The sequence below is a fragment of the Halictus rubicundus genome, chromosome 8 (assembly GCF_050948215.1).
Source record: "Halictus rubicundus isolate RS-2024b chromosome 8, iyHalRubi1_principal, whole genome shotgun sequence".
Lineage (NCBI taxonomy): Eukaryota > Metazoa > Arthropoda > Insecta > Hymenoptera > Halictidae > Halictus > Halictus rubicundus.
In genome coordinates this window covers 3,304,460-3,448,638 of record NC_135156.1, presented here as the reverse complement: position 1 = coordinate 3,448,638, position 144,179 = coordinate 3,304,460, and the positions used below count along the sequence as shown (strand labels likewise).

The 144,179-nt window shown below is 34.6% G+C and overlaps 5 protein-coding genes and 1 long non-coding RNA gene across 14 annotated transcripts; 2 read left to right on the top strand and 4 right to left on the bottom strand.

The window, feature by feature from the left end:
* Positions 1-14,889: 14,889 nt before the first annotated feature.
* LOC143356360 (uncharacterized) lies at positions 14,890-17,958 on the bottom strand. The gene has a single exon (XM_076791975.1). The coding sequence runs from the start codon at positions 17,956-17,958 to the stop codon at positions 14,890-14,892; it is 3,069 nt and encodes a 1,022-aa protein (XP_076648090.1).
* An 8,109-nt stretch (positions 17,959-26,067) lies between these two features.
* Positions 26,068-30,004, bottom strand: LOC143356221 (uncharacterized). Its single transcript, XR_013082633.1, has 2 exons — positions 29,703-30,004; positions 26,068-26,228 (listed from the first exon to the last, which is right to left on the bottom strand). It is a non-coding gene; the product is annotated as an uncharacterized LOC143356221 (long non-coding RNA).
* Positions 30,005-60,137: 30,133 nt separating this feature from the next.
* Positions 60,138-77,330, top strand: Sam-s (S-adenosylmethionine Synthetase). 5 transcript variants are annotated; one of them, XM_076792349.1, is made up of 10 exons: positions 60,138-60,374; positions 61,360-61,877; positions 63,382-63,459; positions 63,678-63,800; positions 65,127-65,239; positions 66,513-66,656; positions 66,846-67,064; positions 67,843-68,025; positions 68,129-68,262; positions 75,849-77,330. In XM_076792349.1, exons 2-10 carry the CDS (start codon positions 61,763-61,765, stop codon positions 75,952-75,954), a joined length of 1,215 nt encoding a protein of 404 aa, XP_076648464.1. In that variant the 5' UTR covers positions 60,138-60,374; positions 61,360-61,762; the 3' UTR covers positions 75,955-77,330. The 5 variants fall into 5 exon arrangements, 4 of the variants coding, with proteins under 4 accessions (XP_076648464.1, XP_076648465.1, XP_076648468.1 ...); XM_076792350.1 differs by lacking the exon at positions 65,127-65,239 and adding an exon at positions 64,350-64,462; XM_076792353.1 differs by lacking the exons at positions 66,846-67,064; positions 67,843-68,025; positions 68,129-68,262; positions 75,849-77,330 and adding an exon at positions 64,350-64,462 and having other exon boundaries at positions 66,513-66,652.
* A 3,216-nt stretch (positions 77,331-80,546) lies between these two features.
* On the bottom strand, positions 80,547-86,673 carry LOC143356554 (uncharacterized). 3 transcript variants are annotated; one of them, XM_076792348.1, is made up of 6 exons: positions 86,358-86,673; positions 83,735-84,065; positions 83,122-83,394; positions 82,857-83,039; positions 82,456-82,601; positions 80,547-81,608 (listed from the first exon to the last, which is right to left on the bottom strand). In XM_076792348.1, the coding sequence occupies exons 1-6, from the start codon at positions 86,520-86,522 to the stop codon at positions 81,552-81,554; spliced, it is 1,155 nt and encodes a 384-aa protein (XP_076648463.1). In that variant the 5' UTR covers positions 86,523-86,673; the 3' UTR covers positions 80,547-81,551. The 3 variants fall into 3 exon arrangements, 2 of the variants coding, with proteins under 2 accessions (XP_076648463.1, XP_076648462.1); XR_013082691.1 differs by lacking the exon at positions 80,547-81,608 and adding an exon at positions 81,630-82,090 and having other exon boundaries at positions 82,152-82,601; XM_076792347.1 differs by lacking the exon at positions 80,547-81,608 and having other exon boundaries at positions 81,630-82,601.
* A 4,640-nt stretch (positions 86,674-91,313) lies between these two features.
* On the top strand, positions 91,314-134,180 carry LOC143356470 (uncharacterized). Of its 3 annotated transcripts, XM_076792188.1 has the most exons (7): positions 91,314-91,473; positions 105,990-106,145; positions 111,102-111,202; positions 124,510-124,589; positions 130,395-130,679; positions 132,256-132,369; positions 132,747-134,180. In XM_076792188.1, exons 2-7 carry the CDS (start codon positions 106,021-106,023, stop codon positions 133,023-133,025), a joined length of 984 nt encoding a protein of 327 aa, XP_076648303.1. In that variant the 5' UTR covers positions 91,314-91,473; positions 105,990-106,020; the 3' UTR covers positions 133,026-134,180. The 3 variants fall into 3 exon arrangements, with proteins under 3 accessions (XP_076648303.1, XP_076648305.1, XP_076648304.1); XM_076792190.1 differs by lacking the exon at positions 130,395-130,679; XM_076792189.1 differs by lacking the exons at positions 91,314-91,473; positions 105,990-106,145 and adding an exon at positions 109,540-109,698.
* Positions 134,173-143,117, bottom strand: Herc4 (HECT and RLD domain containing E3 ubiquitin ligase 4). Its single transcript, XM_076792187.1, has 19 exons — positions 142,988-143,117; positions 142,434-142,516; positions 140,226-140,421; positions 140,037-140,147; positions 139,830-139,958; positions 139,473-139,748; positions 139,254-139,405; positions 138,342-138,458; positions 138,002-138,268; positions 137,749-137,876; positions 137,477-137,645; positions 137,098-137,397; positions 136,825-137,007; positions 136,658-136,741; positions 136,398-136,586; positions 135,801-136,111; positions 135,570-135,719; positions 135,153-135,492; positions 134,173-135,069 (listed from the first exon to the last, which is right to left on the bottom strand). The coding sequence occupies exons 2-19, from the start codon at positions 142,434-142,436 to the stop codon at positions 134,917-134,919; spliced, it is 3,258 nt and encodes a 1,085-aa protein (XP_076648302.1). The 5' UTR covers positions 142,437-142,516; positions 142,988-143,117; the 3' UTR covers positions 134,173-134,916.
* Between the last annotated feature and the right edge of the window lie 1,062 nt (positions 143,118-144,179).

The following is a 144,179-nucleotide window of genomic DNA, read 5'->3' as shown; positions in this document are numbered from 1 at the left end:
GAACTCCCGACTGTAGGTGATGTACTCTGCAATAAGTGCCGTATATATATATATAAGCAAAAAGAAAATGTGCATCAGAATTTGTCGGAATTTGAACAATATTCAGTCGAATCGCGTTTTACAAAGTCGTTAATCGAAGCTACATCGGAAGCTGAAGATGCTTCAACGTCCATGGTTGAAGTTGAAGTTGCTTCAACGTCCATGACCGAAGCTGAAGATGCTTCAACGTCTATAGTTGAAGTTGGTGATGCTTCAGCAGCGTCCATGGTCGAAGTTGAAGATACTTCAGCTTCTTCAGAAGCATTTTCAGCTTCCGTATCCTTGAATGAAAACTCATTCGTTTCATTGGAGCCATCGATGCTTGATTCATCTTCAAGTGCAGTACCTTCAGATAATACATCCTTGCTCGATCTATCTTCTACTTCTAGGTTATCTGAAAATAACCCATTGTCCTCAACAACAGATGATTCGTCGTTTGCGTGTAATATAAATCGTCCTAGTGAATCTAGCATCGAGTTATTCGAAGTACCATTTGACAGAGTTATTTCAACTCATAGCAGATGTTTCCTTGATACTTGTAGGAGGACAAAGAATATCATTGTCGTACCAACTGAAGCAAGGAAACACGTGTTTCTGGTGCGAAAAATATATATTCCAAAAGAAAATCAGTGCTGCCCCAACCATTTAATAAACAATCGTTTCTATCGTCAACTAATTATGAATTTCCGTATTTACTCGAATTCGAGTTCACTTGACGCTAAAGAGCTTAGAACTTACTTTGAGTATCTATCAATTAACAGTACTTCAACAATTAATAACAAAATTGGTGATTTCACTTTGTCCTAAGAAAGACTCAGAGTGTTCACAGGCTTAACCTGGGAAAATCTGATCGAACTCCGCGAGACGATGACTTCAATGAAAAATTCTAAACAGCGTAATGTTACACAAGCCCTCGTTGTGTTTTTATTCAAATTGCGTACTGGAAATTCTAACGAGCTCATAGCTGCAACACTTGGGTTAGAGCGCGACCAACAAGTATCTGATTTTTGTCATGCAGTCATGAATTGTTTTGTAAAGGATATTCTTCCTCTCCACTTTGGTGTTAGGGCGTTTTCCCGTGAGAATTTAATTCAAAATGAAACTTCTAATGTCGCTAAAAAATTGTATGATATTGACAATCAATTGGCACTGATTTTCGATTGAACATATATTCGCCATCAAAAGAGTTCGAACAATGCATACCAGCGAAAATCATATTCAGGTCAAAAAAGGTACCTTTATATAAACCTTTTACCGTTTGCACGACAAATGGATATATCATTGACATGTTCGGACCTTTTTATGCCAACCAGAATGATGCTGAGATCATGCAGATCGTACTTTGAGATCCCAATGGCTTGAAAACCCTTATTGTATCGGAAAAGGTCGCCGACCGAGCGATACTTGGAATAAGGAGGAGCCGGAATCGCACAGCGCTGTGCGTCGAAGTTGAATGAAAGAGAGTCTTTGGCGAACACGTGTATTTTGAACTAAAGTGGACTGTATTTTGAATTGTATGAACGTGAAAAGTATGAACACTGTACTTTGGAGTTTACAATAAATATGTACAAAGAATAACGCGTTGAATAATGAGTTTAAACCAAACGACTAGAAAGAGCGCAGAAAAAGGACCGAATCGCACGACGGTTGAACAGCGAAGGAGGACCCGATTTCGGAGAAAGACCGAGTCTGCCTTCCTGGAAATCGCGGATTGGTCCTTGAGGATCACGCGATGATCCACGATCGATAATTGGGTCGCGATTGATAGATCCCGAGGGGAAAGACGGGGGTAACGCGAGCTAGCGCAACGGCTTTTCGAGAGACCGCGTTCGCTAGCCGACGTCACGGCGGGGCAAGAGGAGCGCGTGACGAGGACCCCACCTCGAACGTTCGCGCGATCGCGAACACTTATGAAACGGGGAGACCTTTGTATTGTAGATCGCGGTTTTCGTGATGTTAAATCAGACTTAGAAGAGTCTGGGTTTCATGTTTTCATGCCTGCATTAAAAGGCAATCGTTCTCAACTGAGGAGTCCAATTCATCTCGTAAAGTTACCAAAGTTCGCTGGGTCGTCGCGGCTATACATGGCATATTACGGAAAAATACCGGCTTTTACACAACCAGCTCGACAACAAACTTCTTCCTACAGTTAACTCATATTTCAGGATTGCATGCTTCCTAAATAATAAGTTTGGCAAAAGACTAAATTCTGATGTCACACTTTTCGATGACATAACTGACAGGATATTGAGCGAAGATAAAGTAATAAATAGTTTAGCACAACAAGTGGAAGCGCAATACTGGAACCGCAGAAAAACGCCGTTTAAAAACATATCTTCCACCGATATTTTTGATTTTCCGGAAATGACAGAAGACGATTTAAAGATACTTTTCACGGGATCATACCAATTATCTCAAGCTGTTTCGTATTTGGCCGAAATAATGAATGAACACGATAATAAAATTAACGTCCGTTGTTTAATAGAAAATAATAATATTGTAAAATTCGAAGTAAAAACGCGACATATCAACCGCAAAACGTACAAATGCTACCAAACTCAACTGGTCATTCCGGTATAAAACGGTATTGTTGTGAATGTGCTAATGGTAATCGCACTATTGGATGTTGCTCACATGTAGCTGCTATCATGTATTATTTATCTTATGCTCGATATGACACAGACATAGTTCGACCAGCAGAGATACTCACTAGAATTTTCAATAATGACCAAATAACACCGACAATTGACGAAGATAGCGACGAAGACTGAAAACGCAGACATGATTTCACCGCACACCGATCCACCTACAATTATTACAGATAAGTATTCCTAATAACTCTTCATGTATATATTTTCTGTCACAAAAGTAATCAATCCCTTATTCCATATAAAAAAATGTTAAGTAGATAAGCAATACAGCCCATAGATGACTAAAGGCCGAAAGTACTCCAAAAATATTTTTCCGGAAAATTATTAAAAAATAGTTTAAAAATAGCTAAAAAATGTTTTTACAATAGCGTAACAACACTCATACGGTTAGAAATCGAAAAAACATCTGATTAAAGAAAAAAAAACTGGAGCGGGGCGGGATTCGAACCTGGTCCAAAAAGTCTTCAGTGGTTCCGCAGTCGGAGACCATAGATTGATTTTTTGATTTTGAAATATGTTTATTGGTTTATAAATGTACATTCTAATAACGATGTTGGTACCTAAAATAAACATAAAAAAAACAACCATAGATTCTTAAAAAAAAATATATAAAAACATAATTGATTGCACTCAAACAATTCTCTTAGTCAGTCTTTCTTATGGTTCTAAATTTAATCAGTCAGCTTATAATCTAATTGCCTAGTTCTTTGGTTCGAGAGAAGGTATAAATCTAAATTTTGAGGAAATGCAGACTATCGTGTGTGTTGAAAACCCCCAAAAGTCGGTTAGGATAGCTTACAGACTAGAATAAATAAATAATAACGACTTATAACTATGGCGGCTTAAAAACTAGGAACTATGTACAAAGGGCTTTGCCGTTACAGTATAAAAATTGTTAGCTGGGTACTATGTAGTACCGAAAGGTTATGGTGATATTGCTAAGCGGACGGGTTGTTGGGGAGACTCCAGCGTAGGTCGGTGCTGTGCTTGCGGTTGCGGAGTTTTGTCAAGTGTTCGCTGTCACTTGTTAGCCACCAATATTTTTTAAAATTAAGGCGGTCGAAATTGTTCCAGTCGCAGGTAGGGATAGCTGTTGAGAATTTGAATTTGTTTCTGTCGTTGATGGGGTCGTTGCTTTTAAGTGCTATTTTTTTGTTGGCTTTGTTTCGGCGCCAGTAATATAGTAGAGGGATATTGTTTTCGTTTTGTATGAGGCCGGTTTTGTCACAATAGGTAAAGGATTGTGGTGTGGTGTATCCGGTAGTTAGCAGTCTGCGGGAGGTGTTGTCGTCTTGGGAAGCCAGTTGATTAATTATGGAGTTGTCGATGCTTGGCAATTTACTGAAGTAGTCGCGGGTCAGTCGGAGGAGGAATTAATCAATTCTGGGAATGTCTGCTTGGTTGTAGAGATATGTATTATTTGTGTATTTTTGCCAATTGGAGTCCGCAGTTCTATATAATCTGTTACAAGCGCGCAGACATTTGCGTTCAAATATGCGGATTCTTTCCATGGTTGTATGGTTTGTGTTCCACCACATGGGGGCTGCGTATGATATGATGGGGCGGATCAGAAGCATATAAAGGATGGTTTTGGTTTTGGAAGATAGGTGCTTGTTGTGGAAGAGTCTACTATTTGATTTAAAGGCTGCGAGGGCTTTGCTTAGCTGCGAGTCGATGTGAATGTTGCCGCGAAGCAGGTATTCAATATGTACCCCTAGGTATTTTACGGTTCTTTATGGGCTATTTGCTGTTTGGTGCTAGTGTTTGGGATTGTGGTCGTGATTTGAAAGAGTTTGTTGCCTGCTTTGCTTTGGGCGGATAGTTTTTCGAGGGGTTTTCGGAACAGTATTGTTTCGCATTTCGCTGGGTTTAACCTAAGGTTCCACATACAGCAGTAGTTGTTGATTTCATCGACTATGGTTTCTAGTTCGGGTTTTACTATGGGTACTCTGTTGCTCGAGATATATACAACAAGGTCGTCCGCGAAAGCCAATACCGATGCCTTGCCGGAATTGTTGAAGTCGAATGCTTTACGGAGCTCGCTTGTATAGATGTTAAAAAGGACCGGGGAATTGACCGTGCCTTGTTGTAGGCCTTCTTTAATATGGAATTCTAGCGGTGAGGAGGTTTTTCCATCCCAGGTGATAAAGGATTTATTGGAGATCATGTCCCATATTGTGTGTAGTAGCCATTTCGGGAATTTTTTTGTGGAGTTTATACAGGAGCCCATTAAGCCACACGGAGTCGTAGGCTTTTTCAATGTCGAGGAGAGCTGCTTCTACTAACTGGCTATTGTTGATTTTTGTGTCGACGTCGGATAGGAATTTATGGATTGCGTGGGTTGTGGAATGTCGGTATCGGAAGCCAAATTGGCAGTCGGGAATGATTTTTTGGTGGTTACAATGTTGAGTGATTTTTATGTTGATTATTATTTCGTATATTTTGCTTAAACTGGGCGTTAAACTGATGGGGTGGTAGCTGGATGGGTCCGTTGGGTTTTTCCCTTTTTTCAGGATTGGAGGGACTTTTGATTTCTTCCAGCAGTTAGGGAAGTAGTAGTTGTTCATGGCGTTGTTAAATATTATGGTTAGCTCTGTGATGATTTTTCTGGAGATGTGTTTGAGGACGATGGGAGGGATACCGTCAAGACCATGGGAGGTTTTATTTGGGAGCTTTTTTAAGATTTTTTCGGTAGTGAGGGGGCAGCAGAAGGGTGTGAAAGGATCGTCGGTTGATATGTCTGGGGATTTGGCGTTATTGGTGGGTGAGGATTGTGTGATGGTAGTGTTCGTTCAGTCTGTTTGTTGTGAATTCTTGTGTCAGTGAGTTGGCCGTGTTGTCTATGATGGTTTTGAGGCGGGTTCCCTCGTTCAGGTATCAGGGGGAGTTTACGGTCTCGTAAAAAGCACCGATAGCGTTCAGTTTGTCGGTGGGGGAGGTGAGGACGACGCTATCCCGGACATTGGCTTTCCCGGAGTAATTGTTGTGTAGTCTTAGTCTAGAGTCCACTAGGAAGACGTCTAGAAAGGATAGACCTGGTTTGTAGGTGGGTGTCTGCGAGGTAATAGTTTTTAACTTGTATTTAATATCGTTTTTGTTTTCCCATTTTTTTTTTAGGTATCTTCCTCTTTGGTTATTGAATCTGTCGCCCTAGTCTTTGCGTCTGGCGTTTAGGTCTCCTGCTAAGATGTAAAAATTGTTGCCGTTGTGGAGGTTGAGGGTTTGGAAAAGGTGGTCGAGTTCGGTAATGAAGAGAGTCCTGTTGTCGTTCGTTGCGTATGCGCTAATAATGAACCGTCTATTGTTGTTATTAATGTCTATTTTGATTATAGTATATTCGAAAATCTGGTTGTGAGTTGAAGAAGGAAAGTTGATTGGTTCAAACTTTATGTTTTTTTTATTATTATGGCAGAGCCACCTCCTTGGGTTGAGTCAGGTCTATCCTTTCTTATTATATTGTGGTTTTTAAGAATTATATTGTGCTTGGGGTTTAATTTAATTTCCGATAGGAGAACAATATCGTGATTATGTAACTCGAGAAATTGGATTAGTTCAAGTCTACGGTGGTGTGCAATTATGGAGTTGACGTTAATGGTTGCTATTTTTATATTGGGTTCTGCGGTTGTATTACTCATTATGGCGTTCGAACAAGGTATTAAGAATAAATTCTATTTTCTCGGTGTTGGTTGCTACCTGTGATGCGATGTTATTTAGTTGTGCTGTGATGACGGACACTATTTCTTTTTTAAAGTCTTCTATTCAGTTGTTGTTGTTGGCGGTGGTCGGTTGGATAATACTGTCACGTTGGGAAGTGTTCTGGTGGTTTTCTTTGGTTGGGTTACGGTCTATTGTTTCCTGGGGGGTGTGGGTGCTTTGTATTGTTTGAATGTTAGTCTTTGTGCCGCTGACCATTTGTGCATATGATGTGTTGCTGGTTACAGGAGTGGCAATCTTTCGGAGCTTGGTGATTGTTGCTTGTGTTTGTTTGGTGTGTGTCTCTCGTTTTTTTTTAATGGCGAATTTTATATATGGGCAGCCTTTGTAGGATGCCGGGTGACCTGTCTGATTACAATTGGCACATCTGAGTGTGTCTCGGTTTTCCATTTTTGTAATGGGGCAGTTGCCGGGCCCGTGGTCTTGAGCGCATTTAATGCAACGATAGCTCATGTTGCAGTTTTTGCTTGCGTGTCCAATTCGTTGGCACTTCTTGCATTGGAAGACTTCCAGTTTTCTCAGATGTACCCATCGTGTTCTCTGGTATGCAATGGATTTTATGCCGAAGAGGCTGGCAGTCCGGCTCTCTCTTGATAGTTGTAGGAGGTAGTGGAATCTCTCTGGGTGGGCCTTGTTGTATACGAATTTGTTGACGTTTTCTATTTTTACATCCGCCGGGATGAGTTCCAGGATTTCTTTTTTGATTTCTTCTGCCGAGAAATTGCCCTTTATTCCTTTGAGTAGTATTGATTTGGGTTTGAGCTCCTTCGGGGTGTAAGTAAAGTATTCTGTTTTTGCTTCGGTGAATTTGTCGGCGATGATTTTATGGAATTGTAGGTTTTTAGCGTATATGGTGTGGCTGGTGGGGTCGTTTCTTTTACGAGAAATGCAGATTTTGGGATGTCTAGCGAGAGTATTGTTTTTATAATTTCGTTAATGTTGGTGTTTACTGTATATATTGGTGGAGGTTTATATATTTTTGCGGTTGGTGGGGTGTCCGTTGTTTGGTTTCCCTCTACTTCCATGTCGTTGCCAGCAATGTCAAAAAGAATTTGAAATTTGTTAGCGGTAGTGGTGCTGGTCGATGGGTCAGAGTTGCCGACAGGTGGTTTGAGGGGTTTGTTGGGGGCCTTCCAGGTGTCGTCATCGGTCTGCTGGGTGGTTGGGTTTTGTGTCCTTTCAAGAGATGGCGCTGGTGGGTCATTTCTTCTTCTCGCGGTGGTGAGATTCGGGTGAATATTTTTAGTTTGGACATGGATACCACTTTCTCTTAGGAGTTCTTTGTACATTTTGTCCAGGTGCAAGGACGTTAGTTTTTGTATCTTGGCGGAGCTGGGGATAGGGTTTTGCTCCTTCGATTCCTTTTCACTGTTGTCCCTCTCTGTCGAGAGGCACCTCTTGGGACGCGGCGTCTGGGCCGCCGCCATTGGGCCCGATACCGCACGAGAGTTACTCGGCGAGTATCGGGGCCGGTTTAATTGTGAATCTTCTGCACTATGTATCTTTTTGTGTATTGCTACCTTTATAGATAGTGCCTTTTGGATGGCTAATGGCGTCGCACTAGCACAGTTCGGAGCACTTATGTTTATGTAATGACACTTTACTTTTCACTGAGGTTCGGAGACGTGGGCGGGAACGTCTGCACTCGACGGTGGCTCGCACGCAAGTCTCGGAGACCATAGCTACTGCACCCACCGGCGCCGTTGAAAATACCTTCGAAATATTGGGATATACCGTGCCTAGTACAATTGTCGTTTTCTGTATTACGCAATTTTTAAAGTCTGGACGATGTTTCTCTGAACTTAGGGATGTTTAATATTACATAATATATTTTTACGATAATTATAACTTAGTTTTTCACGGAAAAAACGCCAAAAAAAGTGGTTTTTATTTTTTCCTACTATGACGCACATAGATTTTTACAGCCAGAGTTTGCAACGGAAAAATCTGAAAACGATTCAAAGTATGCGGTTTGGTGTCCGAAATGTGTCCGATTTTTTTCAGAATTTTAAATTGCCATTAAATGGGGAAAATGGGCCAAAAACTGGATTTTCGTTTTTCCTCTATAACTACCCTTACAGATGAGCTATAGGGCTAAAACTTGGTTGAAAGGTATCTTTTTTGGTAGGCTATCGAATGGCGCAAATTGGAATAAAATCCCATCCAGGGCAGATTTGACCCCCAAAACCGGCTATAGCCTTTAGTTTGTATGGACGATGAACAACGTTTGCATTGGACAACGTACTTTTTCTCAACCACAGACTTCTATAATTAAGGCATAATTTGAAATATTTTACAATTTAATTGTGTTCTAATACATATCGTACATACGTAAACCTGTATTATCGACCGTATGCTATCCCAACGTACTAGGCCTGCAGCCAAGCTCGCATATGCGAGCCGAGCTCGGGTCGAGTCGAGTCGGGACTCGCTTTTCGAGTCGAGTCGAGTACTCGCACAATGCGAGCTACCCGCACCGATGCGAGCGGCTCGCAACGAAGCGAACTGCTCGCACCGAAGAGAGCGGCTCGAAATAAAATCAGGCGTAAAATGACATGATGCGAGTTACAGCGGGAAGATCAGCACATCGATATTATCAAGCATTTTAGTATATTGAGAATGCTAAATGTTTGCGATGTTTTTTTATATATTTTGATAGTGAAATGGATATGAGTAATGAGTAATGAGTAATGAGTAATGTGTGTCAGTAATGAGTAATGTTGATTCAGAATTTCTATAACCCGCGGAAGCTAAATTGCGTCGCGTGATAACGCGTCTGTGATCTGTACGAACAGTATCGGCGGCGTGTCATAACACGTCTGTGACCTTATACGAACGTTATCGACGTCGCGTGATAACACGTCCGTGAGAACGAAGTGGTTAAAGGGATCTGAGGTCTACGTTCAACACTCGTCATACTTTCTGTTTAGTTAATTTTTTAATGTTTGTAAAAATTTTACCGATTTTCATCTCGAAATCTTTTGTCAATTTGCAAATGTTGAAGTGGAGTGGCCGAACGCGAACGCCGCGACTGCAATTTAGAAAATTCAGCACGAAGGCTACGTACATCGTTTCGGAGCTGAGAAGCTCCGCAGACACGCGACGAATCTCTTCCTCCAACGAGGCGGAGGAAGACGGAGATGCTACAGACGAGACCTGCTGGTCAGAAGGACCGGCGGTCTCAGCAATCTTATCCGCAATGCTGGCAAGTTTGTCCAGCTCCGCATAACCCGTCGTCGCAAGAATGGCCCGATGGCCCGGAGCAAGTTGTTCTAAAAATATGGAACGAATGACGGCGTCGTCGCACGTACCGTCATTCAGACTACGCAAGCGATTTAACATGAGGGAGGGCTTGCCGTCCGACAAGACCTGACCCTTTAACAGTTTACGCAAATTTGCTTCGGTGGACGGACCGTAAGCTGAAATCACGCGCCTCTTCAGCTGCTCATAAATATCCGACGGTCGCGGATCTAACATAACAAGGTCCTTCGCGCACGCGACGAAGTCGGCCATAGTGGCCTCGGAGGTGATACGCGCGGATCTCATGGTCCCCTCGACCTGGGCGAACCAGAGCGCCGGGTCGCTTTTGTAAAAGCGAGGCATCTTCGGCACGCGATAATTTTCAACCGCCCCGAGTGGGCTCGCCGACGCACCCGGAACCGGGCGAGGCGAATCCCCGCTGTCTGTCATCGTCCTACCGGAATGTCAAACGCGGCAAAAAAAACTAACGGACGCCACGCGCTATACACGACAACGGCCGCTCGCGCAGACACAAACAAATTCGAAATCATCCGGTGGGGACAAGGTCGCAGAATCGCGACGCGGTAAACAGCGTATAAGAGACGGGACACGGTCGCGAGCACAAAAGAAAAGAAACGAACGCGAACAATGCTACACGCTCATAGCAACCACGAATCTAAACACGCGAGAAGGTAACCTCGCCCTTGAGGAACGACGCAAGACACGCGACACGAAACGAAACGCAACTTTTCGCACGCGGCAACTCAAAAGAATGGCGTCGATACGCCGTGAAACGCACGTCGTCGAACACACGAACGTACTAAAAAAGGGAAAAAAAATAATGGCTCTCAGAACACGACGCACATGCCGATCGTCCGGCCTCGCATGACCGAGACGACTACGCCACGCACGCTTCCGCACACTCACACATACAGGCCATAACGGCTGGCAAAAATCACAAGCACTGGCACTGAAACTAGCACTGCAGGCAGGACAGAAAGCCCCGCGCCGATCCCGCGTCGTCCCACGACGACAGCAGGACGGTGACGAACCCGAAAACGGCTGCAGGCGATGAACAGGAACAGCGGACGGCCAGGGTCGGCTCGTTGACAGGCTCCGGAGTCGGTGGCTGCTCACACACGTGCCCGGAATCCTGAGCTGGTTCCCTCGCCGCCGTCAAAACTGGTGCGGAAAACCTCTGCCGGTGGAGAGAAATTCTCTCATCTGCTTCTCCTCGTTCCAAGCGGCCCTGACACCACGACCATCACGTCGGGGTCACCAATGTGGGGATTTTAGAGAGAGATATATTGAAGTGGTCTGTCTGTCGACTTCCTCTGTAGTGGTACATACCACATCGGTGAGCGTAGACTCAGACTGTCCTCCACGAACGTGGGGACTGTACGATGAGCACGTAGTACAGAAAACAGGGTCACCAGTGGCCACAGGCCACACGTTCTCGAGAGAGATCGCTTGCAATATATGATAGTCCAAGACGGACGCGCCACGTGTTCGCGGCGAAGTCGGAACAGTTAACTGCGTGAGGCCCACACCTCACGATTAATAAAGGCGTCAGGTAACGATCAAATAACAACGTTTATTCACCGAATGGCAACGAGGAAACTCGCGAAACAGCTAGACGCGAGATACAAGGTCCGTCCAGTACGGACAGCGTAGTAACACCGTTATACAGGGTGAGTCACCAAACGTTAGCACCTCAAATATCTTTGTTGTTTCTAAAGATACGTTAAATATGGTAAGGACAAAGTTGAATGGTACAATGGGGCTGACACGATGCAAAAAAATGTTGTTTTTATGCCATTTTTTGGAGATATCAAGGTCACCTTGACTTTTTAAAATGGAACCACCCCTTTTTAAACACCTACAATGATAGTCCCTTTCATTAGGAATTCAGTGACTATAATTAGTCCAAGGTCATTCAAGGTCGAGGACAGAAACAACGTATAAAACTAAAATATGGAAGCAGAATACGTTTATCTCGGTTGAGACTTGTAGGAAATAGTAAACATACTATGGTCGTAGTTAAAGTAAACATACTAAGGCCCTTCAATGTTATTCAGCATTCTTATTTACTATCAGTATGTTTCCAAACGCGATTCCGCTATGTTATATTCGATGACTGAAAAGTGTAATATGATCACGATTTACTGTGAATGTAGAAAAAATGCAGTGCAGGCCCGACTACTTTATGAAGAAAGGTACCCCGAGCGAAACACTCCTTCTATACATACTTTCACTAATACGTACAGGTTGTTTCGAAGTAATGGAAGTGGACATGCAAGACAGTACAAACGGAAGAATCCCACGACTAATGAAGACAATGAAATTAATATTTTAGCAGCTATAGCTGTCAATCCTCACGTGAGTACGAGAAAAATTGCCCGGGAAGCAGGCATAAGTCAAAGTAGCGTAATACGAATTCTGGCCCGACATAAATTTCATCCGTTCCACATATCGCTCCATCAAGAATTGCACGGGAATGATTTTCAAAATAGAAATAACTTTTGTCAATGGGGATTGCTTCAAAATTGCTTCAAAAAGTATCGACGCAGACGGCCATCATTTCGAACATTTATAAAATACAGGTATTCTGCTTCCATATTTTAGTTGCATACGTTTTTTCTGTCCTTGACCTTGAATGACCTTGGACTAATTATAGTCACTGAATTCCTAATGAAAGGGACTATCATTGTAGGTGTTTAAAAAAGGGTGGTTCCATTTTAAAAAGTCAAGGTGACCTTGATATCTCCAAAAAAATGACATAAAACCAAAATTTTTTTTGAATCGTGTCAGCTCCATTGTACCATTCAACTTTGTCCTTACCATATTTTACGTATCTTTAGAAACAACAAAGATATTTGAGGTGCTAACGTTTCGTGACTCACCCTGTATAAAATCCCGTTCTTTACAGATCACATCTAGTTATTTACATAAATCTAGGAAATAGTTGTTATTGCATAATTATTTTCAATAAGGGTTATACAAATTCTGAATCAACATTACTCATTACTCATTATATCCATTTCAGTATCAAAATATATAATAAAACATCGCAAACATTTAGCATTCTCAATATACTAAACTGCTTGATAATATCGATGTGCTGATCGGTGCGGATAGCTAGCATCGGTGCGGATAGCTCGCATCGGTGCGGATAGCTCGCATCGGTGCGAGCCGCTCTCATTGTGCGGGTACTCGACTCGACTCGCACAATCGAGCCGAGCTAAGTTCGGCTCGCATTTTCGTGTACTCGCACAGCCCTATAACGTACAGTCAGAAAGGAAATGAGAGTGCTCAAGCCCGGGATTTTAGTATCCCCGGAATAGTGCTGCCCTCTAGTCTAATTTTTAGCCTGGATCAGAACCTGCATCTTTTTTTAGCCTGGACCAGAACCTGCATCATCTTACCTGCATCATTAGCTACTTCTGTGTTAAAAGAGGCTTTTCTATGTTGGCTCTGTTCCAGCCTAAAAGATGATGCAGGTTCTAATACAGGCTAAAAAGATGATGCAGGTTCTGGTCCAGGCTAAAAAGATAATGCAGAGAAGTGGGGGCACTAAAACCCCGAGCGTGAGCACTCTCATTTCCTCTCTGGTACAGTGTTTGCCGAGAAGAGACCGTGGCGCTAGTAAGCGGAACCGCAAAATGGTGTTTTCTTTTTTTCTAGCGTTATTACGTATTAAATAAGTAAGTAATCAATTAAAAATGCACATCACCGTACTTGTACATGTCCTTACAATGTCTGTTCAGAACTATTTTTTAGATACGAACACTAAATGTCTCGATATTAAGAAAATCTCTCAGCGACATGGCTGCCGAAGATGGCTTTGTGACAACTAAGATTTGAATACTACAAATTACTCCACGATGAGGTAGAAATACACATTTTGGAGTCTGAACAGACGTAGACTGGGTTTTTAGGAAACACAGTTGACTACTTCTAAACTGCTCATTGCGATATTGAAGCGTCAGTTTCGAAAGGTTTTAACCCTTGCAAGTTTCATATATGGGTTTCGTATATGGGTGTTTCTATTTGTGTGTAGTACACAAAGTTATTAAGCCGACCCTCTTAACGGTTTCAATCTGTTCGTGATTGTCTGCCTGCACAAGGAGGTAAATATTTGTATCGCACTTGATGTGAAACTGGGTCGGTGCTTTCGCTTTCTCCAAGAGCGTACTCACGACTGACTCCAGGAACGAATCTGCGCACATGGCCTCGTTAAGCGGCCCCACTCTTGACCGCATTCTTTCCCGAAATCGCGACACCCCACGCGCACCCCACGACGGTATGACGGATTCAAAAGGGTGCCCATGTGTTTTTGATTGCGGAGCCAACCCTGCCGGTTTTGCCTGTAACCTGGCGGCCCCGGGATAGACCATTGTCTTCCCGTGCACGCTTTGACCATCATAAACTCAGGCACCTAGTCCTGCGGGGTCTAGCGGCATCGGGTCGACCCTTTGTCGACCTTAGCACGCGGTCGGTTTAACGGCCCCAAACATCCCTTCGGTTGTTTGTGCACGCTAGGCTATACCGCTGAGGGTTGACAAGCCTCTTTATTTCCGAACAATGCAACCTCTCCCGAATCAGTCATACCGTCTTTACTGGTCTTTCCATTTCTTTGTATTGAATCGCAGTTACAATGATCGTATAATAATCGCCACCCTCGCGTTACAAACAGACCCCTCTATCCATCCGCAACATCTTTCCCCCTTAAATTAAACAATTTCAATTATTTAATTTAACTTTCCTTTTAACATCGGTTTATTAACCCTTTGCACTCGAAATTATTTTAACTCCAAAATGAAACATTTCTTTCGACCTACAATATTGCCCTTCTATATATTTTCTCATGTTATACATACGAAAATGGTGCAACTTACTTGCACAATACCGAAATGTTTAGTAATTTATTAAATACAAACAAATCTAATAATGTAAATATGTTTTGGATAATGCTACAGCAATTTTAGCGGTATCATACAGTCTCATTCGAGTGCTAAGGGTTAACATTACATTATTTGAATGATAATCGCATACATTTTTTTTTTTTTTTTTTTGTCGCATCCACTTAACACACGCACTGTCAACGAGAACACATAGAATACACATTGATAACGCTTAGTATTAACTGTCTCTTCCTTCACTCAGATTAATTAAGGATTATTTTAATGCCACTTTAACGCAACATATTTTCTATACACTAGGTGATAACCAACTCGTCGTGGTTTCACGAATCGAGCTTCCCGTCGCATCCCGCTATTTTAATTAATTTTCGCGTTGGTCTCACGAATTCGCCCTGCACAGTTCTCACTTTGGCTACTCTAACCACCTCATCCGAGCCGGGATATACTTCCACTATCTTCCCTATTTTCCATGAATTTCGGGGTGCTTGGCGCTCTGCAATGAGGACTATGTCGCCATTTTTTAACGATTCTTCCGAGTGGCACCATTTTGAGCGTGGAATCAGACCGGGCAAATACTCCCGCAGCCAACGTCGCCAGAACGCATCAGCGAAGAATTGGGCAATTTTCCACTGCCTTCTGGGACATTCGGTTTGGGCATCATACCTGCCCAACCTAATTTCACCCGACGATGTTCCTATCAAGAAATGATTTGGGGTCAACGCCTCCTTGTCTTGAGGGTCGACGGATACATGAGTTAACGGCCGAGAGTTTATTGAATGTTCTATCTCTAGCATCAAGGTATTAAGAACTTCCTCACTGGGCGCTTGATCGCGTAGAATTGCGTTAAGAGCGATTTTAACAGACTTAATGAGCCTTTCCCAGGCTCCGCCCATGTGAGGTGCATCTGGCGGATTAAAAAACCATTGTATCTTCTTCTGTAACGCATGATTTCGGAACTCATCGGTTTTCATCGTGGCGATCGCGTCGCGAAGTTCTTTACTTGCACCTCTGAAGTTTGTGCCGTTGTCACTGTAAATGATCAAAGGAAAGCCTCTGCGTGCTGCTAATCGTGTAAGGGCCATAATGGCCGAGCTAGCGCTTAAACTATGCGCCAATTCCAGATGCACTGCTCTAGTTGTCAGACACGTGAAAAGTACTCCCCATCGCTTTTCGCGACGTCTACCAATCTTGACCAGCATTGGGCCAAAATAATCGACCCCGCAATGACTGAACGGTCTTTGTCTATATGCCACACGACCCGCTGGTAAGGCAGACATTATCGGATTTCGCGGTTTCCCGCGACGCCTCTTACATATTGAGCATTTGCTTATCAGCGACCGAAATGTGCTTCTGAGCCCTACGATATAAAACTCCTGGCGTAGCTCATTGATGACTGAGTCGTGGTTGGCATGGTAAAAACGGCGATGATATTCCGCCACGAGCAACCGTGTCGCTGGATGTTTTCCGTCGAGTATAATGGGGTTATTATTAAACACGAAGCCCTCTACATTGATTACACGTCCATTGGCTCGCATAATACCATGCTCGTCAACGAAGGGTTGTAGCTTTGCAATCCTGCTGCCCTTGTGTATTTTTCTCTCGTTTCGTAACGCTTCTAGCTCCTGCCCAAAAATAGTTGCCTGTATCTCGCGAAACCAATATCGTTCCGCAAAATTCACGGTCTCGTGGGTCATCTCCGAACGCGGTTGTCCTCGCCAACGATCGACGTATCTCTGAACGCGTCTGGCCACCGCGAGTAGTCCCGGCCATCCTAAATATTTGCCCGTCTGCGGTAGGAAATTTGTCACCGCTTCCGTCACGAAGGCGAATTCTTTCCGTACTTCCAGCGTATCGATCTTCTGTTTTTCTTCCTCGTTTAGGCGTTTCTCCACAGGCCACGCGCTTTCTTCCTGGCGCAGGAAGTCCGGGCCGGCAAACCATCGTTGATTTGCCCATAGAAGTTCGTCCGACCACCGTGTCGCGTCATCCGCCGGATTTAATTTCGAAGGCACCCACCGCCATTCCGAACTTTCGGTAAGTTCGCCGATTTCGCCCAAGCGATTTGCCACGAAAACTTGACGCGTGCGCGGTTCCGATTTTATCCATCGAATTACTGTAATAGAATCGCTCCAAAATACACGCCGACTGATCTCAATTTCAAGCTCTTTTTGTACCGTTCTTGCCAAACGCGACGCTAGCAAGGCGGCTTGCAATTCCAATCGGGGAATCGACATTGGTTTCAACGGCGCTACCCTCGTCTTTGCCATAATAAATGCAACACGCGCTGGCGCGTTCTCGACTTCGAAACGCAAGTACGCGGCTGCCGCATAGGCCTTCAAGCTTGCATCACAAAACACGTGTAAGTCCGCCTTCGTGTAATGCGTTCCGTTTGGGGATAGACACCGTGGTAAGCGTATTTCTCTCGCGTCTCGTAGACGTTTCACCCAAGAAAGCCAACCCTTTTGTTCCTCTACACGAATTTGGTCGTCCCAACCAATGCCGCTGCGCCATATTTCTTGCATTAATATTTTCGACATAAGCATTAACCGAGAGAGGAATCCAAGCGGATCAAACACGGACATCACAACTCGCAGGTACTCGCGTTTTGACGGTATCTTTTTGCCGTTTAACAGATCTTTCGGTATTTTAGCGATTTCCATATTGAAACCTAGCGTGTCGGATCGCGTGTCCCAAAAAAGGCCCAATACCCGTTCTCCTTTATGAGTGCAAAGCGGATTCTCGCCGTTCCTGGATAACTCCCGATTACTTGCCCCGCTCAACGCGCGTTCTTCGTTAGATACCCATCCGTGCATCTCGAAATTTGCATTCACGTTAATTTTCTCCACGTCGCGAACAAGACAAGCAGCCTCTTGCACCGTCGCCCGGCTTGCCAAGAAGTCGTCCATGTAGCTATTTTTTATTATACTCTTCGCCGCGCCCGGATATTGATTAGCGAAGCTCTTTGCGTTCTCATCTTTTATATACATAGCGCTACACGGCGATGACTTGGCGCCGAAAATCAGAGAGGTCATCTCATACACGTGGGGTTCTACATCTCTTGCATTCCCTCGCCACAAAAACCTTTGCGCTCCGCGGTCTTCTTGGCGAACTTTAACGCGCAGGAACATATCCTTTATGTCTGCCTTTACAGCGACTGATTCCTGTCTAAAACGGATCAACACGCCAGGTAACGATTGCAATAGATCAGGTCCCGTTTCAAGCTGATCGTTTAAACTTAATCCCTCCGATTTAGCCGCAGCATCGAACACGAGCCTAATTTTGCCCGGCTTGTTTACATTCCGCACTCCGAAGTGTGGCAGGTACCAGACGCGTTCGTTATTTAGGATTTCGTAAACCCTCTTTGCGTATCCCTTCTCTATGAAACGATTCATTTCTTGGTAATAAAGGGACGAGTACTCCGGATCCCGGTCCAGCTTCTTTTCTAAAGAGAAAAGTCTTTTTCGCGCAGTAGTGAGGCTATCTGCGTTGGGCACCTGTCTTTTTTTCCATAGCAAGCCTACCTCCCATGAGCCATTTATTCTCCGAGTGGTATTTTTCAAAATGGTTTCGGCGTGTTCATGTTCACTTCTGGTTTTCTTTAACTCATTCACTCCAAATTGTCCAATTCAAAATACTGCTTTACGAGTTCATCGAGCCGTTCCTCGTCATCTTGATCTCGTCCTTTTCGCGAGGAGCTTGATTGTGTCGTTTCCACTCCCGAGAATGCGTCTACCCTTTGTCCTGTCGGCGCGGAACCATGTATCGTCCATCCCAGCAGCGAACGAGAAATTCCAAGCATATATCGCGACACTTCGCGAAATTCGCGAGTCGATATTAGTTGCCACTGATCTTGCCCAAGGAGCATTCTCGGTTGTGCATTATCGTATGATTGTAGGGTCACGTTTTCCGTGGAATTGACTTGTTCTACTATTTCTTCCACACGACCCGAGTACCCGCCAAGTTCCGCCGACAGCAGATACGCTTCTTTAAAATTCGACCACTCAATCGGATCGCCGGAAAATTTGGGTAGCCTTTTCGCAGAAGTCAGTCGATGCAGCAAGCGCGAATTTCCTTCACCAAACGACGCTTCCCTCACCGCGCGTAATGTATTCATGATCGCATCCGTTAATCGGTCGGTCGCATTCGCATCGCATCGAGAGCTCGCGAAGATAGACGGGCTATTTAGCAAGTTTGGCTCACATGTTGGCAAGGATGCTCCAAGGTCCTCTTCTCGCGTGATGCTCTCTGCGTTGGGCTGCGCCGCTGCCGATGTTCGTGACACGCTGTTGCCGTGGTTATCCTGACCGCTCCCTTCTGCAACCGCCGTCGGACGTCGCGGTGGCGTGCCTCCTCGCACTTGGTCCGGGGGTTGACCATCCGCTAAAGCAGGGACGACCAGTTGGGAATCTTCGACTGCCTCTGCGTCCCGATTCACAACACAGGATCTCTTCGCTCTTGTAACGCCATCCTCGGCTCGCGCGGTGGTGACGACTCTTCTTTTCTTCGGCGGCATGATCCCGCTTTAACGACTTATACCACCACAATGCCTTTGCTACAAATCTACCAACCCCTTAATCTTCAACTGTATACCGGCGTAATGTCCCGGGTTTCGGCACCAAAATGTATCGCACTTGATGTGAAACTGGGTCGGTGCTTTCGCTTTCTCCAAGAGCGTACTCACGACTGACTCCAGGAACGAATCTGCGCACATGGCCTCGTTAAGCGGCCCCACTCTTGACCGCATTCTTTCCCGAAATCGCGACACCCCACGCGCACCCCACGACGGTATGACGGATTCAAAAGGGTGCCCATGTGTTTTTGATTGCGGAGCCAACCCTGCCGGTTTTGCCTGTAACCTGGCGGCCCCGGGATAGACCATTGTCTTCCCGTGCACGCTTTGACCATCATAAACTCAGGCACCTAGTCCTGCGGGGTCTAGCGGCATCGGGTCGACCCTTTGTCGACCTTAGCACGCGGTCGGTTTAACGGCCCCAAACATCCCTTCGGTTGTTTGTGCACGCTAGGCTATACCGCTGAGGGTTGACAAGCCTCTTTATTTCCGAATAATGCAACCTCTCCCGAATCAGTCATACCGTCTTTACTGGTCTTTCCATTTCTTTGTATTGAATCGCAGTTACAATGATCGTATAATAATCGCCACCCTCGCGTTACAAACAGACCCCTCTATCCATCCGCAACAATATTGAAAAATGTAAAACTCCCTGTAGATAGAAGATATCCCTACTATTAGAAGTACTCCCTATAATGTAGAAGATGCTAAATACAGTGAATTCTAGAAATATGTCAACAGCACGGGTCTTGCCAGTATCGTGTATCATCCAGGAGACACTATTCTTTGATCCGCGCCGAACGTAGGAAAGGACAGTGAAGCTCCAGTGGCCTCGGTCATGGAGGAGTGTTAACCTAACTCGGTTCGGGTTTATCGGTGTGAGAGCAGGTGACCACTACTAATCCACGGGAAAACTTCTTTATTTTTCATTATTTTTTCATGGGAATTTCACCAACATATTCGTGGCTTTTTTCTAATTGAAATGATACCAATTATGATATAATTCCAATCATATTTATGTGTCAAGACGTAGCAGATCCGATCGGACGTTTTCTTTAAGACGAAAATCGTGTCAACTGTCTACACATGGTTTCAGCACTTGTAAGAATTCGTTGAAATCATTGTATACAGTAACACGATGGCCGTCATTGTTCTTCCTGAAGTGACAAGAAGACGGAGGGAGAAGACGAGAAGAAGATAGAGGCCTGAAAATTGCCGTCACAATGAGCTGGGAAATGACGCCGTGTCAGAGAGGATAGGAGAGTATTCACGCCCGGGGTTTCGGCATTCCCATTTTCGTGACATCGCCGCTTTAGCATGGCACAGAACCGTGTCGTCTTTCCTGGAACAGAACCGTGTCGTCTTTCCTGGAACAGAACCGGGCCACCGACGAGATATATATAAAGACTGCCAGCCTTACGGGAGAATGTGTCGCTCGAAAAATACGGTGTTTTCTACCGCCCTCTAGGATAGATTTTGGCTGGAGTAAGAAACAGAAGGCCAACGACGGTATCTCGTCGGTGCAGAACACCACTAAGGAAATTCTCGTCGGTGAGAAGGTGAATCATCACGGAACCATATCGATTATGAAATGTTACATTCTCCGACGAACGTATTCGAATTAAACAGATATTCTTTTATTATTGTTTCTTTTTAAGGTTTAAAATATTGAAAGTAAAACTAACATCAAGGACAAAAAATTCGTAGAAATATTTTTCGTAAGAAAGTGTTAAAGCATAATTTTAGGAAAATCAATTTCTACTTCATATTTCATATGAGATACCTTAATTTGTAATTTAAAAATATTTCATAAACAAGCATTATTTCCTTACACTTTTTTTATAGATAATTGTTCCAAGAATCGATCTGTGGGAACAGAAATATGTTGAAAACCAGGGTAGCGTTTATTTAACGTACTGTTATGCCGCAGGAAGGGGGTATATGAAGAGAATCCTCGAATAAACTCCAAAGTCTTTCAGCACAACTTAGGTTTATTTTGGAATAGGTCGCCAAGCAAGATACAAAGCGATCTTGTACACGACAAATAACTTAATAACACACGAGTCGACTGACGGGTTACTTGTAACTTCTTCTCTGTCTGTCCGCGCCCTTTCGCAAGGCCTTATATAAGGGTACAGGTATGGAAGTTTGGTGGGGATGGATGACACTAGCCCTTAGAGCATAGCATGTTCGATTAAATTAGTAATGGGCAGCGCGTCGCCTGGGAGAAAAAATATATCTGCAAATTCTCTTGAGACTCGTCTCACTAAATCAATAGCCTTTGGGTCGGTTAAATGCTCAACCCTTGTGTTGGAATCTAGTGTTTTGATTCTTTCCTCTGGTATTTGTAAATGTAAAACCCTGAGCATAGTACCCGTTAATTCTATTATCCTTTTTTTGGTATCAATTTTTGCTTCTTCCCGTTCTAAAAAGGGCATCCCTAGCAATCCATCTTCTTCTGTCGGAAAGGAGTCAGGTACTATTGCTAAAATATGTTGTAACCGTACAGGTTACATATTGATACATCGCGAATATCGAACGTTGATGTCAACCCCACCATAACACTTGGTGACGTAACCCGCGAGTCCTGACGGAGAAAAGGATCGCGAGATATCGCGACACTTGTCGCAATGCGCACGCATCGATCCCCACTCGATACCGATCGAAGGAGGTCGATGCGTGCCGCAGATAGATCACTCTACATCTGGAAGCGGTTCCAGCCGCACGCGCTCGCGAAGTGTCCCGTCGGCGAAACACTGTACGCGATTGGGGGGTTTCAAACCGACCCGATAGAACAGACAAACCGACTGTTCTATCCTCGACGCGTAAGCGCCTCAAACCGAGGAGTCACAGGTGCAAACTGCGCCGTGGCATTGCCGACGATTAAGACGCAGTTTGTGTTCTGTGGACGCGATCGCAGAGTTGTCACGAATTATTTAGAATTTGTAAATCGTTTGTCGTAATCGTGGTACCGAGTGGACACTTCGTCATAGTAAATTTCGTGGTTCTCGTTCGAAATGCCCATAACTGCTCCGGTAGGATTTGCACGGTCGTGATCATTCTGCCGCTATCAACAAGGAATACGTTCGGAGGCCACGCATCGTACTGAAGAGCATAGTCCTTGGTAGCGTGGCGTGACCGACGGCTTGGTGTGCGTCTCTATCCATACCACTCATACGAGTATTCGGACGAGTGCATGGATGGTCTGACAAGTCCACAATCATGCAGTGCGTATTACGCATACGGATTGTTCGAACGAACGCACAATTTCTCTTCGGGTCGAATCGATACGACCGAACCCTGCACGATCGCTGATATTCTGCCGCTACCTTTACGGAGATTGCTCGGAGGCCACGTATCGTGCTGAAGAGTAAACTTCTTGGTCGCGTGGAGTGCCAGGGGTTTTTAGTGTGTGTTTCCACTTGGGCCATTTGTACGAGAATTCGGCCAGATACTTGGGTGGTCTGACAGGTTCGCCTTCGATCGGTTACGAGGTCGAAACGAGTCGTTCCACCGTCACTACGTCGGGCACACGGGTCGGATTAGAGCGAGCGGACTGTGCACAATCCATGTCATTCTGCCGCTACCTACACGGAGATTGCTCGGAGGCCACGTATCGTGCTGAAGAGTAAACTTCTTGGTCGCGTGGCGTGCCAGGGGTTTTTAGTGTGTGTCTCCAACCGGACTACTCGTACGTATTTGCGGCCGGGTGCACGGTTGGTTAGACAGGTCACAAATTCGCATATCGCGAGGCGCGATCCGCATTCAAATCATTAAAATCGTTTATTGAAAAGCCAGGTGTAGAGACAAAGCGAGCGAACTGCGTGCGTCGTAACACGGTATACACTGCGTGTTTACGTGTTACGAGAACTCGGTGCGGATTACCGATACGCGGTATTCTGCGCGTCATCATAACGGAATTTAGTGCCCTGTACGTCGGGAAAGATCACGGGCCGTCCTGTAAACAAATATCTCGTTTCCGAGCATATCGGGGAAATAGCTCTTCGAAGATTATAAATAGTTCTTCTAAGAATATACTGCCCTTTTACCAGAAATTTGTCTACAAGCTTTATTTGTCTCGTCCAAACCTCGCCGCTTTCCAGTGCCTGGAGGCACGAATCCATCTCCTTCGCGAATTGACACGCATAGGGAATTCGGGGTAGTAACCGGCCCTCGTGACATAGTATAGATAACTCTTGAGTCGCCGAGACAGGGATAAAATCGAATTAACGCAGTCGAGTAAGGAATGAACGGTTACAATGTTCACGATTTCCTACTGTAAGTTTAGCTTCTCTGGTTGAGACGACTTCTCTATCATCAATTCCATAAAAACGATTGATTCGCGCTCGTGTAGGTAAAACAACTGCTGCTACTGCTTTTATTAAAATTCTCGCTCCTGTGTCTAGGAGGAATACTCGACTTGACCTGCTTTGTCCCATTCGGAGAGCGATTGTAAGGTTTCCTCGATTTGTAATTCCTCGGTCAGATCCCGTGGGTTTGTTGACTGTACAAACCTGTCTTGATTCTTTCGTTCTCCTGAGCAAAACGCGTTGTTCGTCCGTTGACCGAAAGGAGCTGTCACTTTACAGGTTCTAGTGGTACTGAAGTTTCCCCATGTCGTAGTTCGTCGATTTCTTTCCGTTGCTCTTCGCAGAGAGTCATTAATTTAAGACATTTTCTCAGTAGTTCAGCCATTTGTTGTTCAAGGCTGCTTCTAACAGGGCTCGTGGGTCGACTCATTTTCTCGAGAGTTTTATAAATAAAACAATGTAATGACTCGCTGCTATCACTTTCGGTGTGAATTTCTGATTTCGGGTTACGATATGTGTGAAAAGGCATTCACTTACCCGAATAGAATTTTCATAATCGTCTTATATCCTTCCAGATTTCGTCTTGTCGCCTTGTTGACCTCGGTCTTCTTGCTGAATTGCGGCCTATCCCGCCGCTGCCACCAAAAATTAGTCCTCTGTTATGCCGCAGGAAGGGGGTAGATGAAGAGAATCCTCGAATAAACTCCAAAGTCTTCCAGCACAACTTAGGTTTATTTGGGAATAGGTCGCCAAGCAAGAATACAAAGCGATTTTGTACACGACGAATAACTTTGTAACAAACGAGTCGACTGACGGGCTACTTGTAACTTCTTCTCTGTCTGTCCGCGCCCTTTCGCAGGGCCTTATATAAGAGTACAACTATGGAAGTTTGGTGGGGATGGATGACACTAGCCCTTAGAGATAGGGAATGACGTGGAGGTCGGAGTTTTCGCAGGGTTGGACTTTAATCTGAAATCTCTGTACCGGTGAGTAATTTTGCCTTAGTCTAGTAGATGAGAAAGCCCGTGAGTTCTGACTCATCTATTTGTCTGACTTATCTATAGAGAATAGATAAGTCCGGTAGTCTCGCATAACAGTACGACACGTACGAACACAACTGTATTCATCGAGCTCGATCAGACTCGTCCAGTCGTGATGCCAAAATCATGGGACGCCGCGCCGCGCCGTCCCACGTGGCGGGGGTGGGGCAAACCCCTTCGCCGGCTTAGCCCCACTCAAACGTATCGTCGTCACATTACCAAAATATCGAGCGCCTGAACCGCAATCGATTCCCGGTTCGGCGAGACGCACATTTTGCTACAAATTTTAAACTAAAAAAGATATCAATGCGATATTTGGACTAGAAATTTTTTTTTTAAATCGGGTTTGATGTCGTATACTGAAATATGTTCTATATTTTTGAAATAATTTTTTTTGTTGATTTTTAAGATAAAGCCGGATAAGATGGTCAAAAGTGCCTCCAAACCAAATTAATTTTTAGTCGCACCATGCTCAACAAAAAATTACGAAAAAATTCATGAATATTCTATCTAATATTATACACGACTGAGATTTTTTCCATAATTTTTGGTTTGCAAAATCGATTTTCCGAAAAAAATTCATATTAATAATCATGATGAGACACAAATAACATAATAACATAAACGTGGTCAACTGAAAACTTCGATATAAAATCGTCAATTTTATGCTTTCGAATTTGTTTAAAAATCGATTTTGCACCCAAAAATTATGAAAAAATCTTAGTCGTGTATGATATTAGGTAGAATATTGATGAATTTTTTTATAATTTTTTGTTGAGCATGGTGCGACTAAAAATAAATTTGGTTTGGGAGCACTTTTCATCATCTTATCCGGCTATATCTTAAAAATGGACAAAAAAAAATTACTTAAAAAATATAGAACTTATTTCTGTATACACCATTAAACCCGATTTTTAAAAATAATCAGTCCCAATTTCGCATTGATATTTTTTTTTAGTTTAAAAGTTGTAGCAAAATGTGCGCTTCGCCGAACCGGGAAACGATTGCGCTAATCGGTGGAACGCGTCGAATAGTCGAGCAGGCAGCTCAGACGACGTTACGTCAGAGTGGGGGCCGAGTCGGCGGAGGGGATAGCCCCCCCTGCCGTGGGACGGCGCGACCGCGTAGGCAAGATTCGTTACCGAAATCGTTTTCCATAAGAGTTTCCAATATTAATTTAGTCTTCGTTATTCTCCGATTTATAGCGAATTTAGATTCGTTTTTATCAGAAATACATCTCCAATCGGCTCATAATATTTTCATTACGATATTTTTAATAATAAGACAGTTGGGTTCTGGTTGTTCATTATTAATAGGCAATGTGTTACAGTGTTGTTTTTCGTACTCTTTTCCGATCGTGGTCTTGAGAATTTCAGTGGCTCATCGTCAGTCAGGCAAGCAGCTACCGGACACAACAATGTAAGCTCATAAGCATTGCTTACTAATAAAAATCTAATTTTTGTAATAATTTATTGTCATGTTATGAAAATATGAACAATAAATTGTAAATATTTTTCTGGTAAAAATGAGTCCAAAGTGTAGGAATAAAGTGTAAATAAATATACATAATTACGCGGAATATTTACCAAAAAAGTAACATTAATAATGATATATTTAAATACTAGCAAAAATACATAATAATGTTTTTAATATGAATTCCTCCGCATGTGTGTGAATTTGTGCTTCTTGATGCTCCCTACATATACATACATGTACATTATATATGTATATGCGCAGATGATCTCCTAGAAAGAATACATTACAGTTAGAGATAAAAACATACTTTTACATATGTAATAAATTCTACTAGTTATTGGGCTTTAAAAATCAAGCCACGTTACTATTAAAACCAGATATACCATTATACGTATAATGCAATTGTAATAGCATGCCACTCTTTCATCTTAGTTCTTCTATTACTTCCCAAAGCAGTGATGTAGTACATGCAGTGGTCAAAGTAATAAAATTAACAGGATGGGCCACGTGAAGGCGTGAAAGAAGGTCTTATCCATCCCAGAGTACATTAAATGTTTACCAACATCAGCATATGTATACAAACGTATACACCACAATAAAATATACGAAGTTATATATTTACACATTTTATTAAGTAAAAGAACATTGAGTGTACTCCGAATCGTGAAAAAAAGAATAAATCAAGCAAAAAAATCGTTAAGAATATAATACAAAGTCTTTGCATGATAATAAAACATACAAAACAAAACTACTACAATCACCATATTCCTTGAGCCAAAGCAACTACAAATGTATTCCAAATATTACAATGCAGCTGTGTATATTTCTTAATTGCTTCTATAAAAAAATCATTTACAAAATGTTTATTAACCTAGTTTCCAGAATTTCATATACACGACGTATACGCAAATCTCTATGCATGAAATTCCGAAAATATGATTGATAACTGATTTTAATGAATTTATTATAGACACACTTAAAAAGTATATTGAAATACCAACAGGATTATCGATAAAAATGAAAAAATTTAAACATGCCTGAAATGCGATAATTTGGAAAATGTTTTCGCGGAATTTTTTATACATCTAAATTTCTTGCCGAGCCACACTGTATCCTTATGAATTTTGACTGTTAATGTAAAATATACAATGTCTTTCTTATGTTCAGCGCATTCGTCTTGGTTAAACCAGTTTGGATATTTCTGTTCCACAGAACGTGAAATTATCGAAAATAGTTTATCTAATATGAATGCCTCGCTGCGTATAGATGGGTAAACCATGTCAAAAGTTTTATTTATAATTTTAAAAATGGCCGAAAAATGTACACTCGGGACACAAAGATGCCCAAACTCAATGTTATCGTGTACAATATATGCTCTAAAGGATAACAGTAGTTGCTCGTCTCGTGTGAACGTTGCATTATTCTCCAAAAACATATCGTAACACCTACGACATCCCGATTTTTCAATACATTTTTTAGCGATATACCCTGCAAAGTATTCAAGCGCACACGATTCTAGCTAGCAGACCGATGTTGACAGTTCTTCAATATTATCGATTTCAATATTGTCATCAAAACTATCATCATCTGTGTTCTCTTGGATAGCAGACAATGAAGCATCTGATTCCAACGTGGCTGATTCACATTGTGCTATCATATCCCCCGGCATTAACGGTGCATCGTCATCAGGCATGCAGTTACCACTATGTATACTACGATTCAAATTCAATAATATATTTTTTTGAATTGCAAGACGCACCGCTTTTACCGAAGGATTGCGATCATAGGTGCCACCGTGCATTCGAAGAACGGAAAAAAAATTTTCTATGCAATCGCTGTTTAAGCGTGATGTTATAAGGAACATACTGCCTTCTTTTTTTAAATCGTTCCACAACTGCAAGGTGGCATTTATAGATTGCCGTAATCCCAAAAAACATGGAGGTGTTTTACGACCGTTAGAAGAAAGTACAAACCAATTGCTCATGTTGGTAACATGCGCAATTAAATGTTGATCAATGTTATTAAAACACGAAATAGCACGCTTCATGGGATTTGGATCACTGGTAGATCGACTGTTTAAATTATCAAACAAATCATTAAGCGTTTCAAAGAAACTAGCTGTGTGTTGTACAGTATTTGTATTAATGCTACCAGTGAGTGAAGCGGTAAACATAGCAGCTGACACTCTTTTGCTAAAAACTTGAAGAGCAAGCTTACACTTCATTTTATCAAAAGAATTTGGGAAAACATGTTTATCGGATAATTTGTAAGCTGCTCGCGTACTTTTATCTTTCTCTAAATTCCAGAGAAGTACTACATCGCGCCACGAAACTATACAGTCATTAATAGAAAAATCATAGTTTAATAAATTATTCCTAATGCTCTTGAATAAATGTAAATAATCAAAAATGTAATAAATTTTTTGATCATTTCTTATAAAAAATGGCTTTTCAACAGAAACACGTTCATCTGCTACGCTTTGATAACTACTTCCCTGATCGGAAACAACTGCTCTGACTTTCAAACCTGTCTCATGCAATGCATCTAATATTTCATCTAAAATAATTGATAAATCATGTTTTTTAACACCAGTTTTTGATACAACGAAAGACAATGGTTGTTTCCAATTAGTGAACAGCCCGCGTATCATAAATACAAGAACCTGTGTACCCACAGCTACATTTCTACCCAAAAATCCTAAATCTTCGAAACCTTCAATGACCTGCCGTTTTGGGTGGAAATCGAGACACTTTTTGATGGCCATTTCATCAAATACAAGGGTGCAATTACGATCTGCAATTTCCATGTAAGAAGATTTTAATTTTATCGCGTTAAATAAATTTGGACAAATTCCTGGCCAAATGTCGATTTTCCCGAACCATCGACTAATTGTGGATGGACTTGGCAAATGAAAACCAAAAATTTCACGCATTTTATGGTACAAAACGGGAGAAGTGTAGTGCATTGTCATGCATAATTGTTGCTCGTTTTTCGAAAAAATTCGCCACGATTTGGGTTTAAACAATATGAGAATGACAAATGTCAATGAGTACCCGGAAATTCTTTTAGAAATTGCGTTCTTCAAACATGTATCATCGATATTGCCTGAAGGAAGCTTATCTTGCAACCGATTTATTGCCTTACACTTTGCCCGCAATTGCAAGCGAAGAGCCTTATATTTTTTCTTCTCTTGCTCTAATTGCACCTGGGTTTCCATTAGCTGCTGTTCCAAACCATTACAACTTTGTATTGATGACATGTCATCCTGTATAGACATAGTGTCTGACTCAGTGCTAAAACTATTATTATTCATATCGGACGAATGAAAAATTTCCGGTACGGCATCTTTGCGCAGTCTACCCGACGCGTAAAAAGAATGATTAGAAAAATGTTGACTGCACACATATCGATTTTGTAATTTTTTATCAGACATTTCCACCCAATCATCTAAGCCACAGTTAATCAGCCACGTTATGCACCTATCACTATCTCTCGTTGGAAATGAATGAAAAGAAACATTGTTCGTTGTAGTACGGTTTGTTAAACCACAAAAGGGATAGACACACTTTTTATAGTGAGTTTTCCGTTCATTCCGCTTCATTGTATGCGAGAAATAGGATAGCAAAGTGATTAGAGAGAAAATAAGCAGATTACGGAACACTAGCTTTCTATAATAGTCAATGCGATATTTACTAAGCGCATGCAATATAAAATAATATATATGTATGTATATGATTTACCTGAATATAAGCTTCCCCACGTAGAAACGTCTCCTTCGATGCACTCGCGTAACAGGCGTAACGAAATTAAAAGGACACAACATTCTTTTGTTTCATTCATCATTTATAGAATCTCCGACATGAGATTTAAAATTATATCAGCAACAGCGCCATTGCAGAATATCGGTTCCACAATATTAGTTCTGGATGATACGGTAGGATGTGACACGGAATGGTACGGGGGCTCTAGAGCCCCCCGAGCGTGAGACAGAAAAATACATTGGGTGATTGGTCTACTCCTATACCTCGTCTGTGATAGAACATTTGCTCGTGAATTACGGAAAAAACGTCAGTGACAGAGACAATAAATAAACGAAAATAATTATCTTTTATTGTATAATTTCATTACACTCTTATTGCCTTCTTATTTTCCATATTGTTCACCATTGTAATCATTATTTTATAATCGATAATTTATAGGTGTAATTAATTAATTTGGAACTACTTGCGATACTTATAAAATAATGATTATTCAACAAAATATATTCTGTAATAGTTCTAGAATAAAAAAAAAGAATAAATACAATATTCAAGTAATGACAAAATTCAATCGTTCTTATTGTGATCCGTAGTAAAAAGCAGAAAATTAATTTTTTTACTTATTTAACCGATAATACCACTGTAAAGTGATCAAAACAAGAGGGGGGTCGAAAGAAAACTCCTGAGAAACGCAGGAACTCTTTATTTAGTAATTGTTCTATACGGGACTGCTCGGGAAAAGGCGCTCAGACCAGACTGCTCGAAATCGTGCATTTGCCAAATTTAGTCGCTCCCCTCTCCAGGATCCGGTCCCCTCCGAAGAGGGAGGGGCCCTCGTATTTGCTTTGTAAGGCCAACGCTGCTGGTTTATTGCCGGTAGCCTACGCGTCCCGGGAAGACCTTTTCTTCCCGCACACGTTTTGACCTTATTAATCTCAGGAGCCTATCTCCTGAATGGTCTACAACGGCCTCAAGTCGACCCTGTGTCGACACTAGCACGTGTACGGCTTGACGGCCACAAACAACACCTGTTGTTGTTTGCGCACGTTGGGCTATACCATTGAACGTTGGCACTCACCAAATAGCATAGACGGAAATAATCAATTGGTCTCTCGCCATGCCCGAAACAGCCTTACATATCTTTAAATTCCTTAATATTATAATTCTCGCGATCGCAACAAACATCAACAATCTGAAACTTATCAATTACAATACATATACATTACACATCGGAAAACAAAGAAGGATGTAACAGAAACGATACAGTCGCAGGTCGCATACCACCAACTAGCCTGTGGTTAACAACCACTTCTAATGCTGGACTGCAATTATTCAAGTAGAGGTAGTAACAAAATAAAAGTGTTATGTAATGAAACTAACTTTCGACGGCTCTTATCCATATAAAGCTATTTGGTGGCAGTATTATTGCTATTTGTACAAACACACAGATACACAGATTCTTATATCTTGCAATGCAAATTTTCAGTTTGTGTATCACTAACATAGAGGTAGAGATAAAAGTTTTGAAAAGTTTCTAAGACATTTTAAGTTTTAATTATAATTGTATTGTTTGCTATTTTTTATACCTTACAGAATTGTTTCTTTACATTTTATATTTTTTATATTTTATAAACAATAAACTTTATGTATAATCATTAATTGTATTGTTAAATTTAATTTTCTGTGAGTAATTGTCAATATATATACATTAGTAACCACATCATCTGTTTGCGGGGAGGACTCGCCGCGTCTCTTTCATTTCATGTGCTGTCCTTCTTTGCGTCCGAAACTTCCGTCGTTCATTACACAAGTAAATATCATCGGAATTTTGTCATATTTGGTACCGTTTTCCTTAGAAAAATACCACGAGTATGTTGGTGAAAGTCCGATAGAAAAATAATTAATAATGAAAAAGTCCTCATAAAATTGTGACGAGCGAATGGAGGGGATTTTCCCGGTGAAAATGAGGTCAAATTCGAGTGTAATCGAACAAGTTTCACTGATACGTAATGTTACCATAAAAATTACAATCTCATTAAAGACAGTCCAAATGATGTCGTGTTTGGACTCATTTTTCAATTCGTATCAACAATATTGTTCTGATTAAAAACATGAAAGCATAAATTGCCAATAATTCTCGATTCGCCATCTGCTTACATTGTAGGCTGTTGGTCGGTCGCTGGTCTTTGAAGTCCCGAGCTCGTAGTGTCGCGAGGTATCGGTGTGAAACAACTACCAATACAATTGCAAAACTTGTTTATTTTTCATTATTTTTTTATGGGATTGCGCCAACTAATTCGTGGCATTCTTCTGATTAAAATGACACTAAACGCGGTACAAATTGGACTGTGTTTAATATTTTTAATTGTAGATATATTCGAAGGCTTCGAATAAATCTTCGGATAACTTTTGCCAGCTCGACGAATAAACGGCGACGACGGCCGAACGTCGAAGACCCAGCGACTACCAAACAGCATACAATGTAAACGGATGGAGGATCGAGCATTATTAGCAATTTATGCTTTTATGTTTTTAATCAGAACAATATTGTTAATACGAATGAGTTTTAGGGCTTATCCCGATCAAAATGAGTCCAAACACGACATCATTTGGACTGTCTTTAATGAGATTGTAATTTTTATCGTAACATTACGTATCAGTAAAACTTGTTCGATTACACTCGAATTTGACCTTATTTTCATCAGGAAAATCCCCTCCATTCGCTCGTCACAATTTTATGAGGATATATTGAAAAATCTAAAAGTTTAAACTTTCATTCGTGCGCGATTCTCCATCCGCTTACATTGTATGTCGTTTGTCGTCTCTGGGTCGTTGAATCTCGGCGCTCGGTAAAAGTAATTCGAAGATTTATTAGAAGCCTTCGAATAGAAAATACAGATAAAAGATGAAAAAATGATTCGAAGTTCGAATAAATCCGCTTCGAATAAAAAAAATTATCTTTATTCGTCGGATAAATTCTCGTCGAATAAAATTATTAATTCGATACTCGTTGAATAAAGATACTTTTTTTATTCGAACCTTTGAATAAGGAAATAAACATTTTTTTATCTTTTATTCGTTATTCTTAATTTTTATTTAGATAAATATTTTGCCCAACTCTGGTCGAAGAATGTAACATTTGATAATCGATATGGGTCCGTGATGATTCACCTTCTCACCGACGAGAATTTCCTTAGTGGCCTTCTGCACCGACGAAATACCGTCATTGGCCTTCTGTTTCTTACTCCAGCCAAAATCTATCCTAGAGGGCGGTAGAAAACACCGTATTTTTCGAGCGACACATTCTCCCGTAAGGCTGGCAGTCTTTATATATATCTCGTCGGTGGACCGGTTCTGTTCCAGGAAAGACTGACCGGTTCTGTGCCATGCTAAGGCTGAGCAGATGTCAGCACTATATCGGGAACGCCGAAAACCCGGGCGTGAGCACTCTCATTCCTATCTGCTTTATATACAGGGTGGCCCACATAACTCTGAACAGCTCAATATCTCGAAAACTATGCCATCGATTTTAAAGTTCTTAGTCTTAAATTGCATAGAACTGAAGGGCCTTTCTGACTACATAAACGTGAAGTGGCCTCCCTTCCCTTTTAACGGGGGAGGGGAGGTACCTTTATAATTTTAAATGGAACCCCCTATAAAATGTTACATATTTAGATTCTAAAGGAAAAAACAAGTCAATTTTGTCGGAAACATTTTTTTGTCAGATACTTCCATGATGAGATATAACAGTTTGAAGTTTCGAGTTGTAGGTACCTGAAGCGCTCGGAAATAGCGTTATGGAATTATACGCGCTTGAGTCCTTTGCTTATTCGTAAAGAAATAAAATGTACTTTAAATGGAATGTTCAAAATGTCCACCACGGGCTTGGAAACATTTATTTACTCGAAACATCAAAGTTGTTCTAACATTTTTTAACATTTCGGGAGTCACTGAAGCGCAAGCGTCACGTATTCTTTGTTTCATATCCTCTTTTGTCGTCGGTGGTTCAAACATAACTTTGTCCTTTACATATCCCCGCTTTTCTAAATTATGAAATGTTGCATGACATTGTTTGATCCCATAACGTTCAAAAAACATCACTGCTGCACGCCGATAATGTCAAAAGTAGCCATAATCACAATGTTACTGCTTGAATAACAGCTCTAAACTGAAAACGTTTTCATAGATAAGTGAGTCAAACTCAAGAATTGTAAATATTATTGTTTGTGTTCCTTCATGAATAAGCAAAGGACTCAAGCGCGTATAATTCCATAACGCTATTTCCGAGCGCTTCAAGTACCTACAACTCGAAACTTCAAACTGTTATATCTCATCATGGAAGTATCTGACAAAAAAATGTTTCCGACAAAATTGACCTGTTTTTTCCGGTAGAATCTAAATATGTAACATTTTATAGGGGGGTCCATTTAAAATTACAAAGGTACCTCCCCTCCCCCGTTAAAGGGGAAGGGAGGCCACTTCACGTTTATGTAGTCACAAAGGCCCTTCAGTTCCATGCAATTTAAGACTAAGAACTTTAAAATCGATGGCATAGTTTTCGAGATATTGAGCTGTTCAGAGTTATGTGGGCCCTGTATATCTCGTCGGTGACACAACTCGTCAATCATTTGTATTTGGCCAGATTTGATCATTTTTGTGGATCTAGTTCCAACATTTATCGTTCGTCAGCGTAGAGGGCGTAAGAAAACCAGTTGTTTACATGTGAGACACGAAATCCCATATGGTGATTGGTCTACTCCTATACCTCGTCTGTGCCACAATCTACGCTTGCAGTTTCCTCCAATCTCACTTCAACAGTCCTTCTACTTAGGCGCCACCTGATGAGCTCCAGCTCAACTAAACTTGTCACATTTTTTGCTCTATATTATCGATATCATGAATTCTGACGCTAGAAAGCCATGCCGAAACGGGAAACAAGTTTTCGCCTTTATTTTGCAACAGAACCAAGACAAATTATAGCTCAATTTGTAGCTGGTGATATTTTCTAATGCGGGCTGGTCTCGACATCATCCAGAAAACTCATCCAATGGCATAAAAATGCTTGAATTCCACGGTACGTGCATCGTCAATTTTTGGCCTACTTCTAACGCTCATATTTCTAAATATCTGCATAATCTCGTCAGCTCATGACCAGCCCGCATTAGATTGAACCTTCCTCTTTCGAATGAGGCCTTTACCAGCGACAAAATATTCTTTTTTAAGGACGAAAACTTGATCCCCGTAAAACCATATATTGTCGGTAACGTAGTGACTCTACTTTTGGCAGTCCGGGCCCTTATTCGTGTCGACAGCTTCGACTTTCAGCATTTCTTCCCTTCCATGCGTTGTATCTATATCTTTGCGTAAGAAAATTTCGTCACTTATTAAATAATTCAATATAATCTTAGAGCCCCTCGAGGCCGAGACAGAAAAGCTCGTAAGGTGCAATGTCTGTACTGATTTTCTGTGCTCTAGAGCACCACGAGTGTGTAATAGAAAAATACATTGGATAACTGGTTTACTCCTTTCCATTTCTTCTTATTAATCTACTTGTATATCCCAGCTGTGTTTATAGGAGCAGGTTTTGATTTTAATTCCTATCACAACAACGCTTTAATGCGAAAAAAGTAGTAGTTTCTAGAACGTTTCAAGCAAAAAATACAGTGGATAATTGGTCTACATTCTCTACCTGACCCCAGATGCAATATCTGTACAGATCATAATTAGCTGGATATTCAAATGACAATAATGATAAATTAAATTCATAATGTTAATATTATGATAATGTTAAATTAAATTACATAATAGCATCGGATCATTTTTTGAATACATACAACTTATAACTGTTATGATACACGCAGAAACAACCGTCTAAAATCGCAGTTGTTTATAACTAAACAAATTATATACTCACTGATAAATTTTACCATCATCAATTTCAATTTAATTTGTTAGTATAAAATGACATAAAACCGAGATAAGTAGGTAAGAAACATACAAACATATGTAACAAGTACATAAATAATTTTAGAAAACTCAGAAATACGTGATTTATTTACTTGTAATTAAATAAACCATATGTAACTGAAGAGCTTTTCACTTTCTCCTTATAGTGTCAATATTCCGATCAAAAAGATTCAAATGGTAATATGTATATTACGTATATACTATATATTTGTGTGTATCATTTGCTTTAAACTAATTCTGACAATTTTGCATTTACAAGTGCTTAAGAAATATCCATAAAAATGTACGTTTCATATTCGCTTTCCTGACAGTGTCAGATGATGATGACACAACTATTGTAGCTGCAAAACAGGATACGAACAAAGATTCACGGAATCATTGCACAATGCTGCGATTTTTACGAACAGAATTGAAATGTACTTGTAATATCGCATTACTGTTGGGAAACATCGAACAGTCTAGTATGTCGTTTATCATTCGATAAGAAACTGTTCCGGAAATCGTGAGCTGCTAGAAATGTCAAATTTACTGCCAATCAGTACAATCAGTGACATGTACAATAACGTTTCTTTGGTATTCTATCAATGTAAGATAAAAATGTAGGGAAAACAGTGCATTACGTGTGAAATTAAAAAATTATCGAGAGACGAAACGTAATTTATCAATGGATAAGTAAATGAAAAATAATTGCAAATCTCGAGAATTATTTCTCTCAATTGATTTCTGTAGTGTAGCAAATTAACGAAGCATTAACGTTCATTGGTCTTGCATGTGCAGAAAAACTGGAAAAAGACATATACATATTTCACTTTTCTGCATCTTTAAAATTACTATTTTTTTTTATAAATATAGGTTGTATCTGATAATACGTGTACATATATAATCCACAATATTTTTATAAATATGGAGATTATAAATTGGTCGAAAAGTTTCGAATCTTATAGAAGATTGTCTGAAATTCGATTTAATAGAAAATTAATTAAAAAAAGGTATTTTTAAAAATTAATGGAAACACATCCATGTGAATGTGTTAGACAATTTAAAGTATAATTCTTAATGTCAATGTGAGACATAAAAATAAAGATTAAACATATTGCGATTTAAACTTCTTCTTTTTTAGTTAATAATGATTAAACATCAGGTCTAGAAGAACGCGACCGGTGACGTATTATGTGAAAGACAGAAATAGAAAGTTGTCTTACGCTTCGTTATTGGCGGATTTTAATTGTTAAGAACTTAAAAGTGAAACCGAATCACATATTTTTAACCTTAATTGAATCCTACTCTACACGAAATGTTTAACAAAATGGTGCGCACGATTTTTCAAGCGGTTATAATAATCTGCCAAAAAATACTTCCAACATAAGTTGGAATTTCTAATTAGTTACAAATTGCAATATTTGAAATGACCAAAAGTACTTCTTGTGGTAGAAAATAAAAGTCGCCCTGTCTTTCTTAAATGACACAGCATATGTTTGATTTACAATGCTATTCATAGCATTATTTCAATCAAACATACACGGTGCCATTTTAGAAAGACGAAGTGATCTTGATTTTTTACAAAAAGAAGCATTTCTTGAACATTTTAAATATTGCAATTTATAGTTGATTCCAAACTAATCAACTTATGTTGAAAGTATTTTTCTATTGTATTAATGGAAGGGTTTGTAAACTCTACTCTATTTTTACTGAACACCCTGTATGGACAAGCAGACTTTACTATAACAAGAATTTCTGCTGGCAAATATGGAAGTTAGAAATAAATCATTCAAATAGTAGGATGTACTTAAATACTAGAAATATTCAGTTAAAAATGATTAACTAGTTTGGAAGGCAATAGTGTGAATTTACGATTGACATCAATCGAGGGTCTCGTAAGCATCGGAGGGAGAGGGGAAGAGTGACAAACTTATGAAATGACCACAAGTGTTGTCCGTGTGCCGACTGATAATGGTCAACGTTTATTGCTCGGCTCGGATCTGCGAGACCCGCCTGCTGGTGGTATTAAGGTTAATTATAGATGTTTTAAGTTGGCGTGGGAATAAACACATACATCAAAACCTTCAGAAAAGAATCTTAAGAAAGAAATCGAACTTATAATATTTGTAACATATGTGTAATATTAACTTCACTTTTATATTCAAAATTTGATAATAGAATCTTTGTAACAAATAAATGGATTTCGACTTTAATGTGTGAAATATTATACAATAGATAGTATTAATTCCAATACTCTAGATGAACATAGACTACAAACAGCAAAAATTTAGTCTCACCACATGCTAATTACACTACACAGTACAAAATATTATTTTACATCGATAACTTCTATAATTTCAAGACACAATATACTTTAAAGCAGCAATTCCCAACATGGTATGAAATTTTTCAATTGCATCACATTTTTCAAAAACAGGAATTTAAAATAAAACAAACGAAATTTAATTATTCAGTAATAGTTATAACAACGTATTAATATTAAATAATTATTTATAAACATGTACTACTTTAATTGTTTTCTTTCCTGTAACCAGCTAATAATACTTCACGATCTAATCACTAATTAATGTCTGTCAATCTGTTCCCTCTGATTCATATAGAATACTGTTTTTTATTTTTATTTATCCTCTATCACTCAATTAAGCGAGAAGACTTTCCTCTTATACAATGTGTCTTTTCCACAAAACGGTGCCGTTATATTTTAAGAATAAAAACTTCTTTGAAAGTTGTAACGAAAATACGAATTAACAATGGAATAGTTTGGCGGTATTTAAAACAGATCAACGATATTTACAATATTTTTACTTCAAGATGTTATCTGTTCTTATAAATACAGAATTCCATGAAAACTTGATTTTGTAGTAGTAGCTTCACGATCTGAATTAATAATACATAGGCAGACACAGTTATTCCCGATAACGGTTATTCTACATTTATTACGAAAATAATACAAGAACTATGACTAACAACAACACTGTTCATTTATACCAACTTTGTAGTAAGCTAACCTATGTTGGCAGCAATTTTATTAACAAGTAACGATAATTTTGCAATGACTCGCATTAATTTTCGGATATTTTTAAATAGACGATAACTTTTTTAAGATTGGACCAATAGACTTGAATTTTTTCGAGACGTTAGAAAGATTAGTTTACTAACTCATGTGGAAAAAATTTTATTCTTAAATTGCAATTGGTCAGAGATGTAAAGAAAATGCTAAACGTTACTTTTTACAACTTTTTTATGTGGACCTGTATTGAAACTTTAAAAACTGCATTTGGTAAATATGTCTCAGTTGTATAAGGAGAGTCACCTAACGCTTGCACTTCAAATATCTTTGTTGTTTTTCAAGATACGTCAAACGTCTTAAGGACAAAGTTGAATGATTCAATGGGGCTGACACGATGCCATAAAAATATTTGTATTTATGTTATTTTTTTCGGAGATTTCAATGTCACCTTCATTTTTTCTAAATGGGACAACCCTTGTGTCAACATCTATGATGATAGACCCTTTTGTCAGGAATTCAGTGACTATAGTTACTCAAAGTCATTCAAGGTCACAGACACAAGAAACGTATATTTTTCTGCGTAACGTAATTGACGATGTTTGTAAACACAACGTGCGTAAAACGAAAAATCAATTCATTTGCTACTTTTACATTTTTGTTCTACCATTTTAGTATTTATTAATTTACATTTAAATTTGAATCACTTTTTCCAAATTTCTATCCGTAAAACTAAGCGAGTGCAACCCATCTATGTTATTCGTTTTTATAAAGGAAAACCCAAGACTAAATATAAAACACAATTTTCAATTAGGTTTCATGGTAATTATTGTAGATCTATACGTATGTATAACCTGTTATAGTAAAGTCTAATTGTTTATGCTGGGTATTCGGCAACAGGTGAGAGAAAATTTTTCACATTATTCTTCATGATAATATAAGACGGAAATCAAAAGTAAAAGAAATGTAAATTCAACTTTGTTTTTAAATTATTAACATTTATATCCGCTAATAATGATAGATAAGCCATCTCTCTGCTTTTGGTTCTTATACGGTCGTATTACTTAACTTAACTCACGTGCCTTATTATGGCTAGAGTAGAGACTTCTAATCGTTACTAACGTAAATCAAAAATCAAAATCTCAATTCTGTATTCATCATTTTTCTTCCCTTTATTGCCAAACATCTTGTATAACAATAGTATTTTGTACTGTGCTAAAGATGTTCTACATTAAACGTAAATAAATACGTTTCATTTATTTATTTTATTGGCATGGGCCAAGACTCCGTAGATTCGCGATAAGGTAGAGTGGCCACGTTACCGACAAAATTAGGCGAAAAATGGTTTCACGTGACACAACTTTTCGGCTTTATATGAGAATATTTTTCGCTGGTAAGTTATCGTCTTTTTCATTCGGAAAAGGAAGGTTCAATGCAGCGCGCTCTAGTCATGAGCTGACGAAATTATGCAGATATTTTCTAATATAAGTGTTAGAAGTAGGTCAAAAATTGATGATGTACATGCCACGAAATCCAATCATTTTTATACCATTGGATGAGTTTTCTGGATGAAATCAAGGGCACAATTAAAAGTATTAATTAAACACATATTTGACTTTTTTGATGCGTAGGTACATGAAAGCACTTCCAGGAATAAGAAATTGAAGAGTAGAGGAGATAAAGTTGTTATGTAACATTATTGTATAAATAGAGTTATAGCAATAATGGAAAATTATATACAGTATCGTTAAATCACCTATTCTAATTTGTGGTATTAGGTAAAGTAACATTTTTCCTCAAATATTTAGGAAAAATGCAGAAATAATAAATAGTGTATGTTACGAAAATTCCACGCTTTCGAAAATAATTTTAAACACAATGTAATGTAATCTGCATTAAATGCTTTTATTATTACAGTCATTTCGTAGCACTACTAGTATCGCTCTACATACCGGTCTTAAATAGAATTCATTCGCAACTCTAAATATAAACATATTAAATAGTTCTAATTAAATTACGATAAATTATAGTGTTTCTTTTAATAAAGTTTTAAAAGAACTTTATAAGAATTTCGTACAACATAAATAAATAAAAATATTAGTAATATTACTTATGGTGAACGCAAATAGTAAATAAATATTTATGTGTATCATGCGTAAATTGTATTTGTAATATTAATAATCAATTCTTTTCTTTCAAGTAAAGAGCAATGATTTAAATATATATTTTGATACTATGATAAACATATTTGATATGATATAGTATGTACATAGTAGATTTTAAACTATAGTATGTTTAATAAAATTAGAATAATTGATAACAAACAAATTAAACGTTTCTTCAGTCTTTCGTAAGGCTGTTTTGTTTGGCTATTCTTAAAAAAAAACTGTTTTACCATTATTTAGAATAAAAAAAAATTAGGCTATATTTTTTGAAACTGTGAAGTCCAGAAATATACATTTTTCGAAGGAATTGCCATTATTTCTCCACTTCGATAATTTTTTCCATTATGTCCATTAAATTATTAAATTGGTAATACATCGCTTTAGATACAATTATGTTGGTGTAAGTGTCAGAATGGGATGTGTATATTATAATGAACAAAGAAAGATGGAGATACGTATATGTGTCGGTATTAAGAAAAGTATTATTTAAATCAAGGAAATCAACCATTTCAGGATTAAGAAAGCGAAATGAAACAATAAATAAAAATAAATATATTAGTTCAATCGATAGAATTACAATTACACTAACCGAAGGAAAATGTTTGAGAAGTTTACCAAATCGAGGAATCGATCATAGATTTAATTTGGTTACTCAACCAGGTGACATATCCATTTCCGGAAACTCCGCGATCATAGGACACAGTATAGGTTTAAAATAAATTCGCAGAAGTTTATTTTCCTGTAAGATCTAACAAGGCCAGGGCAAAGGCTTCTTTAATATTTAGAAGCTTCTCCTCCTTTGGTTCAAGCAGCTGCTTCCTCGTCGGCCATCGATCGCAAGTAGCCGGCTCTTTCCGTATGAAAAACATATACCGTGGCTTCAAAAATAATATCCAGGCTCGAATAAATTATATCCTAAGATGAAGAAGTAGGAAGAGAAATCATTGGTTGCAAATTTATTCTAATTAAGAATACACTCTTGAACATTTTAATAAAAATCGGATTAATCTCCTTTTTAGTCAATCTGGTTGAAACTCGTTTTTTAGCCGGTTAAAATGACATCCCGCAATAAGAGAATAAATGGTTAAAAGAATGAAAATGGAAAATCAAAAAGTACTGAAAAATAAGAAGCAAAGGAGTATATGTACTTTTCTAAAGATGGTAAGAGTGACGCGACTGAAAAGTTGTTAGAGGTCATGGTTAAGGCTAACTGCCCCCTTTCATTCACTGCCGCCGTTCTCCATCTCGTTGCTGCCATGTACGCGTCACTGCCAAGGGTCAATGAAATTCCGATTTGAAAAACATTCGGACTTTGCTGCTGATTGTGAACAATGTGGGTGTTTGTGCTGTGTCCAGATGCTTTTGTAAAATTCCAAAAATGTGCATAACAAAATGTTGTCGAAGTACTACATCATAATGATTCATAACTATATTACTTGAATTAAATGATGTTTGAGTAGGACAATATCTAATTTGATGATACTGAAACAAATGAATGGACAAATGGAACATAGATTTTATGCGCAAAATAAAAAATATACAAATTCTTATTTATTTAATTAACTGATAAAGTACATTTAAGGAAGACCCTTTTAGTTGACTATGAACTAAAAGTTTCAATATTGTATTTTCACGTGTTAACAGAACTGCAATAAGTTGTATAAAATGTAGATTTATGATTGTCAATATAGTAAAGGTGCGATATAAGAAACACCTTTGGGTCCGTGCTGTTTCTTAGATCGTTCAGTTTTACTATTTTTTGGTGACCTCGCCAAATGTAGAAAAGGACAACGCGTATAAACACGGATCGCGCGGCCGAAGACGCACTACATACCGTCAATTAAACCACTAAATACAGTTCAATCTATATCGTGTTTATTGTCATTTTAATCAGAAAAATGCTACAAATAAGCTGGTGAAAGCACTGATAAAAAAATAATGAAAAATAAAGAAGTTTTGTTGTAGTGGTTCACACCGATATACCAGACCCCGCATCGGATTACGCGGCATGTTGACATTTTACACTGCTCGGCGAACGAAGCAGCTCAAGCTTCTTGGCCCTTTGTGAGGTATACCCCGCAGTGGGAGTGATATTCGTTTTTCTTAGATCGTCCAATTCCGTTTTCATAGATCGAATATTTACTGTATATCAATGTAAATCATTTTGAAGTTGATTTGATCACAAGGATAATTTGTATAAGAGTATTTTCAAATAAATGAGATATTCACGAGAACTTCTGTAATTGAAATGAGTAGCATAAACATGAATCTGTAAATTACTAAATCAATATTTTAATAGTAATATTCTCTACACAAATAGCAATATTCTCAAAATGTTACTGTTCATTATGTAATTCATATTTAATTTTACTTCAAAGCACATTTTTATGGTACGTACGAGTACCTTCAAAAATTTCTCCAATAAATCAAATATAGTCCAAAGCTCGATGCAATTGTATCGACAAATATATAACTAAAACTAAAATTGTATGAGACTATAAATATGTAGTCGAACTATCAACCTTCATAATCTATGTGCTTTACGATATTAAATATTCGAAACATAATTGCTTTGTTATCCGAAAATTGTTTCATCTGAACGCTTTTATTTGTCTTCTAATTATGTACAAGTATCTATGTACCTGTTAAATTTTAAAACTTTTATGATAGCGTACGTACAATGGTAAAAATATTGTGTCTTTTCAACAACGGCAAACGATAACAGAAAACCTCTCACGATGTTATGTATTTATGATTCAAAGTTGAAAAGTCAATAAGTCTTCAACAAAGGTTTGGCACCGTTTAAATTTTAAAGTAAGATAGCTCCATCTTCTCTCAATACGCATGTTTGGGGACGGATAAAAAAGTGTCACTTCATCACTTAAATTTTGAATGTATAATACATTACAAACGAATTTGACTACCAAAATATTCGACAACTAAAAAATATACGATACTTTAAATAGAACATAATAGAAATTCAATGCGAACTGTCAGAAAGCTCTGAATTTGCATTTGAATCCAAATATGGGCTATTCAAATGGTATCTTCTTAACGAAATATTATTATTGACAACTTTGGAAATGCATAAAATGTTGTACGTTTTTATGACTTCATATTCAATTTTTGGCATTTAACGTTGTTGCGTATACAACTTGAAATAAATATTTTTTACATATTATCTAATAATAATCTAATTCAACCATTAAATTTTATTGTTTACCTCAAGTTATGTCATTAGTAATTCATTGAACATTACATATGAAACATGAAGTTTCAATACAGAAGATTAATGTTTAGAATTATTACTCAAGAAAAATCAAATAAATTGATTGTTAGAATATTTGAAAAAACTAATTGTGGTGATATATTAAAAATAATACAATCAAAAGGTACGTTACGAGTATTTGAATTTTACATAAACATTCACCGAAATTAACAATATATTTGATTGTGTTCGTTCCAACTTTAATAACAGGGTTATCAGAATATGCGACACTTAGTTTCAAGGATGCTTCTAACAATAAGAAGTTTTTTCGAACATTCAATCGCGAATATTCATTCATTTCTCGTTAGAAAAGCTCAATGCAATGAAGTAACTGCTTTGCCTATTACGTATAAATCATTTTCACATTTCCTTTCTAAAGAGTTAAAACAGTTCAGGATTGATGAACTACAATAACCAATCAATAAAGCACTGTTCCTGTTATAAACCATAAATCTTGTAACAGCAATCACAATTGAAAATTATTAGAACATAAAAGTAAATATTAAAATGATCATAGCACAATCAGATAAATAATTCTCACTTTTTCACAATATGTTCCTAGACCTTTCAGCAACTACAGCCGCATCTGTGCGAACACTGATCTTTGTTCTCTTGATGCAGCATATCTTGACTTAAAGCGATATCAGCAACGCCATCAAGGATACGTGTTATCATTTTGTACACGATGAGTCAGACAAAGTCTTGTAGAATAATTACTTGATAATTACTGGTGATAAAGTCCAAATACTTCTTTTTTTGAATGACATAAGAGATTATATTTTGAGCGATTGTTTCGGAATTGTGAAGCATACACTTCAATGTATACTTTCATACTTTTTACACACGCAATGTATTTCAAGTTTCTGTAAATAAAAATGGTTTCATTTTATTTACATTATTGCATGATTATAGTCATTAACTATAAAACAGATTAAAATTGATATCAAGAAGTGGACTATGTAAACATACATACTTTTCATATCATGAAGTATTAAAAAAATTATTCAAAACATAATTCTTACATTTGTTAAAGTTATAATAATGTATAAGTGAAATGTACATGAATACTTTTATACATGTATGTATTTATTTATTACTTAAGACTGCGGTTATAGTAGATGGGTTTTATAACAAATGACATTAATAACAATAATAATAACATTCCGACGAATATATCCATACTATTAAACGTAACAAGCTATAGTTACAGCGGATGCATGTTCTGACAAACTAAACATGTATAAAAACAGTGTAAATGTCTGTCATAATTGGACAGCGGATTTTTATGCAAAATAAAAATTTTCTATCTGAATTTCAACAAGATGGAGTGAAATAGCAATTTACTTTCGTTGTTAATAAGTTTAATAGGTTAAAACTAATATAACAATATTTTTAAATTCTTCTAATATTTTTACTATTTGCAATTACACCTACACATTTTTATCATAAATACATAAAATTCGCTATCTAGTCATAATAGCCAACATGAACAATATCGATGAGTTTTATTGTATAGTTCGTCCACTGTTTAAATTTTTATATTTAAGTGAAAGAAAGAAACAAATAAATTTGTTTCAAGGATCAGATTCAAAGACACAAAGATTTTTTTATATATTAAATAAAATATTTAAAGAATATACGAGCCGTTTATTATGAAAATAGGGTAACTCCATTTTTTCCATTATCGAGATATTAAAGATTTTGCGTGTCATACAATTATGCAATCTAGATCGATGCTAGAAGTTTGAGAATGATTTATAGAGTTTTACAGAAAAGTGTTTTTACGAACATTAAATAGAGTTACCCTATTTTCATGATTAATAAATTATAAAAATCGTGAAAAAAAATAAATCGAGATTTATTTAGTTCGAAATTTTTACTTAATTATTAGTTAAATACATTAAGTTTACAAGTATAAAAATTAACTTTTTCATTTGGAGTTATTTGTGGGATATTATAATTATGATTAAAATTACGATCTTTATATTATATCTTTGTATCTTTGCAACGTAATAGGCAACGGACTTTCATATAATTGTGTTAATTTAATATTTTGAACACTTCATTGTTTAATATTTAATTGTGGTTTCTTAATAAAGAGTATAAGGCGCACTCCTTAAAACTCTCAACCAGCACATCTAAGGCAATTCACTTTTCTGCCATCAGAATTCTTCGTCTTTTTGTTTTAAATTGCATGTAACGCTGACAAATTCAGTTCAACAATAATTCTTTTGGCGAAACTTCCCAAGGCCGGTCATGCCCGATTTAACTGAAATTTTGAAGATAATTTCATTTTGCATAGAAACCTAACCCAGACAAAAAATTCTTCTCTCACATATTCTTCTTATGTAAAAAAACCTGTTTTCAGAATTTCAGAAAAATCGAAACACGGAAGTTTTCAAAATTACAGGGAATGGCGCTAAAAACATTCCTGGCAAAATTTTGGATCTTAAATTTCTAGTAGCCGAAAATCCTTCTTGCAAACATTGTTTTTACGTAAAATGTAGTTTTTTGCAAAATTTCAACCAAATCGCACATGACCGGTTTTCGAAAATACAGCCATTCTTTTTCTCTTGACTTTCTTTAAATATCTAGTTTCTTTAGGTAAATCATCAACGTCTTCCGAGTCTAAATTTCTTCGTCCATTTATATTCATGGACCGCATTTCTAAAACATAAAATAATACTGGTAATAATAGGTACTCATAGCTAATTCGAAATATAGTATTATCATGACCTGTATCACTCACTGTCTGGGGTTATCACCAAATTATCCATTGATAAGTAGCATCATTTTCGCTGGATCAAACAATTAATGAATAATGAAATTAATAATAAAAATAGAATTTCACGTTTCAAAGTATTTTCAAGGCTAATGAAAATATTAAATATTCTACAAATTATCGATGACTGCATGAAACGTCCAGTTTTATCAATATTGAATACAAAGCATGAATATAAGGTCTAAAGCTATGCCCCAATCACCAAATGATGACACAGTTAAAGTGAATACCACCTGTACGTCATCTACAATAGAGGAACTTTGCAACTTGACTAATTGTAAGACAATCATTTTAAATAACTCTTAAATAACTTTCTTAGTAAATGATTTTGTACATTCAGTTATCAACCAATACCACATTGATTAATTGAATAATAATTTATAACATTCGGATGGTAAATTGATGATAAACTATAATTTCTGGTTAACGACAAGCTGAAACACTATGAAATTGAATTTTTTCTAAACTATCATAATAAACAGCTCATATTTTAAGGCTAGAGACTACTTCGCAGAAAATTTTCTTTCGACTTCTTTCTTAATGTTTAGGGTTTCAAAATACGTTCCCAGAACAACGGAAGGTTTCGTATAGGTAGCGCAGCACATTAAATTGATTTGCCCACGCAGATAACTGAAAGTTGATCGCTCGGAAGTTTATATTTTAGAATCCAATATAATCAGTAGTAATATTAATCAGTAGTATTGTCAGAATATACAATGCTTACGAATATTGTTTAATCTAGATAAAGAATCCGTTGCGTAACTATAATACCACCGTATCTATACACTTTCTTTCCCCGCACGTTGCAGAGTTTACTACTCCGAAATCTTTTACTGTAAGTTTCTCAAAACAGTATTTTTCAAACTGACCAGGTCAATAACGCAGTCAATTTTTATTACATTCGCCGTTTTCGGAAAATATTTTTAATAAAATTATTTTCTGTTAAACATACGGGGTTTGTGATTAAATAGTTCTTCTACTCGTGACATTAATCAAAAACGTACTCAGTTTTTCTCAAATAAAAATCAATTTTTTACCAACAAGACAGTTTGAAATCTATATAACAACAGTTCTATTAAAACCAGTTTTTTTAGAATGTTAGTTGAAAAGGTTTTGTAAGAGAAACACAAACAAATTTTAAACTATGAATTATTTACGTAAATATTACAAATTAATAACAACAATTAATTAATATCATTGTAATACTATTCATGAAGCAGTGATTTCAGAAAGTGAAAGTGCCAGAATACTTTTCGCGCGAAGTAGGAGAATCCAATGTATGTAATAATTTTTGTTACATCTTAAAAACAAAAAATTCCAAGAACACTTTTTCGCTGTTTTTGATTCATAGAACGCATATACGCGTTTTCACGAAAATAAATTAATATTTAGTAACAAAAACTGCAAAAAGATTTTTATTTTTCAATATATTAAAAAAAAAATGATTTTACAAAAACATTCACGCGGTTTTGAAAAATATTTTTTTTATACCGTCTACTTCTTGAGATATTCAAGAAAATGCACTTTTGACCCCCAACTTTAAGGGATGTTTTCACCCCTTCAACATGGATGGCTGCCCATAAAAAAATGCGTGTTAAATATTTTTCCGAGACCTACTTCTTAATACATAAGGTTTATCAAAATCGGTATGCCTGAGTTTAGTACGTTTCTTGTTAGTACCTATAAGGTTGTCCAATCTACGGAGTGAGAATTTATCATTTCCGAAGATCGAGGTTAATAAATCTATAGTGAATTTTAATTATCATCGAAATTGAAGTTGAAGATGGAAACGTAAAGAAGACTAGGAAACCGTAGAAATCAGACCATTGTTCTTCCATAACATCCAGTGATTGATAACTGTAATCGTCGTGTGATTGCCATTATTTCCGTCTTTAAAATTCGAACTTTCCTTCAACATCTTATTTATCTCTACGATGTTGAGTCAGTGAGAAACAAGTTTTCCTGTTAACTGTCGATTTTCTCCTTCTATTCCTGTGGCTTGAGTCTTAAGTGGTTCACACAATAAAGTGCCACTTTCAGAGATAGATTTATCTATCCAATAATAAAACTGTAATTAAAACTGCAAATAAAACATACATGTAGACGACTACAGTGTCTACTCGATAATTCTCCAGAACACGGGTTCGGCCACTGACAATTATCGGCTAGAAGACACTACTCTTTGATCCACTGCCGAAGGTAGAAAAGGACAGCGAAACTCGAGGGCCTTGGTGGATGAGAAGTGTAAACATAATAAGGATCAAGTATATCCAATAACAAAACTTCTTTATTTTTCATTATTTTATTGTGAGACTTTCACCAATATATTTGTGGAATTTTTCTGCTTAAAATGGAATCAAACACGATATAATTCGGATCATATTTATACTAATTTTGCGTTAATATAATTGTAATGGGAAGTAACTTTTATCTTCGAAATTATATCATATTTGGTATCATTTTCATTAGAAAAATACCACAAATATGTTGGTGAAAGTCCCATCAAAAAGTAATGAAAAATAAAGAAGCTTCGTTATTGGATCAGTAATAGTTTCGTACTCTCACATCGATATACCCTTATTATATTTACACTTCTCGGCGACCGAGGCCTCTCGAACTTCGTGGGCTCTCACGGGGTATATCTCGTGGCAGTGGGGATAGTTCTGGGACAATTATAGGCTAGATATTTGGGACAATTATCTAGTGGAGATTGTATTGACATATTTATGTAGAAACGATATTTCAATGAATTACTTATGTTATTATTATTATTATTTGTTTATTTCAGCCTCGTAGCTATGAAATGGACTTGGTTTACACTTTCCTAAGGAGTTATTTATATAAATTATGGAAAACATCAAAACGCATTTCAAAACACATGTTACAGCATTTCGAAGATCTGCAGGTTAGTTATAATATATACAGAAATTTTGTTTTTTAAAGTGTGTCAGGAATATCATTCAATTGAGGAACTACGATACAGACAAACTAGTATGTTATGGACTTCGAAAAAATTATGAAGATGTATTTTCGTTTGTTGGAAATTGACCGTATAGAAGAAGCGACAACAGCTCTTGAATTTGGAACGAAAAATCTATTTTGGAATATCAATTAGATGACATTCCTTGTTGGTTTTATCAAGCAAAATGAAGGGAATAAATTAGTAATTTATTGTCATGCTGTCGGATATGTGTTAAAATATTCAAAGGTGCGCAAAAAGCATTGGTGACTTGATTGAAAGTAATGACTAGACTGCGGATTTTATGCGATTATGACAAAAATGTATTGATCAAATACAAAACTGTAAAGACATTAAAAGCAATGAATAATGTTGTTATGTCGTTTTGAACTCATTCAAATTATTACAAGAGGAAATTGAATTTTTACCTAACTTCTATTTCTCGCAATCGACTTGGACCATTTTTATTTTGAAGATCCGCTGTCTAGTTATTACAGATAAATATTACTTTAGAAATCAATAATTATTATTGTACATACAAATAACTCACTGTTTATCATAAATAAATTGTCAAGACAACGAACAGATCTCTGAGGAAAAGCTCGGGCTTAGTGTGCTAACTTTTGTGCCTTTACATTCGATTGATTTCACAACCTCCTCGGTTTTTGAACGCGCCATTGCTGCTTGAAAGCATCATCCTTCTTGAACGTAAGCATGATGTAATTTCAATTGGTAATCGATAATATTACAATTCATAACATGGCTACTGTTTTTATCGCCGCAGTTTCTTATCTATACATGATTAAAACTTCTTACAACTACAGCATGATACTCCGTAAAATGTCGAAATAAACATAGATGGTTGCAACAAACTCTCGCTTACATGTTATCTTGCGTACACGTGCCTTCTAAACATTAAATGATAAACATAATGTAACCTAATGCAACGTTAATTAAACGTTGATACACTCTCATGGCAGAAAGTTATGCAAATAAAAAAGAAATAATTAATCTGTTACTTTGTGCACCGAATGAGTCAGCAAGATGTTACAATATCATGTAGTTCAATAGAACGGAGAAAGATTGCAATTTTGATCACTAGATTGCGAATTTTATACATTTATGATAGAAATGGATAGGTACAATTTAAAATAGTATAAAAGTTAAAAAATTTAAGAACATCAATGCATTATATTCAACTAATTAGAATTGTTAAAGGAAAAAAGAAATTTTTATTTGGAACCTGTTTCTTAAAATTGATGCGCATAATTGTGCATACAAAGCTGTTTGTTTAACAATTATTTACAAAAAGGGTTCAATGTAACGTCCATTTGCATCTCGACATTTTTGGAGCCGCTAGAATAGTCACTTGTAACATGTCGGACGAAATTTTACAACATTCATTTATGACATGTTCCTTCATATTTTCATATCTGTGCAAACTTTATTCTTTATTCGAGGTTTTCCTAGCAACATTTAAATTAAAATATCTCCTACACTAATTATTTTTCGAGATACATGATTTTTTATATAGAATAAAAAGCTGCATCGACTGGTGCATTAAGAAATATACGGTTCCAATAAAAAAATTAAAGTTGATCTTCATAAGTCCTTGACGCATCCACCTAAAAAAGAAAGCGGATAACACCAGTACGTGCATCTCTGGAAACCATTTAATTTCTGTCCAAACATGTTTTGCTGCGAATAATAATAACGACGTAAATCAAGGTAGATATGAAACTAACTTGACTGAGTTAATGTTAATGTTCTAACACCTATTTGGAGTTAATTTCGCGAAAAAATACGAGTTCATTAACCATAGAACAAGTGATTAGGCACTTTTGAGAGATAATGTAAATATAGTTTAGTCATAGCGCTATCAAAGTAGACTTATTTCCAACACTACTTCTCGTTTTCCTATTTAAGCTATCGATGACTAGATTGACGATCTATCTTGTCTCCCTACCAATGAGAATGAGTTACTAGAGATAAGAAATTAATAACTACAAAAATACAGTTTTACCTCCAACAGTTCATCAAATGACTGGTATTATCAACATGAACTCACAACACGTGGAAAGATAATTTCAAGGTCATGTCATTGCCCCTAATCAGCTATCCGAATTGCACGGTTCACCGAATCGTTATTAATGTGATTCTTTTCTGACGCAACTTTTCTATCGCATGAATGATAGTCGTTTTAGCAATGAAGTATGAATACAGTGCTAAAAACTGAAAATAATATAACCCATAGTGCAGAAGTTAACAAAAGTATCGTATATATAGGATGGATATGATATCATTAATTGTACTGTGCGTAGCATTGGTAATTGATTCCAGCTGTAGTCCACTATGCATTACTACATATTACTGTATTCTTGACTACAAAAGTAAATATGTAGAGTACAATCATTCGCAAATATTTTAATGTTTATATTTTTTCAATTTGGTATAAACGTATGAGAGTATAATAATTAAAATTACCTATGTATGGAAGGAATATGCATATGAAAACGGAAGGACAACAGAAGAAGGTCTTATAATTACTAACTGTTTTATATAATTACGTGAAATAATTTTGGTAGTGAAAGACTATGAGGTTCGTAATTATTTACATAAACTATGAGTTTTTAAGGTCTTTGTTTGCATACGCAACATTCAATAGCAGAAAAGTATACCCTCACTTATCGACTTTGTTTCATTTAGGAAGGACCAGATATTGATGTAGTTACGTTGCTCCTTTTAGTATTTTTTGTTAACATAAGGTAGCCCCAAAATAATTAAATTTTATACACGTATTTTTTCATAAAAAGTCTCGTATAATTCTTTCATTGGAACAATAGAAAAACGGTACGTAATAAAAGATTATTTTATTCAAGAAAACATCGACGAAGCTAAGCAAGAAAATGAGAACATAACATAGGAATAATTTAGTAGGAAGATGATAAAAGAAGATAAGAAAACTATGCATAATAAAAAAATCTAACAATAAGAAGTGCAGATGCAAGTGTGAGCTAATTGTAAGTTATAACCACGAGAAACTCAGATCTAGAACTCTTCAGACTCTGGAACATCAGTTGCATCAGTGAAACAAGTAGAGAGAAGACTGAGAAAAGAATTCGACCAAAGAATTAAAGTGACTTATAATTGGTAACTAATTAGTAATTAATAAGAGATCTGGACAGAGAATGGAAAAAGGAGAGTGTGGTCTATTTCTCGGTCTTTTATGAGAATGATCAGTAATGAAATAGGTTAGTAAAATTTGGTGCATGATTTGAAATCTATACCCTTCAACACAGTTTAAATCTTTTGAATTTTAAGGATCCAAAATGCAGAATTAGATCTTCTCTGATATCAACATCAGGAAAACTTCTTGGAACAAATTGTGTTCAAACTAACTACCACTTTCTACCTAAAGCTTTCAACCTACTATCAGAAACACCCGCATCTGAGGCAAGCCTTTCGAAAGAGAGGAATTCGAGTCATCTTTGGAGAGTTCTGGGAAGCGATAGGAGTGATCCAATTCTTTCTCATAATTTTCAAACAATTCGGTAATAAAATACTTATATGGAAAAAGCGAAGCGTATTGGAAAGTAAAGTACTGGGTATCTATTAATAGGGAAGGATCATACTTATCATTAGTTCTGGGGGTCTCCCATGCGTACTGTGTACCCGAGTGGATTACCTTGGGAATTTTAGAGACCAAAAATAGTACACTTTCATACTCTCCCCGGGGACCAAGGTATCTTCGGAAGATTTCCCAGGCATTTAAACAGAAAAAGGATCGGTTAGGAGCAGGATTCGGACCTTAAACCTCGCCGGGCTCAGTACGTCCATTTATACAGTGGAACCTTGATAACTCGAATTTGCAGGAAAGGGAAAAAATCTTCGAGTTATAGAGGTTTCGGCATATCGAGGTTTCAAGTAAAAGGGATTCAAAAAACGAAAATTGTTGATGAAGTGCTAACGGGAATCTCAAATTCATTAGCAATACCCTTTTTCTTCCTCGATCTAATTTTGACTGCTTTACTTACTTTTATTTTATCCAATGTTAATGTTTTCAGCTTGCGTTTAGAACTTATTTTGTTATATTCGGAGAAAAGAATGAGGAGCGACAGAACTGTGTTTTAACCTATTCATACAATATTTCATAGTAAACTGTTTTTGTGATCAAACCGTTTTTGTGACTCATGCACTGCATAAAGAAATAAACATTTTTTGTATTATTTTTGAACGGTAAATTACTAATGTTTCTAACTGAGCACGTACATTAACTGTCGCAAAGGTGTCTATCGTAGCTGTCAAAATTTTATCCCCACCGATGGGGGAATCCCTCTTCGAACCAGTCAAACGGTAAACACGCTCTATGACCGACCCAGTGAGGGGTCGAGTATCGACGAGACTCGCACTAATGCAAGCGAAGCAAAAGATTGCAGCTTTTCTAATTTTTAGCACCTCTACTAGAACTGTTGCTCAGCAGACCTGACGATACGACAGTTACGGAGATATTACTGTATACATATGGCACAAGGATGCGTGCTGCTTTTTCATCAATAAACATATTTATTTGTGCCGTGCATCTACTGTTTGCTACTGAAACTGTTAGCGCGCTCTCAAAAGGTCATCTGGAAATGGTATGGAAACTTACGGTAGAGCGGTTCTACATACTTCTTACAAATGCTAGGCACGCGAACTTAACAGATTTTCAAAGTAGATTTTTTCGAAAACAATGTCTCGAATGAATTTTGATTCCGCATTTTTGGCTTATTTTCATATGTAGAATCACTGCGTCCACGGTTGTACCGTCAACATTGGGCACCCTGTATATTCGTAGAAATTCCACCTGCAATGAAAATATCGCAATCCTGTTGTTAGGTGTACGCAGAAGATTTAGTCTTTTCTCAATTTTCTTTTATTTGTACAAGACGCACGCGATATATTACCACTTGTTAATGAAGTTAGTTATTTCGACACGGCAGTGGCAAACAAACAATTTTATGAAAAGACAGGAGATGATAACCATTATAATTATAAGTGGTTCGGCATGAACAATTGAAAAAGCGTGAAACTTTTCATGCACCTAACAGTTCGCGTCGACATTTTTCTGTACCAAAATACGTATAATTTACATTTATGTAAAAGATTATGTCATTCCTATCCCTTAGTTGATAAAATAATTATGCCAAGTTATAGTATAGTGGTATAATCACAACACCTTTTAAATGGAATGAATAGACAGAAGTGAATTTTCCTAGCATCAATTTTTCAAACGTTTTAACGTCAACTACCTTTTTTATCAAGAAATTCATTCGAAAAATTTCAACTCGGCTGAAGTTCTTACGTACACTGTAGCAAAAATTTATGACTTAAATGACTTTTTATGTATTGCACTTTTTTATTCCTATTCTTTCACTCTTGAAACGCATCCACCTTTAATAAAGATAGCATTTAAAAAACTATTTAAAGTTAGGATCACTGAACTTTAACAAGAAGCTAAAACAAAATGAAACCGATTTCTTTATTTCTGCATGGTAATGTCAGATTTGACACATTGCAGATAATGGACAAAATTAACGAAATTATTAATTGAAATAATAATCACTGTTAATTAAAATTGGTACATTAAATGTGTTTAATCTTAATCTATATTGTTATCATGTTTATTCCTTTTAATCTTTGGATAAGAAGTATGAACTTTATTACAATATTTACACTGAATCAAGGATATTCGACAACAGGTGAGAAAATTTTAAAAAGTCATTCTTTATGACAATACAAGACGAAATCCAATAGTAAAAGAATTGTGATTATAGCTGGGTGATTTAGTTGTTAACGATTTAAAGACCCGACCTGAACCCGAAATATCAGGTACCCGCACATCTCTACCGTCAATCTCAGTAAAGCTGGGATTTCCTAAACCGCTACGTTCTGCGTGCCACTTATACTCCATTCGTCAAACTGGATCAAAAGTGATCCCGTGCGACTCCGTCTATAATTACGACAAATGGAGTATAAGTCGCAAAACGCAGCAGCGTGACACGTTTAGGAAATTTTCCTAGGCACATCCAGACACAGTGTTTTGCGATCCATACTCCATTCGTCGTAACTTCCTGTTATGCGAAAAAGAACACTAGCGGCTTCCAATTGTCGTTACATCGCTGGTGCAGAACGGCGTTCACCATGAAATCCGAGGCGTCGCAGGTAAGTAATAATGGCGTGTCTGGCTGTGGATGGGCCAACAGTGTTGCTTGGGACAGGCCTTCTTTACAGCGACGAAAAGCATCGTGAGCCTGCACTGACCAAGCAACGGGCTGGTTACCATTGAATATTGTCGGTCAACCTAGCGTTTAAAGGGGCCTGCGCGTCGGCCGCCTTGGGGGTGAAATTACGGTAGAAGTTCAACATGCCCAAAAAACGGCGTAATTGTTTCGCAGTCTCAGTTATTGGGAAATTTGCTATTGACTTTACTTTCCCGCAAGAAGATCGCGATTCTTCTCGGAAAATAATATAGCCCAGGAACTGTATTTTCTGTTGGTCAAAGATGCATTTGGACGGCTTAATAACCACGTCATAATGTTTGGGCCAGCCGAAGACCGTCTCTACGTGGTGAAGATGTTCGTCTTCGAATGAAACGCTGGAGGGTTGGGCGACATTAACAGGGCCTCGAAAAGGCCCAAAGGCGTCGTTCTGATGTCACGGGAATTTGATTGTAGACTCAGACAAGGTCTATTGTGGTGAATATTGTTTTACCTGTGATGTCGTCGATGTATCGGATCGGGTACCGCTCAAGTATGGTCTGGGTTAGGTCTGGGTATTATTGGGAGCTAAAAAGAAGTGACTTGGAAGGAATGCGAGAAGGGCACGCCCCGAGTCACACGTATTTTCGGCTCTAGCGAAATATTGGCTAAGCGGTCACACATACTACGTAGCGTGTGCCCGTCGAAGCCTAAATTGGTATTTGGGACTACGGAAGCATCGATAGGGAACAGGCGTCCCGAGCGAAAGACCCTCCTTGCCCCTGATCTTGTCAGCTCCCAATAATATTATATTTGATGTGTTCCATTTAATTTTGTTTCTTAGATTATCTTTTCCGACGAGAAGAAATTTAGTCTCGACAGTCCAGATGGAAGGACCTTCAAAACGGGTCAAAGTATTTTTGCAGTCGTAACATCGATAGAGGAACAATTCTGGTGTGGGATGTATTTTTCTCGTGACAAGCTTGAATTAGCTTCTCCTCTTTGCAGAATGTGTTAAAGTAATTCTTACTTTTTAAGAAAACTCGCCATCTGGCAAAAAGGAAAGTTTTGCTATGTCCAAATGGTCAGGATGGCAGGACTTGGGAAATACCCAAGGACAAGGTTTTTATGACAAGCAGGTAAAAAGCCTAGACTGGTCAAAACGCTAGGACACCAAGGCAGTCAGTCTCAGCAAAGGAACTGAACCGTGCGGACATGGTTTAAGCAGACCGAATACTGTAATTCTTTTTCTAAATATATCCATTCAATCTTTTTCTGTTACACATCTCCACGCGTCTCTTTCTATTCAAACCAATCCTTTAACAGAATGAATAGTTCGGATTACATACATTGAAACACTCGGAATATCCATGGACGTGTCAACAGGATAATGCCCCAATACATAAAAGTCGAGAAACCGCAGCGTATTCATTGAATCCTACAATGCAATTAGTGAAGAAATTTTGAAAAAATTATTTAGAAGCATGCCTAATCGTATTTGTTAATTTATATATAAGAAAGGAAGTTCAACGCATTATTCAAATTCTTCGTTTTATAAACTTGTATTATAATTGAACCATTTTATTAAAATTTAATATTTCTGATTACGTTGTAACTACGCTGGTGCTTTAGATATGCACCAGACAAATATAAGTTTTATTGTAATATTTTGTTTTAAATAAATAATATTTTTTCTCTCTTTTCATTATATATCATTTCTTTTTAACTCTATTCACGCAATGCTATTCACATTATGAAATCGTTATTATAAATGTTTAAAACTCTTGTAAATTTTAGAGGTTCTATAGTTATGCTCCACAGTGTATAAGATTTGATTGGCTGACTATTTAGGCTGAAAGCACTACTTTAAAATATCAATTACCGAGGCGTTCTATTCATCTTCTAAAGAATTATGGTTTGATATTCGAGCGAGCGCGCATGATTCTCTAACATCAGCACAATATGACCCCCTATAACGCGAGAGATATGTACTGTATTTTCTTGAGCTTAAATTTAATAAAATGATAACACACTCATTTTGATCAATGTTCAGAGGACACTTCTTCAAAAATATCAGGTGCATTGAACTCAAAGGTGATATCATTTCAAGTATTAAATAGGTGCAATTTAATATGTACACAAATATCTGTATGTATACAAGTACATAGATATAAGTATGTACAAAAGTTACAAAAACTTTTTTTAGAAGAAAATAGATTTTGTAATATAATTATAATTTAAATAATTGATTGACTAATAAACATCAAAAACGTAGAATAAGTAGGCGTCGTAATTAACAATTGTAAAAGGACTTTTGTTATAACAAAGTGTGCTAAAAGTGCAAAAAATTACATGACACCGTATAAAACAGAAACTACTTAGTCACTAAATCAAAATGCTTACCGACTGTAAGTATCTCATATTCAACTGACTGAGTCGTCTAGATTACATCAAGGTATTGATTACACATTATCAACAAATGCAAGATCAGTTTTCTCAATTTTTTAAGTGTTCAAATTTTCTACGTGTCACTGTTCGGTGAAGAATAAGTTAATAATATATTTCTTTTTCATGACGGCAAATTACACCGTTACATGATATCTCGTTTGACGATAGCACAATGACTGGTATAAATTGCATCACCACTCTATGTTGCATACGTCACTGTTATCACGTAATATACTGTAAGAGCAATTCATATCTACTATTAATGCTAATACGAATTACTTCTTTCAAATAAATAATTATTGCTGCCTAATTAAATAAATAAATAAAAGAGCAACTTCGTTAAAAAAAATCTACTGTAAAGTTTTAGTTAACAAATACTAAACCTAATATTTAACTCGAACGAAAACAAGTGATTTTTACTGTAATTAATATATAAAATATATATCAAATAAAAATAGCACAAAAATAAAAATAAATTTAATAATAAATTCATATTAATTGTAAACCGTTTCATATACAAACAAATATGAACAGGGAAAACACAACATTCGTTGTTACGAGTCGTTTTTTCACACTATATAAGGTTATCAAAAATATCTCAAAAGTCTTTCCCAATTTTTTTAAATTGATGATATGAGAATATGACATAATCTTAAATATTCATTATCTTTCATAATATGAAATGTTTACATGTAGATGCCACCACCAATGATACAGATTTGTTCATACATTGCCCTCTCAAGCGTAACAAATTCCTAAAGTTCGAACAAACATTTTTTGGAGCAAAGAACATTTAAACAAAATTTCATCTAGATTATGCAAAAATAATACAAATTATGAGAAAATTGCATACACACACAGAGTATATGTACACATGTAATAACATGATAGGTTGTCTCGAAAATGGCAAAAAAGAATAGAGGAGAATGGAAAATTTGTTATTGAATAAACCTATGAATAAATATCTTAATTTTATCTTTGAATTTTAATTTAAAAACGCTACGACCTTTCGTTCCAACCCAATATATATATATATATACTTATTTATTTATTTACAAAGGAAGAGTCTTATGTGCGATGCTTGCTGATTACTGTTGGACACTTATTATTGAAAATCGGGATACCAGGAACAAGCGTCAAGCAAGGCGGAAACTTTTTTAAATTTGTTTACATCAGAAATAGGTAAGTTTTTGTATTGAATTTTCCTTATTAAGCATTTCCACGATGAAATGTGAATATAACGCGTATTTTTATAATTTTTTGTAATCATTGGCACCCAAAAAGACGAAAAAAAAATATTTTTCGAAAACGTTGCGTGATAGAGCAATTCTGCTTTCGGATTTGGTTTTAGAATGACAAAGTGTATAAGAATCACCCAACAGGAATTGCAAAACTCGAAAAAAGTTTTATTTTGTTGGACAGTGTAATTGACAGGAAATTATATTGCTGAAGTAAGCACGATATCTGTATTCCATAACGTGCTACACAAATAGTTATTCTCGCCCCACTCAAACTTTTCCTTAGGTTTGGAGGGAGATTCAACGACATATAAAAACGTAACTGATACCATCATCTGGTCAGTGTAAATTCTGTTCTCTCGAAGAAAACGTACAAAACGCGTTTACTGTAAGTTGATAATTACTCAAGACGATTCAAACGCGGGGCTCAAAGTTCAAAGCAACAACTGTTTGTTGTGTTCTTCGAAAGTTTTCTGGTTTTTTTTTTTGTTCAAGTGTTACAAACCTTGGTAGTCTCCTGTAGAACGGAAACTGTTTCGAACCAAGTGTGATCGTTAGATATTTTGAATTCCATTAAACTAAAGGTTTGTATGGCGTCTTACAAATTCGCACAATCGTGCTATCGCTGGAAATGATCAATTCAACAAATCGTTAATGTCGCGTTAAACTGAACTCCTGTAACCTTGCAATGTAAATGATCATTTTTGCCATGTATATGCAAAACCCTGAGCAGTTTAATTAACAATCTCCTAATGTACTCTTTTATTTCATAATTGCTTGGCAATATAATTGTTACTTTATAAAAAATATTCTGCATATTTTTGGCTAAAATGAAATGAATAGTTGTGTAAATATATAAACTTTTGCAATTTGGATGATTTAGAAAAAGATTATAATTAAATTTTACTTGCTCTCCTAATTTTGAACGAAGGTATATATAATATTTCGGGTACTTAATAAAAAATACATGTTTATTAAAATCTATAAATTATGCGAACAAGAAATGTGTAATGAACATGACTTATGATATGATTCAATTTGTGAACATTCAATCGCAACATTCTTTTACGATATTTATAACAAATATGCAATTAAAAATATTGAATTTCCGTTAGAAAACTACTCGTTGTTTAGTAGATATTATCATAAACATCAATATCATATTTGTATGCCCGTTACTATCGTAATAAGTTTAGTATTTTCTTGAAAAAAACATTTTTATCGATCCATGAATCGCTGTTTAAAAATGATGTGACACTTAAGTATTTCAACATTAAGTTAATATAATACGTATAAAGTATACGACAATTTTACCCTTAATAATCACATAATAATCAGTTAAAAGTTAACAATTAATTGAATCAATATCTGCCACAAGTGAAAAACGGTTAATTTATAACTGTTAATAGCCAAGAGTGATTACATTAAACAATTTATTACATATGACACCCATAATACGATGCATTAACGGTCATAGTGACTCGTTGCTTTTATTAAAAGTAATCGCGTGCTGTTTGATACATTGGTTCCGGCGAAGCTAGATTTCTACTTATCAGAAATATTTTCCAGGTGCGCCACGTGTAGTCGGTGAACGATTCAAAAATCCACCTCCAGTCTACTCGAATTCCGCGCCGTGGTAGATTCCCTGGGCGATACGGGGTCATGTGACACGATCTCGGCCGAACTACTGCTCGTTCCGACCGAGGTTATAAATATCTGTGGCCAGGAAGCGGGGACTCTCTTTTACTTTCAACACTGTACGATAGTGCGTTCGCTTCGCGTTCCCTGCTATTACGTTCCGTTCTGTGTTGGTGTAAAGTAAGTCTCGCACGAGACCAAAGTAGGCTGTACGAACCGGACAGTTTACCACAGCCAATTAAATCAATCAAGCAAGACGAATTAGTAATCAAAGTCACAGCACGTGACCAGAGACCAGCTAAACGAGAAGAAGACCCCAGCTATCGGAAAGAAAATGCCGGAGACCGCTCACCACATGAACGGATACGCGAACGGGCACACACCGCCTGAGCTACAACAGGACACCAGTTTTCTCTTCACCTCAGAGTCCGTTGGCGAGGGCCATCCAGGTATATACCTTGTAAATCAGATGTTCGACTCATGACTAGGCGTAATTTTCACCTAACAACCTCCATATCGCCATGAGTCGCGTGTGCCGCCATGAAATTCTACCAACGATCGTACCCGCGTGCGCACGACCCTTTCTTGATTTAACACGTTCGTTGGTATCACTATTTCGTCCATACCACGGACGTAGAAAACCGACTGTCCAATTGTATTATTCGCAAAAATATCGCTCCGTTTCGTACCTTATTTGCTTTCATTATCAAATGGAATTACTGTAATCTTATGGTGTATGAAATTTTAGGGTCACGTGTCATTCAAACCATGCACCCTGTAACTTGTTAAAAAATAAATGTATTTTTGGAAGCATAGGTGAAACGAGGTTGTTCCCAACCATTTTTCGCGAATGTTAAACATTCGAAAGAGTATACACGTGAGGAGGGCGAAACCACACTTTTAAATTTCGGTATTGATAACAAGTTCTTTAATTTCATCATCCCACGTGGTATACCAAGAAAACGTGCAACAATTTAGTAACATTTAGAATATGATTTAGATAATTCCTGCTTTAATTAACGTTTCGTTGTGATGGGTTATCGGAGCTGTTTAAAAGAAATTTGTTTCAAAGATGAGAGATAAATGTGATCCGGCGTCACCATGTGCTCAATAAGTTTATCTGGAGAGTCTGAATTTGAAAATCTAGTTGCATGATATCATTGTTATTGAATTGATTTCTCTTGACTTTTCAAAGTCATTCACGAAGTTTTGGTTATGTTGATATCGGCTTCTAGATATTTAAGGGGTTTCAGAGAATAGGTACGATTCGTACAGAACTTATGTAGTTGAGATTTTTCTATTTGTGGACTGGGCGGGCTTTTTAAATAGAGTATGTGTCGATAGATAAATATAATATTGAAATTAATTTGATTTACTTTTTAACGTATATTTGTTCAGATTTTGCTTACAGGCTTTCACAATTTTATAAATTGTTAAAAATTTGAGGCCTCTTTTCTTTAATATAACCTAAGATTTAAGAAACTATGTTTTTCCTATTTTATTAACTTATTCATTAATTACAAGTTATATTTGCACTCAGAGGTCAAATTAAATGTAATTAATTGTTGTTCATCATTTACTGATATTATTTTATTTTAACAAACATTCATTTCTATTGCGATTTATATGATTTCGTGGAATTCAATAAACCTTTAAATTTGTATTATGTAATTATAGACTTTTCTAAAATTATATATTTATTTATTATTGTGATAAAATTTAAATGTAATTCTTTTTTAATTGTTCATCTGAATTTATATTTAATATTCAATTTTATTATTTATATCGCGATTTATAAATTAATAGAATGAAATTAAAAAATCATAGATATTCTTACAATAACATTTGACATAAATGTTAGAAAAGTATTGAATAGATATTCATAATTTGATCTTTGAATCAATAATTTCATTGGAGACTGTAATTTTAATAATATTACCTTGTGTTTTTCAGACAAAATGTGTGACCAAATAAGCGATGCCATTTTGGATGCACATTTAAAGCAGGATCCTGATGCAAAGGTTGCATGTGGTAAGTTTTGTCAGATTAATTGTAAGTTTTCGATGATTTCAGTCTGTTCTTGTTAGAATCTCTATTTATAAGCCTATCAATTCAGCCTTGAGTTAATTTTGAAACAGAACTCTAGAAACCTAGTACTTAATACATTAGCTATATAGTAGATTTCTATTGAAAATAATACAAAATATGTACATTAATTTTATTTATAATATGTTTTTCTAATTATTCAGAAACCGTGACGAAGACTGGAATGATACTATTGTGTGGTGAAATTACGTCGAAAGCAGTGGTAGACTATCAGAAAATTGTTCGGGACACAGTCAAACATATTGGTTACGATGATTCTTCCAAAGGTAAAAATATTTTCAACAATACATTATATCTTTTCTCTACAGTGATGTATGTTTGTTAAATCCTTTGCCACCCCTAAAGTTTTGTTCAATTTATTTTTATCTTGTACATCTAAAGCATTTAAAATTTTCCTTGCTAACCTAAGAATTGATGCAACATGTACTTGCCCTGTGGCTGGATGAAGATTCTGTTGTCTTACACCCCCTGCCCCTGCCCCTGTACAATTCGCCTCATTTGGTTCTCTTGAATCAAATTTTACAAATACACGGTCGAATCATGGCACGAAAGCTTCCAGCATATTAACTACAAATTTTGTTAAAATGCTTATAGTATTACTTGTGTATTCAGTTGTAATAATAAGTGTGTATTTGTGTACCGAAAGGATGTGCCTTACGCTACATACACGTTAGTAACAAACTGTTGGACTTGAGGGAATTCCATGACTCGATCGATTGGATAATTAATATCCGGTTCACATTATCTTTTGGATCAAAAAATAAGTGAGAAAACACGTATGAATATGTAACGTAAGCATATCATGATCGTGGCAGGATTCGATTGGCGTACGTTGAACCTTTTGGTGGCGATCGAACAACAATCTCCAAATATCGCTGATGGTGTTCATGTGGACAGGGAAGAGAAGGACGTGGGTGCAGGTGATCAGGTACATAACCCATTCTCAGCCCGTGCCGCAGAGCAGCCATATAATTCAATAACATTCTTCCTGTTTTATGCACCCCTTCTCCCTATTATATATTTTAAACAAATTTCTTTAACATACACTTTCCCTGTGTTCAGTGTGAATGTGAAAATTGGTGTGAATGTGAATGGTTACACAGTTACACAAACACAACATATATTTTATAAGATAAAAAACTTCAGTTTTATTCTTGCTATGAAACTTTCACAATTTTCTAGTCTCTTAAAAAATTTATGATTAAAAATCATAATCATGATTCTATTATAAGTAGGTTATGAATAACATCTTGATATCATATGTTGTAAGAATTGTACAGGAATATTTTACCTTTCTTTTTTAAACTATAGTTATACATATATTATACGAAATTTGTGACACAAGTATTTAGGATCGATAAAATGTGTCCTATGTCGAGTACTAATTTACTATAGGAAATTTTTCCAGTAACATCATTTTCCATAATGATTTCAATAAAACTTCATAATTTCTTCGAAATAGCTAGTTATCAGTTTATCAAATTTTTAATATAAATATTGAAGATTGATCAGCCAGGACAGTGATCATTCAATGGAGGAATAGTAATGTCTTTTCTTGCGACATGTTTATCTCATTCATGTAATTTCTACAGGTTTTGACTACAAACTCTGCAGTGTTCTGTTGGCGCTTGATGCTCAGTCACCAAATATTGCTGCAGGAGTTCATGAAAATCGTAGTGATGAAGAAGTGGGCGCAGGAGACCAGGTCAATTAGTATTCTGATCGATGATTATGAACTTTTTGTTCTTCTTTCTGTTGTTCTATCTGTTGTATCTAATGCTATTATTAGTTACTCTTAGAGTTTCAAGTAACATATCTAATTTATTTTTACTTTTCCTATCTTCAATGTTCGATATCCTAAGTAGAGTGCTTCTTAGTTTACTTTGTACATAGGCCATGCTGTTAGTTAGTTTCTCAGTATTATCTTAGTATGGTTGCGGTAAAGGCACGTGTATCTATTAGACCTTTCTTTGTGTTTAAATCTCTCCATTTTTTCTAGTTGTTAATTCTTGTTAATTTCTGCACTTGTATATTCCACTTCTTCAAAGTTGTCTAAAAAATTTTAGAATTGAAAGCTATTGCACTCGTCACACTTGTTAAAATATAATCACTGGATGTTACATATCAACAAATAAATTGTAAATGATAGGTGTCATTACATCAGTGCTCAATCATATTCATATCATTTAGAACATATTATCATATTTGACTTCCTGATTGTAAATATCGAATTTATTACGTTTGGAATGTGTAATCACAAAAAACTGAGAAACAGAAGAATTTATATTCTTACTCAATTATGTTTTTTGTGCAACCCAGTTTCTAAATAACAATGTTTTGTAGACACATTTCTGTATACATAATCATCTTCTAGCATTTTTCCCAATTTGCTAATTCACATGATCAACTGAATGTGTGTTGGAGAGTAGTTACTTTCAACTTATTACCCTAATATTCTGCATCAATAATTCTGCTCTGTGCTGCACCTTCTTAGAAAATTATAAATTTTCAGTAATATAACTGACATTATCCAGAATTTTAAGGTATACACAGTTTTCTTTCGCTATAAGTCAATGGCTTGGTACGACTTTCAACCTATTACAAATGAGGTACCTATACAGCTTCACTTTGTTCCCGAATGGGCCAGGACTAAATAGGGAGAATGTGAAATAGGATAGAATATTCTGGTACTAAGCGGTGTCGAGCGGATAACTTCAAAAGAGGGAGAGGGTATAAAGATTTTCTAGTTGCGAAGAAACCATCGTCGTCTTATTTCGAAAGAAAACTGTAACACTTATTGTATTCCCTCGAGTTGTGTGTGCTATATGTATACTTTGTGCTATTTTTTAATGCTTAATCTCCTACTTGGATATTTATGTGATATTGCAATTTAATTAAGGGTATTGATTAAATCTGTCTCTTGCTTCAAGTTTATATCTCATAAATTTTAGCTGGAATAACTGAAATTCTTCTATCAGGGTCTGATGTTCGGCTACGCGACAGATGAGACCGACGAATGTATGCCTTTAACTGTCGTTTTGGCACATAAGTTAAATCAAAAGATCGCAGAGTTAAGACGAAGCGGGGAATTATGGTGGGCAAGACCAGACTCAAAAACACAGGTTTGTTTATTTTTTACAATATCCAATATTAGTATATAATACAGTTTGCTCAATGATGTTTTGTTGTATTTGCTACTCTTGATTGCCATGATGTAAACAAATTTACTGAGAATCTATTGCAATGATTTATTAATAATTCTTTAATATTATAAGAAAGAAATAATACTGTAAATTGCATTTTTTAAATAGGTGACCTGCGAATATGTCATGGATCATGGTGCTTGTGTACCCATAAGAGTTCACACAGTGGTTGTATCACTACAACACAGTGAAAAAATTGGTTTGGAGGAACTACGTAAAGCAATCATGGAAAAAGTTATTAAAGACGTAATTCCGGCTAGGTACTTGGATGAAAGAACAGTCTTCCACGTTAACCCCTGTGGATTGTTCATCATTGGTGGACCACAGGTGAAACATACATTATTCTTATTATATTTAACAAAGTAAATTTGATTAGATTATTTCACTCGCGGTTTGTTAACCACCTTGTAGTGGAATTATTATTATCCTCATTAGCATGACGTTATTAGGTTGTTACATATGAAATGTTGGATTTTTAACAGCAACATTAAACAGACATAACCTTTTTCTGAGTAAATTTATGGATGAAAATAATCATGATTCTTATCACTAGGAATAGAAACTACATGTAAATCAAGGAACGAGTGTATAGAGAAAATATATTTACGTAGTTACAACAGAAGTCTGATTATTTGTATTTTATTTATCTAAACAGGATCATGCTCGGTTCCGCATATGTAGACTCTACGAAACTAACAGATCTAGGTAGAGGGAAGAACTAGCAAGCTTGTATTATATGAACTATACTATATACTATAGTGTTTACTTTATTTAAGGAAAACAATATTCGTAGACAATATTTTTAAAAATTTATTAATCAAAAATGCAAAATTGATTAATGAGTATAGCTAGAGTAATTGTATTTCGTAAAGTGGTAGCTACACGACTTCGAATTCAAGTATTCACTAGCATTGTGTGAAACTGCTTTAAAATGATCAAAACTTCAAATATTTTATATTGAATTTTTTTAAGTTTAATAATGTCTGTTGCGTTTTTATATCGTCTGACTTATGTAAATGATAATATCAAATTTAACTTGATAATATTATTCTCCATAATCGAGTTTTTATTTGAATATATAATAATATATGTTTTTTACTTGTAGAGCGATGCTGGTCTTACTGGTCGTAAAATAATAGTTGACACATACGGTGGTTGGGGAGCTCATGGAGGTGGTGCATTTTCTGGTAAAGACTTTACAAAGGTTGATAGGTCGGCTGCTTATGCGGCAAGATGGGTGGCGAAGTCATTGGTCAAAGCTGGTTTATGCAGACGTTGTCTTGTGCAGGTACTAATCATTGATATCTTAAAAATTATTCACAAACAAGGAAAAAGAATTGTATAGATATAATTCAAGGAAATTTCTTAACATTTCTGTATTTTACATTTAGGTTTCGTATGCTATTGGAGTAGCAGAACCGCTTTCAATCACAGTTTTCGACTATGGTACATCTAAACTATCTCAAAATGAACTTCTAGATACGGTTCATAAGAATTTTGATCTACGACCAGGAAAAATTGTTAAGTAAGTATATTATTATTATTTATGAAAATTATAAAAATTATATAATCTAGGAATTATTAAAATAAAATTGTGATTTTACTATGTTGTAAATACAATCCATTTTTAAAGTTACGATTTTTAAAAATTGGTTTATAAAATTGAAAATACATACAGATTAATGCTAATATCTATAGATATGATAAATTAAAACATTCAAAGGTAACATTTTATTTGAATGAATTATTTATGCTATTTTAATTATCGTTCCAAGGAATTTACATTTACGATTCAAACTTTATTAAAGGAGACTGTATTAGATACTGTGAAGTTATTCAATGATGTTATATAGTATTTGCTACTCTTGAGTGCCATGATGTGACCGAATGTTACTGAGAATAATTGTGGCAGTATCAAATACAGCAACATTTTAATAGACAATAAAATACATGTTATTATAACTGTATACGAAGGTCACGATGTAGGAGTTTCGTTGCCTTCTCTCAATATGTATTTTAATAATATTGAGCACCTTGGAATAATAATGAATGTAACACCGTTGACTATATACAACTTTATTACACTTTGTACATGGATGAAGTTCGCGATATCTGGTTGTTGTAGAGAGTTCGTCTCGTCTAGTCGCGTTTTCGATTTTGTTCTGTTCTGTCTTGTCGTGTCCTGTGCATCGTCAGTTTGGTTTTTTCGTGATTGGAGGAATTTGGATTTAGGTGGGAAAAATATGGCGTTTCGTAATTGGTCGTGGGTGCATTGGGAGGAGTTTTTGAGTTGTTGAGAGTGGGAGACAGTCAGGAAATTCCTTGGTTTTGTCTTCGTTCGTCAATAGCGTGATTTATGGTACAAGTTCCGTTCGTCGTTTCGTTCGGTCGCACGTGCTGTCCGTCTGTCGGGATTGGGGTTGTCGAATTGCAGTGGTCATAAATTAGTTTTCTCGGTTCTGGTATTTTGCTGATTCGCACGTGTTTTTTAGGGTACATCCCTTTCAGGTATGTCCCTTTATCGCAACGGTCGAACGGTACGGTACGGTCGATCTTCGGTGTTGCCGTCGCAACATGCCGACCCCCTTGAACGAATCTGTTCAACTGCTTCTAATTGCGTCTACATGCCGCTTACATTGTACATTAAATCTACATTGCCTTATATATATGCATGCTATTTACATTGGACTTAACTTTATTCGCCTATTTTCCTAGCCTTTTTTTGCACGATCATTTTACTTAACTACTGTTGTTCTGTTATATCGGTAGCGGCGCTAGACATTTCACCGAACGTTTGTATTCGCCTTTTGCGGTTTTTATTGTGACTACCCTGACTATGCCGTCTGGTCCCGGATGAAGTTGGGTTACCCGTGCGAGGGTCCATTGCATTGCAGGTAAATGGTCGTCCTGCACTGTTACGATACTGCCTATTTCTATTTTTTCGGGTTTATGTTTATGCCATTTTTTACGTGTGGTCAACTCGTGGAGGTATTCCTTACTCCATCGTTGCCAGAAATGATGTCGCATCTTTTGCACATGCTGCCACGACGACAATCGACCGGATGGAACGTTTGATATATCGTAATCGGGCATGCTGTTTAACGTATCGCCAATCAAAAAGTGCGCTGGTGTTAAAGCGGACAGATCGTTTGGGTCGGAGGACAGAGGTGTTAACGGTCGCGAGTTGAGGATCGCTTCAATTTGATTGATGTATGTTAATAGCGCTTCGTACGATAACAATGTGTCGCCTATTACTCGTGTTAGATGAAACTTTAGTGATTTTACGGCCGCTTCCCAAAGTCCGCCGAAATGTGGAGATCGCGGTGGGATGACGTGCCATTTTATGGATTCGTTGGCTAGCGTGTTCGAGATTTCGTCGTTTGTTCGTTGTGAATTTATGAACGCGTACAGTTCTTTAAGTTCTCGTTTAGCGCCTACAAAGTTTGTCGCGTTGTCCGAATATATGTGTGCGCATTTTCCCCTACGTGCGAAAAATCTGCGTAATGTCGCTATGAACGCTTCGGCGGTGAGATCCGATACAATTTCTATGTGAACTGCTTTTGTCGCGAAGCATACAAATATGGCCAGATATACTTTGACCTTCCCCCGATTTCGTTTCGATTTCTCTTTTACAAATATCGGTCCGCAGAAATCTACGCCCGATTGAAGGAATGGTCGACTATAATTGACTCGATCTCTTGGAAGTTCGCCCATTAGATACTCTACAGTTGCAGGTTTGGCGCGTCGACATGTGACACACGCATGTATCACTTGTCGTACCGCATTTCTGCCGCTAGGAATCCAATACATTTGCCTCAACGAATGAAGTGTTGCTTGAATTCCGCTATGAAAAATTTTTTTGGTGATACTGCTCAATGATTAATTTCGTTACATGATGTCCTTTTGGTAATAACAGAGGGTGTTTTTTCGAATAAGACAAGCTAGCATGAGCTAATCGTCCTCCTACTCTCAATAAACCGTCTTTATCGATAAATGGATTTAATGGAGCTAACTCATTATTGGCGGTCTTTTGTGTCGTTATTGCATGGATTTCTTTGGCAAAATTTTCGTGTTGTGTTAATTTGATTATGCGTCTGATTGCGTTCTGTAGTTCGTCTGTCGTAAGTATACTTGGGTCATGATTTTTGCGTATCGTATTCTTTGAAAATCTTAGACAGTGTGCTGTTACTCGTATCAATTTAGTAAAGGATGAGAATTGACGTAATATGTCGAAGTCTGTTTTTCGTGTTGTAAAAACTTGTAGGGGACGCATTTCCGGCATTTCAGTTACTTTTAGAATTGTTACCGGCCATTTGCTATTTTCGTATATTAGCCATGACGGCCCTCTTTGCCACAATTTATTTTTTATGTATTCTTCTGTCGTTAGTCCGCGAGACACCACATCTGCTGGGTTTTCACCCGACGGAATGTGTCGCCATTCATGCTGGTTTGTTATACTTTGTATTTCTGCTACCCGATGTGATACAAATGTTTTTAACTCGTGTGGTGAAGCCTTTAACCAGTTGAGTACAATTGTTGAGTCTGTCCAAAATGTTATCTTTTCAAATTGTAGGTGTTGCAGACTGTTCATGATGGTTTTGTAAAGTTTGGATAATAGATATGCGGCACATAATTCTAATCGTGGTAAGGTTTGCGTTTTAAGAGGCGCTACTCGCGACTTGGCGCACAACAGTTGTACTTGCACTTTGTTGTTGGTTTTCGACCTCATGTAAATACATGCACCGTAGGCTTGTTCGCTAGCATCGCAGAATCCATGTAACTGCAATGACTGGTAATCGCTGATGACTACTCTACGTGCTATCTTGATTGTTTTTATGTATGTTAAATCTCTACAATAATTTACCCATTTCGTATGGAGTTCTTCCGATACCGATTCGTCCCAATTCAATTTTGATGCCCACAGTTCCTGCATGATCATTTTTGCCCGTATTATTATGGGCGCCAATAGTCCTAAGGGGTCAAAAAGTTGCGCTACTTGTGACAATATTGTTCGTTTTGTGATCCGTTTAGTATTATTAAAATCTTTGACTGCGTTTGATATCGTGTCTTCTCTCGCGTTCCACCGTATGCCTAAAGCGTTGACCGTGTTCTCTAGATCTAGTTTTAGATGCGTCTCTTCCAACTTATCTTGTCGGATATCGAGTAATTCGGGCGCGTTTGATGCCCATTGTCGAAGTTTAAATCCCCCTTTCTGACAAAGTTCCGTGATCTCTTCGCGAATTGTTACTGCTTCCTCAATTGTTTTAGCGCCAGTCAGTAAATCGTCGACATAAAAATCCTTGCGGAGTATTCGCGATGCTATTGGATACGTCAAAGTTTCGTCTGCTGCTAATTGGTGCAATGTACGAATTGCTAAAAATGGTGCGCACGATGTCCCGTATGTAACCGTGTTTAATCTGTAAGTTCTTATTGGTTGATCTGTAGATTCCCGCCACAAGATCTTCTGAAAATTGCGATCGTCTGAGTGTACTCGTATTTGTCGGTACATTTTTGTAATGTCTGCGGTTAGTACATAGATGTGTGATCTGAATCGGACTAATAACGAGAATAGGTCGTCTTGTATAGTGGGTCCTACCATGAGTATTTTATTTAACGATATGGCTGCTGAAGTTTTACAAGACGCATCAAATACGACGCGAAGTTTCGTGGTTACACTATTGTCCTTTATTACCCCGTGGTGCGGCAGGTAGTACCCTTCCTCTCTCACCGGGGAATCTACTACCGACATGTGTCCTAATTTAATATATTCCCGCAAAAATTCAGTGTATTCGGACTTTAATTGCTCGTTTCTGTCAAGTGATCGTTCTAAACTATGAAATCGTTTTAGTGCAATGTGATATGACTCTCCTAGATTCGTGGGATTTTCTTTGAATGGTAGGCGTACGGTGTAAATACCTGACTGTGGATCGCGTGTCGTGTTTGACTGATAGTGGGTTTCGCATTGTTTTTCTTCCCGTGATAGTACCGGCGTTTGTGGACCGTCTTCAACTTCCCAAAATTTTACTATCTGATTATGAATAGCGTCTAGCGTCAAGTTGCAAATTCGATTTTTAGTGTTGTTTTGGTTGGGTAAAGACCCTGTTACCACCCATCCTAATCTGGTCTTTTGTAACGTGACCGCTGTGTTGTCTAGGGTAAATTGCCCGACCGCGAGCAGCTTGTAAAATATCTCGGCACCGATCAGTCCATCGATTTTGGCAGTTTTATAGAACGTGGGATCCGCTAATTGTACGTTTGCTGGTATTTGTAATTCTTCGGCGCGTATTGATCGCGTGGGTATTGATCCACTGATTTGGGGCACTACCAATAAATTTAAACGCGTAGAAAAGGCGTTTATTCGTGACTGAATTATTGTGTTTACTGATGTTTTTATTGTTGACACTACTTGATTGATTCCGACTACTGGTGTGTCAACTTTGTTGCGAGGAAGTTCGAGTTTTGCGGCTAGTCTCTCTGTGATAAAATGAGTCTGTGATCCCGAATCTAATAGCACCCGACATGTGTGATATTTTCCCTGATTATCCGCAATTTTAATCAACGCGGTCGATAACAATACTTCCGAAGGAATATTAATCGAATTTAATGAGGTTTTTGGAGATTGTATGGCCTGATTCGAATTCTGTGTATCTATGTGTAATATTGTATGATGTTTTCCACGGCATTTTTTGCATGTGCTGGTGTGGCAATCTTTCGTAAAGTGATTCGATCTAAGGCAATTGTGGCAGAGTCCTGCCTTCCGTACTATTTCAATTCGATGATTTACATCCGTGTCACTAAGCTTCGAACAATATTGTGTAAAATGAGCGCCCTGACACAAATGGCATACGGCTGTTACTTTACTTGGGTATGCGATTGTTGGTTTCGGCTGATTGAACCAATGCTGTGTTGGTCGTTGGTTATATGAATTCTGCGGTGCTAACGTTCTGTGCATCGGTTGTTGGGGTTTTTTTTGTATATCGGGTTGCAGATCTTCTAATACCCTAAATCTGTTTTGTAAAAATTCCAAAAGTTCGTTGACTGACGGAAACGCTTTCCCTTGGGTGTGTTCCTTCCACCTTTGTTTTGTCTGTTCGTCTAGTTTGGAAGTTATCGCGTACACCGGGAAGGCTTCTAAGAATGGTTGATTCATTGCTTCTAATGCGCGGTAGTGTTTTGTGGCTTCGTCTATAAGATCGCCCAGAGAATTTGGATTCGACCGCCCGCATTGAGGTAGCTCAAATAACGCCTTGATTCTATTATTCACGATTGCAGTGGGATTATTATAATGACGTTCTAAGATGTCCCACGCAACCGAATAATTAGCTGCGGTAGTTTCTAGGGATTCTATCTTTTCTGCTGCCTTTCCCGTCAGGCACGAACGCAAGTATGATAATTTTTGCCCGTCCCGAAATCGAGGGTTGTCGTGTATCGATGTTTTAAAGGCATCGCTAAAGGTTGGCCATGCGGCATATGACCCATGAAATTTCGGAAGGTGTAACGTAGGTAGTTTTACATTTGCTTCTATTGCGTTAACCGTCTCAGCATCGAATAAGTGAGATAACAGATCGGATGTTCGGTTCTCTGCGCTGTTGATTACGGGTTCGGTTACGGGTTTTGCTACTGCTTGCGACGCGTTGTCGATGATCGTTTGCGCCTTTCCTACTATTTCGTAATAACTGTCCGCAAATTCTATCCGTTCGTTTATCCGCGTCTCGAATGTATTTCCGTCAGCGATCATTTCTAGTTGATCCTGCACGGCTTCGAATGTCTTGAACTCGTCGTGTATCTTCGCGATTCGCGTTTTCCACTGATTTAAGCATAATTTTTCGATCTCGCTTTCAGTTACAAACTTACGGAATGACGTTAGATTTCGCTTTATGACTGCTCGTTTTTTAATTAATTCGGTTTCGCTTAGTCCGACGAGATGCGACATGACGATTAGATGTGTATAACAACGTTTGCAAAATACAGTATAGGGACGCGATGTGATCTATTGGTGATTTACTGCTGTCACTGCTTCGTTGAAACTGGTTGTTGAGGGATTGTTGATAGCTCCAGATGGGATGACCTTGGATGCTGTCGTTGTTGCTGCTTCGGCGTTGTGGTGAAGGTATGTCGTTGATCTCAGTGCGCTTCCTCTGTGGCGATGATCCTGATGACCAATAATCGGCTGCGATCGGCGGATGTGGCGCTCCAGACGTCACTGAATCTGCTCGATGCGTTGCGGATGTTGTACTCCAGACGTCACTGGATCTGCACGATGCGTTGCGGATGCTGTACTCCAGTACAATTGATTCTCCCTCAGGTTTTGACGTGTTGTTTTCAATGGATCAAGCTTTTCGTTAGCTAATAATCCGGCTCGAAGGACCAAATTTATGTATACGAAGGTCACGATGTAGGAGTTTCGTTGCCTTCTCTCAATATGTATTTTAATAATATTGAGCACCTTGGAATAATAATGAATGTAACACCGTTGACTATATACAACTTTATTACACTTTGTACATGGATGAAGTTCGCGATATCTGGTTGTTGTAGAGAGTTCGTCTCGTCTAGTCGCGTTTTCGATTTTGTTCTGTTCTGTCTTGTCGTGTCCTGTGCATCGTCAGTTTGGTTTTTTCGTGATTGGAGGAATTTGGATTTAGGTGGGAAAAATATGGCGTTTCGTAATTGGTCGTGGGTGCATTGGGAGGAGTTTTTGAGTTGTTGAGAGTGGGAGACAGTCAGGAAATTCCTTGGTTTTGTCTTCGTTCGTCAATAGCGTGATTTATGGTACAAGTTCCGTTCGTCGTTTCGTTCGGTCGCACGTGCTGTCCGTCTGTCGGGATTGGGGTTGTCGAATTGCAGTGGTCATAAATTAGTTTTCTCGGTTCTGGTATTTTGCTGATTCGCACGTGTTTTTTAGGGTACATCCCTTTCAGGTATGTCCCTTTATCGCAACGGTCGAACGGTACGGTACGGTCGATCTTCGGTGTTGCCGTCGCAACAATAACTATAATAAGAATATTACTTATTTAACATTGTTTCTACATTATGTGCCATTTCAAGCTCTTAATATTATTTGTATGTAAAAAAATAATTCTCAAATTTTAAACTGTGCTATTTTTACAGAGAATTAAATCTTCGTAACCCAATTTATCAACAAACCAGCACATATGGACATTTTGGCCGAGAAGGCTTTACCTGGGAGCAGCCAAAGACACTAATTCTCGATTGATGAGAGCATAGATTTTAATCAGTGTGACGTTCTTTGAAGAACGTATAATTTGCTCTCAATTAATCGTGTATATCTCGTAAATCGTTCTCCGAGATTTTCTGACCTCCACGCTACATTCGCAAAGTCCATCAATTCCTTTTGCCAACTTAGCAAAACTAGCAGAAAAAATGACATACTAGTTTCTCCGCACCACGAGGTACTTTGTATTATGTGGTATAGTACAAATTTCGTTGACCGAGCATGCCAGCCGAAGACAGTTATTTTTCCTTCACTTCATCATAAAAAATTAAGTAAAGAATTACCAACCATTAAGGTATTAAAACTATATCGACAAAGGGAAAGATGAACTAAAGCCCGAGTCATTATAGGCTCTTCATGGCTGCAAGTGGTGTGTGTGTGTGTGTGTGTGTGTGTGTGTGTGAGTGCGTGTGTGTGCGTGTTAAAAGTCAATCTACAACAAGAACAATAAAAAGAACGAAAGACGTTGAAGCATTTGAAAAATGTATAAATTGGTACCATCTTGAGATGAAGAGGTTCTCTCAGATTTTTAGCGGTATTAGTACTTTGCAAACATACATAAAAGTCCAACCTGTTTTTAGCCTGTGTTATTATGTTTATCTTTATCAGAAATTTAATCGAGTAACTTTGGACTTTCATGTAAGTTTCTCTTTCACAAGAATTATTAATCGTTCGAGTGCGAATATAAACTGGCAGTATACATTCATTTTAGCAAAGTGGGAAAATTATTGACCAATTACAAACAGGCGAAATTTTCATATCGGTTTGAGAGCCTTTATGATACAAAACAATATATGTATATCAACCAAGAGTTACTATTATCGCGTTTCCTGATGTCTGTTGAGTAAACTTTTTTAGTTATGTTTAAATCTAAGGAATCGCAATACTACTAACTCTCATTGCATATTTATATATGAATATATACATTGGTTCTGAATGATTTGTCTTGCCGCTCGGATGATGACTATAGTGACAATATGAATTATTGAAAATTATTGTAAATTATTGTACACATGAATTTCCCTCTTTGCTCCATTTCAAATAGTTAATTGTAATTGACATGGCCGATCTTGCAATGTATAGTAATTAATGCAACATCGAAGCTACGAGACCTTTGTTTATAAAAGGTCTAAGAAAAATTGTGTGGCGGAGCTCGAAAACCGTACTACAACTTTTCCAATGTATAGTGTGAAGAATCCGTGAGTATCAAATTTTAAAAGTGTACATGAAAATTAGTAACTTTCTGTTCATTAGATTAATGTAACATTCTATCGTGTAATGATATTGACAATGTAAAGATGCACAAGAACATCGTATGCAAGTCATAATAAAAAGAATTTTTTAATAAAATGATAAAATGTCTTTTATTTTACTCATTTTTGTTCTACGACTTTGTCAGTTCTTAACATTTCTGATTGTGTGCTACCGTTTTATAATTAAAAATTGAAAACTCTATAAGAGCTCTATTGTACAGCAAACAATAACTATATTGAAGTTAATGACTCATTTTTAAAAACATTTTCAGAAAAACTACGTTTCTTCTTCAGTAAAACCGCCTTAAAATTTTTACAAATGAAATTCTCGTCTCTGTAAATGTAGCATACCTTGGGTATTATTTAAATGAAATTATTTTAATACAATACTTAACATTTAGTCAAATTTTTGCTTTTTTTTTTAATTTTTAAAATTTTTACTTTTGCTCTTTCATCACCATCTTAATTGAAACGTCTGATTGAAATAGTAATTTTCATTGATTTAAAGAATGTTTTTAAAAATTGATTTACTAAATTGTTTTTAAAATATAAGTACATTAACTGAAGTAATATTTTAGTTGATTGTCAGAGTATAGTATATGTAAAGTATTCCGAATTTTGAGAGAATAACACTACCTAAAATTTACTTTACGCTCCGATAAATAATCAGGGCTCTTGTAGTAGTGAAATACGATAACGAATCTCAAAATCGTTTTTCTGCACCACCCACAATTTTTTAAACGATTAGTTTTCTTGGGCTTCCAATATAAAATCTATACAAATGTCTTGCATAAAATAATTCTATATAAACACTCCCAAATATAACGGTACATTCTTCTATAATATAAACATTTAAACATATTTAAACACAACATTACGTTAACACTATGACGTCCAGTGGCATCACATTGAAACTTTTCCAGTATCTGATTTTTTAGTCAAATAAATAAGATTGAACCCTTTGATAATGGCAAAGAAAGAAGAAGATACGTTTACACAAGAAGAATGTGTTGGCGATTTATCAGATGTTCCAAGTGAATTTCAGGATTCTGAAAAAGACTTTGTGAGTGATACGAAAAAATCGGATGAAGATAACGAAATAGGATGATCAAATTTTAATTTATCGAGGAGTTATAATGAATTTGAAGGTTCTCCCGAGCCTAAGGTATTCCCCAAGAATACACAAATGGTTTCTACCATTCATAATGCCCACAGTTAATACTCGAAAAATTTGTAGAAAACCCAATTGCAGAATAATTAGAAAACCTAAATGTATAATGGATTACACTGAGTTATTATCCTGTACACAGAAAAACTATAAAATGGTCGAAGAAAGTAACATTATACCTCTTATGCTTTATTTAATACTTTTAGACTGTATCCACACTTTAATGTAAATTCTACAAATCTTCGCTTCCATGATTTTTTACTGAAGTTATGCGAAGCTTGGTTCACGGATAATTTACCAGATAGTGAAGAGAATATAGAAGTCTCTAGGACATGAGTTCTTTATGTCGTGACCCAACTCTCAGATTATTTGCATCTCTGCAAATAAAATAAGAATTACAAATCTATTCGGGTGTAAATCCCGTAAAGTGCCTTTATACCCGTGAAATTGTTTTGCATTCTACCACTTAAAAAAGAATTATTGAGCATTGAGAAAAGTAATAAATATATCTTCAACATTTCGCGTAAATCGGATGACAGTATAAATTCATATTTTACTCACATATTTACCCACGATTCTGTCGAGCGTACGGACGTCAAAGTGTTAATATATATTTAATGTTAGCATGTTCCATTTATAAATATGAAATAAACAGCATATATTATTTATGTATGCACCCACAAAAAGATGACAAATTTATTTACATGAAACTAAATTGTATAATTCCTTGTTAAGTTCTGTGTGGTGCATTTCATTTACTTTTGCATTTATTTCCAGAATGTTGAACAAATACTTTTAAAAATCGACCAAATGCTTCATTTGTTGTCTTCGATGTGGTTGTTGGCGGTTTTGAAACGCTTCACAAATCAATTCAATTCTACTGTGGCCTATTATAAAACAAGGAGACTTGAATATATATGTACACAGACCGACCACTTTATTTCGACCACCACAACTGTTAATAATGTGGAATGATTGCACTGAGATAGATTATTATTATGATGAATGGTGTACAGATTTCTTGTTTCTACGTACTCATTACAGTAATATACACTCTCAGTTGACTGTGCCACCCCTAATAACTTTGTTCTTTGTGCAAATACGAAAAACTGTTTGCAAAGAAAGTTATAATGTTTCACAAATACATAATTTGTACATTGTTAAGTGCGTTTTGGCCCCGCCGTTTTAACAGTAAACAAAAAAAGGTGATTCCGTTTTAAAAAATATCACTGTCCTAAAATCTTAAAAAATATGACCTTGAAATGACTTCAACCTACATAGACTTACATACCCCCTGAAATACGTTAACTTTCTTCCCAAGCAGTTTTTTGTATCTGTGCAAATAACAAAGTAGCAAAGTTAGGTGAGACACCCTGTATATATACTACAACTTTCCACATATTATTGTAATTGTAAATTATTTATAATTAAAAAATGATAATTTATTTTTTGTCAGAAATATATTTGAAAAATGAACCCAGCAATGAATATCAAAAGCATATCTGTATACGTATTTATATTATGCTGTTGTCGATCATGATTGTTCACACACACGCACAAACCCTATACATATTTATCTTTAAATGTACACGAAGTAGTTGAAATTTTAATGCAGTAGATTTAATATTTTTTAAATTAAAATATGCAGTTATAAAGGTACACAACTACTTTTGTAAAAAAATGTTTCACTACAGAAAAATACTGTCACTGATTCTTATTACTTTACTGAAATACGTGTTAAATAGTGTTCTCTCCCATAGTGTGAAAATCGCCTCCACCCATGGTGTGAAAATTTTATCTTCACTAAGGCAGATAAAATATTTTTCTATTTTCTCCTTACTAAGGGGTTCCCCTTGGACGCTCGGTCGAGCTGCAATGTAACACGATCCGAGATAGGATATTGGTGAGACAATACTAATGCAATGATGGAACTGTTATTACTTTTAGTTATTTCGTTACGAAACCTTTGCCAACGTATTGCTGAAATTTTTCTGATTAAAATGAGCCCAAATACAACAGACTTTCGATTATATTTACTTATTTAATGAGCGATAAAAGTTTCGAACGCAAAGGACAGAAAAAGACGCACAGAGTCGTAACAGTCGGCATAGATCAGAGGCCTCCGTATCGCTTGCAATGGTAACGAAAATACAAAACTTTTTTATTTTTTATTCTTTTTATCCAGAACTTTTACTAACATATTTGTGAGATTTTTCTGATTAAAAAGTCTAAACATGGCATAATTTGGACTATTTTTACTGTCTAATTCTTTATTTTTATAGTCGTAGTGGACGCCTTCGCGTTCTTTAGTTTTAGACAGATGAAATACATGTATGATGGATTCTTCTGTAAAGATGTTTTAATATTATTCTGTTGGTTCTCTCAAGTAAAAAATTTTCACTTTCTTCCCATCTTCGGAATATATCTTGTAATTCTTCTCTTTGTTTTTCATTAATATTGATACCTTGCTGTACCAGTTTTCGCAATTCATTAGCTTCTCCATGATCTTCATCTCTGTTTTCGTTGCTATCGGTGAAGTATCGGCTTCACAAACCAATAGCTGCAGATTCTTGAAATGTCGAAGTGAACAGTAAACATGGATTAGCAATGCATCATGTTTCTCCACTGCTCCATAAGTGATCAATGTAAACACAGCTCTTTAAAGACCTAGCGGATAACCTACACCACGTTCAGCGGGAAAAATGCGCTTCCGAAAGTGAGCATTGTAAACACCTGATTGCATTCTCGCCGAATCTCGTCTGAACAAGACGTTGTTAGATTCATTTATTGTGAACTAATTTCTTCATTTTAGTTCCACTTGTAAAATACTTTCATCAACAGATTTGTGAGATTTCCCTGATTAAAAAAAACCAAACTTGAAAGTGTTTCAATCATATTTACCTATATCACAGTGAGTCGTGACCATATTTTAAATAAGTAAATATGGTCCAAATTATATTGTATTTAGATTCATTTTAATAAAAAAAATCTCATAAATATGTTGGTAAAAATTCTGAAAAAAAAGAATGAAAAATAAAGAACTTTTCTATTTGCATTGACATTGTAGTCTATAAGCAGCCTTTTAAACTGTGTTGAGTGTCTCGACCCTCAGGCCCTCTTTGTGGTTACGCGCTGTCCTTCTCTATGTTCGGCACACTTCAAACAACGTAATACCTCCACGAATCTTGAGACTCCAGAGCCCCAGGGATTTCACACTATGGAAAAGAATACTGTACTTAAATGTCAAAACGCTTTATGAATGCATGATACACCAGATATATAATTATTGCACATTTTTCTGTAAATATTTGTCGATCAATCTTGATAGAACATGTACTTAAGTATAATGTAAATCAATATTCTCAATTTTTATGCTGAATATACATCAAATAAAAATGAAGTGCTTATAATTAGAGTATATATAAGTTTATATACTTGTAATTGCTAAACGAATTAATGATGTATAATTAACGTTAGATATGACGTATTATAAATTATACTAAAAAATAAAATACGTGATGTATATCATACAATAAATTCTTGAAAAATGTTTTTTGTCAACCCTTTGAGTACTGTAGATGTTTACACATCCAACAAAATTACCATGATTATCTAAATACAAATTAGACTATATTCATATAGTGTTATATAATAAAAGATTAAAGTAAACTTAACCTTATGTTACACAAATAACTGATGTTTTTATACAATAGGTGATATTCGAAAAAAATTCTACATTGACCATTATGACGTCATGACATTCAGTGTCTAAAATACTCTGTACTCAAAGGGTTAAATGAACGCTGGCTGATGCCCTTCTTGCAATTATCAAGAAATTTAATTTGTCAATATCTTTTTCGGTGCATGGATGCGACTGTGCCTTAACAATGAACTCTTATCAGTAAATGATTTTTCACATTCTACACATTTATATGTTCTTCCAGTATGCGTAACTAAATGTCTGCTAAGGCCAGACGCATGACAGAAGGCTTTAGGACAGAGCTGACAATGATGCAGTTGAATATCATTTGGGTCAAGTTTCTGATGTCTTCTCATATGCACCTTCAATGCTTCGCGTTGAGTAAAGCTCTTATCGCAATGTTGACATTGGAAGGGTTTTTGTCCAGAATGTGTCATCAAATGTCGTAGTAAAATTTCCTTCTGGGCAAATGCTCGGTGACAAATGTTGCAACCAAATGGTTTTTCGCCTGTGATAAATTATGATTTAAGAAAATGATGAATACTTGTAATTAATTCATATTTTTATGTGAATATTCTATCTTTCTATTTTGTTCACTTTCGTCTATCGCTTTATAATCTCTCTACTACTGAATACATAGATTTTTATATAATAATTATAATAAATAACTATCATTAAAACACATGTTATAATGCTTATGTTATGATGCTCATTTGGTTTTTAAATTTAAATAATGTATTCATGCTAAAATTAGTTTGTTTACCTGTGTGCGTACGTTCGTGTCTCACGAGAGCTGATCTTGTAGGGAACCATTTCTCACAGGCCTGACACGTATAGCCCCTTTGTGTTGAGTGAACAGATTGATGACTCTTTAGCATTATTCTTCGAGTAAATGCTTTTGGACATTTGTCACATTTAAATACTTTCAATTCTTCACTGGCTTCAACTACAAAAGAGACAATTTATTAGAAGAATCACCTTACATCACTTCTATTTGTGAAATAATTTCATAAAATTTACATAGTTACCTATGGTGTCCGTAATAGGCTGCAACTTCAATGATTCTCCTTGACCAGAATTGTTACTGGTAACCTCCATCATATAAACATTTTTATGGTCAGCATTTGCAATTGCTCTTTGCACTTCTTCTGCTTCGTCTTCAGATTCTTGTTCTTGTTTAATACGAGTTGTACGTATCGTACAACGAGCTTTAGCAGTACGTTCTTCAGCAGGTACCAATGTAATATTTTCTGGATCCTCGGACATGGGTTCTTCCATTTCCAAATTCTCCGAATTCATTCCTTCAATAATGTAATTAGTCGATACACTAAGATACATAATATAATTTTGTTTACTATTTTAAACATTCTGCATCACTCAAAAAACTACATATTATTATGCATGTACTTGTTGGGTTAAAATGAATAAAGATTAAAGCTAGAAAACATTATTTCTGTATTAACCCTTTTTGGTTGAAGTTTGGGAATGTCCCAGCAAAAATAACCCTTATCTTAAACGCTGCAACCGGTAAGGGTTAATATTTAGCATTACCTTCAGACAACTAACTTGTAAAAAATAAGAAATACTTATGTAAAACTATGTATACCATTTTCATATAAAACAAATCTCATTATGTAATACCTAAAATGTAGCCACCAACAAGTTCTTCCTCTGTGACTTCAATTGGATCTCCATCTGCCTGACCACTTTCAGCTTTAGTTGATACCAAATCAGCTAGCAATTGTTTAACTTGTTTGGATTTTCCACTGTTAGAACCATCCTTCAATTCTTCTCTATTACTGTCCTGATTTTCTCCTTCTTCGTCTTGACCTGTTAGTTGTTGTATTAGTTTCATATGTTTTCGTAGCTTAGCATCTGCTGCTTCACATTTTTTCTTGAATTGATATGATTTTTCTAATTGATATTTGCATGGATGACAGATCATATTTGGGAGACCATCTTCTTCGAAAACCTATAAAAAAAAAGAACATTATTACTTATTACACATATATGTATATATTAAATGTAATGGAAAGCATTAGTTAATATTTGACCACACTTTAAAAAATAATGTATCAAAAATTAACGAAATTAAACTACAGAACTCTGCTTAGTCACTAAATTTCTGTTCAATTTACCATATTATGATAGTAATAGTATTTGAAATGATTTTACTACATATATTATTGATGATACCACATACATCTTGAAGTTACAACAGAACAAAGAATACCACGAACAATCTACTTTGTTTGCATCTATAACAATCATGTAAATAATTGAATGGAATTGATAATAAAAATATTCTGTACACTATTTCATATATCAGATTCAAGAGTTACAGATAAAATTCATAATTCAATATCTTGTTACACCTAGATGTAGATGCTTTTTTTAATTACAATATAAAATCCAATTCAGAGTAACAAAGTGGATTTAACAATTACAATGAATTATCTATTATTTAAAAGACAACGTGAGATTTTTCCATGTTATGGAAACAAAAAGAAAAAAGATAGAAAATTAAAATTGAGACCTTTTCACCATTTTATAAGATAAATAATCTATAATATTTAGAATTCTATATACACAGATGAAGTATGGAATATATCTCCTATATTACAGAACTTTGTATTTTAAGCTCTGAAATTCAATTTATTTTAGGATGAATTAAAGTTCATTTTAGAATGAACTAAAGTCATAATAGAAGAAAGTATATAATTCATAAGTAACAATATGTAGCAACTATTTCATTTATAGTCTATGAAATTTTATGCTTTTTTTGTTCAACGAATAATAAGAAGTCAGATTATGACCTATATATTACATTAAAATTATAAATTTTTATATTATCAAGCCAACTAGTAATTGTTTGAGTGTCTAAAACCACCCATATGGGAAATCTGAGAAATTGTGATGGATATATCAAACATGCTCCATTAAGTGGTAATATATTTATAACTTAAATGGTTGAATTTAATAAGAAAATGGAAAAGAATTTTGAAAACTCAAAAGAGAGACAAGCAAGTACAAAATATGCTGCGCAGGTTTAAGATTCAAATGTAATATGGTATGATAAGAGTAGAGCAATTCAAAAGAAAGACAGGCGAGTACAAAATATGCTGCATAGGCTTAATACGTTGTGATAAGAGTAGAACGATGCTAACAGATTTTCATGGTCGTTCCATAGCATTTTTAGAAAAAATGTTTCTGAAAAAAGTTTTTCATTTTCTGGTCTAGAAGTTAAATCTGCAGTAAAATCTTTCTATCTGAAAAATTCCAGTTAATACCAAAAGTTCAAATATAACTATAAATCAAATAGAACTATGTAGTATATAGTTCACAAAATATAACAAAGCTTTTATATGTTTTATTTAATTAAGCATGTTTAAATTAATATTTTGCCAACAATTAATCTCTTTAAATAGATGAAACACATGTGTATACGCAAAATTTTACGAATTGATAGAAATCTGTCGAATTCTCTACATGAATCGTTTTCGAGTAAATCGAGTTTGAAAATTCAGCGAATACGCGAACGAATTTTGATCTACCGATTTTACTTCTTGCATATATGTATACTAAAGTACGCGAACACGATATATGTATATATATTTAATAGCTGTAATAGTAATGTATGTATATTGATCTTTAAGACGCAGAACATGTAAAAATATGATGAAATTTTGTGGAAACAGTGGAAGAAGCATATACCCTTTTCCAATGGTGCTTCGTAGCCACTATTACCAGTATTTGAACGTAAGCAACAGATGTGGTTTTCCCGCTGTGGCATATTAGGCATATCTGACGCGAAAGGGGTATATAAATGCTCTGTTTGTGCTAATTATATCCGGAATTGGTAATTGATCGGTAACGTAGCATGTGACTTTAAAGTGGTAAAACGAGGTTCTAGAAGATCGCGAGCATGGGTCAGAAAAATCCATTGGATGTTAGGTTTATCCTACATCTCGGCTCTGTAATTCCTGTAACGAAAGCGAACAAGGTGGCGTCAGGCACAAAGTCGATAACTCGGTAAAGCCGGTAGTTGCTTTGATCAGTGTATGTAGTAATCACTTCGGAGTACACATACGCATAACCGACGCTCACAACACTATCGAAAGACCAGGGAGTGGGGCGGAAGAAAGACAATCGCATCGTATAGAGAGATAAACTAGATTCCTATTTTCGATAAACTACGAGCACCTACGCCAAACGCGACCGCTTGGCCGCGTTATGCCACGGTTAAATAAACATTCATACACACCTCCAAATTAACGCAAGCCATTATTCGAAGCGATAAGGGAACAGTTTCGTCGTCATAAATCGGCACCATCTCCTCCTCCTTTGCCAGGCACAGTCGGCACAGCTCATTCACGTGGATAATCACGTTGCTGGGGCTGTCGCCCTTTTTTCGGCTGTACGTTTTCATCTCACCTTTTTAACACTCGTCGCGGGTTTATTTAACCGTTGGCGTCGGAGAAACACTTAAGAGAGCCTAGAGAACGGGACTCGGTCACTCACAACGGAATCTATAATGGCGGCGGCGGTTGGCCAATGGCGCAAACGTGTGGCGCTGCTGTTTGGTAAAGATGGGGATTGGGTGTCGTGTTGGAAAGAGAGAGACATTTTAGCAGGAACGAGATAGACAACGGTTTTAGGGTCTTTATCATCATAAAGTCGGTAAGGCCGGTCACTATTATTGATTTTCCATTCTTCCCAACGGCGGGAAATGGATTTCCAACTGCTGCCATTGCGGTACTTTCGAATCTCTCTGAGTTGCCTTCGAGTTTATTAGAAATCATTTTATGAAAACCTGCTTGTGTTCCCAATAGAATTCATCCTGATTAGAAATGGGGGACGATTTCATTAAGTTCATCGTTTCGTACCATTATTTATAGAAATAATGTGTTTTAATTACATTTATTTAAAGAACATTGTTATACATACATATATCGTCACCGTATATCGACTGTTCTGACAGATTTTGTCATCGTCCAAGAATGCTGTCCATCGTCCATCATGCTGTTTATACATAATAGAAATAATAATATGAATGTTTCTAAGAAAGTATATATTAATTCCGTCGCAACTGTATCACACAGTATATAGCTTACCTGTATTAGTAATGTGATACTAACTTTTTGGTTATCTTAATCTTTTGGTAAAATATTGCATGTTGAACGTATTTAATACTTAAATGATAGCTTCAATCTCTGTTTGCAATTTATTATAATGAAATTTGATTTTACGATATTTGATTATTACATAGATAATCGACAGTATTTCCAATTCAAATAACATTTTTTAAATTATTGTGTATTTACATTTATCATTTAGAGCTTTCTTTACCGCACGATAAAGGAAAACTTACTGGAGTTACATAAAAAGAAGTTCTATATGTGTAAAGTAGTCTACGTTTATACGTATTACAATGAAAGTACATTATTAAAATTAGACATGCAAAAATTAAATGAAAACATATTTATAATTATGCATATACTGTATCCTAATTATATTGTATTTGCAGTATACATATTATATTAAATATTTTATACACTTAACATACATAAAATATAGCTAAATTAAAGGAAAATTATGAGTGAGATAAATTGTATTAAATGTGATACATTTACGTTAAATTAATCTTAGGTATGGAGCACTATTGTTTCAAATGTAAATTAACTTCAGGCTAGGTTAGTATTAGGTCTGACAATAAGTTAAATCTAAATTCAATTTATGTTATGTCTGGGTCAGGTCCAAGTTAAATTTAGATGAAGTGTTAAGTAGTTTAGAATAAGTTTATGAAAAATAACGACGTCTCGTCTGTGAAAGAGGAGTTAGCCTGAGTGCTGCAAAAATTAAAGAGCGACGAACGTTTAATGAAGATTGGTCTATGCATTTAAACGTTTCCCCATCTTGTAGCACTAAAAAGATGTGTTTAAAAAAGCACGGAAAACACGAAGGTCTTTATTTTACCTTCTCAAATTCTTTTTTGTTAATGAATTGTACCTCGCGTATTTTGTTACGGATTCTTGTGTCTTATGATTAGGAAAAATGTTGATACAAGCACTCCATTTTCGTGATTTTAATTTTAATAAATAACATTAAGTATCAGAATAATGATCATTCTATTATACGAAAGTTCTTTTATCCGAACACTTATGTCACTCTGTCTATTAATTCGGATGTGGGAGGTTCTATTTTACTTAGAAGCACGCGAAAACTATAATTTAGTCCACCTTCCAGAATTTGATATTTTCTAAATGTGTCACTCGGGAAGTATATAGACATCCGAAAATAAACCTTGATTTTCTCTGGGATTTAAATATAAAACTTCTATGCCAAGCATACATGTACATTCCACGCGATCGCTATCTTGCTAATATCGTAAATTTCTGCTAAGCAATTTACTAAAATTATAGGAATTACATACCTACAATTTCTGCATATCCATTGTTTATTTGCAGTGATGAAAACAATCGTACTCAGAGTTCGCGTTTTATACGAATATAGATATTGAAAATGTAATAATACTTAATAATAATTTATAATGTAGAAGACACAGCAATTTGTTTCCACATTCTGTCCCCGTAACCACTTCAGTTTATCTCTCTATGTCAAATGAATTAACTGAACTGTCTAATGTATCAATGATTGATAAAGAAGAGAATCATGTCTGGATCAACCTCTGTGTGTCGAATATTAGCCCTCACAAGGTGGATGATTTTGAAGATTTCATGGTAACCATAATTAGGTCCATTTCAAATTTTTATATAACTTACTTTAATTTTCTTTTATATATTTTTTGATACACTTTTTTGATATACACGTTAATTTTCCTCTTGGGCTTAACACTAATAGCTATAGTAACATAATTCAGCTCATTGGATTGTTGAAAAACTACAGTTTGAATGGAATATTTATAGATCTGGGTCGAAATAGACCCAATTCCCGGTGTCCGACGGGAACACGTTCGCTATCAGCGTCCCGCACGACCACGGTTTTGTACTTCACTCAAAGAAAATCGTACACATGGAATATTATAATCAGACTGTGAACGCCATGAATTCACGACTAAAATGAGTAGATCAAATACAAAACAATAGAAACATTTAAGGAATTCAAATCTACTTATTATCTTCAACTCATTAAAATTATTAAGAGAGAAAATAAATGTCCATGTAGCTCCTGCATCTCGCAAATAATACAGACAATTTTTATTTTCCATAAAAGTCTCATTATGATTATTAAGGCTATCGCCGAAACGAACGCAAGCAGCGCAATTGCTAAAAAATACTTAGCATTAATCCTTTGTGCTCTGCATTTTTGTTCAATCTTGTTCTCAACAATTCCCTATCATTTTAATTGTTGTATCCAAAATGTACAATTTCAAAAGACACTTCCTAGATTGGTACTAATGTTAGACAGCTTTTTTTGCTAATTATATTCGCATGAAATAATTTTTACAATTTTAATAATTGTGAAGAATAAATCACAACCAAATCCTTTTCATCCGTTCGGTAGTTCTAGTGTTAACCCGTTAAGGCCCAACATCGCGTTAGCGTAACATTTCTCTCATTTTTGCAACATTTTAAATTTAATTTTAACTACATTATTAAATTAATTATTTTTCATGTTGTGTATACAGGGTGAGTCACTCAACTGTACCACCTGAATTTACTCATAATCTACCCGTTGCATAAGAAAAAGTTTCAAAGAACAGTTGTTTGATATTATCCTTTACATACAATGTAATAATTAGCTTTTTTATATGTCACTTTGTTATCGAAATATGAAAGCGACCTTGAGTTTTTGTCTCATGGTGTGTAACATACAAATATACAATTTGAGATATTCTTTAGTTAATCTTTGGTGGAAGTATGGTGGAAAACTTTGTCAGTTTTAATTATTCGTTTGTAAATCTTTTGCTATCTATACCGTTTTTCTGATACAAGCGCATCCAAACACGAAACAATTTGCATTCCAGAAACAGTTTACTCGTTTTCCATATGTATCCCAAACATTCGTGCCCCACTGTCCAGTTCGGATAATCGAGGTTCTACTAAATCGTAGATTAAACGAGTAAATGCGCTTCAAACCGTATCGTGTAGGGTATCGTTTTAATTCGGAAAGCATCAGGAACATGTTGGTGAAAGTTTTATACGGAAAAAAATAATTAAAAACAAGCTATCATTGAATTTGACCAAATATGCACTGAAGGTTCCATCAAATGCCACTGAAGAATATCTCGGTAACTATTACTGTTTCACCCTATATAACGCAATACTTTTTTGCTCAACATTCAATACTCTTCTGAATTACATATTTAAATATCACACATTTTGATACAAGTACTCAAAGTCACCTTTATATCTCGATAAAATATCGAAACATCCAAAAATACTGATCACATTGCATGTCTTATTTAATGTAAAGGAACTTTTGCTTGAAATATTTTGCTATGCAATGAGTGGTTATCAGTAGAATCAGGTGATACAGTTAAGAGACTCACACTGTATAATAAGAGATTTCAAAGATTTACTTACCTAATACTTTTTGGATTACTATTTCTTGTTGCACCTGAATCTTGTAATATTTTGAAATTTGCAAAAAAATGGAACTATTCGTAGAGCTACGATAAACCAATTTCTTCTTAAATCATAAGGATTAATTTTTATATATCTATTTGTGTAATAGATTTTGGTGTGTAATAACGCAATCTTTATTATAAGTTGTTTTCTTCATATTGAAATCAGCGTAACAACAATATACAAATATATTCTCCCACAAAAAAGTATTGGTTAAAAAATTCTTTTGGTAGCATTTATACGCTTTCTTGTACACAATTAAAAGTACTAAATAACGTCTTATTGTATTGCTTGGAACTTGATGGGTCAAAGAAAGAAAGAACTTTTCATTCGGCTTCTATTTTCGTGGTGAATGCAGAAAATTTTGATTTAGCATACCTATCGCCTCGTCTATTAATCTCGTTCAGATGTTCGCGGTTGCGGCCAAATTGTAACAGGGATTTGAAATAAATTCTGGTGGTGTAAGCGTGACGTGAAACGGGACGAATTATTCTGGCGTCATGGTCAAACAAGTGCGGCGGCTTGGAGGGTGGTCAACGATTGTCCAAACGAGAATTTCAGGAAGTGCAAAACAAATTTGCCACATTTGCCAGGAAAGCTGTCGGATGTTGAGATTGTAGAGTGGTGGGGGGTCAAAAATAACTGAGCTACGAGGAAAGGAGAGCGATTCGACGGCTCTTCCGATTGGGAGGGGGTGCTTCTCTCTCGCTGGCATTACGGTGCTTTCGCTTTTCCGAGTCCAGTGTGTTTCGCCACCCGAGAAACCCGCGTGCCTTGCGTTCTAACGTGAAGGTAGGTGTTCGTGGTTTGTGTTCGTCTTGTTTTTACGCTACACGCGCCTCCGCCATCTTCATCAACCACCTCAGGGGATGATACCGCGTTGCAAACCGAAACGACACTGTTTCGGAGTGTTTCACACTCGCACACATGTCAACGACGAAACAATCCATTCTTTTCATGCGTGTTATGTAGCCTGTTCTTTTTATTTTTTTCAATAGCAATTCTCAAGAAGAACTAGGCAAATACCCACTTTCAAATGGAATGATTTAGATTGTGTTACTCGAGACAATTTATTGGTTTATAAAAAAAAAATAAAAACTAAAAAAAAAGATTTTTAAAAAACTGTTAAATCATTGTCAGGTAAACTGTTAAATACAATTTGAACAGTATCGTCGACCTTTCTTTGATAAGGTAATTCTTACTTTATGATAGAAAAAGTTGTACCATTGGAAAGAAAAGAGTACGTAAATTTTAGTATTCGTTTTACGTAACTTTTTATACAGAAGTTATATAGTATTCGTGCATATTTTCATTAGCAATGTGAAACGAAAACAATAATGTTGCATATCTGAGAATAATATTTTAAACATTTTGAGCAGCTTATAGAAGAATAGAGAATAATAATAATTATAATGTATGCATAATATTATAGTAATTAGCGTCAAATGTTCGGCACAATTTTGATATTTTATTTCTTATTCGAATTACAATAGTTCTACTAGATATTTTCGAAAATAATTTCGTAGGTTAGAGAAAAGACGCGCATGCATGCAAGTATAAATTTCAAGGTGATGACATTTCAAAGCACCGTGTAACGTATCTCATTGAAGTCCGTTTGAAATTTATAGCAGTTGTTAACCTTTTCGGTTATGTCGATGATCAATCACTTTGTCCACATAATTTTAACTAGACGATTTTACCTGACATCAAAAACAGAATATTGTTCGTCTGTACTTTATGCACTGTTCCTTCGTATTTTATGAACGCGTAAGTTAGAATTACGTTTATATAATTGTTTATCCGAATGCTTGTATCGTTTCACATTTTTCTATAATAATTTAAAAACAAAGGCTACGAAAAAAAAAATTAACTTTCTCTCATATATAATCTAGTTATCTCTAATAAAAAATATAAAAGCTTGTTACTATCCATTCATGTTCTTATATTCAACTTTTAGTAGTATTATTGTCTTCCATTGAGACAAACATATGAATGACGTTTATCGTCTTTCAACAAATTTGTACGTACTAAAACTTTTTATTCATTCCTGCTATTTTCGCACACATTTTTGATGTTCTCGTTCGCAACGGAATAAGTAATAAATAAGAATTTCATTTCTTTTCATTCGGAATCACTCTCTTGGTTATAGATTTGTATAAACTTTGGCCAATTATGGTTATCATATAAGCTGAAGTGTATGCAAATATTTACGTTGGACTTGAGAAGATAAGAAGTACGTTTTGCATTTTTTTCCCGTAGTTGCAGCAAACAGTTTTCGCAAACCATAATTCCAATAAAACTTGTACGAGCACAAATGAAAAATAACAGTAATATTCCATGTAGAAATACAAAGGAACAGTTGCTGTACGACGCCGTATCTCAACCGTTTTACGCATTTAGCCGTTGAACATAAATTGCACGGAGATTATAGTGCGTAAATAAAGTGATGTACAAAAGACGTAACATAAAAAACGAAGAACAGCTGCGAAAACGTATACTGTAAGGAGGGATATCGCGTATTTCGACGTTCCACGAGGATCGAATCGTCGGAAATTTATTTTCTTACCACGTTACGCTTTATTTTCTCGAGAATAGCTGCGTCGCTTATACCGAGCTCTATTTCTTTTTAAAGAAACCGTTGGTAATGCGGAATCACGAAATCTTCTGGATGTATCAACAATTGTATATCCAGTTACGTCACGATTGGCTCTCGAAGCGATCGTTGGTAACTGTCGTCTCAAACCATTACCGACTCCGACATTAACAGTGTTATCCGCGTCGGATAGTCCACTCTAGAGCTGGAGAATTACATTTTTGTACATCTGTATAAAGCGTATATATTTAAATCAAATAAACTATATTTCATAAATGTATGATATTGCGAAGAATAAAATACGAAGATTATCGTCTTTTGATAATACAATTTCACTACAGCAAGCCATATCTACTAAAAATCTAACTTATCCAGTGAACATTAATCACACTAATTATCCTTTTATTGAAATCTATTTATTAAAAATCGACGTTCAAGAATGTAACGAATGTCGACAGATTTTTAAACAAAAATTAATATATTGATTTTCATTCTTGTATATGAATTAGGCAGGCATGCACTGCAATATAGTTGGTTTTTTTTTAGTAAGTAAATGCATCTTTTTATAGTAGGAAACGCTAAGGTCAATGCGAATAAGATAAAACCGTATTACCATTACGGTCGTCAGTGCTAATTGCAAGTAGATATGGCTAGTTAGTGGGCGGACACACTAGCTATACACGTGTGCATACTCGAAAGCGTACGTACAGGTTTCATATCAAACAATTTTAGTTTACATTTACGATTTGTGTTTGTACGCACGCGTTCTTTATACATCTTACAATTTATACATATAGAAATATGGAAATATTTTGTATATGCATTTAGAAATATACAAATTATTTTTATTGATGTAAAAGACAAGTATATTCTCAAATAATTTTCTGACGTTGCAAACGTTTTTCTGAACTTATTGTTAGGCTTATTGTTGGGATTTGGTACATTAACATTTTGAATATAAAATAGCATTTACATAAGGTGCCATCTCTAGGTCATTTAACCCCTCGCCTTATGATTTATTTTACAGCTACAGTGATTAGATTTGTCCTACATAATTTCTCATAAGAAAAATGAAGCGTCTATTGTATGTCTGTACTGTCCCGAATGGCTGAATAACAATGAAAATTGAATAAAATTTTACTTTGGGTTAAAAGAACTTAATGACGTAGGTACATACTTAATTGATTACGTTCTGATAAAATAAAGTAATACGTATGATAAAATAAAGGAGAAAATCTTTTAATTTTTATGATTTGTACTTCAGAACTCTGCTCTGTCGAAATTATATTTCAGTCCATTCAAGACGAATTCTTAAGTGACACTAGAACAAAATAGGTAAAAACAAGGAAATAACTTTACGAAGATTAAGATACTTGTTCTTTATTTATTATTTCTATAATTTACACATACAATATTACGTTCTTTTATTGAGCGATACATGCATTGGATTTAATTGTTCTTGTATGTTAGTGTATAATATAACAATTGAGGATGATCGTGAATAATAGGAACGTTGTATCTGCATTTTCAGTAATACTAAAAAATAGGTTTTAAATGTTTAAATGGTGACACAAAAATAGGAAATTGTTACAAACTTATTTAAGTTCATGTCTGTGAAGATACTGATTTATAATGTCTTTTATCTGATGAAATGGCATTTGTATCATAAGCTATCATACAGTATATAGGTCGTTAAAGCCTTTTCTGTACTTAATTCTTAATTTCACATAATTTTGCGAAAACATTCTTTTTCATTTTTTCAAGTTTTGATAGGGTTAATGTACAATTAAGAATACAAACTTCTTCTTTCATTCAGTCACTTTAAAAGATCATTGACTACTTGTGGTGCATCACGTAATTCAATTTCTTTATATTTTTTAAATATTTGTTTGTGTGTTTGTCATTTTTATTTTGTGTGTCTCGTTACAATACTTGTTTCTCAAATGTTAAATGATTGAGCAAATTATAAAACAATTTTCAAAAAACTTGTTACTGGCAGTGGAAAATAATTTGTGCATAAAAGTTTCTAGAAAAAGGGTTTTTGTTTTTATCTCTTCAAAGACATATTTCATCTTTCGTAAGGAAACAATATGTTAAATAAATGCAGTTGGTTATAATTCTCTCATAGAGGTAGACAGCTTATTATTTTATATTTGCTAAAAAGCAAAACAATTAGTGACTTTATTAATATTTTCTTACAATATCATTATCTTTTATACCATATTTGTCTAGTATATGTACTGTACTATTATTCATATTTAATATAATCCGAATAATTTGTTCAACAGCCATATTCACGATTTTGATCGAATATTTTCTGCCAGGGGTAGTAGCTAAATATTAACTGAGAATCATTTATGAAATTATTTTTGAGGATCATACGACGGTTGAAGAGAAATCATAATGAAACTCTCATACACTGTAAGAGCTTTTTGTGTAAAATATTCATCCGAGTTTTGCATTCTGTATCTCATACGTATTGAGTGTAATGCTATGTCTATCATATTCTGGTAAATTAAATTTCAATTATGATTGTATAACTAGCATAGCATAGAAACTCACGAAAGTTGTTATATTTCCAAATGTTCGAATATTAAAATGTCGTTGAAATCAGATATTATTACATTTGAAACGTTTTATTTAATGAATCTTATAAATTATGTAAATAAAATATATACTATTGTTAGCTAGATAAATTATGTCTATACCTAAACATTTATGCTTTCCTTCATTATATACAAATATTATAATGTGGTAATGTAAAAATTTTATGGTGTGTGAATATTAAAGTTTCTCACTGTATATTCATCTGAAAATGTTAGGATTATTCAACTTATACGATAATTGTAGAGTGATTGCTATTGATGACTTCGTACAATTGTACGTAACTTCGTACAATATTTAGCATTTGCTGTATATTTTCGTCTATTGAGAGGTTTCACTCTTCCTATCAATTTTGTATGTAATATTTAACAACTGTACCATTGACAATGGACTTTGCAACTAATAGCAATACAAACAGTGCCGGATTAAGACGTTTAGAAGCTCTAAGAACTTAACAAATTTTGAGGCCCCATTTCTATAGCGAGGACCTGTACGATTTCCTAGACATTTTTAGATAATTTTACTAAAAAGTGTTTTTAACAAGAGTTAGAATTTTGCACTATCCTTTAGTTCTTTCCACCCGGACACGCATGCTCATAAACACTTGTCAATAGAATTACTATATAAAAGATTTAAAAATCATAACATTTCTATGGTGTTCCCATCTCCTGATGCCCTAAGCACGTGCTTATTTTGTTTGTCGGTTAATCGAGCGCTCATAAACAATTCTTGCGAGAATATTTGTTAGAAGCTGGCAAGCAAATTCTCTTTCATCTTTCCACAGAAGTGTTTCCATTCACATTACTGTTTTGACCATGTCACTACGTTTATTAACTTATTCCTAGATTTGGTACAATGTTTTTTGAATTTACAGTGGTCATCAATATATCGTAGATCTAGAAACTGAACCGGTTGAGCGCTTTGGAACATCAAAATTTAACAATTTTATATGCACATATACAACTGTAAGTTCGCATACTATTGTAAAGTAAATAAAACGTAAATCAGAATTTATTTTTTATGGACACTTATTAGTGTATTTTATTACATTGTATATATGAAATAAATTAACTTCATTGATCATGGATTCTGATATTTTTTTTAATTTAAAAATTCGTACTTCCACATGAAATTCGCTTTATATTTAATAAAATGAACGAATAATGTTCACAACAAACGAAATTGGTTTAATATTTAATAAAATTAACAAATGCTGTTCATAATAGACGAAATTGGCTTAATATTTAATAAGGTGGACGCGAAATACGTTTGTGATTAATTCTATATGGAACATTGGACCACATTTATTTGTTATATAATTTTTTACTTGATATGCTTTTAGGGTCAGTAACATATGAGTTACAATTTTGTTGGTGATCGTATTTAAAAGATGGAGGATAAATTTATCTCAAAAAATCTAAATTTTTACTCCTTGGGTAAAACCTTACCCGGTTTGTACAGATTTTCATTTGGCTATGATTGTGTTATAATTTGATGCATTTGAACATGAAATGAGTGGATATAATCGAGAAACTTTCGCGTAACTATTTTTAAGGAATTTATACGGGTTAGGAAAATTGTTTACAATTATGAGCTATTTAATACATGAACCGTGGAACTTTTTTCGAAAAAACGAAAAAAGTCACACTTTTTAAGTCTCGGCAAGTACAAATAAAGACAAGTTCTGAAAAGTGAAAGTTGTAATTTGAACAGGGCCTATAAAATATCAACATAAACATTTTGCTACAACAGGAATACATATTTTATTCACCAATATTAACCCATTCACATGATAGGAGAAAATGAAAAATAATGTTCATATCAATCATTTTTATTATACCTTGGCAGACAAATGTCAAAAAGTTTAAAACCACTTCGTATTTCAGTAATTTGTACATATTGTTACGTATATACCTATCATTGATAATAACAACAACAAACTAACTGTATTAAACAGGAAAATAGAGCATATAAATACATTTCCAATTTATCTGGAAATCGAGAATATCTCCGAAACTGTTGACGATACCAAAAAATATTTCAAACAAATGTTAAACGGTATCAGGGGGCACACTTTCCGATGTAGATACCTTTTTTCGATGTGGACTCGTAGAGGTCATACGAAGGTCATCTTTGTTTTTTTTTTTAATGGAATCGTATATTTTTTAATGCATTACTCAATGCTACTCATTATTCCCTACATAAAAGTACTAAATCACTTATGGTGAAAAATCACTAGCGCAGAAGATATTTTGATGTTAATATTGAGTACTCAAGTTAGTACATATATACTGTGCAGATCTTAGCACACACTTTTCTAAAGTCAGCACATATTCGAAAGATAAATTGGGACATCTTGTATAGACACTAATGATGCAAATGGTTTAAAAAGAGTTCTCAATCCTTGCTGCAAATACTGGATACTATTTGATAGATAGTACTATAACAATGTTAAATAATTATCACAGTTAAATTGATATTATGAATACGGTATTTATCCATCTAGTATTACTGTTTGTTTCGATCTTTGGTGAGGAGAATTAAATTTGAAAACTCGTTGCTTTTAATAATATCCAATCGTTATTGCTTATTTTTGTTATATATACATATATTTATATAATTTCATTGATATGGCCAAGAACTGGACTTGATTTAGCTTATTTTTGTTCATGTCTTTTGGTTCCCATAACAGTTTTGTGTCATTTATCGGTTAAGAAATGAAAGAGTCTGATATAGAACAAACAATGCAGGTTTGAGGCAAGTAAAAGTATCTAGGTACTACTAACATACATATTAGCTGATATGCGGAAATGTCCATTCGTAATGTTTCTGAATTCGACTTTCTTGAAAAGACAGCTTTATATTCATATATATTTAATTCTACGTCATACGCGGAAGAAAAACATTAAAATCCAGCATTATTTTGAGTCGAATGACGACAATGTGCGATATTAACGGAAACTCGAAGCTGCCAGTTGCGATACAAAATCTAGCCAAAAAGTTTTGATTGTGTCATTGCAGCAATACATGTTAAATTAATCCGGGTTACATATTTATTTGCCATTGATTTGAAACTCAGTAGATTATATCATGTCACAATAATTCTCAAACTGCAAAACATTTAAACTATTTTTATCATACACGAAAAGCAAACAATCAAGACTCATATTTTTGGAGTGGTATAATTGTATACGTTTTGCGTATCACGCTTAAAATAACGCCCGTCACAGTTCATGAAAATTCTACAATTTTGTTTGTATAAACATAGAATTTTTCGATTAACGCAAATGAAATAAAAACTTAATAAGTAGAAAATAAAAAAATATATTGTTTGATGAATACATATATTTGTTATAGTCTCAGTAATTATCTGTTTGTTATATCATATTTTTACATATAACAGCAATACTATAATGACAATAATAAACAATAAAAAAGGAGAAAGAGAAGGAGAGAACAGTAATGATTATAACTTACATTAATATCCGGATACTCTTTAAATGGATTAACTGTTTTGAAATTAAACCAAACCACTTGAGACTTGAGTACATTTTAAAGTTATATAAATAATGTTTCAAGAAAGCGGGACATTTTTCGATTTATTTTGGAAATTGGGGAATAAAAAAATAACGCAAATATTTTTGGTTGATGAAATAAAATAATTCTGCATGTGATGTTTTTAGTGATTCTCAACATTGGCATCGCGTTTAACGCTAACGAGTTCGTCAGTATTTTCTAGATGTTTGTTCCAACAACCACCGAAGGAGATACTGACAGCAAATGCTGCAGTAAAGCTCAACAATAACTATTACAGTGAACACGAACTAATAGTTGGTGTTAAGCTTATTGGGGATACCTTATCTCTAAATCTTTTATTCTGACAATTGAAAACGAAACCTGTATTCTAATGTTTACGGACAGTTTCTGAAAGAAGAGAATACACTTTACGAACGATGGCAGTATCTTAAAAATCAGCTTTGCAGTTTCTAATAGTTCTTTTGAAATTTGATGATCAACAATTCAGAATTTCTTAACGAATTGTCCAAAAGCAACAGCAGCCTCATTCATAATCCAACAAAAATTATTTGGATGGATATAACCGCATCTTCTGAAATTATTATTTAAAAGAAAAGTATCGAGCTTCTGTTTAAATACAACTTACTTGGTCATTAAAAAGTCTTTCTATAGACTTCCGGTAGATGAAGTGTTAAAATGAAATACATACAGGGTGATTCAGCTGACTGACTGTGCCACTTAAATGACATGTAAACTATTTGGTACATGAAAAAATGATTGAAACAAAAGTTGTATGGTTTCAAGAATAGCATACAATGTAACAATCATTTTTCTTCTGTTTTGCTTTTTTATCGGGATATAAAGGTCACGTTAAGGGCCCGGGATAGTCACGTGACTTTTTAATTCATAATTTCCATTCACAGCCTTCAGACACAGACTAAAGATCCATCTTGGTCTTGATCCGACGTGTCTTAAGTCTGTGACTAAACTTGTCACATTTTTTGCTCTGTATTATCGATACTGCATTATTGATACTTATCGATACTCTGTGCTGTCGATACTTCTGTATTATGAATTGTGACGTGGTTCAAGTTTTTGGCTTTATTTCGCTGTGAATCAAGACAAAATATAGCTCAATTTGTAGCTGGAGATATTTTTTAGTGCGTGCTGCTCTCGATTTAATCCAGAAAACTCATCCAATGGCATAAAAATGCTTGGATTCCACGGCATGCAGATCGTCAATTTTTGGCCCACTTCTAACGCTTATATTACCAAATATCTGCATAATCTCGGCAGCTCCTGACCAGCGCGCACTAGATTGAACCTTCCTCTTTCGAATGAGCCCTTTACCAGCGACAAAATATTCTTATGTAAGGACGAAAACTTGAGGCACGTAAAACCATTTTTTGACGGTAATGTAGTCACTCTACCTTATCGCGAATCTACGAAGACCGAGCCCTTAAGGTGACCTTAAATTACTTGTAAACTATTTCATATATGATATATTGCATTGCTTCAGCAATGGCGTACAATTAGTATTTTTCTACTTTAAAAGTCACCTTAGTGGCACACTTAGCTGAATCACCCTGTGTAATGAACCTCTAGACTATAAAAGAATTTCTTGATCAAAGAGCTTCAATGCTACAATTGCATTCTAAAATTTCGTGTACAACAAACCTAATTGCTCGTCGACGTGGCACCTAGTCGGTTACGTCAATATTGGCCGGAAATGCTGAAGAATCGAAAAACGAAGGTGTAAAGCGCGCGTCTATCTTATGAAATTTTCGGATTCTATCTGACGCGTCTCTGCAGCCACCGGTAGTCTACCGCGGTTATTTTCGCTACGAAATTCCTCCGAATATACCTACATCGTCCGCAAAATCTTCTACATCTTCTCCCCTTCTAGCTCATGACCCGAGAGCCATCGTACTTCTGGGTCGTATTAGATTACAGGCGGAATCGTGGATTCGACGGTTCCCGGAAACCCGGCCAAACCTTTCGAAAGATTCGCGCGACGATTAGTCTCGAGACACGTACACAGCGGATCCGTGTTTTCGAGCGATCGTGGCTCATTTATGTAACACGGATAATCTATTCCAAGTTTCATTGGGTACTTGGACCGGTGCTCGTATTACAGGATCGTTGAAAATTCGAGGCTCATGCCAGCACGAAAAAATTTCGAACGCGGGGTTTCCGAGCCGGTTCCCTCAAGAACGATTTGCGAACTTCACGAGATCAAAGTGTCCGCGCACTTCGGCTACCATTATATTTCCACTTTCTATCGGAAGTCGATAGAGAAAGAAGTCGGTAGCGCTTTCGTACCACACATAATTAGTTTTACAACTTTTTATTTATTACTTTGAATTGTGACAGGAAAACGTACAAACGCTAGCAAAAAATATGTCATATTCTTGCGGGACTAAATAAACAAACTTAAAGGAAATAATTTGTAATAATGTACAATACGTAACTTATTGTAATTCATATATTATTCTGTTGGAACGTAAAGATTACTACATACTACATGTCAAAATCTATTACATTGAGATATATTAATTCTTATGATTTATGAAGAAATTTGTTTTGACTATTTAATTATATGTAGTTTAACTATTTAATTATGGCAAACAACAACAGTAATGAACGTTCCAGTGCATTTGTTGGAGTCTTAAATATAAAAAGAACAATGTTAGTCTTCCGAAGATAAGTATTCCTTTAAATTTTTGTTTATTAAAAGAGATAAAAAAATATTAAATATAAATGTTGTGCACTTTTTGTTGTACATATGTTAAAATGTTAATATATGTATAATATATGCATATGTATATCCATTTGTGAAGGAAATGTAGCAATTCGGATACAAATTATAAAAAGTTTATTATAACTAGACTTATTTATTATAAATCGAAATCAAATAGAAAGTTCTTTCTTTGTTTAATAATTTTAATGCATTGAAAATATTATGTTGACATTCCTAAATGCTTTTAATCTTCTTACTATTTTAAATTTCACCAACTCAATTTTATCATAAATGCATAAAATCCACAGTCTAATTATAACAGTTTATATATTTATAGGAACTCGTCGCCGGAATACTTTCGTTACCCACCGTATTATGAGCACAGACAACTTGACCGAGTATTTCTTCCTTGGAAATTGATACGAAGAGGTGCAAAATTCCGCTTGCATACACAAATATCATGATTAACGGTGATTCACAAAATGGATCGGGTGTTATATAGATCGGCGATGAAGAACAAACAAGTTGGGGAAGTGGGTTAAGAATTATTGTGCCGATGATGCTTCAGGATCGTTCGCGAATGTTTGGTTATTCGATATACGAATCTGAGCTGGATACTTGGGTGTTTCGCTTCGTGATTCTGAATTCCGTGCCAAGAACTATATTCGAGCTTATAAAAAACAGAACAAAGGAACATTTTTAATAAGTAAACTGCGGATTTTTGTGCAAAATGAAAATGTTCTGCTTTCCTCTTTGTATTATACTTCATTCTATAAAAAGCCTGAAAATAATTTATAATTATCTTAAACGATGTTCTTTAAGAATTTAGAAACTGTGCCGATACCTGAGCGACATGTATCAATATTGTATTTGTTAATAGCCATCTGGTTTAAAACATTAACAAATTAATAGATTAATTAATTTCAACAAGCTTGGATAGAATAGCAACAAGGACCGCTACTGCGATCGGTTTCCGGCACGGCCAATGCCAACGCCATGCTCAGCGGGACCTGTGCTCTGATTAGTCCGTGTTTTTCGTTAATAACTTCTTAACAAAGCCACGGAGAACATTTTCGCGAAGGAAAAAAAAGGTTACTTCAAATGACCTAAGGAATCACCCATTTCGAGAAATTACAACATTCCGGATTTTATTCATTTATGACAAAAACGAATAGGTGCAACTTAAAACAGTAGAAAGATTGAAGTACTTTGAGAATAGTAATATATTGTTTTTAACATATTAAAATTATTAATGAAAGACAGCTACATATACATATATTTTTATTTACTCCTCACACCTTGCAAATGATGGAATTTTACTATTGCACTACGTTTCTATTTGCCATTTCAATAGAGATAAACGTGAGATATCAATATAACATTAAATATAATTTAATTGAATCATTGCATTTTTAAAGGTCATTTTGAAAGTCCACTTAAGGGTTAAAATGAATTGCACTATCATAACTACATGTTAATCATTAGATTTCAGATTTTTATGCAAAATAAAAATTTTTTCAGCGATTGCAAGAAGCAAAGACCAAATAGAAATTTCTTTTCTTCTTCAGTAATTTTGACCAGTTGAAAATAGTATGTATTCTTAAATCCTTTCAATCTTTTTACTATTTTAAATATCACCTTCTCATTTTTACCACACATGCATAAAACCCACAGCCTAATAACTACATTACTTGCAAAATCTTTTACTACTTCATTACATTTTATTAAAAATCTATTAAATCTTCGATTTTTATTAATCGCGATAACATTGGTAAACGTATAGTTGAGTTAGGTACTACCACCCGATAGAATGACCTTCGATAAGTTGTGTTTACGTTAAGGTATTTTGAATAATGACGACAGGATAGCCACCAGTGAGTCATACTGTCAGATAAGCGAGCTACGTAAAAACATTGTTGTTGTTCTCCTTCGAAGTAACTTACATAACATCGAAAATCGGTTTCTTTCGGTCCCATGTTTATGCTTTTGACAAAATTTGACCAATTTATGCGCGAAAACATGCGATATATCTTCTACTTAATAGTCATTTTAACACTAAGTTTACGGTGCACTAAAAGCGACAATTTTTTGTTACTCTATAAAAATAACAAAAATATGTATCTTCAAATATTTAGCCATTTTTAAAATAATATATATCTAAAGGAATAAATTTATTGAATAATTTCTGATGTATGCATCTTTACAATCTCAATAATCGTAAATTAAAAATATTGGAACCCGTCATTGTCGGGTCCCCGTAAACGTGGTGTTAATAAAAAGGGAATCGTATTTATTTTAAACAAAAGCAGTGGCAATTATATAAATTAAATTGCATGAATAGGACCACACAAATATCTACAATTTTCATCATAATGAGTATTAAAGAAGAGATATATAACATATATATTACCTGATTTTAATGAAAAAATTTAATATCTCTTTTTTAATATTCATTATGCTTTAAAAATAAGTATAATTAATTTACTCTAATGATCAACGCAACGCAGCAAACAAAATGTGTAATATTCTTATTATAAAGAATATAAAATGGAAAGTTAAATTTTTAAGATCATAATATCATATGATAGTTCATAGCCGAATGCTACAGACTGCAATATGAAATTGTGATTTGAACTTAATTATTTTTATATTTAATAATAGCGCGCTGCTATAATCATTGATATCCACTTTCCACTTTTTTTCTAAAAATGGCGAAAAAAATGTTACAAAATATTAAAATATCATGAAAAACTGTATGGAAAATTTCGTCTTTGTCAAGTTTTTATACACATGCAGGATAAGTCACTTAAATCTGTCACAAAAATTTGCTTATAAATTGCGCGTTGTATAAAAAAATTGTTGTGAACCAATGTTTGCTATCGACCGGACATGCGTGATAATTAGATTGCGCACCTTTATGCAAAATTAGAACTGCCTGCATAAATTACAAGAAAAGAAAGTTACAATAAAAATTGTTTTCTTCTCTGAATAATTTGAATAGCTTGCAAATAATGTACCAGTGATGTTAAAGTCATTTGATCTTTCTTCTATTTCATGTTCCACCTACTCAATTTGTCACAAATGCATAAAATCCGCAGTAAAAATAATTGTTAGTAAATTTAGATTTAACTGATTCACCCTGTATAATCACCAAAGGTGATCCCACGATCTTATTCAAGTGATTCATTCTGTGTCTACAATATTCTATCTTATTTGCTTCTTCCATCTATTCCCGAGTCAGTTAAAACGTGCAGCTACACGCAACTAGCAATTAGTTTTTGGCAATCGTTTGAAAGTCAAAGGCGAAAGATTTATTGCATTCTTCGAATTAACGATCACAGACGTTGAATTAATGTTCGATTAGTCGAATGATTTGCACGAGATTATGTTCGGTTGCCAAAGGTAATTATACTAATACCTTATTTGTTTGCGTTGAGCTGACCCAATTTTCCGAAGGATACTGCGATACCCTTTATGATAGTTTCGAGATGAACGGAAATTTTAAATTGCCAAAATCTCCATGATTTAAGTTGCCAAAATATCTTTATGCTCTTTTAGGAAAGCAAACGTTAAGAAATATCGCAAGATAGGGATAGAACATAATCAAAATAAATCGAATAGACAAGATGACGAAGTTTTTTATGTATAACGATTAAAGTTTCAAGGATTTGAAAACTGACATTACAAAATATGATACCTATTTCATTCTGACGACGTAAAGTTGTGAAGATGTGTTTACAGTTACATATTATAGTTTAAGTTTTTATCAGTTTCTGAATTAATAGAAGACTTATGAATAGGAATAATTTCAAATATATTATAATTTTTCTAACTACTCGTTTTCTGTGATTCTAGAGCCTGAGGATTGATCCAATAGAATAGCAATATGTCCAAGCAAAAAACAATGTTAGTGAACAAACAGTTCAATTCACCTATCAACCTCTATTCACCACAAACAATACAGGAAACCTTGGATAGGCAAACTCAAGTTTTGGCTAACGGTGCAGTCGGGTAAGCAAATTTTGTAGAAATATTAACCTTCGCACTGCATATACTAATTGTTAATATTAATATCCATAGAAATGTACTTTCATATTAACATCATCGTTCATCCTTTTCTAATTTATCATATTATCACCTTTTCATATGGAGTGACATAAATTATTACTTAATATTTCTAATAAAATGCGGAAAATTAAAATAGATATCTGGTCACTTTTATGAAGGAACCAATGCTTTTAATTTATATCATAATTACCGCTTAAAAATATATTTATGTAAAAGTGAAGCGTATCATATGCGTTTATATTTACGTAACATTATTTACAAGGTATTTGTATGTAATTCTGATTTTATGAATCTTTTTCAACGCCATTGTGTATTTCTTTAATTATATTGTTTTAGAGATAAATTACATTAAATATGTATCCGGTTAATTCAAGTAAAAGAATAGTAAAAAAGTTAAAACATAAATTACTTTGAAACGATTTTTTTCAAATTCAATGTTACGTAGCAAATTATATTGACTAGCAAATTACAACAAGAGTAGAACATACCTCATTTTATTAGTAAAAACTTAAGAATGTATAATTTTATTCAAAGTCATTAATTTTATCCAACAAGACGAATATTTGTTTGATAGCTACTCTTGATCGAATAAGTTATAACTTATAACTTATTTTAGAGATAGTAACCTCGAAAAGACTAATATTATCGTAGTAACCATAATAATAATATTTATAATGACTTGTGAAACTATGTGCTTCTTATATGTCTATTAAGAAGGTTTGCTTAATTTTATCATTCACATATCCAGTAGTATGTATACAAACATTCATATACTGACAAAATTGATCTAAAGAGATTCATTAATTTTGTCGATAACATTTTTATGCTATATTGTTGGACCTAGACAAAATAGAGTTCATACAATTATTTAACAAAATTCAGATATAATTATTACAAGAATGATCAAATCAGAGTGCAAACACTTTTGTAGGCTACTGTGCATTCAGTAAGTTTTATAGCAAATCTTTGTAAAGATAAAAAATTGAATCATTGTAAAGGCCTGTACTATAAAAGTCCATTCTTAATTTGTAGACAGAATATATTGATTACAATGGTGCTTACTTCGATCGACAAATTTTATTTAGCAAGAAGTCATGTTAATTTAACGTTACTGTTAACAATCGAACACCTCAATGTGCAACAACCCAATAGAAATGGCGCACTACAATGGTAGTAAAAATGTGCAATAAAGGTACCCACATGAGCCAGTATTCTATTAAAAGAGAGTATGTCGCATAGAAGGCATATGAAGGTCAACTCTGTTTTAAGACGCGTACAGTAACCTACGACTCAAGGTCATTCAAGATCGTTGAAGGTCAACTGCGATGGAAAATATTTTACTCTGAGGAATTATATGTCCTCCACACGTCCACCTATAAAAAAACTATTAACATGGAATTATGCCACCCCTGAAACCACGCAAGTTTCGTCTGACACATGTTTTTCTATCACCAACAGCAACCGAGTTATTCAGGTGGCCCGTCTTAGGTGCCTCACCCTGTACATGCGATATTCGTGGATCTGAAATCAGCCTTCGACAAAGTTGATAGAGAATAATTATGGGAGATAATGTCAAGGAGGGGTATCAGTAAAGGTTTGATAGAGAGAATTAAGGGGATCTATGGAGAAAAAAGTTTTGTAGTTAAATGTGGAGGAGAATATTCTAGAAAATTCTGGACAAAGAAGGGCATAAGGCAGGGGTGTACGTTGATCCCTTTGTTTGCCATATTCTTATCGGATTTGGAAGAGAAAGACGCAAGTTGGAAGCATAACGGTAGGCAGAAGTAAATCCTGGTCGTTAGCCTACGCCGATGATATAGTGTTGATGGCGGATAGAGAAGACGATATGGAAATAATGACGCGAAAATTAGAAAAGTATTTAGATAGGAAAGGAATGGTTCTAAACGTGGGAAAGACGAAAATGATTATATTTGATAAGGGAAGCGGAAAGACGAAAAAGCATCAGTGGTATTGGAAGGAATGGGATGTAGAAGTGATGAAAGAGTTTACATATTTAGGTTTCAAGCTACAGAAGAATGGAAGCATGAATGTGCACATCAAGGACAGGTTCAAAGTGTCAAATGTGGCAGTGAGAAATGTATGGGGTATAGAGGAAAGGATTTTTAGAAATGATTTTTGGCGAAGGTTATTTTTATTTGATTATTTAGTGAAAATCATTATAGTATACGGGGCAGAGATATAGGGATGAGCCGAGAGAATAAAATTCGAGTCGTTGCAAACAAGATATGTTAAGTGGTGCTTAAGCCTGGATATTTGAATTACATTGTTTTGGAAGAGTCAGAACGAGAAAAGTTAAGAGCAGATGCGGGAGAAAAGGGCAATAGAAATATGAAAATAAAGTCAGGGTAATGTAAAAGGGAAGGTTAGTGAGGGAAGGCTTGACAGAAAAGGATTTAAAGGGGGGGGGGGGAGTGGCATATTGGCAAAGATAGAATGGACTACATGAAAAGAAATGCAGTAAGGCAATGATAGTAAAAATGCAATATACAATGCAGAATACAAGATTCAAGGTATCATAATAGATACAAGAATATACGAATATATAGATTGCCGGAGTACCTGACCTTAAGGGGTGAGAAAAATAGTCAGATTTTAATTGCTAGGGCAAGATGTGGAAATTTATAAAATTATAATAGATATTGCTTAGAGGATAGCAAGCGTAGATGCGAAATATGTAATAATGGTAGACGTACGTTGATGCATCTGTTAGAGAACTGTTATGTTCTGGAAAAAGAGAACTGTACTTTAGTGGAGGTATTATGCGGAAGGAAAGAAAATAGTAGACTGGTTGGGGAAAGTAGTGTATAAGTAAGGGAAGAGCGGGGAGGATAAAGAGAAGGGGCAGAATAGGTTGTATGTGTGTGAAGAATGGAAGGGTAAGTGTGGGTTAAGCATTTAGAAATTATAAACCAAGTCCATTCCTTGGCCTCGAGGTTGGAATTAACAATAAATAAAATAAATAGAAACGGCCCGGCGTTAGGGAAACTCCCCCTGCACATTGTATGGTCAGTTCATGCGAAAGAAAGTCGCGTACCAAAGGGAAAGTAAAAGTTCTACCGTGAGAATGGTCAAATGTTCATAGCTGGCACTCGGGCGCTCTTGGGTCTCGAGAATTGATCGAACTAATTAACCACCTTGCGTCAATCTGTCCTGCACGGGTCGTTTAAACGTACTTGTATCGATTCCCGTTGGTCGAGCAGATGTTCACCGGTCGCAGGTTGATGAATCAGCGATCTAGTCGTCATTGGACGAGTCGACTGTTATTTTCAGAGGGCCGAATCACACGGGTTAGAAATAAACCCCGGCTCAGAGGCTGGCCGTTGCGCAAAGCCCACGAGCGCTATCGTACTTGACTTAGTTTCGTGTTTGGTGGCCTCGGGGTTGCGTGGTTCACCGGCAGTTTTCTTGCGTGTCGCAGGATTTCCTTTCTCTCGCGTTCTCTTCCGCTCTTTGCCGAAATGCTCACCCAAACCAGGTGACTTGAAATTCACTACTCCGTTCCATCAGTTTCTAGGATTATCAGCCGTTCAGTCGATAAGCAATTCATGTAAACAAGCGGATCGCCACTTCGAGAAATTCGAATCGATTCGTGATAACTAGACTCCGGAGCTTTATGCAAGAGAAAAAGTTTGTGCATCAATTATAAGACACGGGAGCTAAATAAAGATTTATATTTTTCACTAATAATCCTAATTTACGGATAATAATATATCAATACTCTTAATTTTGTTTAACTTGGGTTTTGCATTGTTGTCATAACTGCGTAAAATCTGGAGTCTAGCGACAACAAAATACAACTATCGCTACACCTTGATGCCATTTTCTAAGAAAAAATCTTTGTCCGGAGCAATTTTCTACAAAACATATTGGTTACACGTAACGGATCAACTTGACATATTGTCTGCCGTAATTCAATACGGACAACCTTCGATATTATTGCTAAAGTGTCTCGCGAGTGTTAGAATGTTTTAATTTAATTTTGTTGGTCATTTGAAATCGTAAAATCAAATATGCCTAACAGTGCGACTGGTCACCGCTAGTTGCGATACGTAAAATTTCGTTGTGGTTGAATTTTCTAGCGTATTTAAGTACTTGTGGTGATAATATTGTGTGCTAATTAAAATTAAATTAGCTAAGTCATTTGGATCTAGACAAGTTATAAAAAAAGCAAGGTTCATAATTTCTAACATTCTTCCACATCATCGATTGTAAAGTGTACTAAACAATTTCTAAGTGAATTCTATATTTTCAATAACGAAAAATTCGAACACACTTTTCTACTTTCTTTCATATAATTGAAAGAGCTATTATTGGTGGAATAGTTAGAATATTTGAAGCAAACAATTGAAAATATAGCAAAACCACTATAGTTCTAGTATACAAAAGTTCACTGTTTATTAAAACTGCGCAAATGTTCTATTAAAGTGAAAAAAGAAAATTGTAAATGCATTACCAGATACGTATTAAAAATAACAAAATCAAAAAAGAAATGAACTAATATTTGTACACGTCATAGTTATAGTTCTTTGAATAAGTCATCCGAATACTTCAATAGCTACTCACTGTGTGTACGTAGTGATACTTTATTTTGGCTTAGGTATTTCTCTGCTTTGCATCTGTTTCACATAACCATTAAGTAGTCTCACGATTATAACGAAATGGCCGAATTACGATAAAAAAAACCGAAGCATAATAGAATTATGCTTCAAACAGCCGAGAACAAGAACAAAAAAAAAAGAATAATCAATTAACTTTCTTGAAAAAATTCAATGGCAACATATTTTGCGGTGTTACTTCATCTCTACTTCGTATAAAATACAAAAATTTCCAATAAAGGATAATAGAAAAAGAAAAGTGACGCACCGGTGAATTTTTTAGGATCGACTTCAATCAGTTAGCCAAACCGGCGAACTTGCAGAACAGCGCGGTCCTGCGGATGCTCGAGGAGGAAGAAGCTAGGCAACGAAATGGTCAACCAAGTGAGTACTACAATTCCTTTTCTATGTCTCTCTCTTTTCTATATTCTTTCAATATAACACCATATAGAATAACATACACAGTGGATCCAAAAAGTATTTAAACACTGCACTTTCGAGTCTAAAAAAATTATCGATATTTAAATTGTGATGATTTCGTAAAAACAAATAATACAACCATAAGCCTGACAAAGCAGTGTTCATTTCCCTCTAAGATATTTTTACATGATGTAACAAGTGGCAGACTGAAGACCCATTATTCCTGTCTCAGATTTGAAGCCTTCACTTGAAAAATTGATGTACGATTTTTCACCGTTTTATGGAACAAAAACGGAGAACAAATTCGGTCGTGTAAAGTTGGTGGTACATCTCTTGTTCGAATCTCGGAGAAACGACTTGAAGAAATCGTACATCAATTTTGTAGATGTCGTTTTAAAGAGGAAGCTTTGATCTTTAAATCTATTGTGGTTTCGTGGTGGAATGTATAGCATTTTCGAGAGAAAACGCGTCTTTGGTTTGTCGCTCGTTATAGTATGGAAAAAAATTTAAGATAGAATGAACAATGGATTATGAAATTAGAGGCCTGGAGTTTTAAAATGAGTCGAAATGTACGATCATTTTTTACGAAATTATCACAGTTTAAATATAGGCAATTTTTTCGAGAATCATGTATCTTTGTATTGTTCGAATACTTCTTGCATCCACTGTAGATCATAACACATACTGTAAAAACTTTAGAGCTACTACAATACATTTACCAAAATAAAGGCATTCAAGTATTCGTTATTTGAACACACAAGTCATGTACCTCAGACAAAATGTTGATTGTAAGAGTGTCCAGAATAGTTTAAAAACAGTTTAAATTATATTTAAATTACATAAACTAATAATTTAGAAATCAGCGCCTAAAAGACTATTTTGTGTAAAGTAATTATGATCAAGCATAAATTGTATTTAGTAGAAATTTTTTCATAATTTGCGAGTGACTTTTCTGTTTAGCTACTGCAAAAAAATTGTGCAAGAAACAAGTACGTAAAATGATATTTAGGTTTCAGGGTAGCTATATTTCCCCAAATGTGATTTTAAATTTTGCAAAATACTAAATAACAATTCAATAATTCTAGTCGTTTGTATTTTAACAATAATTCATGGAATATATTATAATTATATAACTTTAAAACAAAGTAATTGACGATGTAGACCTTTAAACGTAAAATTCAATATCATGTAAAATTGTAAATTTTGTCGTAGTTACCGTGCACGAAGAGTTCAATATCGTATATTTGAATTGCAAAGTTTTAGACAGTTAGTTATCAGCACACATTTCATTGGTGTGGAAATATTTTTTACGCAACGAAGAAGGAAATATAAAGAACTATTTTTATAAAATTATTATTGAGAGATTTTCAAAGTCATTTGATTTAAATGTGATATAGAAATAGGTACATCTTGCTAGAAATTAAATACTGAAACAATTAGAATATAAATATATATTTGTTTCGCTCGAAATATTAACAGAGCCTTAGTTATTATTCAAATAATCACGTTAAAATAGTCTTATGCAAACAGAATCCAGATGTAAGATCAATAAATAACTCATATTTCATACAATGATTTTATGTTTCTGGTCAAAAGTTAAACATCGAAATTAAAAAATTTTTAGGCTGATTAATTCATAAACTCGTAATTAGACTGAGGATTTTAAGCATTTATGATAAAAATGACAAGTTACATTCTTTGAAATTTATTAAAGTTACGAAACGAAAAAAATACATTTTAATTTATAACCCCTACTGCTTACAATTCAAGTAGATCATTTTTATTTTGCTTGTTTTAAAGATCCGCAGTCTACTCGTTATATTGTTATTGATAAGACAGGACACTCATTATTTACAAAGCGAACATTGAATTCAATTACTTTTCATTAAAATCCAAAACTACAAAAAAAAATTTAAATTGAAAAAATTGCTTGCAAACAAAAAGAAAAAATATGAGATCAGTTGTTTAACTGTTTACGACCATGAGTCACTGTGATCATTGTAACAAAATTCTCGATTTAGCAGGGAAACATTATCACCCTTGCTTCAAACATTTGGCTGCGAGTCAAATCGAGGCTTGCAAGACAGACGTATCGCAGACAATACATAAACGAAGCACAAGTGCATAATATTCGTATAACAATCCACATGATTTATAAGCATTTATTTTGTGCTCTACACTGTAATCGCTTCGATGGATCTTTCCAGCATGTGAATTAATACGTACTCTGACTGATTGCTTTATCAGCAAGAAACGGCTTGGGGATGTTGCTTAGTTAGCAAGCGGATTCATGGATTGCACGAACGAAGGCTAATCAGAAGGTCGCATCTACGAAGACTAACGAGAGGCGAATCTTATGCTGCAAGCTGCTAGTCTATTGCGAGGAAGACTAACACCGCTTTCAGAAAAGCTGGTTTGCACTATCGTCCAAGAGGTGAACACTAACACTTTCACTTGCACCAAACATGTAATTTGTCTAACGTCTGAATTAATCCTAGAATGACATCGTGCGACTATATTATATTTATTGTGTTTTCACCCATTAATCGCACGTTATTTATGAAATATTATTTCATAAGATTTTTTCATTGACATAAATTCATTACTGTTAGTCCAATCAATTTTACTGAATGGCTTTAATTAACTAATGACATGGAAAAATAGAGTTTAAAGGTGAAATTATTTCTATAAAATAATACCTATAGGAACATCACATTATGGAAACCTTAATGAAAAAAATTTTAAATTTAATCTTTCTCTAATTTTACTCTTACGGCTTACCCTTAAGGGAAACAGAAAAAATGTTTCTCTTAATGTAGGCGAAACTAACTATTAACTAACTATTAACTTTTATGATAGACGATTGGAAAAATATCTATTTGCAAAACATGACAGTGATTCGAGCTGAAAGAAACCATAGCGATTTTGGGCGATGACCACTGGAAAAATTCTACGGCAAAAGTTGGATAATTCTATCAACAAAATCTAACAAAATATAATTTCGAAAAAACGCGCTTAGCTTATAACTACTATAACTCTTATAACTCTATACAAATTAATATTTGCGAAATTTTTAAAGAACACAGAAAATTAAAATAACGTTGACTTCCTGTCGAGTAAACAGTTTTTTTATTTCACACGTTCTCTTAATGTTCTTGTGAATCTATTCCAGATTTCGGTAGCATAGGTCGTTGAACTTGTCTCGGCATTAGCTGTAGTACTATTTGTTTTACGATACTATTTTCTCAATGCATACTACGTTTTCGGAACACGATTTGCAACCATTAAAATTCTATGCATATTTTTCTTCATTTCCTATAATTCATCGAATTATACATGGTGGTCGGTAAAACAGGTGGTACAACAGAAAAGGTGTCAAACAAATTAGTCAAACATGTAGAATAAAATTTTTCCACATGAGTTTTCGAGAAAATCAAGTTTGAAAATTCAGCGAACACGCGTGCTATCGAATATGAATCTGGCGCGTCTGCTCATGAGTTATCGATTCTACTTTTTACAAATGCTGAGAACGCGGGTACTTGACGAATTTTCAAATGCGATTTTCTCGAAAATAATGTCTCATATGAACAAATTCTATCCTATATTTCCGAATCATTTTGCATGTAGAATTACCGATCACTACCGAACACGAGAAAGATAAAAGGAATTTAAGATTGTAAAAATGGTCAGGTGAATTTCTAAATTTTGAAGATATTAAAAGAATTTGAAATCTTGTTGCATTCTCTTCAACTTATTAAAATTATTGGTAGAAGAAATATATTTTTATTTTTAACTTCTGCCTCTTGCAATCGTTGCAAAACATATTTATTTTTCATAAAGATCCGCTGTCTAATAATCATCAACTTAATGAAATGATTAAAAAAAGAAGCAAATTATTATTTCGTCCCAGTGCCTTACAATTAATACAGACAATTTTTATTTTTCATACAGATCCGTAGTCTAGCGGTCACCCTGTATACATATGGAAGATTCTAATTGTTTCTTTGCATTTCACTTTTAAGAAAGTATGAAACGAAATTCGCGTTATTTATAGGACGACCGAACATATCAGAGACAAGGGTGAGAAATCTTAGACCATGGTGAAATAGAGAAATAGGTATAAACTGTGGCATGACTTGATGGAGATAACTTCACTGATAAATTATAACAATTTATAATAATAACGACAATATAAGTGACGTCTAAATATTATTTCTAATTTTTCAAATCATATTGGAGCTGTGTAAACAAAGAATCTGCTGAATACGATATTGCAACAATATATGTATGGCATAACAAATATTATGTACGTATGTATTAATAGTAACATATCAAAACAGGATTGTTGTAATAAAATTTTCTAAGATGGCGATACGACAGTGTCATTCTAGGGTTAAATAAGGTCATATTTATCATTATTTGATGCTTACAGCTTGCTCTGATTGTTCTATGCACTTATTTGTGTTGCTTTTGTTACTTGTATTATACATTTTTATTTCATTCTTATAGATGAATTCAAAATTCACAGCATGAGAATGAGATGTTAGAAATGTGTTCCTGCAGTAAAGCCTTTGTCTAATTATATGCGTGTAACTAATTAATGATGTAATAATTATCATGATATATTTTTTAAACGGTTAGTTTACAATCGCTAATGCATACTTAAAGTATTTTAATTGATTCACTTTAATACGTGCATCCCCTATACGTACACTTGCTTCTATAAAATCAAATGAAATATCTGTGGTATTAACGTACAATACATGGGTACCATAAATATTATTTACAAAAACTCCTTGCCTAATTAGCAAAATTCTATCTTTGCAAATGAAAATCTTATCTAGTCATACTAATAACTTCATGAAATATTTAACGTCCTAAACGTGTCAACAAATAACAATATTCAAATTTTAAATAGGCCTACATTAATACATCATTAAGTTATTCAATTTCTTACTCTTAACTCTTCCACTGTGAAATGGTGCGTCAAAAATAGGCACAATAATTATGTGCTTTTTCTTCTATTTAGCATTAAAAGAGATTCACAACTTATTAATTATAAGAATGTTAATCTATTTCCCGTCCTAAAAACAGGGAGCACAAATATGTTAAATATTTAAATCATAGTTTCCTATACATTTTCAATGAAATGGAATATTAATAGACACATAATAATGTATGTGTCTAATTCTACTAATTATAACTTATAAGTACCATTTGTGTACTAATAGTAGTTGTCAAAAAGAGAAATCCGTGACATTAATTTCGTGCAAAACATTATTTAACTCTTTCTAATGTTTCCATGAAATTTTTAAAAGCGACAAGGAGAACTTTGCAAATTACAAAAACCTTTGATGTTTGGCATTTGATAATAATTTCACGATCCCCTCTATGCATATTGTAATACACCGGGCGTCTTGTTTATTTTATACGATGATAATATTGTTTGGTCCCTTTGAATTAATGTTGTTGACGAATATGTAAGTATAATGATTCTTATGTAGATATATTCTGAATACTAATAATATTGAATACTAAATACTAAAACTGAAAATACTGAATAAATACTGGATACTGAATACTAAAACATTTCAATCAGTTGGTTAACTTTCAATTGACTTAGAATGAAAACATTACAATAGTTTGAAGAAAACTAAGAAATCGAGCATGTTTTATTTTTTATTTTTATTAACTTTTAGACTATTTCAACCGCATATAATTAAGTCAACTTAAATTGATGAAGCTCAGGTTTATTTAAAAAAGTACTAGTACAACATGAATTTTCGAAATGGTTGTTATTATCTATGGTCATCTGCTATTTATCACGAAACTTGTGGACATCGCGATGACACTTGGCATCTTTCAGGTAAAATAGTCATTGAGCTATTTTCCGAACTATCGGGAATTTATTTCCAACTCATAGTCCCCGCATCGACCGAAGCACGACGTAATTTTTGTAATTTTTGATTTATTACATTTTAATAGATCACATCCACTTTTAGCATTTTTCATAAAAGAATAAATTAAATTAAATGAAACTTTGTGATAAAATTTTCAGGATATGTATAATTGATACAGATTTATAAAATTTCACATTAAAAAAGTTGTGAACTACAACTTTTAGTATTTTTTCTGTAATTCCGACCAATTGCAATTTTCTCAAATTTTTTCACTTCATATAGTAAACTAATTGTTCTAACTTCTCAAAAACATCCACGTCATTATGGATCAATATTTAAAAAGTTATCGTCCTTTTAAAAGTGGCTGAATATTAGTGCGAGTGACTGTAGTTATCCTTTCACCTACAATCAGCAAACAGAATTAATTTTAAAGTTTAACTGTCCAAATCTGAATGTTCGATTTCACTTAACAAATTCTCGGGACTTTTGATAAAACAAAAAATATACGGTCTGTATATAAGGTCTGTGGGTTCAAAAAGTATTCGAACACTAACTTTCCAATTTGCGGAAATTCGCCGATGTTTAAACTGTAATAATTTCGTTAAAAAAATAATGCAACAATAAACCTCATTTTAAACCTTGAAATTTCTACTGTCATAAACTATCTAAAGCAGGCGTTCCCAAGGCTTTACCTAGGTCATATTGTGAGTTTCAAAACTATTTGGTAGAACAAGAAAAAGAAAACGACAAAAAGTTAGACATAAAGGAAAGATTTATACTAACTTTATAACGTAATGGTTCTTGATTTATGACAATCATCATTTTTTACTACTAACTTTTTATTAATATATTTCAAAAATATAATTCGCGGGCCGCACTTTGGAACCCCTGATCTAAAGTCAGTTTTGAGAAACTGAAGAGATGTTTTCCCTCAAAAATGCCACCAATGAAGCGTCTCTAAAAACATTAAATAATTCTTTTTGTCAATGAATCAAAGATAAGTTTGAAGATTAAAGCCTTCTCTTCGCAAGGAACTAAAAAGCTCCATGTACCATTTTTTGGGGCCACTTTATTACGCTTCGAATGAAAGCGAAAAAAAAAATATATATTGTACTGTGCGTGCCGCGCAAGAAGTCCCGTGATAGGAATGCGGGGCTAATTGATCAGAGTGAAAGGTATACGCTTCTAGCTGCTCTATAATATATTATAGTCGCACATATTATGTAGGGTGCAACGTCAAACTCTAAGTATTAGACTTACACAACCGAAATTATTCCTCATTTTTGTTCTAAAAAACAGTGAAAACAAATCGTACAACAATTTTTAAGACGTCGTTGCAAAGGGTAGGCTTCAATCTTCAAATCTATAAAGGATTCAGCCACGAAAAAAATTTTCCTATATTTTTTCAAAGATTTCAACTTGAGGCATTTTTTAGGCAAAATAGTTCCGTTGCATTACGCGAAAATATCGTAGAAGAAAATGATCCATTGAAAGGAGAGGCTTCAAGCTTTAAAATGAGTCCTTTATTTCTGTACTATTGTTTTCACGAAATTGCCACAGGTTAGAATAATTTTTCCAGAATCGGAAAAGTGTTGAAATACTTTATGGATCCACAGAGTACTTGATGGTATGTCATGAAAATTTTAGAAAAATTCCGTTTAGTCTAAATTACGGAAAAAATGTTGCTTTTCACAACCTTTTTATTTGGACTTGTAACGAAAATTTATAAAATGTGTTTTGTAGGTCTGTACCAATTATGCACGCGGTGAAAATTTTATCGAAATCGGTTAACCTTGCTATGAGCAAGAAACATTTCAAGATAAGGGTGAAAGTTGCAGGTTTTCGGCTTCGTCGAATTTCGCCCTTATGCGATCACTTTTAAATGTTTTCAGCTGATAGCAACGTTGCCCTATTTTGGTGAAATTTTCAGAATGTATATAATTGACACAGATCTGGAGAACATATTTTTTAAATGTTCAATACAGGCCCACATGAAAAAGTTGTAAAATCAATATTTACTATGTTTCTCTCAGTTCCTGTCAATTACAATTTTTTTGAAATATTCTTGACACGTCATTTAGTAGACTAATTCTTCTAGATTCTTGAAACAAACAACTCATACGGTACACTTTTTAAAAAAGTGACACCATTTTGTAGAGTGTACAGAGTGTGGGACTTTTTTGACTGACTGTACACATAAAACATGATGGATATAATCGTTATGAGAGCTATTGTCGGTTGAAGTAAACGAAATCGATTCTTAGAAGCCTGTGAACCGGGATGCGTCCTTAAATGCCGCTTGTCATACGTGTCAATGTCAGAAGTGCCAACATACCAAATACCGAAGAAAAATAGTGAGTTCAAATATGATTTTTAAAGGGTGTAACCAACGCAGAACCAACTTTCTTTTTCTACATCTAATGAGGTGAGATTTAATAGAAAATTGTTAGATTTCGTCGTGCTTAAATGTAAAAAGGAGGATTATCTGAATCGTCTCCCTACCTACCGCTATCATTCCCCACTTTTTGGACAGTAACCAAGGAATCTCTAAAATCGGTAGCCAGGCCGTTTCTGCGATAATGAAAAGTGCAAGTGACTTCGGGGTAGCGTTAGTTGTTGGCCAGTATCCGTTTTGGCAAAGTCGATATCTTCTTCTTCGTCCTCGCAGTGACTAACTAAGTGTCGCCTTTTATAAAGTCATGTGAAACTATGGTACGTTTGCTCAATAAATCATACCAACGAGCAAAAGAATTTCGATGAATTCTTGTGTCATGCGTAACTAATTAGGAAACGAACGGTGCGATTTTCGACGAGTTTATCGTGTGAGAACGATCATACGAGTGAAACTATATACAATAACAAGTGTGTTACGTTAATTAATTGTTGGCGAACCATACGACCGTATGTAAGAAACAAATTCTTTCGCATTGTACCGGATTGATAGGCATAAGAGACTTTTTGTATTTGCGATGCACAAATAAAAAATCAGTTGCGGAACTTCAGGGTGACTTTTATTATTCGAAGTTGCAGCCAGTGGCTTCGATCCTTTTTCTTGACACGGCAATACTATTTTTCATTGATTCTTTAAAAGAATAATTGAATCAACGTGAAATTATATTTCATTCACTCCGGCGAACGTTTTAATACTTGATTAGGGCTATCGAAAACAGAACTACGCATAAAATTAATAACCTGCTTGAGATACATAGACACATGCGAAAGAACAAGTTTTGCACGCTGTTTTAACAATATTTCTATTACAAATCATTTAACATAATGTCAAACTGTAAATTAACTTCAGGTCACCAAACGTGGAAGACAACACATTTTTATTTATTTTCATTTTCCGAGTAAAAAATTATTACAATGACGTTATGCGTAGGTCTACGATTTTTAATTATTATACTAATTATGAGTCAGAAAGAAAGGATTCTTAATTAATATACTAATTATAAGTCAGGGAGAAATGATTCTTAATTAATATACTATTTAGAAGTCAAAAAGAAGAGATTCTTAATTAATATATTGATTATAAGTCAGAAAAAATGGTTCCTTAACCGATATATCAATTATAAGTTAGAAGAAAAGGATTCTTAATTAATACACTAATTATTAGTCAAAGAGAAAGGATTCTTAATTAATATACTAATTATTAGTTATCAAAACTTCATACTCTGTTTCATCTGCGCATTATACAATCGTGATTCATGCACAATTTTTAACGTGCAAGAATTGGCTTCCAGACGAACTCGAAGTTTACAGCAGGAACCAATGAAATAAGGGTGAAACCAAAGTGTTTGCAAAAGCTGTTCGCTTGTCAGTTAGCCAATTATTATTGTGTATATATTCGTGACTCATATACTACGGATAATCATAAATATTTTTAGGAAAGATTTGACATTGCATTGTTCTCAAGTTGGCTCACCAAATCTATTATTTATATACTTCTATAGAAAAGTAACACATATTTTACAGTCTGAACACGTTTTAGATTTGTTTTACCGTTATAAAAACTTATAACTATACTGCGGATTTTATGCGTTTATAACAAAAATGAGTAGTTGCAATTTGAAACAGTAGTAAGATTTTAAAAATTGAAGAGTATCAATAAATTACAGTTGACCTAATAAAATGATTAAATCAAGAAGTAAATTCATAAGCGGCTACTTGATTTTGCATAAAGATCCGCAGTCTGCTTATAACCATACGATATTTTCGTTTCAATCAATTCCTACTATACAGAATAATACAGATAATAATGTACATTATATATTTTGTAAAAAATTGAATTCTCGACTAGAATATTTCTCGACTCAAAAATCATCGCAACGATAACAAATCGTATGCACCACGTATTGTTTACATATTTTTAACGTAAATTTGCCGAATTTAAACCTCGTATTTAAACGTATTACAGTAGGACCTCGATTATTCGAACCTCTGATGTTTGAGGTCTCTGTTATCCCAACACGCTTCATATGCGAATAAGTCACAGTCTAAGGCGGTCCATAAGCCACACTATTTATGGTACCAAACAAAGAATTTTCGATCTAGCATTGTAATTAAGTTACCGTTCTATTATAAGAACTCTTACGTTCCCTATCTAAATCGGATAATCGAGGTTCTACTTCAGTTCGAAAATAATACTGTTCCTAAAAGTTATCCCTATTTAGCAAGAAAGTTAATTGAGTCGGTGACCAACAGTGACGTATCGAATGGGTACTAGCTGACCGGAACGACTTGTTTAACAATTCGATGGTAACGCGAACAAGTTCATTTCTATTTCGAAAACCATATTTTCGTGTCCATGGTCTCGTGCGTTGATATCCAATATTCGAGGCTCGAAAAACGAAAGAATCTAAGAATACAGCGAGGTCGTGCCGAAATCAAGCGAATTCTTCGGCAATAAACGCGTAAATATAAACTTGGCCGGTGGCACGCCTGCGGTGTACCGGAGTGAATAATAATTCGTTTTATTGACGCAATAACAACACTTTTTCACGGTTTCTTTTTATCAAGCGCGAGGAAGTGAAACTTGATCCCCGAAACTTGCAGCCAACTAAGCCGACGGAAACACGTAGTATGGCCAGTGATGGGCAGCTTCGAATGCTTTTGTAATTAAAATACGTGTAAAACACCGAAGGCTTCTATCGAATACACAAATCAGTCGACGAATACTTTGGCTTTTGCATTTAATCATGTTATGAAATGTGAAACACTCGGATACCGAACACAATAGTATTTCATATTTTTGATCTGATAACGAAATCAAAAGTAAATTCTTTCCTTAAATTTGTTGAAGATAAATAGGATATGGGACCCAATTACTGAGGGGATAACAATTACTGTGCCTATAATGATTATACTTATTTTTAAAAAATAATGAATATTAAAATTTTTCATTAAAATCAGTTAATACATATATCTCTTTTTTAATATTCATTATGCTTTAAAAATAAGTATAATTGATGTAGGCACAGTAATTGGTACCTCCACAGTAATTGGGTCCCTTACCCTATTTCAACCGTCGAGCTTTGAATTTGTTGGTGACACACTGCTGCAAATATTCGATATTCAATGAGCTCTCAAATACAAATTACAGAAGTATGATTAGATACAAAATGACAAGGTATTCGTCAACTGATTTATGTATTCAACAGAAGTATTTTGTAATTACATAGAATCGAATGCAATATCTAAATACTTTTCGCATTCGAAAAAAAGTAAATTACATGTTGATAATGTACTTGTTATGCGAATATTTTTTTAAATGCTTTCTGCCCGTCACTGAGTATGACTAGCCTGCGAGCAGTTCACTCGAACGGTTGTTTATATAAAATAATTTTAGGAATGGTTATTGTATAGGCAATTAATATGTGGAAAATATGATAGTATACTATAGAAACATACGCAGAAATACAAAAACATAAGAAATACGTAAAACATGAAATAACAGTGGCAACTTTATTTATTTATTGAATACAGACCTGGGCACTTTTGAAGTGACATGATTTGAAATATTATTTCAAATAACATGTTATTTTATAATTAATGCCTATGAACACTTTTGACATAACATTATTTGAAATATTATTGTAACACTTTATAATTATCCTCTATAATTATCCTCTTTATTATCCTCTATAATTATTTGAGATAATTCTGAGATTGTTCTTCGAAATTATATAAGATGATCCAATGATCAGGTTTGAGTCTGGATTATACTGACACCCTTTGTTGCATATAATTTTAAGGATTATTTCATTTGCCGAATTAAAAAAAAATAAATAACGGAATAATACGTCGTTTGAAATTGCTATTATTTCATATAAATCAATGTAATTTTTATTTTCAAATAACAGTATTGAAAATAACGGTGAAAAATCAATTATTTGAAATATTTCTTATTTTCATTTTAAATCAAATTTTCCCAGATCCGATTGAATATGATTATTAATTCAAATTACAAATCAACTACAAGCATTTTTTCTCACCTGTAGATAGTTGATAACGTTCATCACTTAAAATTAATTTATATCCAGAACATAAAAGTCATCTTTATTAGACTATTAAAATTTTAAGTCTTACAAAATCGAAGCATTTTATAATGGACATAAAAATCATTTCGAAACTAAATTGACAATGGGTAGACTTCTGACTTGACGATATAAAAATTTACAAAAATAATTTTGTATGGAATAAAAATATCCAGTCTTGTATAAAAAGAAACAATAACAAGTTATATGTCTGTGTCTAAAAATTCGCTTGGCACATTTATTTCAATCGGGTCATCAAGTCCACACACTCCACGCAATTTTTCTTTCATTTTAGTCTATATATACATTATATGCTGCGTAGGAGTGAGATGTTATTTAAAAAAAAAATAGAAATACATAAATTTTGAGCAAGATATATTACGTTCGTGTTTTAAATTTCACTGAATTTAAATATAAGCTAGACTTTTTAAATGTCAGCTGGAACAAACGTTTTGCAGAAAATAACTACATTTGTGAAAATAAGTAAATTTCTAAAGCCAATAATAATTATATTTATACCTTGTGTAGTGTAAGGAAAATATGTAGTAGACCATCAATTAGCAACAATTATACCAGCATTTTATTAGTTGTTCTTACCCGCTTATAAGAACATTGAAAAACAAATTGTTGACGAAGTTTGAAAAATGGTTGCAGTACCACCCCATTAATATGTTTCATTTCTAATGTCTTTCAGCCAACTGTTTTGTTTCGTTCTAAACAAACAAAATTCTGTCTTTAATTAACACTACAAATTACTGATACAATTTCAGTTAGAGTTAATATTTGTTTTTAGTATCGGACACAATAATTTATTTATTATTTTAATTGTCCACAGCTCTTAAACGCGTAGCTTGGCCACCACCGCCAGAAGAACAAGATTACGACTTTGTGGAACAAGGTCCAGTACAGGCCAAGGTAAGTTCTTTATGTCTTTTAACAGAATCAATTAGAAACGTATTAACTCTAGCACTCCCAAGGGAGGGGGCTCCTTGAACCCATAGATTGGAAAACTTTAAATTAGGACTATTTTTCTTGGGTGAAAAGTTCTCAACAAATTATTTATTGGCGTTTGTACATTTAAGTTTAACATTCCGGAGTCCCGTTGCTATAGGAAAAAAATGACAGTGCATAAAAAGGAAAAACCAGACTACGCATCGCGGCGTAAGTACAGCGGCAATGACACAAAGCGGACCCCAACGCTCCTTTTATCACCAAATAATCCCAGAACTAAGAATTGAATCACAGAACTGATTGGCAAGGAACGATGCAGCATTTTCCGTTACAATGCAATCAAAAGTGAATGTTCATTCTGAGAGAAGAGACTTATGTATATATCTACTTTCTATTTCATAAATATACATTTAAATACAATGTAAAATGTTCATAAAGTATCAGACACTTAAATATTACAAAACTCTTTTTAAAAAACAATTTTTTTAGGAAAAACGAATAAAAAAAGTATGGGTTCGTGGAGCCCCCCCCCCCCCCCCCCCCCCGAAATTCGCATGACGGCTTGAGGCTTGGGAATGCTACTTTACGATACCTACCAACAGATAGCATGCCACTTTGTTCAATAGAAACAGACAAAGCTCACGTAGTCAATTTTTGAATCAAACCCTCTTCTCTAACTTCGACAGAAACTTCTAGAATAATTGTAAAATAGATATTTTGTAATTTGTATAATAATAGCTCCATAAATCCAGTTCTTTATCAACCTTTATGAAAGAAATTTTTTTAAAACATATAGGGGTTATTGATAAATAATATTTATATTATAATTATATGCTACAAATTTTGTTCTGAAATAAGTAAACACTTAATAATTTCTAAATCGGTACTGAAACCTTAAATTGTGATATTTTTCGTTCAGTACATACTATTAGTATACTAAAGATATTATTAGTATACTGTTAGTGTACTAATAGTAGTATTTATGAATTATTTCGTTATAATAATATAAAGTAGAAGTCTCTTCTAGTTGACTCCTAATTGATTGACTAAAAATTTATTATCAAGTCTTTCAAAACCAATATAGTTGAGTTAAAGCACCTTTCTTTTAGTTTTCCCAAGTCTCTATTTATTATCCACAAGATAAATTGTTTCAGTGATTGCATCTAATACATTTATTTAGAAACGACGTTGTTTTTTATCAAAAACAGAATATCGAACAGCAGAATTTATCGATATTATATGCTACTCAGTTCTTATAAATACAAATTACGCCCAACTAAACAATCTGCTCTCGATTTGATAGGAATTTTCCACCAGAACTTGTCTACAAATTGCGACCCATCTGGTTCGGCATGTGGCTCGGATTTGAGTGCAAGGTTTGCAAGCGGAATTCGAGGGTAAATCAAAGGCAAAACGAGGGCAGACTCTGTCCTCGTGTAGAGGACAGGTTGGTCGCACTAAGAGCGGATCTAACGGAAGTTTAAATAAAATTCTGTTTTCCCTCCTCCAACAAAGTATACTTCCATTTTGTCCGATATTTACTCTTAAAGCAAGGTTAGGTCCTCTCTTAGTGCGGCCAGTCCGCCCTTTACACGAGGGCAGAATCTGCCCTCATTTTGCCTTCGATTTGCTCTCGAATTCTACCTGCAGACTTTGCACTCAAATTACAACCGATCTGTCTCAACATAGGCTCCCCATTTGTTGAGACGGCAAATACATAGCCAATTGGGACCAAATTCTGCTCCGAGCATTGCCTTGGCACCAAAATGATCACCTTTTGCTCGCAAAGTGCGATTACGAAAACTTATCAAAATTTGCTCAAAGTAGGTTTGAACTTTCCGTATTTACAGAAGTGGGAAAAATTCAAGTTTCTGATTACCTATAGTAGAAAGATATGTAATTGAAACGTTTATTAATAATTCAATCTCAAAGAATCCTTACATTTGTACAAATGCGATTTTTATACTGTTTTATACCTGTCGTATTGCCGTTTGTTCGCACCATTAGTGTTATAGATTTAGTAGTGACAATGATATCCCTTTATGGTCTTTTCGTCTTTTTCGTGTTGTGAATGAATGTCTTTTTCACGTGCCTGCTGTAATGAACTCATGCACGTTACTTGTGTCCTCCTGAATCATGTGGCAGAGTTGGTTCTTGGACGACATTCGCGTTGAATAAACTTTTATTCAAGGAAATTAATAAAGTGAATAACAATTTTTAAAAATACATATTCTTAGCATTATGAGCATCTGTATTTTTGCATAAAATTTTAATCAATTATGCTTCTGTATAAATGAGCTATAACAAGAATATTATGTAGCAGTATGTAACTAGCAGTGAACAGCTTTTTTATAAATTAGAGTTGAGTTGTGTGGAAATCGGCAAAACAAAATATGATTCTTATTAACACGTTCGCGGCGGCAAATGCTATAGCATTCATTTTCATAGTGATGCAAAATGACGTGAATGCCATAGCATTCAAATTTTAAAACCAATTTTTATTCATTTAATTGTATACAACCTTAAGTTTTTGTAATTAATATACATTTGAAATTGAAATTTGTTTTTGTAATTAATATACATTTCATTTGTCATTACTAATGGCAGTTAACTTATTATTGTTGTTTATTTCTAATCAGATTTCGGATAGTACAACTAGTTTCAAGAAGAATTGCCTGTCTATTTTTGCAGCTCACTGAAATTTTTACTGTCCGTGAACGTGTTAATAACGACGATTTCATAGTTTCTATACAACTGAACTTTAACTAATTCTTTCAACTAAACATGGCCATAGCAAACATAAATAAAAATTAAAAGTAACTTAAGTAATGCAAAAGTATATTAAGTGACTAGAATATTTGACTAGGTCTTAACAAAATGAGCTTTGAAATAATTTCTCAAGGTGATTGACCTAAATAAACCAAAATTTGTCTCGATAAAACTTAATTTTATCTTACAATTAGACTTGAGCATTCAAATCAATTATTTTTTCTTAGTACTGCACAAAGTGCCAGCAATCTGGCATTCTTTGAATAAATTTTTATTCTACATTCAAGAACAAAACGTATAATCTTTTATTCGTTTTCCAAAATGAAATCTATCCAACTCTGTTACGCGTATACAGTGCTAGACAGAAATATCGGCACAGCACAATTTTGACAATGTAAATGCTCATATCTACCAAAGAAATTAGACTCAATGTTTATTTTTTCATATTTCTATATTATATGTTCTAGTTAATTATACAACAAAAAATAATAAATTGTGTAAAACGTATTGACAGAAATATGTTTCTTACAAAGTTTATAGTAGAACAAATATGTTTACACTCTGAAAAAACATCTGCACATAATTAAAAATAGAATATTAACATTTGCTCTCTTTCTCCCTTGGAAACGTCTTTCAATCTCTCAGGTCTTGAATTACTATTTATTTAATTTCTAACTTGCAAATTTACAATTTACAATTTACAATTTATTTTAATATTTTACAAAAACTTACAAAAATAGTAAAATAGTTTCTCGTAGAATTTGGCTGTACTTCCGAAAGGCACCGGTGGCCCATCGAGATGAAACTTGGTGGGTATTATGAGGGATAGAGAAGAACCTCAAATATACAATTTTAGCTTCGGTAATTTATGCGTTTAGAAGATACAGGGGTAATTATACAGAAAAAGGTACACCTTACTGATTTTGATAAAATTTAAATATGTTGTAAAACTCAACATTCTGAACAACTTTTTCCTGTACATGTAACCGCCGCTCAGCCATAGTTTCGAAGATATTCGCGAAAAACTGTAACTACTACACCTTTGAATTTTGCCTATACGTGCACGTCCGGGGCGTGCGTTGTGTTAGCATGATGTGATCGCTCTATATACCGTGTGAACTTTTTACAAAGTAAGTTTTTCTGTAATTATACAGAAAAAGGTACACCTCACCGATTTTGTTGACCTTGAAATATATTGTCGAGGTCATTATTCTGAACAACTTTTTCCTATATAAGTTGCCGTCGCTCGGCTTTAGTTTCTGAGATATTTTCAAAAAACTGTTGCTGCTACTAGAATGGATCCTGCACATCTTTGCACAGATCCTGCACATTTTACAGACCCGCGTAATACAAGGTATGAATAACATATATAAGTTACTTTGTTAATAACGAATATGCAGAATCACATACTCTCAGAATCTCAAGGAGTGGGTATAATTCAAATTGGTTGGGATTAGGTCGGGGAGGGGGTAGAGAGAGCCGGCCCGATTACGCTGACAGTGTTTCACATTTCACATGGATTTTTCACTTTTAGCTATTCCAGACCGTATACTTCACTATACTTAACAATGTAACAATATTAAAAATAAACAATGTTAGGTTTGAGTTAGGTGCGGCAGCCCTTCTCCCAAAACAATAGACGACTTTCTATTTAAACAAATTCGTGAAACAATACGATAACATGTCGAAGCAAACGATCACAGTGATTGAGCGGCTTCCTCTAAAGTGTCTGTATCATTTAAACGGGTGAATTCCCGAAGTTAAAATTTTATATTTGGAGTTCTTCCACATTCTTCATAACATGCTCCTTTCATATCGACGGCTACCGGTGCCTTTCGGAATATGTAATATCCATTTATTATATTTTACTTCTTCGTTTCATAATTTACAGGAATCAAATGTACTCAACCGGTGAGTGGATTAAAATGATAACAAGAAATTTCTTGAAGAAGTCATACAAAAAATACTTCCAAATATTTGAAATTACTTTTTATATCTTTATTCGCATTATCACTTATTATTACCTAATAAACAAGAACAAACTAGAACATATAAAATATGAATACAGTCAGTGAAATAATTAACAGCACACACTTTAATCCAGAAGAACGTTTTTATGAATAAACTAACAACTTCACTTTTTCTACCAAGCCAGAAGGATTAGATAACTAGATGCCATGTAATGAAAGTTTTGGAAAAATTGCGTTTAGTCGGAATTACGAAAAAAAAAAATGTGAAAGTTGCTCTCCACAACATCTTTATTTGGGCTTGTAACGAAAATTTGAACAATGTGTTTTGTAGATTCGCATAAGTTGTACATATGTCGAAAATTTCATCAAAAATTGGTCAATTTGTTTATGAGTTATAAATGATCAAAACTGTAATTTTCACCATTTTTAATCGTTTATAACTCATAAAACAATTGGCCAATTTCGATGAAATTTCCAGCATGTATATAGCTTATGCGGGTCTACTAAACACATTGTTTAAATTTTGGTTACAAGCTCAAATAAATATATTGCAAAAAGCAACGTTTACTATTGTTTTCGTGATTTCGACTAAACGCAATTTTTCCAAAATTTCAATTACAGGACTTCTAGTCAACTAATCCATCTAGTTTAGTAGAAAAAATTAAGTCGTTTGTTCCAATTATTGTGAAAAAAGTTATTCTGATTTAAAGAGTGCGGCATCAATTACGAGACTGACTGTACACACAAAAATGTACTGTTTAATTGAATATACCTGGACAATTGTACAATGCTGAGATTTTCCTCTAGTGTTGTATAGATGTACATACAAACTGTAACGCTTGACGACGCGGTTGACTACACTACTGTCACTATCGAGGCGGATATACCGAGTCTAGAGTTCCCTAAAAGAAGATATTTGAATCAAAAGGATATCAGAGAATGATAAAACTTGACAAAATTGCCAAATAGCTCAAGTTGATCGTTCGATACGGCATCTCCTATACAAAAGCCTCTGTTTTCCCTTGAAAAGACCCGTGGAATCGGTGAGTTCGCCTCGTACCAGAGCAGTCCCTCGTCAGGTTCATCACCTCAACCACCGTCGACGATCGCTCGTTCGTCGACACAGAGTGCTGTCCCGTCATCCCCGTCGCCGGTTAGTCCTGGTGGAACTCTACGTCAGCCTTCGCTCTTCCATCAACAATTTGCGCCGAAGGGTTGGGCACCTGTAACACCTCCTGCGACATCTCCGATATTGCAGCAACCGATTCATCCCGTCTCCTGGTCTAGCCCACAGCAACAAAATCACCGACCCCAGGTAAGTGACTGAAGCATAGGTGTCGAATTCTTACACATCTTGTAAACACATCAGGGGTGATTCAGCTAAGTGTGCCATCTAAATTACTTGTAAACTATTTGGTATATAAAAAAATTATTGAAACGAAAGTTGCATGGTCTCAAAAGTAGCGTTCTGTTTTGCTTTTTTTTGAGATACACAGGTCACCTTGAGTTTCTTCATTATAAAAGTTTAATTTTAATCTTGTGGACGAAGAGAAAATTGAATCCTGAATAAAAAACTAAGAGATGTTCTCTGTGAATGATTTTTAATGATGCAAATAATGCTCAAATTATTCTCCATTGCAATTAATACATTTATGTAACCGATCGATAAATGCAAGTGATATAGACATTGAAGTATGTCTATCTTTGTTTGCACCATTATAATTCGAAGAGATAATTACGTGGCCTTAAATGGACCTTCCCGGACCATTTTTAATACACTACCTATTTGTATGAAATAAAATGAAAGGTCAATTTATAATAATTTCTAGACCTCTATCATAAATTAGATACATTTTACCACGACTATGGTGACTTGAAAGAAAATGTTAAGGTGTAAAAATATTTTGAAAAATTTTAAAACATTTCTCACGGTGATCAGTTTCGAAATCACCATAATTGAACGCACAATAGAAAATTATTTTGCTGTATGATCTGAAAGAAGATATTTCTTACCGTAATTATAATAATATTTGTTCGACGCATCAGCGTTAAAGTTACGTATATCAATGTACGTATACATATAGCGTATAGTGTTCTTCCTATTCGTATAATTTTAAAATTCAAAACGATAAAAAAAAATTAGTTTATATTATATATTTAAATCTATTTTTAATTAAAATCAACAATATTTTAACAAAATTTTTCAGAATGATCAATGTGTTGAACAATAAACGTGCGTATAATAAAGTATAATAAACGTGCTGCGTTAAATATAACATTATTTTTTAAGGAATAAATTCATCTACGAAAGTTTTAAACTATCATTGAAATCGACACCTATGCATATACAGAGTTTAATCCATAAACAATGTCATTTTAAAACTCATTACCAGTTTGTCTGATACGATAAAGTCTAATCTATTCGTGCAATTTGAACTACACGTGATAATGATAAATAATTTCTTCGTGTTCGTTACTTTTTCATAATACCGTTGTATAGTAATTTATTGATAAAAATATAGGATCAAATAGAGAAATATTTGGATATTTTTATTGCAACTCGTATTTGTTTAATTTTCAAAGAAAAATCTCACTGACTTCTGATGAAAATAAATCCACACCCCCTCAGTGTATCAGAATAAAAACGTTCTAATGACATTGCTTATGGTTTAATCTAAACTTTGATAAATTCAATCGACAGGTGGATCACTTCGACAAGGAGATAACAGGAAACTATTGCATTTTCGAATTTTTTTCTGTGTACCTCCCTCCTCTGTCCTGGAAAGAGTGTGTAGTCAACAGCTGTGTATTTTGAAGACAAAGATTTCGTTTTAAAATTCAGGAACTATATAATAATTAGAAAATGCTCTTAATTATATCGTTGATTACAGCAACATCCACAAGATCTTTACTCGTCACAACGACAATCACAGAATCCGACCCCCGTTGCGTTCGAAGCACCACCATCCACAATTACACTTCGACCGGAGCCTCCAATCTCGCAGGTTTGAATCAGATATTAAATATCATGAATTTACACAACAAGATTTTTATTGTATTAAACTACCACTTTTTGCAATGACAAAACTACGCAACGAGCATAATATTGTGTTGGAACGAAAGTTCGTAGCGTTTTTAAATTAAAATTCAAAGATAAAATTAAGATATTTTTTCATAGATTTATTCAATAACATATTTTCCATTCTGTTCTATTACTTTTTGTGATTACGTTATTTATTTATTAGAATTATTAAAATGTCTTAATGAACTGCATCAATTAAAAGGGAATTATGCAAATCAAACGTTTACACGAAATTCATAAATCCAAAATTTAATGTAGGATTTAATACTGATCTTTGTTTCGCTTCAATGATACTTATAGGCACCAGCTCCAGTTTACCAAGCACAACCCGCCGCAACAAAAGCTCCAGTTAGTGGAAACATGAGGGGAGACCTAAAGTGGCCACCACCATCAGTGAAAGCTCAAACAGCAGCTGAAAACCAAGCCAGGATGGATTTGGCGAAAGGTCCTGCCTGCAGACCTCGCAGAGTGCACAAGGACTACAGCGGCTTCTTTGCTCAACATGCCTTAAACAGCACATACCCTGGTTACCGAGCTCCACCAGGCACTCAATATTTCACTCCTTCCTACCAGCATTAGCAAATCTTGCTTGAATATTATTTACTTCCTTTTAAATGTCCTGAGATTGACATTTTGTAATGAATACTTCGATTCTTTTAATTAGAATTTTTATATAAATGGAAAATTAATCAAAATTTCGATTGTGTAGTGAGATATATATGAAGACGTTTGTATGGTAAACATGTGAAATTAAAAGGATCTATATATCTTCTACACCAGATATTTCTATATGTTGATGATATTGTATATTATTTACGAAAAGAATATATTTAACTTCACATAACCGTCACAAATCAAACATCAGAATAAATAACATGGTTTGTGGTACTATTTCATCACTTTGTGCTGTTAAAAAAGTTGTTTACTTTTAATCTCTTGGCCCTCTTGTAATACATTGAAAAATGAAAGTTCACCATCTTGATTAAAAACCATGCACATTGAAAATTGATTGCAATTATAATTTTCATATTTTTGCTATACGAATATTTTTCGCTCATTACATATATACATATATTCAATACAAAATCACTCAGGACTGTTCTCGTTGGATTTCGAAATTTGTACATTGAAAAGAAGAAGGAGAAGAACCAAGTAAATGACCAACTAACATTATATATACTTAAATATCTTTTAATTAGGATTATTATTATATGTATAGGGCTTAGGACTGCACATGGATTACAGGGTAAATACGTGTTCTTGCTCTTCCAGTTCTTCGTCCGAAATTAGCTTTATACTTTCACGAGATATAATTTTTAAGGTTCTTAAAATGTTTTCTGTTCGAATTTCGAATTTCAACAATAACTTGTATATACTGAGACTGATCAAGTGATTGCTTTTTATTGAACGCTAATCAGTAATGTAGCATTACAAACTTTTATCGTGCACTTGTTGTTAATTTAACGATAAACATAATATTTGTTGCAAAACTTAAATTATCTCGTGGAAGAGTGAAATAAAGTATAAATAAGAATCTAAACGAAACATTACGACTGTACAAACAAAAACTATTAAACGAATAACGAAAATCGAATAAACATTACGAAAAATTGTATCGAGAAAAGTTTTGTAAAATGATTCGGCAACTATATGTTCATGAAATTACTAACAGAACATTTTTAATAATGTAACATATTGATGTGTATAAATAAAGGATACTTACAAATTTAAAAATTAGTTAACTTACTTTATTATTAATTTACTTTACCAATAATTGTACAAAATGGATTTATGTGCTAACAATATATGGATCCTTTCATAAAGTTCCTAGATCAGTGTTAAACGCGTTTAAAAAATCATATTTAAAAAATCTTTAGTACTTTTTCTAATAAATAAATGCTAAAAGATGACCACTTCTTTACACAGTTCAACTTCTTCAATAAAAATCAGTATTTATATTCCGGATAGCACTTTTTTAGTTCAAAATAACTTGTTGTCTATATTTTACATAATAACGTTTTTAATTATATTTTAGGTACTAATAATTTTCCCTGAGTTCATCTTGTTATAAAAGTCAGATATATTATTATATTAATATAAAGTTTAAGTTATCAAAATAAATTGTTAACAGATTTTCTAAACATTTAAAGAGCTTTGCATCTAAATAACTGCGGCGTGCATAATACTTGGGTTTTCGAACGAAGTTCGTCATTCCAAACCTACATTTTCATAAATACACTATTAGAGCGTACAATGCTGTTCTACTGTTTCAAATATTCCACTTTATGGCTTAACCAATAGACAATATAATAAATTAAGTAAAAGATAGATAAATAGAAAGTCAGTAATATAAATCTGTTTGGTTCTTCTAATATACATATAAAGCTTCACGTGATTTTAAATATGTATTTCAGTTTCCTTATTATCTTGTATTATGCACGCGTTCTGGAAATAAAACATAACAAAGATTTCACACTAAAGAAAACCCATGGGTTTGTTGTATGGCTTGTAGTAACTTGTATCGTAGTCTTTCTTTGGTCTGGTACCGTGGGAGGTCAAGTAAATTGAAGCACGTGTGAGCAATTGGTAACAAACGTTCGTCGTTCAATGGTTGAATTGTGATCTGCAATGAAGAAACAATTACTTCATTAAAAAACTATTAATGTGTATAATAGAAATATATGACATATAAGTTGCGGTATCTACCCTGATCGCCTTCATGCCTTGAATAGGTATTCTGTCGCTTCCAGTTAAAAATAGTAAAAACTTTTTCTTTTCTTCTAAAGGCAATTCACGAAATACTTGCCAAAACAGTACTATAGTATGATCATTTTTTAAATAGCCTTCTTTATACGTGGTACTTTTTTCGAGCTCTTCCCAATCATAATCTTCATTACCTACTACTACAGCCTTTAATTCATTACTATGAAATAATTCTAACACTCGACCACCACAAACTTTATGAAATCCTTTGTAAAATGCCTGGAAGTGAGGATCTACTGATTTGTTTAGTATGTAGTCCACATATAACTCAACGAACTGATTTCTATATACATAAAACAATGGTCTCAAAATTGAAATCAGAAGAGACGAAATGAAATGCACCAAGAAATATGAACATACTTATTTTTAAATGTAACAGGAACTTTACTGCCGTCTGGTATAAGTTCGCATGTCTTTCTTTCGCCAAATGCCTCTCTAATCACTTCGAAGTTCAAGCAAAACACTTCTTCGAAATCCGACTCTTCGTAATCTAGAATACTTTGCATGCTCCTAAAACGGAATTTATAATTTTATTACATATTGTAAAAACAGATTTTAACAAGACAAATTTTTGTTTTAAACGTAACGTACCGGTAGAGAACTGGAGACATTTCTTTTATATCGGTTAGTGTAACTGGTTCATGTAATAATTTTTTATATAAGGCTAACGGAAATGGCAGATCAATAATAATGAAATTGTAAATCACCAGTCCACAAAGAATACCAATTAAAAAATACATGTTCTCGTCTTCAAATGAGTCTTCGCTGAACCAAATCACTCTGGTCTCATCGTATTGCTTGAACATACCATATTTTGGGTCTAAAATTTCTTTCAGTAAGAGCATAAAAAACTCTTTCCTAACTCCGCCTTGGTCCATTGCTTCCTCACCGTGAAATTTCACCTATTAATATAATAATTCTATTAGATAACAATTTTATATACAGGGTGTCCCATTTGAAGTTTTGCACATAATTATTTCCCAAACTATAATATTACTATTTAAATGGGACACCCTGTATACAGTATGTTCAAAATACAATCATTAGACTATGGAAGTGTATACAACATATCAAAACACCGATAAAAGAAATATACAAAAATATAAAGTATACTTCAATTATAGTATATAAGTATACTTCAATTATATTTCACAGGAGGATACGCAATCTAACAATCACAATACTCACTCGAAGAGGTTTCTTTAGGTCACTGGAATCATATTGAGACAATTCGGTAAGAGTATCCTGAACTATTCTTTCACGCGAAACGTTTAATATTACAAATTGTATATGAGGACCTGCATTTGCAGAGAATAGATCGAAAAACATCTGATTCATTACAGCTCGAGTCGCAGCTTCATTCATTGCTGATTGCATCTAATATGTAATAAGAATTAAAATTATTAGGGGAAGTTAAAAAGAAAGTTAATTTACAATTTACATCATACCTGAATGGCCTGGTCTGTTTCAAGTAATATAGTCTTGGCTTGAGCATCAAGAAGAAAAGGATAGTGACAAAACACCTTCTGAGACTAAAAAGAATGTTGTCAATTTTCAAGAGATTGTTAATTGTGACTGGATAAAACTTAAATTACATTGTGAATATGTAACATACAGGAGATTCCTTTTCTGAAATCCATTTGACATAGTCGCTTCTAATGTCTATAAAGTCTACTAGTTCGGGTAAATGAAATGTAGAATAAGGTACTATGTTACCATCTTCACCCTCATTGTTTAATTTATTTAACAAGCGTAATAAATCTAATATAAGTTGAAACGTGGAATCCCACATCACCCCCTACAAACCAATATGAGGAATTTAATGTCACAGAAATGCATACACACTGTGACATGCAACATATATTTTGGGATCAGCAAAGTAAATTACCATATTTGGAGTAGATTGTTTCACGTAATGTAGAATAACAGATTTATGAATTCTAACCAATCTCTCAAAATAATATGACGGCGCTTTGATCCACCACTGACTTATTATTGCAAGAATCTCAGGTCTTAACGCTAAAACAGCTTTGCAGAATGGTTTATGCAATAAATTATAATTAAGGGGATTTACAAAACCATGATACAAAGGTAATATTAAGTAGATTCTTAAAGACTCCGGACAATGTAGTTTGGATGATGAACTAACAAAGGAAGGAATCAAGCTGTCTGATATGCAAGTAAATATCTGAAGAGAGAATAAATAATCCGTTGTAAATTAGATTTTCTAAGTACTTAAGTTTCATAAAACTGAGTTTCTCATATACCAGTTCTTGAATTGTGCTGTTATCCAATTCTCTAATGATTCCAAATAATCTACTTGCTTCATTAAGATTAACTCCATGTTGATTAATAGAACATCCATAGTGATTATCATTGTTAAGCAAAAACGATCCATTTACACAGGCTTGACTTTTGAATACCGTTTCCAAGTATCTATAATTTTTACATGACTTCTGTTTGTTATCCAAATAACTATACAAAGCAGATAGTACCCTAGATGCTTGAAGCAATCTTAGGTACTAACTTTTCTACTCACGTCATAAGTTCATGGTCAACAGGCGAGCTTGGTGGTATTCGTTGACATGCTAACAATTGATCTTCAGTTATTTCAAGAATTTTATAAGATGTTTCTAATTTTCTACAATCATCTGGCTGTATATTACTCTGCAAAAGTTTTAATATGTACCACAGAAATTACATTGTTGTTAATACTTTACGCTCACCAGTTAATACAATATTAATTTTTCTAACTATTACCTTATTAAATATTCATAAAATCGCTTACTAACCTTTCGTGAAACTACTGTTGCAAAACAATGATCACCACCAGTAAAAACATGTTTGACGATGGAATCAATTTTATAGGAATCTATTTTTTTATCTAGATTCGTTGGCATGGAACCATTTGGCGCAGTCCATGGGCCTTCTAACACTTGTGGTGCAGCTACAGTACGTGTAAGGCGATTACCTAATTGTCCAGCTCCTCCTAAACCCCACGCATAAACTCTACCTTGTGACGATACTAATGCCAATGTATGCCTTTTTCCACATGAAACCTTTAAATGAAATATTTAGAAAGTAATACACATATAACGGATTTGAACCTTTTCTCTCAAATATTATCAGTACCTGTGTAACTATGCTACCCATAAGCTCCATAACTTGGCGAGGTAAAATTTCATTTGAATTGTTTCCATGTCCCAATTGGCCATACATTCCTGCACCACAAGTGAACACTCCCCCATCCTAAAACGCATTTACACAGAGAATGTCTTAAGATTATCTTACTATTTTTGTTGTATTTTTAATGGCACTTGAAATGATTCCGAAAAGAACTGTTTAAAACTGTTATATAAACATTTTGATTAAAACAGACGTGAAGAACTTTTATTTTGAATAACTGTTTTATTACGCACAATCGAAATTTCCAGCTAATGTCTGTTTCAATTACAGTTCTTATTTTGATTCTTATATCGGATACAAACAGTTACTTTTTCGGTTCTATTGTGTACCGATTCTTACAATTATAAAATCAATTCTCAAATCAAGTTTCGCATAATTGACATGTCGAATTATTATAATTGCATTTTACTGTATATGTGGTACATATATTTTATAAAATAGTTATAAAAAAAGGAGAAACATTTATGCAGGGTGTAAAAAAAGTAATGATAATCCGTTCTAGATTGTTAATCATTTTTTTAAAGTCAACAACTGCTCATTATTTAACACCCTGTACAAATGTTTCTCCTTTTTGTATAACTAAATACAGTTATAATAATTCGAGATATGAAATACAGAAAATTTGAGGCAAGAAAATAGAACCGAAAAAATAACTGTTGGAAACCGAAATAAGAACCATAATCAAAACAGATACATATGGAGATTTCGTTTCTTCGTAACAGATATCCGAAATAAAGATTCTTCAGAACTGTTTTAAGGGTCAAAACTAATATTATAACTGTTTTCGAGCACCGATTTTTAGATACACATTCTTTAACGGTATTTGTAACACTTAATAATACTAGGGAAAATACTTACAATCGTTAAAAATACAGAAAAATCTTCACCGCAAGCTGCGTAACACACTTTTGTATTTTGTAACGTTTTTAACTGACATGGAACATTCCTGTCCTGTGTGTCATTTAAACCCAACTGACCAAATGTATTTTTACCCCATCCAAATACAGCACCTACAGAAAAATTTAGTCAGTTTTAGTAACTTATCACAACTATTTCCATCTGTGTTTATTATTTTACCTGATTTAGATATAACTATACTGTGATATCCACCACAAGCAATGTGAGCAATAGGAATGCCATCTAAACCATTAATAAGTTTAGGTTTTCTTTCATTTTCAACTTTAGAACCTAATCCAAGTTGACCTTCGTTATTAGAACCCCAACTGTATAATTCACCATTATTTGTCAATGCGAGCGTGTGTTTCACACCACAAGCTACTTGCACAATTGTACTTGTACATAGTACTTTTACCATACGTGGTGTACATTCCATAACAGTTTTAGAGTCTAAACCTGAATTTAAGTTGCAATAAATACACTGTTATAACTATTTGAAAGTTTTCTAAAACATCACAACAATGATTTTGATGATACCTAATTGACCATCTGCATTGGAACCCCAACTGAACAACTGGCCCCATTCGTTTACTGCTAACGTGTGGTGTGCTCCACAAGTTACTTTCTTAAATACTAGTACATTTAAACCAGGCGCATCAACCAATTCTAAACATAAAACAATTTTTATAATAAAGTATATAAAATTACCTTAATGATTTGTACTATTTGTTTCCTGATACTTACGCAATCTTTTCATTCCCTTCTCATGACCAAGTTGGCCATAATCGTTATTACCACATGAATATATTTGTCCATGTTGTGTAACAACTACTGTGAAATTCTCACCACACGCAACTGTATGAAAATTATATTAAAACGTGCGAATTCTATACATACATTTAAATGTGTCTCATTTTATGATCAAATCCTTACTTTGTTCAATTTCTGCAGCTTTTATAAAGTCAACTTCCCGGGGGGATAAAATGTTTTCATCTTCTATACCACCCAAACCTAATTCTCCATGTATAGTACTCCCCCAGCAAAACATATCTTTGGCCAACTTTTTAAAAGAATTTTCTACTGCTACAAGAGGCTCAGAAGCCAAACGTCGTTTTTTTGACCAGTTTTCCTATGTACATAACAATATAACAATAAAATAATATCCATATTTGTGTTGGAATCATATAATTTTATAACAATGAAGATTACAGTCACAATAACATAAGAACTGTTTAAATTTTTAACTCATTAAACCACACACTGTATACAATTCTGTTTCAAATCACCTTTGAAATTGTGAATTCTAAAAAAGGATGCAATTAAAACTACTTCAATCTTATTAAATAGTACATGTTAACATTATAATCTTTTTCCAAAATTTATTCATCTACATTTCCTAGAATATAAGTATTGTACTTTGTATAACAGTAGACTACAACTGTTACACAAATTTACTATTTATACACTTAGTAGTGTATGAAAATATAAATAAATAATTCTAACAGCCAATTTAATTTTAAACCGTTCAATAAAACAACAAATACAGAATTTCATACAATGAAAAATGACAATTTTCAAAAACAAAATCATATAAAATGTTATGGATGGTATTATACGTAATCAATGAAACTCACACACTGGTGAAACTTATTGTAACGATCCCTTTTTTAATTGTAGTACCTTTATAATATGGATTTTTAGTTAAAACAAATATATTATACATAAATGTATTAAAAGTCACAAAATTTATATTTTAATAAATTCTAATAATAATTTTTATAAATAAACTAATAGAACACAAGTTCTTACAAAATAAGTATAGAGTATTTGTCCCATGCATGACTTAATAAATCTTACAAAATGGATTAGAATACTATAATGTTCAATGCACACTACAAATTAATTTGTATTTACAATTTCATTCTACTATAATAGGTAATGGATGAAACGAATCAAATAAATAACATTGTAATGAAACAAATGATTAAGAACAGAATGCATCATTTAAAATTATTGCTTTGAGCCATAAATAACTCCTGTCACAGTCAAGAATTCATTGTTCTGCAAAAATCTCTATAATCCGCCTTAAAAGGTAATTAACAAATAGATCTTGTTTCTTCATCAGTAATAGTAGTTAATATTTAATTCATTCCACCAAATTAAAAAATTAAGATTGTGATATTTGAATTAAGCTAACATGTTTTTAAACATTCATGCTGTTAAAACAATAGCTGCTCTTCGTAATGCTACTAAAAATTATGACATATGCTCATAAAGTAAATAATTAGACAATAGGATGAATAAAGAAAGGTAACAAAGGAGAGCCAGATTAGACATAAATATCTTTCCTTAAAATTTAGTCATTAAATCAAAAGTCATTTGAATGGCACAAGATTACACTTCAAAATATATGTTAACATTAGCTATAATTATTAGAAGACAATATGTACTTATATGTAAAAGAAACGTTAAGAAACTTAAAGGCAAAATAAACTTTGAAGAAAAACATTCGTTACAACATTTTGTTTCTTCGTAACATATTTTCTGTACCATTACAAGCAAAGGAGACATTTTAGGTAAAACACCCTCATACATTGAGTACATTTTAACATAGGATTAGAAAGAAATAAGAAATACTATGTAAAAAACAATGAAAAAAGAAAGCGGAAAGGACAGAAAATTAAAGAACTGCATCAAAGAATGGAAAAAAATTATACAACGAAGGTGACCTAAATAGTAAACAAATTTGAAAAGAAGAATTTGTGTGGGAATAAATTTCATATATGTTTTACTATATTAAAAACAGAACTAAACAATTTTAATCTAGTAGATCAATGTTATTTATACAGCCTTAAACTTACATGAATTTAGGAAAAAATCAAGTATTATTTATTACTGTATTGAATATATAATAGATAATATTAATACTTAATAAACAGTATTTATACCCATGCTATTGTTTTCTATGTCTAGTCTGTTATATGTATATTATGTAGATATATAAATAGGATATGATCCAAGCTTATAAATAAAATTTCAAATTAATAATGTACATGCAATTATACATACTTTTTCAATTCTATAGCAATGTAATGAGTATTTGTGAAGATTTTTGTATGAAAATATGTATTAGTAACTAACCATATTTTTTTCTGTTTCTCTCAAACTAAAAGCATCAGAAGTGTGGATAGGACATGCTATTTATGAAAAACACGTGGAATGTCCTAAAAATAACGTTCTTTGTAATAGTTTGATGTCCAATTAATATTAACACTATATTAATTAAGAAAAGAACATTATTTTTACATATCGCTTTTTTTTTAATTTTATAAATTTATATGTTAATAGAAAATAAATTAAGTGACATTAAAATAAATAGATTTGGGAAGAGTTCATATTTTTACCGTTTTTAACAAGATTCAGAAGCATTGTCTGAAATTAATGATGACATTGCGATAAATTACCATTGTACCTGTTTTGACTGTCATAAACGGAATTTCGTCGGATTAGGTTAAGAAAAACAAAGAGAATTTAAATAGCTCGGAACATGATAGTATTTCATGGTGAAATAACAGACTAACAACGAAAAAGCGAACTAAAAAGTGAAATGAAGCAAATTTCATTTATTAATGGAATAATATTTATTTTTCGTAGGCAAATATGTCACTACTAATACGGTTTCACTCGTTACTTACATTTCTCTAAGGTACAATTTTTATTCAAACATGTTAAATACAAATACTAAAATAAGTAAAAACCTTTTTTAACATAATACGATTTATTTGTTAGAAGAGAGATAACTTTTGTCACTATTACAAGATTCCAATATTTAGCATGAAATAATCTAGGGTACAATTTGTTGAATCCCAGTTGATTCCAGTTGTATTCTTATTTGGTAAATTGCACTTACATTTCTTGGACTAGGTTGGTGCCCGTGAAGCATCAATCGCTTTTGATTGATTTACTCGATAATGCGCGAGTATTCAATTAGCAATTTTCTTGGAAATACGAGAGGTCCAAAATAACAGTTATTGTTTATTTAAATGAATTCCATTTATCAATAAATTTTAAAGGAATTTTCCAATAACTAAAATTATTAAAAAATAGTAATTTTTAATATTCTGATTACGAATAACCATTTTAAATGATTAATATTTTTTTTTGTTGCTAATAACCAATACTGAAATTTTTTTCGGTTACCAGTAATCTTTATCGATGACCGGAATTTTGGTTTCCAATAATAATTATTCATGAGAACAAAATTTTTTAGTTATCGCATAATCAGTATCGTTGGCAAAAATTTTGTCTGGTTACATTCGACTTAAGAAGGAGGTATGAGAATATATGAAATGAAAAATGAAGTAGAAGATATTGGAGAACAATACTTTTATTAGTATACGTGTGTATCCTAGAAAACAAAAAAGAATGAAATAAAATCAGTGCAGAAACTACGAAAAGATTAGTGGATTCCATGCCAGACAGATTGTAAACTGTTGTAAACAATAAGGGATTACACACAAATGTATTGTCTGTATAAAATAAATAATAATATAAACAATAGTAAAATCAAATAGAAAATTCCTTCTTGCTTGAACAATTTTAATAGATTCAAAATAATGTATTGACATGATTAAATTCTTTTAATTTTCCTGCTATTTTAAATTTCATCTAATCAATTTTATGATAAATGCATGAAATCCGCAATCTACTTATAAGTAGACTGTGTGCCAATACTGAAGTACATGTATATTAACAGATACTAAGAAAGAAAGATACTAAGAAAGTATCTAATTTTAAGTAATAAAATAAATACTAAGCAAGCACTAAATCATTATTTGAATAGCGCGCTACAATCACAGCACAGAAGATTACGGTACAGATGGGGAT

Excerpts from the sequence above, each read along its gene's own strand:
- Herc4 (XM_076792187.1), bottom strand. Across the intron at positions 139,406-139,472 it reads TATAGTTATATCTAAATCAG|GTGCTGTATTTGGATGGGGT; the intron begins GTAAAATAATAA and ends ATTTTTCTGTAG. Across the intron at positions 136,742-136,824 it reads TTTCAGAAAAGGAATCTCCT|TCTCAGAAGGTGTTTTGTCA; the intron begins GTATGTTACATA and ends CATTCTTTTTAG.
- LOC143356360 (XM_076791975.1), bottom strand. The coding sequence starts at position 17,958 with ATGAATCGTTTCATAGAGAAGGGATACGCAAAGAGGGTTTACGAAATC.
- LOC143356470 (XM_076792188.1), top strand. The coding sequence starts at position 106,021 with ATGTCCAAGCAAAAAACAATGTTAGTGAACAAACAGTTCAATTCACCT. Across the intron at positions 124,590-130,394 it reads AAGGTCCAGTACAGGCCAAG|ACCCGTGGAATCGGTGAGTT; the intron begins GTAAGTTCTTTA and ends TCCCTTGAAAAG. Across the intron at positions 130,680-132,255 it reads AACAAAATCACCGACCCCAG|CAACATCCACAAGATCTTTA; the intron begins GTAAGTGACTGA and ends CGTTGATTACAG.
- Sam-s (XM_076792349.1), top strand. The coding sequence starts at position 61,763 with ATGCCGGAGACCGCTCACCACATGAACGGATACGCGAACGGGCACACA. Across the intron at positions 63,460-63,677 it reads TGATGCAAAGGTTGCATGTG|AAACCGTGACGAAGACTGGA; the intron begins GTAAGTTTTGTC and ends CTAATTATTCAG. Across the intron at positions 68,263-75,848 it reads CGACCAGGAAAAATTGTTAA|AGAATTAAATCTTCGTAACC; the intron begins GTAAGTATATTA and ends CTATTTTTACAG.
- LOC143356554 (XM_076792347.1), bottom strand. The coding sequence starts at position 86,522 with ATGAAAACGTACAGCCGAAAAAAGGGCGACAGCCCCAGCAACGTGATT. Across the intron at positions 83,395-83,734 it reads TGTTGGTGGCTACATTTTAG|GAATGAATTCGGAGAATTTG; the intron begins GTATTACATAAT and ends ACATTATTGAAG. Across the intron at positions 82,602-82,856 it reads ACACGAACGTACGCACACAG|GCGAAAAACCATTTGGTTGC; the intron begins GTAAACAAACTA and ends AATTTATCACAG.